This window comes from Sorex fumeus, unplaced genomic scaffold, assembly GCF_029834395.1.
Source record: "Sorex fumeus unplaced genomic scaffold, SorFum_2.1 ptg000008l, whole genome shotgun sequence".
NCBI classification, from domain to species: Eukaryota; Metazoa; Chordata; class Mammalia; order Eulipotyphla; family Soricidae; genus Sorex; species Sorex fumeus.
In genome coordinates, this window is record NW_026606065.1 from 1,813,680 (window position 1) to 1,957,858 (window position 144,179).

The window sequence follows — 144,179 nt, forward strand, 5'->3', positions numbered from 1 at the left end:
GAGAGGGACAGAAGAATCGAACCCAGGTTGGCTATGTGCAAGGCAAACGCCCTACCCACTGTGCTATTGTTCCAGCCCAAATATGTGTACATTAAATTAAGAAGTTTTAGTACACAAGAAATGATTACCAGGAAAAAAAAACATCATATACTAGAAATAAATATCCGTCCACGATCATGTAACAAGGGGTTTAATATACAAGGTATAAAAAACACCCATAAAACTTAAGAAAAAAATCAGTGAACATCATCCAAAAATGGGAGAAGAGATCAACAGAAACTTATTCAAGGAAAACATATATGTAGGTATGTGAAAAAGTACTTGATATCACTGATCATCAGGTAAATGCAAATCAAAACAATGAGATAGCGTCGCTCTGCTGTGAGACTGGCACTTATCAGAGAGAATAAGAATAATCAACGGTTGATGTGTATGCGAGGAAAAAGGAACCCTCATCCACTGCTGGTGGGAATGTTCAACTCTTTTGGAAAACAACATGGACGCTTCTCAAAAAACTAAGAATTGAGCTTTCATATCATTCAGCAATTTCATTTCTTCACAGCATCTACCCGAGGACCCAGAAATTCTATTCAGGAGAGACATTTGTGCCAATATATTTATTGCAGCACTATTTACAATAGCAAACTCTGGAAACAACCCAAGTTTTCAAGAACAGATGACCGGATAAGGAAACTATGGCATGTATAAACAGTATAAACAACGAATAATACTTGGCTTTAAGAAAAGATTAAATCATGCAATTTTCTACTACATAGATTTAAGCTAAAGGGTATCATGTTATGTGAAGTCAGCCAAAAGAAGAACAGATACAGAATAATCTTCCACATATGTGGGATATAAAGGAGACTAGCAAGGGAATGACAAATAGTCAAAAGCAACAAAATCTGTGAGCTTATCCAAAAAAAAAAGTTCACCATGATAGGTCAGTGGAGGGGCAGAGTAGTAGCCTTGAGACAGGAGCCTGAGATAAAGGTAGAAGGTAGCAGACATTCTGATTGGGGGTATGTAGTGTTGGAATGTTGCAAGCATAAATTCGTATAATTGTCATTATTGTAAACCATGGATAGAGGACATATCAGATGTTAAACTGATAAGAACAGGCTGGAGCGATAGCACAGCGTGTAGGGCGTTTGCCTTGCACGCAGCCAGCCTGGCCTAGCAGGGTTCGATTCCTCCGCCCCTCTCGGAGCTCCCCGTGATGTATTCAATATGCCAAACACAGTAACAACAAGTCACAACGGACACGTTACTGGGCCCGCTCGAGCAGATCGATGAACAACGGGAGGACAGTGACAGTGACAGTAAACCATGGAGTAAAATTTAAATTTTTTAATAATAAAATGAAAGATTTTAGACTTTTTCCCCCCATAATTCACTGAAGATCTCCAGTAGAGAAGCAGCATGTGCTAGAGTTTGCACTTTCACCAAATCCCCAAATTTGAGAATCAAATAGACCTACGGACTATGGAATTATTTGTTTTTCAAACAGGTCTGGAAACTTGACACTTTTTTTTTTGCTATTTTGGGATCACACTCGGCTATGCACAGGGGTTACTCCTGGTTCTGTACTCAGGAATTACTCCTGACGGTGCTCAGGGACCATGTGGGATGCTGGGAATCGAACCCAGGTCAGCTGCATGCAAGGCAAATGCCCTACTTGCTATCGCTCCAGCCCCGACACTCTTTTTTTTTAATTTGTATTAGTGAAACACCATGAGGTACAGCTGTAGACTTACAAATTTTTGTGCTTGGGTTTCGGTTATACAATGATCAAGTACCCATCCCTCCACCAGTGCCCATTCTCCACCACCACTGATCCCAGTATCCCTCCCACCCCCATCCTCCCCATCCCACCCTGCCTCTGTGGCAGGGAATTCCCTTTTGTTCTCTCTCTCTTATTGGGTGTTGTGGTTTGCAAAAGAGGCAATGGGTGACAATCATGTTCGGTCCATAGATTACTTTCAGCAGGCATCTCCCATTCTGGGCGGATCTTTCCAACGCCCTTTATTTGGTGCTCCCTTCTCTGTCTGAGCTCCCTTTCCCCCTAGCATGTGTGGTTGGCCTTTCCAAGCCATGGAGTAAACCTCCTGGTACTTATCTCGGCTATTCTTTGGTGTTAATCTCCTCCCAACACTCTTTGTTAGTGAACTCCCTGGGAATTGGGAGAATAGGTCTGAGACAGGACCCATTATTCTTATTATACATACAAGAATGCCCCAACTGAATGTGGTGATGGGGAAAGTCTGGGGAAATCGATAGGATATGATCACTTAAAAATACATCTGGGGGCTGGAGCGATAGCACAGCGGGTAGGGCGTTTGCCTTGCACGCAGCCAACATGGCCGACCCAGGTTCGATTCCCAGCATCCCATATGGTCTCCTGAGCACCACCAGGAGTGATTCCTGAGTGCATGAGCCAGGAGTAACCCCTGAGCATCGCTGGGTGTGACCCAAAAAGCAAAAAAAAAAATACATCTGATCACCTTCTGTCATAATCAAGCTCACATTCATTGAGTCTTACCATTACACACACACTGCTCATTGGTTTTCTGTGGTAGCTCACCTCAAAACAACATCATGAGTTTGTTTTTTATATCCCCTATTTTTACAGAGGAAGACAAAATAACGAAAATAATGTTTCTCAGTGTCCGAGCATACCCCAGACAGGAAAGATTTATCCAACCTGTTAGGTAGGGTGACTCTTTGTATCTACACACAATTTGTAACATAACCCAGAAATGTTTATCCGTCTGGATTTATTTTCTCCTCTTTTTCTTCATTCCTGAGTACTTTCAGTCCTGCGAGAATGGTCTTTTCAGCCTTAGCTGGTCATGCTGGCATTTAGAGATGGAGGGAAATCCCTTGAGAGCCGTGTCTAAAAGGCAATAATTTTATTTGTCCTCATTTTGGACAGTTTAGGACAGTCTTTCTCAATATGCAGTCAGGCAGGACCGAACGGGAAAGGACAAGGAGTCTGTGAAGAGGAGAATATGGGTCTGGGGCTCCCAGAGGGGGTGACAGGGGGAAAGAGGTTTGGAGGCCTGATTCTACCTCGCTGTGAGTGTGGCAGCTTCTAAAGGCCAACCGTGCCACAGTCACTTACTTTCAAATGTAAAATAAATATTAGTAGTGCTTACTGTAATTGGGCACCATTTCAATTCTTTTAACTAAGATTCACTAATAAAATTTCTGAACGAGTCCACGAAGGAGCGGCTGTTATTTCAACACTGTCCAGAAGAGCAAACATAGGCAGAGTTAATAGATATAAACAATATATAAAATATATCTATTGTTAATATATAAAATTAACAATCCAGAGTCTCCTGCCCCCGTGCCTGGCTGTCCTCACCAGGGTCCCTTGGAGGGGGGAGGGTTGAGTGTCTCCCCCCCCACCCCCGCCCACCCCGAGCAGAGCCCCAGCAGCTGAGGACCTCCAGAGCCAGCCACAGCCATGCTGGGACCACTCTCCACATGTCTGGACGGGCCTCATGCATGAAAGAACTGGCAGAGGAACCCAGGCATGCAGGTCCCGGGGCTGAGGTCTCCAAGCCTACTCGGATTGGGACTGGGCCTTCTCCAACCAGACCCCCCATCTTCCAGTAGGTAGGCGTCACACCCACCAGCTGCCGCCAGCGCCAGGTTGGTCCCATCAACGGCCAAGACGCAGAGACTATAAAACCCAGCTCCCGGACATCTTATTATCTTATTTTTTCCTTTGGAGCACCCGGCAGGCTACCAAAAGTATCCTGCCCGCAGGGCAGAGTCTGGCAAACTTCCCGTGTCGTACTCAATATGCCAAATACCAGTAACAGTGATGGGTCTCATTCTCCTAATCCTGAAAGAGCATTGAGATGGCTCTTTTAAAATCTCAGGGCTAGGAAGAAGGAGACATTACTGGTGCCTGCTCGAGGCAATCAACGAACAGGATGATCGTGATCGTGATAATCCAAGCAGGGGGAGGAGAGCCAGAGCATGACTCTGGAGCTGATGAAGTCTTTTATTTCTATCTGTGCTGTTTTCCCCAGAAGTTAGCTAAGGGCTCTGCCATGTGTTCTTCCCATGACCGCACCCCATATTTTGCTGAGTCATTCAAAACATGCAGGCAAATTTGGTATTTGCGTCTCTTCTTGTGTGTGGTGTTGAAGTGCAGGATTTCACCTACTACTTGTGCAGCTTCAATAAAAATGTCAACAAATTGGTCACTGCTGCAAAGAAGAAAGGAACAAAACCCGTTAATTTTTTCAGAGCTTAAGCTGAGGGTTACCAAGTGAAGCTAATAGAGAGAAATTCAGATTGAAGTCAATAGTAAAGACCAGAAAACCGATCTGCTAGGGAATGGTTGGAAATGTTGGGAATTCCCCTGTTCGTTATCTTGTACTAAAGAATTAGAGGAGAGAAATCTTTATTTGTAGTCGCATTTAAAGTGTGCTTCCCTGGGGCTGGAGCGATAGTACAGCGGGTAAGGTATTTGCCTTGCACGCGGCCAACCCTGGGTCGATTCCCAGCATCTCATATGGTCCCCTGAGCACCGCCAGGAGTAATTCCTGAGTGCAGAGCAAGGAGTGACCCCTGAGCATCCCTGAGTGTGACCTCCCGACCCCACCCCTGTAAAAAAAAATGTGTGTGTGCTTCCCCAGGGGATTAGCTCCTGGATGAATTTATTGACCATCCCAGACTCCACTCCCCACTTTCCTAAAAAGTACTTCACGGTTCTTTTTCTATAAAAACTTTGTCTTGGGACAGGCAAGATGGTTACTGTGAGGACATGAGTCTTCATCTGCCAACCTGCCTTCAGTAAGTTTCCTTTCTTTCTATTTTTTTTTTCAAAAATTACTTTAGTCACCACAATTTACAATACTGATAATGACAGGGCTTCATGCATTAAACATTCCAACACCACAACCTCCGCCCGTCTCAGCATCCTTCCACCATTATCCCAGTCCGCACTTCCCTCCTACAGTGATATACCGACAAGCCGTCTTGACCTGTCACTGTGTTGTTCATCTGATTTACCTTCAAGCAGTAGTGGAACCAAACCTTCAGTTTCACCAGGAGGAAAAGTTCAACATACAATTCTGATAGATTCGCTGCTTTTCTCTTCCCCAACACCTGCAGGTCCTAATTCACGTGTAATTGGAGCCCACAAGCTAGTTCCTACCCTTCTGACTGACCGGGAAAGTGCATATTTTAAACTCAGGAAAGCAATGTTTCTGAGGCAGAAACGAATCTAGGTAGGAAGAAGTGCAAATTAAGAGCATGAGAGGACGCTGAAGGAGGCGCTTGGTTATCCTGGACTCTTCCTGTCATCTCTGCAGGGGACTGGAATATACCTGGGTGAGGACATAAAGTTTTTTGCAACTAAAAAGAAAGGGTGTTTTCCTCTTCGGCTGACTCAATACCGCTGCAAATTCATCTCCTCTGTACCCAATTGCATTTCATACTTCGGATGTCTCTGTGTCACTGTGGCTTCTTGTTGGGCAATCACATAAATGAATCTCTTCTTGGTTCTTGCCACTGAACCCAGGCATTCACACCAGAAAGAAAGAAGCAAAAAAGCAAGATCAGCCATATCTGTAGAAGGAGCCATTTGTCAGACAATAGTAAGTGCAATTCTGCAGAGGGGATATTAACTGTCGTAGCTAAATCTTAATTCACAGATTTGCTGTAACATTCGAAAGTGGTACTACCATGAGTTTCTTTCCTTCTTTTACATCAGTCATTGAACAATGTCTAAATGTGAAATTGCTGAAGGCTTTGTCTCTCTGTAATTATTTGTGCTTCATAGTCACATAAATCATCCCTTAAAATGCTTCAGGAAACTTCCATTTTTGTTATGGAAAGTTGGAACAGAACTTTCATTTTGTCATTTAATGAGCACATCGGATCCATATTTTCAATATTCCATTTTTCTCCTCTAAACTTTTGGCTGTTGGTCGCAAGTGTGGCAACTCCAAACTGGCAAGATAGAGCAATGGCTTACTAGACGTGCTATCTTACCTAAACACTCTCTATTGTGTAAGATCCAACACGGATGAGGCCAGAAAGATAGTACAAGGGGGAGGCACTTGTACTATCTGCCCTAGTCAAATCACTAGAACCACACATGGTCCCCCGAGCACCTGCAGGAGTGATCCCTGAGCACAGGGCAAGAAGTAACCCCTAAGCACTGCCAGGTAAGTACCTCCCACCCACACCTCCACAAAAGCAATAGAAATATGAGTAAAACTAGTCAATTTGGTAAGTATGTCTACACTAAATAGAGGCCACAAAACTAGATTTGAGAAGCAAACATGAATGTTTTAATGTTATTTACTAAGACAACTGTAAGTGCCAAAGCCCACTGAATATCAATTAATTCTTTTCCAAATCATAGAGCCAATTTGATACAAGAAATTGTAATTAAAGAAGGACAGGACCAGAAGATAATTGAGTTCCAGAAAGCACTGGATTGGGAGGAAATAATGGAGTCATTCCAAACTGTGTTGAAGCTATGTCAATTACCCTAAAGAAATTCTTATACCTAGGGGCTGGAGAGATAGTACAATGTTTAAGGTACTTGTTTCACAGCAGCCAACTCTGATTTGAACCCTGTCAATCAAACCATATGGTCCCTCAAGCCCCACCAATAGTGATGCTTGAGTGCAGAACCAGGAATACCTACAGCGAGCTCAGAGACAAATAAACAACTCAGAGACAAATAAACAACTCAGAGACAAATAAACAACAAAAAGTCTTAAAGCTACAAAATATAAAGACATATTGTAATAAGTGAGAACATTTAGCCACATTCTCTATCATACTGAGAAATCAGAAATTGGGGATTATCTCATCGCCTAACTTCAAACTATAAAGCTATAAAGCTATTTATAACTATAAAGCTATAGAGATAAAATGAGGAGATTAAGCAAATTTACAAACCAATAGAGGGGTGTGTGTGTGTGTGTGTGTGTGTGTGTGTGTGTGTGTCTGTGTGTCTGTGTCTGTGTCTGTGTATGCCTAAAGAGACTAGAAGCCATTTACTTACTGTCAAGTGGAGTATTATTTATTGAGTACCAATAACTGGGAAGACTCCAAAGTAGCTTGCTGAGCAACTTTCTACTTGTGATAACCAACTCGATTACCAAATCCATACAAACTCTTTGTTTTTTTTTAAATGTTTCTAATATAGGTCCTTTCTTTTACTATGTTCTTTAAAGAAAGGATCATTAAATTTCATTTTCTGCCTTAGGCAAAAAATAAATAATAAATTTTTAATAAAAAATAAATTTATTATTTCCCTTCTTTCTTTGAAGGGAGGCATGCCCAATCCTACTATGCTCAGGGCTCACACCTGTTGGTATTAGAGATCGATCCCAGGTTGGCTGTGTGCAAGGCAATCATTTCTCCAGCCCCTATCTCTCTTACTGAGCACAAGGACCTTCTTCCCACGCTCCGCAGACGAGGCAATCTCAGATTCAATTCACTCAGGGCTTGAAAGGGAAGTAAATCCATTTCTTCAAGATCTCCAAGTAGCCTAGAAAACCTTATTTTTTTTCTTTTTGGGTCACACCCGGCGATGCACAGGGGTTACTCCTGGCTCATGCACTCAGGAATTGCTCCTGGCAGTGCTTGGGGGACCATATGCGATGCTGACAATCGAACCCGGGTCGGCTGCATGCAAGGCAAACACTCTACCCGCTGTGCTATTGCTCCAGCCCCTAGGAAACCATTTTTTAAACATATTATTTTTCTCAGACAGCCTGGCAAGCTACCGAGAGTATTCAATATGCCAAACACAGTAACAAGAAGTCTCACAATGGAGACGTTACTGGGCCTGCTCGAGCAAATCGAGCAAATTATTTTGAGGTGAAGAAACAAAGCCCTGCTGTTGATTCTTTGTCCCTCACGTTCTCCTGTACTCTGCCATCTGTGACTGTCCTCCCCACCTACTTTATCAATTATCCTGACTCTCTGACGTTGGCTAAGGGATGTAAGTGCAACAAAATCAACCAGTTTTGCCTGATGTCCAATCAATGATTCTGTCCAGATTCAAGCTCCCATTTCGGCTCGCCCTCACATTCTCCAACCCTGATACACAATAGGAAAGGAACAGAAACTGAGAATTCAAAGATCTAGATCTTCAGATGCTCAACAATGATCCAAGAAGATGGATATATATATGTATATCCCATGTTTAACCTATCTGTGTCTGCTTCATTTATATATGCATACACACAATGGAATATGAATCAGCTGTAAGAAAAGGTGAATCCTTGCTTCTTGCTATAACTTGGATGAAAGTACATGTGGTCATCAACACCCAAAAGGAGAGAGAGAACAAAAGGGAATGCCCTGCCACAGAGGCAGGGTGGGATTGGGGGATGGGGGTGGGAGGGATACTGAGATCCATGGTGGTGGAGAATGGGCACTGGTGGAGGGATGGGTGTTTGATCATTGTATAATCAAAACCCAAGCACAAAAATTTGTAAGTCTACAACTGTACCTCATGGTGTCGGAGAGCCTGGCAAGCTACCGAGAGTATCTCGCCCGCACGGCAGAGCCTGGCAAGCTCCCCGTGACGTATTCGATATGCCAGACACAGTAACAACAAAGTCTCCAATGGAGACGTTACTGGGCCCGCTCGAGCAAATCGATGAACAACGGGAGGGCCTTTACCTTTACCTTTTAAAAAAAAGTATATGTGGTCATGTTACACAAAATAGGTCAGAGAGAATAAAGGACAGTAAAGGATCTCGCTCTTATGTGGCATATAAAGAAACCAAGCAAACTAATAAAGTTCCCAATGAAAACAAACCCTCAGGCTCTGACCAGACCTGAGATTACCAAGTAGGGGTGGGTTTGAGTAGAAAATAAGAAGAGGATGAGGGAGGCCAGAAAGGACCCAGGGTCAAAGGTGGAGATGGCTGGTAGTGTAGAAACTCTGCATGACAAAAAGGATAAGCATCCATGCGATTGTAAACCACCTCACCTTAAGAAAACAAAAGCGCTGCTTCTGGGTCTGAAAGTTACACTCACAGGCCAAGGAACATGTTTGGTCCCCAACCAAATTTCCCCTAGATCCATCCCCATCTGTCAAGTGATATGTATTCATCGATACAAGGCAGATCATAGGCTTTATGAGGAATAGATGAAATGTAACTGGTAAAAGCGCTCTACCACATATGCTGAGGATCTCAGTTCTCTCTGTGAAGGAGTCAGCCATGGGCTGTTCACTGTTGTCCCTTTGTCCCAGAAACACACTGGGTTGTGTTTGCCAGTGTTTACCAGTCCTTCAGTGAAAGTCAGCTTAAGATCTTCGTAGAAATAGGTGAACATTTGTAAGTCCTAATACAGTGTTCTTAGATTTCTTATGGCAAGAGCTCTAAAATCAATTTTTTTTTGCTTTTTGGGTCACACCCAGCAATGCACAGGGGTTACTCCTGGCTCTGTGCTCAGGAATCACCCCTGGCGGTGCTCAGGGGACCATATGGGATGCTGGGAATCAAACCCGGGTCGGCCGCGTGCAAAGCAAACGCCCTACCCGCTGTGCTATTGCTCCAGCCCTGAAATCAATTTTGAACTAGACCATTTCCTCAATAGAATGTTTAGCGCCCATACTTGCTGCTGTTGAGGCCATCCTGCTGGTCAGTCACCTTGACTACCATCAGCCTCCCATTCCTGACACTTGGCTTTGTTTCATGACTGGGTTAGCCTCCACCTGGTCTTGCTCAGCTGATACTTCTTTGAGAAGGAGAAAAGTTCAACAGATTGCATGGCGTAGAAAAAGACAGAAATCATATCTCCAGACCTGTGTTTCGTGAGCACAGAGAGGTGGCAAAGCATTCAGGCAGGATGGGGGGCAGATGGCTTTGTTTCCAGTGACTCTGGCTGAGCTGGGGGTCCCTGGCCTCCGACCGGTAAGTCTCAGAGTTTGAAGGCATCTCTGATCCAATGAACAAAGATATGTCTCGTCACACATCCCACACTCCTCCTCTTCCTCCTGTCTCTTCACCAGGTGTTTTGGCAGGTAGGAGCACTGCTTCCTCCTGGCCTGGCCTCAGTGCCTTTATACAACCCCACCAACTACTTCACACCTCTTTGTCCCAGTCAGGCCCATTACAAAAGAAACTTAATCCGCATTATAGTCTAAGCTTCTGCTCCTTTTCCAGGAGTCCTGTTATTTCTTTTCTTTTTTCTTTTTTCTTTTTTGCTTTTTGGGGTCATACCTGGCAATGCACAGGCGTTACTCCTGGTCTGCACTCGGGAATTACTCCTGGCGGTGCTTGGGGACCATATGGGATGCTGGGAATCAAACCCGGGTCGGCCACATGCAAGGTAAATGCCCTATCTACTGTGCTCTAGCCCCTGAGTCCTGTTATTTCTTAAAGTTGAGTGATTCTGTCTTTCTCTCTCAGGACGCTTTATAATCTGATGTTTTATTCATTGTCTTGCAACACAAGTATTGCTTTGCATATTTATACATTTTGTCAAGCCAGAAGCCTCTTGATTTAAAACTTGATTATGCTGAGAAATGGTAGTACTAGAACAAAGTAGATTCAGATGATATCAGGAGTTCCAAGCATCAAATTTGTGGACAACAATAAAAAGGCACAAGAACAAACTCTTCTGGGTTTGCACTGAGTTGCTCTGATGGGTTCGCAGAAGCTGGAGGCAGGGAAAATCCTGCCCTTTGTGTAGGTCTTGGTTGTATGTGTGTTGGAGCTCCTCAGCCAGGCAAAATGTTAGCCGTAAGGACTTGAAAATAAATGTAGCCATTACTTTCAAATTTCCTTCCCCCTTGACGGTCATTCTGTAATGGAGCATTTATGGGTTCTGCTATAAATCACAGAATCTAAAGGAGTTTTCTTTTGCTTCTAAGATGGCAGAGAAATTTGTTATGTAATAAAAAAAAATAGCATTAACATTCTCTCAGAATGTTCTCCTAGAATATGCCTGCTTGGACTTTGCAAGTAGTTCCGAGTAAGGGTTTCAAAACTTTCCCTTTAAAGAACAACTTGAATCTAGATTTCTCAGAGGAAATGCCAGGCCATATTTTTCTTGGCTTAATATCATTTCAAGAAGAGAACATTTTCTTCTTTCTTCTCTCAGGCTGTGCCCCTTAGTTCCAGGAAGAACAGGAGTTACAGTAAATCTGCCACAGTTCGTAGATAATACACAGAAGAGCAAAGGTAATAATATTGAAATCCAAATGTCTGGCAGGAAAAAAAGAAATATAGTACTTAAAAATTTGAAAGGATCAATGAACTAGAACAGTAAATTGTAAATAGAAAAAATGCCCTTAACTACAAATATAAAAGCAATGCTAAAGATTCACGATATATTTTAAACCAATTTTTCAGTAAATTAGAAGAAAATTAAATGGATAAACCATCTTCTAGAGAACTATGCTAGCTAAACTTATTCCAAGGGTTGGGGGAAATTACAGAGCCCCTGCAATGATCTCAATGTTTTTGTTCCTGTAAAATTAATATAATAAAATTCTAAACCCAAAAGGTGATCCTCATGGCAGCTGAACATTTTTTGGGTGTTTCTTAGCCATAGGATGCAGCACTCATGAATGGGGTCATGCATTATCCATGGAGAGTCACAGAGAGATCTCTAGCTCCTTCTGCCAGGTGAGGACACAGTGAAAAGACACTGGCTCTATACCAGAAATTCAAAGAATACAACCTTGCTGGCGTCTCAGCCATTCTATCTCCAAAACTATGAATAATGCCTTTCTGTTGTCTTAAAGCTTTCCAGTCTGTGGTAGGCATTGTGGAAGTGGTCTTTTTAGGATAAGAAAGGCACAGAATGGGGCTGAAGCGATAGCACAGTGAGTAGGGCATTTTCCTTGCATGAGGTCGACCTGGGTTCAATTCCCAGCATCCCATATGGTCCCCCAAGTACTGCCAGGGATGATTCCTGAATAAATAAATTGTTTATTTTTTTTTTAAAAGGGAAGGCACAGAATATAAAAATAGCCTATGGTATCAGGGGAAAGGTGAAAAAAAAATGTTTTACAAAGCAGATCTACCAACTGTTGAAGGAACAGATTTCTCTCTTACAGAAATCATACCTTAAAATAACAATGATGGTGAAAGGCTGCTGTGAGATATGGAATATGCGTGATAGTAGTGTGGTATTAAAACCACATTTTGATAATAAGTGAATGAGCATAACATGCCAATCTCATTTATAAACATTTACAAAAACTCCTAAATAAAACAAAATGGTAGCAAGTTGAATTCCACATCTACAAAAATAAAAACTTTAAAGGCAATAGTAAGATGGCAGAGGGACAGTATTCTCTCCCTGTTCCCAAGAAAACAACTAAAAATTGATCCAAAAGATGACATGTAAAGAGCCCCACAGGTTGAGACCAACACACCCTCACCACCCAGAGATCAACACAGATTGTGCTGGAGGAAACACTGAGGATTCACACTTCACTGAACAGCGGCGGGTGGAGAGAAATGTTGAGCTTGTGTCTAGAGTAGGTGATAGAAACAGCAGGGACTTGCAGAGGGAGGACAAAATTTATATCACATGTGGGAAACTGAGACAGCAGGGGAATATGACATCACAAGATGAAAAACTTTCCTGAAATGTGGAGCTTGTCCTATATTCTTTCTCTCTCTCTCTCTCTCTCTCTCTCTCTCTCTCTCTCTCTCTCTCTCTCTCTCTCTCATAGATTTGGGCCACACAAGGTGGTACTCAGGGGCTAGTTCAGTCTCTGGGGTCACTCTTGGCAGTGCTGAGAGAATCATATGGTTTCAGGGATCTAACCTGGACCTCCTATATGCAAAGCATATGCTCAGTCCATTGAGCTGTTTCTGCAGCATGGGAACTTATAATTCCCCATTAGGAAGAAGGTTTTTAATCACTTGGGTATGATATGGAGAGAGAAAGCAACTGGCAAGGCACTTGCCTTTCTCATAGCCAACCTAAATGTGATCCCTGACAATGCACAGGTAGAAAAAAAATGGAAGAATTAAGATGTGGAAAATGAAGTAACATCACAAGAACAATTCAAGTCCATTAGGAAAAGCAAAGTAGGTCAGTCAGTTATCCAGAAGGGGGAGACAGAGAATATAAAAGAATGCTTATTCAAAAAAAACAGTGAAAACTGGTGAAACTGGGAGATGGCCTTGAATGCACAAGTCCATGAACTTATTGGCCATCAAGTACACAGGGACCTGCACCAAGACTTAAAGTTGTGACACAATTAAGACTGAAGACAAAGAAGAATATTGAAGGCATCTGTATAGCGACTCTAGTCAAGCTTTCACCAGACTTCTCAACAGAAACTCTAGGCCAGGAGTGAATGAGAAGACCCAAAAAGTCACAGGGAAAAACTATCTGTTAAGATTAATATATTCTACAAGACTCCTAACAGATATCAGGGATATAATAGGGCCTTCACAGACAGATATAAAAGTCTAAAGTACTTGCCACGATTATACTTCTCTTACAAAAATGGTTTGCAAATAGCTTTCTTTTGAAAATTAAAAAATAAAAAATCACGACGACGACCATCCTGTTATTCGTCGATTGCCTCGAGCAGGCCCCAGTAACGTCTCCTTCGTCCTAACCCTGAGATTTTTAAAAAAGTGCCATATTCAAGGCTCTTTCAGGGTTAGGAGAATGAGACCCATCGTTGTTACTGGTATTTGGCATATTGGGTACGCCACAGGGAGTTTGCCAGACTCTGCCGTGTGGGCAAGTTACATTCGGTAGCCTTTATCTAAAAAATAAAAAAGAACACAAAAAATTGAACAATGAAATAATGAGAATCCGAACACTAATCATTATAAGAAGCAGGTACTTATACATCAGTAATGGCCCATACTGTAAACACAACAAAGGCATTGAGTGTTCAGATGGATGAAATGCTAACCCTAACTCTGAATGAAAAACTCACTTAAGCTACAAATGCAGAGACTTAAAGTGAAAGGATAAAAACTGGCAAATCAAACCTATGGATAAATTTAAAAGGAAGGAATTAATACACTTCTAAGAGAGAAAATAGACTGCTAGTCATAGTTTAAAAAGACAGAAGAGGTAAAAATGGGCATTTTACAATGATAAGAATTACTGAAAGGCTGCCTATAAAAAGCATATGGTCAACTGCAAAAATCAACCAAATCCCTCGGGGGGGGGGGGGGAAATGGCAACACAGTTCTTTATATAAACAATCTCTCTGAATGTCAATGAAATCGAAATCGAACTTCCCATAAAAGGCAGGATGGGATCAGGAAACAAAACTTTCTAGTGCTAAAAGGAAATGCACTTACGTTTGTGAAATCAACACAGTGAAAAGATGGAAAAAAACTGCACAAACTAAAGATACTGGGGAAAGGCAAGAATGTCGATACTTACATCAGACTCAAAATGAAGTGACAGCAAATTTTATAAAGATATATCTCAGCCCGGCAAGCTATCGAGAGTATTCGATATGCCAGACACAGTAACAACAAAGTTTCCAATGGAGACGTTACTGGGCCCGCTCGAGCAAATCGACAATCAACGGGAGGGCCTTTACCTTTAAACAGGCAATACAACAGGAATTGATTGTACAATTTACTGCAATAATAGTACAACGTCACACTGCACTGTCCTCTCGTTGTTCGATTTGCTCGAACGGGCCCAGTAATGTTTCCATTGTGAGACTTGTTGTCACTGTGTTTGGCATATTGAATACGCCACGGGGAGCTCGCCAGGATCTGCCATGTGGGCAGGATACTCTCGGTAGCTTGCCGGGCTCTCCAAGAGGGGCGGAGGAATTGAACCGGGGTCGGCCTCAGCCGTGTGCAAGGCAAACACCCTACCTCTGTGCTATTGCTCCAAGCCCATATGTACTTAACATAATAACATCAAACTATACAAGATAAATACTAACAAACTACAGTGAGTAAACTGCTTGCCTTGCATGTGACTGACCCTGGTTCAATTCCTTGAGCCAGCAGGAGACCTTTGAGCGCACAGCCAGGAATATCCCTGAGCACTGCTGGGTGTGATCCCAAAACAAACTTAAACAGTGCCTCAAATCTGTTTTGAAGAATTTATAACACACACTAGTATAAAAGAATGATTTATAAATGGTATTTTATTAATTACTCCCTGTTTCTCAACTTAGAAAAAACTTAACTCTTGTTTGAAAAATTTAGTTTCTTCTTCTTTTTTATTCTAAGGAGAAAGTCATGGCACCAAGACAAAACAAAACAAAACAAAACAAAAAAATTGCCCGCAGTCACTGGCTAATCAGAGACAGAGTTTTGTCCATACTCGCTCATCTGACCAGCTCCAAGCAACCATTATTTTTCCTTTCCTTTCCAAGTAATTTTTAAGAGGTTTAGACAAAAATAAGAGAGCTGAGGCTAGAGCAATAGTATAGAGGTAGGGTACTTGCCTTGTACTCGGCTGACCCAAACATCCCATATGGTCCCTGGAGCACTGCCAGGAGTGATTCCTGAGTGCAGAGCCAGGAGTCACCTTTTTTTTTTTTAATTTTTATTAGTGAGACACCATGAGGTGCAGTTGTAGACTTACAAATTTTCATGCTTGGGTTTCCATCGTACAATGATCGAGTACCCATCCTCCACCAGTGCCCATTCTCCACCACCACTGATTCCAATATCCTTCCCACCCCCCTCAACCCCCCATCCCACCCTGCTTCTGTGGCAGGGCACTCCTTTTTGTTCTCTCCAGGAGTAACCCTTGAGCATTGTGAAATGCGGCCTAAAAAGCAAAAATAAATAAAAAATAAGAGTGCACCTGACCTGATATTACTGATTTCATAGGATAGAAAACAAGCCTTGGAGGGCTCCTTCAGGAGACGGGATGTTTCTCAATCCCAAGACCTGGCAGGCAAGTTTACAAAAGCTCCTGCCAATTGTCTGCATAGGCATGTTAATGAGCCTGAGGGAACTGAGTCTTATAAGCCCCAGCTGATTGCTTCTTTTCCTCTGCAACCTTTCTAGGAGTGTGTGATGCAGACTTCAGCCAGTAGGTTTGAGAGTAATCAATGAAGACATGTACAAAGCACCTACTAAGTGCCCTCACTGAGTCAGTGGGATTTTGTCTCCCCAGCCAAATTGGACCTAAGGATTTATCCCACAGAAAACAGCAAATTCTACAAATCAGAGGTTTGTTTTGATTTTGTTTTTTGGTAGTAGGGCATTTATTTGCCTTGCATGCGGCTGGCCCGGCTGACTTGGGTTCGATTCCTCCACCCCTTTCGGAGAGCCCAGCGAGCTACCGAGAGTATCTCGCCCGCACGGCAAAGCCTGGCAAGCTCCCCGTGACGTATTCGATATGCCAGACACAGTAACAACACGTCTCACAGACATTACTGGGTTCGCTGGAGCAAATCCATAAACAACGGGAGGACAGTGCTACAGTGCTACAGTTGGTGTTAAATATTTAGAGCAAACTCTGAAGGGTTGTCGGAAATTGCTTTGCCAGTTAAAAAGCACGATGTAATTATTAACTACTGTATTTCAAAAACTTCATGACTGAACTGGAGAAACAAGCTAAGGCACTTGCCTTGCATATGGCTAACCCTGGTTTGATCCTTGACACCACATATGGCCCCCCGAGCATAAGCAGGAATGATACCTGAATATTTTTGTGTGACGCCCCCCCCCAAAAAAAAAAACATAGGCAAAAAAAGATTCCTAGGCCAATATGAAGCAGAATATTTAGGAGTGAAACCAATGTTCCAGAAGAACTTTGCTTTATGTCTTATTGAATATCCTGAGGCAGGACACAATTTTAAGACCTTTCTCTGCAGCCTGAGCGGGTATGCGGGCCTCTAGGAATCTCACATTTTTTCCAGTGCAGAGGCCTGAGCTCTCGGGCTCTATTAGTTAGTGAGCAGGTGGTGTCTTTGCTTGTTACGTTTGAGCCTCACTCTCTTACAATCCCACAGAGGATAGGAAGTCTGTCTTTGCTTCCCCTGACACTTCCTTCCTGAGTGAGGAGAGCCTCTCCATTAACAATATACAGGGCAGAATTTCCATCTCTTTCAAGAGTTAGAATACTAAGAGTTAGAATACTAAGGGTCTGGAGGAAGAGTGCAATGGGCTGAGCAAATGCTTTGCAAGCAGAAGGTCCGGGTTCAACCCCAGCCCTGCATGGTCCCCTGCCTGAGTACTCCCAGGAGCAACCTCTGAACACAGAGCTAGGAGAAGCCTCTGAGCACCCCCTGGAATGGCTCAAACCACTCTCCCCACCCCCACTCCCCAAAACACGAAGGGAAAGATTTTGAGGCATGCTATAATTTCTAAACAGCACAAGAATGTGGCTCTTTAGAGAATTGCCTTGCAACACTCTTTTGCATAAATATCAGCTATATCTGAAAAAAAAAATACTCAGCACAAAAGACACCTGAATATTTTTTAGCAAACATTTCAGCTGCCTTTCCCTTAGGGATGCTTAGAGAGCCATTTCTGAGAAGAAACAATTGCTTTTCTCAGAATCTTCTAAATGAGAGGAAATAGAATTGTAATGAACTTAACACAGGCGGCCCCAGGAAACCCGACAGCGAAAACATTCTCCTTGCTGTTCTAATAAGCATGAGCTGAGGTCGCTTGTGAGAAACTTGGAAATCAGAACACAAACTCTGTGAAATCCAGAGAAAAAGTCGCCAACTCATTTTCAGATTTAACTCCAAGTGCCCAGTTGCTACAAAGGGTTGGACAAAATTTACTGCAGCATGTAAATGGTTTGTTCCTGCTAGTGACCCATGATTACACAAAGTGATATAGTTCTTATTTGCCTTACGGCTTCAGCCTCAGTTATGACATGAATGAAGACGTTTCCCATTGAAACAGAGCTGAAGGTGTTTCATCTGCACCTGAGCTGCCTGTCTTCCAAGACATCCCCTCCACATCCAAAATGTCTTCTGAGTTTGGTCACATACTTCATAGGTGCCTCCCATACTTTTCTTATGGATTTCTATTTTGGTCAAGTCTCAGTTGATTTTTGTCTCTGAGTTCACTTTTGCCTGAAACAGGGAAAGCACACAAATGATTTTCTGTCACAATCACGACCATCCTGTTGTTCGCCAATTGCCTCGAGCAGGCCCCAGTAACATCTCCTTCGTCCTAGCCCTGAAATTTTTAAAAGTGCCATATTCAAGACCCTTTCAGGGTTAGGAGAATGAGACCCATCATTGTTACTGGTATTTGGCATGTTGGGTACGCCACGGGGAGTTTGCCAGACTCTGCCATGTGGGCAGGTTACATTCGGTAGCCTGCCAGGTTGTCCAAAGCAAGAATGAGATAATAAGATGTCGCACGGCCACAAATGCAGCCACGCACTTCCGAGAGATGGGTTTTATAGTCTCTGGGTCTTGGCCGTTGATGGGATTACACGGCACCAGGGGGTCAGTTGGTGGGTGTGACCCCTGCCTGCTGGAATTTGGAGGATCTGGGTGGAGGATGCTCAGCTCCGATCCGAGCAGCCTTGGAGATCTCAGCCCCGGGACCCGCATACCTGCATGCCTTTGTTCCTCTGCCAGTACCTTCTGTCACATTGGAAGAAAATAATCCCAAAACATATTTGGTGAAGTATTTGTGACCAGTCAAATAGCTCAAAGGACTCATTCATATGTTTTGCATCCTAGCACCTGGGTTTAGACAATGTGTGGTCCCCTGAGCTCCACTGGGAGTGACTGCTAAGGGCTGAGCGAGGACAGGTCTCCAAATAAAGGAACGACAACAAAAATGGCTTGTGAAGAGCACAGTTAAAGAATGCTTACAACCCAGTAACAAGAAAAGCAATTCAATAGAACAGGTTGATGCCAGCATATACCATTGGTGGCTCACACTTGAATGTGGTTTAATGAACACAAATTGCGGCACCAGCATCAAACTGTTTAAAACGGTCAAAAGATTTGAACAGCCTAATGTGTCCAACATCACTGAGCCATCAGACAAAGGCAAATTCAAATCTCAAATTCAGGTAACACTGCACTGTGTACAGTGAGAACGCGGACTGTGAAAGTCTCATACAATTCTGGTAAGAATGTAAAATGGTATGATCAGTTTGAAAAAAAAAACTGGCATTTTCTTAAGTTTCAAACAGTAGATTCTAAAGCAGGATTATCTAATTAGCATATTTTACTACACAAGACCTGGAGAAATATAAAAAAAAAAAGAAAAACAAGAAAACTGTCCTCCCGTTGTTCATCGATTTGCTCGAGCGGGCCCAGTAACATCTCCATTGTGAGACTTCTTGTTACTGTGTTTGGCATATCGAATACGTCACGGGTGGCTTGCCAGGCTCTCCGAGAGGGGCTCGGCTGGGCTGGCTGCGCGCAAGGCAAATGCCCTACCACTGTGAACTATACAAAATGAGTTTAATATTAAGAGGTAAAGGTGGGGTTACCATATGATCCAGCTAAGTTGTTCATTGAAGAGAAAGAACATATCCATAAAGACTGGACCATGATCTGAGGAGGGGACAGTAGCATGCTTCCCTCTCAGACACCTCTAAAAGTTATGAGGTTGGTGGATCCTCTCTGCTTGCCTCTCCCAGGCGGACACTGCTTACTATCAGGACCCCAAACTTGGCAGGTCACGACGAGGTATAGTGCCTTCTTTCGGTATGGAGTCAGTGGCAGCTAGAAACCCTTAACAAAGAAAGGTTTTGCATACTAGATCGCTCTGGCATTCTCTTTGGAAGCATGAGGAACTGGCAATCCTGGACGAAGATTGTTTATAGGTAAACCAAAACAAAAAGACACTCAAAGACTAGGATTGGTGTCGCTTTCTTCTTTCAATCTATCATAAAAAGGAAAATTCTTTTCTATTCTTGTAGGCCCATTATCCTGGCTCATCTGTCCATAGGCGAGACCTAATGCCAGCAAGAGATGCAGGCCCAGTTTAGTTGAGGACAAGTTTCTTCAGCAGAGAAGGGTAGACCATAAGTAGGAAAGAGTAGCCTAGCTTGTGCTAGTTTGGTATTGTGATGTGTAAAAGAAATTCTTTTACTCCTGCCATGTTCTATTACATTTAAGTAAAATTTGAGAACCCATAATAGTAGTTTAAAAAAAAATGATCTTACCTTGGCCAACTAAGGCCAAAAACCTCCACCAAATTAGCTTACGTTGGCTAATCTGTCTTCTTTATAGATGACAGTGGCAGAATGCCCTCTCTGAAAGTGTCAATAACTTATAGAGCCTGAAGCCTTTGAATTATATTGAAGATGCAAAAGGACTATGCAGCTGAATAGTTAATTTTAAAATCAACTTATTCACAAGGAGTGATCCCTGAGCATAGAGCCAGCATTAAGCTGGGTGAGGACCACCCCCCACCCCCACCAAATAAAATTATAACAGATTATACTAAGGTAGGCCCCATCTAATCATGCAAGCCTTCAAAAGAAGTGAGATTTCTGCAGCTGAGACGAGAAAGTAGTGGAAGGGCAATTCAATAAGAGGTGAAGCCTGAGAGGGATCGGATCTAGCAATGCTGGAGGGCCCAGAGTTGACAGGAGGCATGTGTGCAGCGTTTCTAAACAGAGACTGGAAAGGTCATGGGGAACGCATTCTACTGTCACAAGGAATTGAACTCTCCCATCGACTGATTCTTCTTTAGAGCCTCCAGGGAAGAGCCCCGTCCTACTGTCCTACTAAATCCAACCTTCTGAGGCCTTCAGCAGATCAGCTGAGCCCCACAATGCCAACTCATGGAATGATAAGATAATAAATGGCTGAGTTGTTTTTGAGTCATTGAGTATGAAGTAATTTGTTTTGACAGCAGTAGAAAGCTAATGCCTATCCACGTTGGGGAAAAAAAAAAAGGCAGGCATGCAGACTCCTTAAACAAAAATGGCAGTGTAATTTCCTTTCCTCCTGGCCAATAAGTAATTATAAATCTTTGATTTCTTCGCACAAGAATAACTTACAGGGACCAGAAAGATGTAGAGTAGGTAAGGCGTGTGGTCCCCCATTGGCTAAGGAGGAATCCCTGAGCAGCACAGCAGGGTGTGGTTCTCCAGAACAAAAAACAAACAAAAACACCACAGCGCCAGAGATCTCTCTGGGCCCCATACCGGGCCAATTTCTCTGGGGCAGACCAGATGGAGCAGGTGCAGTCTCCCCGCCTACACCAGATGGAATCCCAGTGACAAAGAGTTTCCACAAGCAAGGCCCAGGTATGTTGGTTCCAGGACTGAATCTCCAGGCTGCATGGTGGCAGAGGACCTGGGCTGTCCCTCCCTGGGTCCCCGCCCTCCCAGCACATTGGCTGTCACACCCACAATTTGCCTCAGGGCTCCATCCTAGTGCACCAACAGCCCTGGTCCAGAGACTCCCAATTGAATCCCAAAATGGATTAGTGCCATACAGAGATGTCTTGGAACCCATTTACACTCTAGAAATTTACATTTACAATTGTGGTCGTGCAAGCTCTCATGCTATTCAAATGAGCAACAGAAAATAAATTATCTAGCGTCTGCCCCTGGCAGGTAGGCTTGAATGGTGGTGGGAAATTTCGAGCAAAACATAATGCCCAAAATTAGAGAGTAGCACCGTCTGTAGCATTGTCCTCCCCTTGTTCATCAATTTGCTTGAGCGGACACCAGCAAAATGTGAGACTTGTTATTGTTTTTGGCACAGCGAATACACCATGGGGAGTTTGCCAGGCTCCGGCATGCAGGCAGGATATTCTCGGTAGCTTGCCGGGCTCTCCAAGAGGGAAACAGGAATCGAACCCGGGTTGGCCGCATGCAAGGCAAACACCCTACCCGCTGTGCTATCACTCCAGCCCCAGAGAGAGAGAATATTGGGGAAATTACCTGCCATAGAGGTAAGGTGAGGACTGGGATGTGGGTGGTGGAAGGTGTGCACTGGTGGAGGGATGGGTGTTCCATCATGGTGTGGGGGAATCTCAAACATGAAAGCTTTGTAACTGTATCTCACGGTGATAAATTTTTTTTAAAAAAAGTAATGTGGAGTTCATGCCCAATTCAATCAGCTTAATCAATGGCTGAACAAAAAGCAGTATTCCTACATTATTTTAAAACAAATAAACAAAAAAGTTTTCTATTCCCCACCACACAGACCATATTCAAGGAAGCCCTGAAGAAAATTCCCTTAGGCTCATTTCAGAATTTTTTTTTTTTTACAGGGCCTTCTAGAACACACTGGAAAGGAGAATATATTTTGGCGAGACTGCCCCAGGAAGACCAACTATTGGAATACTGCACTTAGCTAGCTGAGGTCAGTAAGGCTGGACATAGGAGTCAGATTAGAGAAGGAAATACCTTATGCCTCCAGAAGGGCTAGGAGTTCAGAGGATTCAAGAGAACGAACTGACTTGAGGAGAAATAATCAAGGGAAAAGACTAGCTGAGGACATTATGTAAGTCCAAGAGGATACTGGATGTTGAAAACTGAACTGATTCACATTAGGGACTGTAATTTGGGATTTATTAACGTAATGGCTCAGAAAATGCTTAGACTTTCTTTCCTGTATATTAAGAGGGACCCGTGGGATAGTAGGTAGGCACATGCCATGCATGACGCTGACCGGGGTTCCATCCCTGGCCCCCCACTTGTTCTTCCAAGCTCACAATCCTCCTGGTGAGCCTGGGTTCTGGCCTGAGTTCTTCCTGAGCCTGGTGAGCCTGGCTCTGAGTTCTCCCTGAGCTCAGAGCTAGGAGTAAGCCCTGAGTACAGTCGGTGTGGCCCAACACACACACACACACACACACACACACACACACACACACACACACACACACACACACACACTATATATATATGGAATGAAGAAGAAACAAGAGAGCAATAGAAAGAACATTTTGTTTGTTTATAATCATTAGGAAAAAATAAAGGGAAAGGGGTAAAAAAAAAAACCCAGAAAAAATGAAGCTGTTGGCTGAGGTATAATGAATGGATATTTTACAGTAAGGTTTGTCTAGAAAAATCTCAATCACTCTTCAGAGCAAGAAGGAAGTGACTGCAAGCAGGGCTGGGAGCACGCTCCTGTAGTTTGCCAGGAGCAGAGGAGCACAGTGAGCTTGAGAGGGATTCCTGCCTGGGCCAGTGCTGACGAGGGCAGACGTGGCCACAGAAGAGGGAGTCGCAGGAAAACAGGACTTTCTAACGGAGCATGTGACATAGGAGCTTCCTGAGTGTTGGGTGTTTGTAACTCGAGGCAATTCATATTGTGTTCCTCTTGGGTGTTTCCATCATTCCACAGAGATCTAGCAAAAATCGTCTACAGGAAACTGGAGAACCTCAAACTCTGTGCTGCTGACAACACAGATACAGTCCATGAAGAATCCTGCGCTCAACGGTGGTTCCTCTTGGAAGGCTCAGAATGACTTTCTTATACCCTTTGCTCAATTTCAGGACGGGAAAGTATCTGAAGGTTGCACACAGCAGCAGGAAGGGAGAATGAGTCAGCTACCCACACAGACCACTCAGGCGGGCTCTGGGTTAAATCGCCATGGGCAAAGCAGACCCACTGAAGACAGAGTTCTTCACACTCTCGATGGGCTCAAAGGAATTAACATGGAATGCACCCCACAGAACCAAATGATTTATTTTAGGCCCTCGGGCAAGAGGTTTCATTGTCATTCTTTTTGTTTTTTTTTTGGTTTGCTTTGGGATCACACCTGGTGATGCACAGGGGCTCCTCCTGGCTGGCACTCAGGAATTACCCCTGGCGGTGCTCAGGGGACCTTATGGGATGCTGGGAATCGAACCCTGGTCAGCTGCGTGCAAGGCAAACGCCCTCCCCGCTGTGCTATCACTCCAGCCCCTTTCATTCGTTTTCGATGCTTCCGATTTTAGTTAAGAACATTAATAGTTGGCACCACCGTCTCTTCAGCTGCCCAACACACCTAATCATTCATAGATGAATTTTCTTCTGCATCTTCTGTTGTTGCTCTTTTCCATTTCCCTTAGACAAGGCCCCAGAGATAGCACAGGAGTTCAGGAACCCGCCCTGCATACCGCTGAGCCTGCCTGATCCCCCGCAACACATCCGGTCCCACCAGCACCTCCAGCACTGAGCTCTGCGCCCCCCAGGGGTGGCCCCACTACATACACAGGCAATTCCATTTTTTTCCCTTAGCAACGGTTGCATTCAAATACATTTTTAACACGATGATTAAAAAGTGCTTAGGTGTATTTTTATTTACTTCGTATCAACACTGTGTACACACAAAATGTTTGGATCACGTAAATTCAACATTCCATGTTTTCATATTAATAACAAGGACATAAACAATCATTTCCTGAGTTGACAGTGCAATGTAAAATTGAATCTGTATTGCTAATAAGACATTTTATAGCATAGAAATGTGATAAAAATGATCATTTATCATATCATAAAACACAAGAGCTTACTGTAGGACAGTGATAAAGTTTAAATGGCAAAGGACTCTGATTCCTCGTAAAGAATCCTGTATGTATTTGCTGCCATGATTGACTTTCCAGGTCAAGTATCAGTAGTAAAATAAGTTACAGTACAAAATAAACCAACGAGTTATCTATACTGTAGGAACATTTGATTTCACTTAAGAAACTGAAGCCTGGATTCTAGTGAACCTTCCAAGAGACACAAAAAAGTTGCTTAGAAAACCCTCAACAATCACAAATTTAGATAAACAGTTAAGTACAGTGGCCGCTCTCCGTTATCCTGTGAAACTATGAATCTCCTCTTCAGAGAAGTTAAGATCATGCAGCAACCTGAAAAACAAAGCATGTATTTCTTAAGGAAAATGCTCCTTAAAAAAAAAAAATCAAAGTTTGCCACAGACATAATATACTTTTATAATAATAGATACTATTTTTCTACTTTCCAATTTCTATGTATTTAACCATCCCCCAATTATAACATGTAAAACATGTAATTTCTTAATGTCATCAAGTATAGAGCCAGTGTTTAACTGTCTGATAAATGCCATCATTTTAAAGCATTTGAATCAAGACTCAATGGAAGTTTTCTCAGCGTGCAGGAGTAATAAGTCTTAAAATTTTAAGGTGCTTAAATCAATCTTTGAAGCACCTGAAGCACCTTAAAATCTGTAAGATCCCCTTCCCATCTCTCAGTCCTTCAGTTAATCTGTTGGTAAAGGTCAGATTTTTGTGAGAACCTCCCGGTCTTAATTTTGTTGCATTCCTATTCCTACTTTAATATTTATACGGTACGTGCTGTTGGGTGAATAACAGCAGGACCCACATAGGATGACGAGTAATATTCCTACACAAGTTTGGCAAGTCGGCTAGCAGAGACTAGAGAAGCTATCATAGAGGTCAAGTTGAGGAAATACAATTAATTCTAAAGACAAGAGGCAAGACTGAAAATGGGAAACTTTTAAGATCTCAGCTCTGCTGTCCTCTGCTGAATTACATACTAAACAGAATTACACATGAAGACTGCATACAATTACATATTCAATGACACAGGAAGATTCCAGTTGTAAAGAGGTGGGCACAGTCTTGCAGGGAACCAACAGGAAGCCCAAAATCCAGGGGAGAAAATCAATCTACTTCTTGAAGCCAGAGACAGGACATGGGGTAGGGTGCTTGCTTTGCTGCAGCTGATGCAGGTTCTAACCCCTGGCACCTCATATGGTCCCCCAGCGCGACAGGACAGATTTCTAAGTACGGAGCCAGTAGACACCCCTGAGCACCACTGGTTTGGGCCCCCAAAACAAAACAAAACAAAACAACAAAAGAATCCACTTCTCTGAGGCGGCTGTCTAAGGGAATTCTCCCGAGCCCATGGAAACAGGACTAAGTGGCCCTACTTAGGGGGCTAGAGACTGAACCCAGGTTGGCAAAGGCAAAACTACCCACTGTCCTATCTTTCCAGCCCCCCATCCTCTTTAAGAAAATGAAAAATAATTGCGGTAATATGGATTGCCTCATGGCAGTTTCCATATTACTCTTTTACACATTATTAACGCTCCTTCCCTGATGCTATAGTTCAGTACTGACAGGAGTTTGATTACAATCTTTGAAAGAGCTGTTATGCTGCGATCTGTTAAGTGTTAAACTTCTAAGATAGTACAGCTCTTAGCCTTTCTTTTCTAAAATATTTTTTCAAACTATCATTAATATTCTATGTTACTAATACTATAGCAATAATAATGACATCATATATTAAATATCCATTTGTTTGAACTTGAAAATAAGAAAAAGCTTAAAGAGTAACGAGGTTTTCCTTAATTTGAGACGGTAAACAGAAGAACTTATATATAACTAAAATAACTTTTAAATGTATTACAAAAACTCCTTAAGTAATCATTTTCATAATTAAAATTAAAAATAAAATATTTGATCAGAAACACAGTACAAGCATTAAGTAAGGTGTTTGCCTTGCATGCGACTGGTGCTCGTTTCATCCATAGCACCGTAAGGTCTCCCAACTGTCCAGAGCAATCTTTGAGCACAAAGCCAGGAGTGGCCCATAAGCATAGCTGATACGGACCAAAATTAATGAGAAAAAAACAAGAAGATGGTGACATAAACATTAATCTACCATTCTCATTAATCTACCATCATTATAAAACTGTGGTGGAAGAAGTTTAATTCTAATCTAATGCCCCAAATAAAATTGTGAAAACGTTCATGTGGCTAGTCACTAGCAGAGACCAGAACTGGTTATATTTTACCTTTGTGCCCATATCTCTACCTACCTACCTACCTATCTATCTATCTATCTATCTATCTATCATCTATCTAATTTATCTATATCCTGGCCACCAAAACTCTTCATCAGCACGAGATTTAAAATTTTGCTAATTTGTTTGGCAAAGAAATTACACCTTGCTTCTTAACCTGCTATCTTGTACAGGATCTCAGACTTTGTTTGTTTTAAGAGATGGAGACAGAAGGGTAGCAGGGTTACTCTTCATGCCTGGATTTGATCCCTGAGCCAAAGAACTTCTGGGGAAGCCCCAAAATCATTAAAAACTTTTTTGGGGGGGCTTTAAAATAGTTTTTTGGGTTTTTTTGGCTTTATTATTAGTAGATGTTGGATTTGCAGACCTGCTTTATATCCTATGTACTTCAGGTTATATACCTACATACCTGGAGTTAAAAATTTCTCAGGTTTTGGAAAGGGTCAGAATGAAAAAAGTTTAATCTAACAGATTATCCAAGTACAGACTGGTTGACTCAGAAGTGCTAGGGATGAAATTAATGGTCTGTTAAAGAAGACTTCCGTTTCCTGTTGTTGGGTACCCGTTGTTCCTACCACATTTCCACTAACCTTACTCCTTTCTCTGTAAATGGTGGTGGGCCGCAAATGCAGATAAGGACTCTGGATTCCTCTGAACTTCTTTTCAAAAATTCAGAAAGAAGAGCTGGTGAAATATGTCCCTGTCTGCCATTCCATTCAGAAGTAGGCGCTGAGAGAACAAATTCAGTATCAAATCTAGAGAAAAGAAACATTTTAAGACAACTTATTATTCTCATGTTTCTACTTCACTAAAACATCCCCCTCTCCCCCAGAACAATTAATATAAAAGACTGAGATGGTCTAGAAAAATACTGGAATAGAATCAATGCAAAGATTTAACACGAACACACTCGTAACTCTACTTACTACACTTTAACTCTTCTAAGAACTACTCTGAGAACAGTAATTTGGCATTTCTTATTGAACTCATTAGAAAGCAAGCCCCAGGGATCCCAGAGAACACCATGTTCCTGTGAATTATGTGCTTGTATAAATCACAGTCAAGAGTAGTTGCCAGTAACATGGACAGTTTGATCTCAGGCGCAAACCTCTCCAACAAGTCAGGTCTGGAACCCCATAGCCAAGAGCCCGTGTGACCTTTAACTCGTGCTGCACAGTAAGTTCAGCTCACCATCTCCCCATTCCACATACAGCTACACCAACAGTGTTCGCAGAGAGAGCAGCACCGCACTGTGGCCCATCTGATTACAGCGATGACTGCTCTGGTGGCGTCTGCCTTCTTCAGTTTAGGCCATGAGATCCGTAACTGCTTTAGCTAACACTGTGTATCTTAGTGGCCCTCACACAGGAGGTATTAGACAGTATAGAAACACGAAGGAAAGAAAAATAAAGGGTACAGAATTAAAGTGAAAAAGTAGCCCATCAAACCAAGTTTCACATTTTATTTTTTGTTTTTGGGTCACACCTGGCGATGCACAGGGGCTACTCCTGGCTCATTCACTCAGGAATTACCCCTGGCAGTGCTCAGGGGACCATATGGGATGCTGGGAATTGAACCCGGGTCGGCCGCGTGCAAGGCAAACACCCTACCCACCGTGTTACTGCTCCAACTCCAAGTTTCACATTTTAACTAGAGACTACTTCTTCCCACAGCTTTGCAACCTGTCAAGATGACTGCAGGTAAAGTCACAGAAATTTCAACATTCCACATTGCATCTGCTCCCTTTGCTCCCTTTGAGCAAACACAATTCATTCCAGTTTCACCAGCATCAGGGAAAATGCATTCTTAAAACATTTTCCCAATGGGTAACAGACATTATTCTCAGGAATGGAAAGAAAGAACTATACATTAATCTCAATCTCATGAAAGAGTTGAAGGGATATTTGTCTCGTGAGATGGAGAAATAACAGAGCAAAACCAAATTTGCCTGATGCGCTGCCCCCAGCCCGCTCTGCTGCCGCTGGGTTAATGATACCCAGGCGTCTCCTAGCTTGGCCCAGGCACGCAGACCCACTGAGTGCACCATGGGACTAGAGAACCCGCCCCTTCTCACGCACAGGGACTCCTCCGTCTACCTGTGGAATCAAGTGAGAATCAAGTGGGAAGCTACATGACTTCTTATAATTCTAACAATCTGATTCCACATCAAAAACCCTGTACACTGGGCTGAAGAGACAGAACACTGGGAAAGGCTCTTGCCTTGCACACGTCTGACCCTGGTTCAAGCCCTAGCATGACATAAGTTTCCCTGAGCCTGCCAGGAAGGATCGCGGAGCGCAGAGCCAGGAGCGAAAGGGATATTTCTCGTCAAGAGAAGCCCTAAGCATTCTTGGTCTAGCTGTGTGCCCCCAACCCCTCCCACCCACCCAAATCCTCCTATGCAATTGTTTTTGTTTTGGGGGCCACACCCAGTGATGCTCAAGAGGTTACTCCAGGTGACTGGGGAACGAATCCAAGGCAAAGCAAGCACCCGACCCAACCGTATTCTCTCTCCAGCACCCTTACACAATCGTTACGGTTTATTTCTTACCTTAGAGGTTCCTACTTAAATCTCAGAGGCGATACAAACCCACCCTGTGCAGACAGCACTTTTGTCCCCATATTTTCTCCCCCTAATTTATTTTTTCCTATCACTGAAAATTGAGACGACTTATACAATCCCAGATTGTTCAGTTACTACTCCATAAAAGCAGGGCCCTTATCTGATAACACTGTATACCGACCTGATCCAAAGAAAGTATGCAAAACACACTTGTGTGAATAAAGGAATTTATTGACAAAGAAGCTGTATGGTTAAAAGGAAAAACTGTGCTCAGAAGAAGACAGCAATATTCTGGCACCTAGAAATTATAAAAATTGTATGTGAATGTATCAGTGCATCTTTCTCGGGGGGGGGGGGGGGGGGAAAGAAAAGGGCCATGACCTTCCATTAGCTTTCCAAAAGGGACTTGTGAGAAGCTGCAGCTTTCACACAGCCAATTTATTATTTTTTAGCTGGTGCTCAGGAGTCGATTACTCCTGGGTTTATGCTCAAGGGGACCATACGTGATGCCACAGATCAAACCAGTGTCAGCCACAGGCAAGGCAAGTGCCTTAAACCTTGTACTAGCTCTCTGGCCCCGATCCACAGACAAATTAAACAGAGACAGCAACAACCTTTTAAATTAAAAATGAAAGACAGTTTCCTCTAATTCTATTTCCAAGGTGTCTATAACTGGATTAAATTGCTGAGATATATAAGTCAATAATGGCATCTCTTCATTTGCAAACATTCCTACTTTTCTTTTCCTCCAGGAGCTTAAAAAGCTGCAGTCCTTACACAAATGGCATACACTCACACCTCCCCTGTTCGTCTGCACAACAGTCTCTCGGCATGACTTTCCAACACTCAACAGAAAATCTAAACAGATACCGTCGGTGCAATTTTTAAGGATAACGCAGAGAGAATACTACCGAGCTCGCCTCTTCTGCAGGACTGGAAAGAGCCTGAACTGGAATAGGAACGATTCCCTGAGAAGACTAAAGGGTATGTCAAAGGATTTCTGATTCTAAGATACAGAGGGCGTCTAGAGTCTTTTCTTCTTGTATTATTCTGAATAAAGATCAACTGACTGCAAGTAATTTCAGATTTGAGGGGTGAGTGGGGGGCACACTCGTAAATGTCCCGCAATTTCTTTCTGGCTTTGTATTTCAAAGGTGGCAGAAAGGAACATCACTCTTGAAAAATTTCCTGAAAAACTTAAGAGCACCCACAAACCCATGAAGTGCGTGAATGCAGGGGTCGGTGGGAGAAGAAAGCAGAGAGGGGAAGAAGCATCAACATCCACCTCCTTTTGATGAGTGCTTATGTTTTCTAAATGGGAATGGATGCAAACAGTAGATGAACATCAAAATCCATCTTAAAACAGACCTGAGACGCGGAGTCTTGGAATATAAACAAACTCAGCACCGCACTGACCTCCCGTTGTTCATCGATTTGCTCGAGTGGGCCCAGTAACATTGTGAGACTTGTTACTGTGTTTGGCATGTCGACTACGCCCCGGGGAGCTTGCCAGGCTTTGCCGTGCGGGCGAGATACTCTCGGGAGCTTGCCGGGCTCTCTGAGAGGGGCAGAGGAATCGAACCCGGCTTGGCTGGGCCAGCCGCGTGCAAGGCAAATGCCCTACCCGCTGTGCTATTGCCCATAAACAAGCTTATTCCATCTAAATCAAAGAAGTCACCCAGTAATTTATTCCCTCTCCTCCTATCACCTAGCTTCCAAAGCAAAGTCTCTTCTTCTTCCTTCCAGTAAGTCCTTCCCTCTCCCCCAACTTGTTTTTTTTGGGGGGTGCTCAGGGCTTACTCCTGGTTCTGCAATCAGTGACTGGTCCTGGCAGTTTGGGGAACCCCGTAAGGTTCCAGGGTTCAAATCTGGGCCAGCTGCTTGCAATGCAAGTGGCCTACCTGCTATACTATCGTTCTGGGTCCTTCTCTTCCCATTCTCACTGCTGCCGGTCCAGAACAGGCACTTTTATTTCTTATGTAAAACACAGTTCTAATAGCCTCTGACACATCTTTGCGTGTCAATTCTCCTTAAAAAAAAAAAAAACTGGCTCTACAACCTTTCGCTTTATAAAGCTCCATTGGTACAGCATGATCTACAAAATATTTTAGAGTATGTAAGGCCCTAGCTTTTCCTGGTTTCTTCAATAAAGTAAAATTCAAAGAACAGCAGAAAAATTGTTATTTCTTCATGGGAAAATAACTCACAAGACAAACAACTAGGGATTAAAATTAGATTATATATACACATTACGGAAACATTTCTCAAAAATGAGTCATAAAATACTAACGCTCCTCCAGATGTTAATGGTAGCTCGTGGGGAAAAAAAGCAATCAAATGAGTTTAGGATGACTGCGTTAAAACAAGGCAAAGAGATTTCCTCATCATTTCTCCAAGTCTTGAAAATTCTAAAATCAAAGCAGATCTTCAAGTCTTCAAGAAGGTGATACAGTACACATTGCCTCTCAAACTTATTTAATCACAGAGCTCCTTAGAGGGAACACATCAACATCTCAAGAATACATTCCAAGAAACAAGCAATGTGAGAATATCCTGGAGGAACAGAGAGCAGTGTTTCACTCTGAGTAACTGGCGCGCATGTGCAATGGGGTTCAGACACAATGTTCAGTCTACTTATGCTTCTGGAATCATTGGTTCTGGCTCTCTGAACCAGAGTTAAAGCATTACTGAGTCTCTATCTACGTGAAACCAGAGAACTGAAACCCTCCGCAGTCATTAGGCTCAGAGCCTGTAGGCAATATAGGTCAGCAGCACTGTATTTAATGCATGAATTACACTCAAGGTCTTCAATCACATGACGTTAGCCCAGCTCAGCTTTTTCTAACTGTAAAACTGGGGGATCAGAAATAATCTCCCCCCCTCCGCCCCGCAGCCCAGCTCAGCTTTTTCTAACTGCAAAACTGGGGGATCAGAAATAATCCCCCCCCCCCCCCCCCCCCGCGATGGCCAGAGCGACAGTACAGTGGGTAGGGCATTTACCTTGCATGCGGCCGACCTGGGTTCAATCCCCAGCACCCATATAGGCTGACAAGCACCGCCAGGGGTAATTCCTGAGCACAGAGCCAGGAGTAACCCCTGAGCATCACTGGTGTGACCCAAAAGCAAAAAAATAAATAAAAAAATTAAAAAAAAAGAAAAAGAAAAAAATTGTCCATAGCACAGCGGGTAGGGCGCCTGCCTTGCACGTTGGCAGACCCAGGTTCAATTCTTCCGCCCCTCTTGGCAAGCTACCGAGAGTATCTCGCACGCACGGCAAAGCCTGGCAAGCTACCCGTGACGTAGCCGATATGCCAAACACAGTAACAATTGTCACAATGGAGACGTTACTGGGCCCACTCGAGCAAATCGATGAACAACGGCAGAAATCAGTGCAGTGCAGGATTCCTCCTAAAGCTGTGCACTGGTCTATGTTAGAAGAAGGCCTAATCACTACCAACTAGGCACTAGAACTACCGTCATCAGTTTTTACTATCAAACATGTCTCCAAATATAAATGCTCCATGGAGTGTTGGGCAACAGAGGGACAAAATCACTTCAGGTCGAGAATCACTGGTTCAAAGTTTTATATACCCAAAAAGCTAAAAAAAAAAAAAAAAAAAAAAAAAAAAAAAAAAAAAGAGTTTTATGTGCTTTGAGCATGCACAATATACTAAATGAAAGATATGATTACTCAAAGTATACCGTGACAATATTTAAAAAATATGTAATATGTAAACGCATTATGTGCACACGTGTGAGAAAGAGAAAAAGAGAAGGGTTGAACAGGATGGAGGGTGGGAGAATATAAAATCCACACTGTACTGTTAATGAAAGGTCTTTCGATGGCAGGACTGTGGGTCATTTTTCTCCCTATGCATTTCCCTATGTAAGTATGTAAGAATTTTACAAAGGGGGAAAATTCAGTCCATCAACAGATTCTACTATTTACATAAAATAATGTTATAAACTTTATTTTTAAAGGGTTATGCTTTTTATTTACTTATTTATTGCTTTTTTTGGTCACACCCAGAGATGCACAGGGGTCACTCCTGGCTCTGCACTCAGGAATTACTCCTGGCGGTGCTTGGGGGACCATGTGGGATGTCAGGGATCGAACCTGGGTCGGCCGCGTGCAAGGCAAACCCCCTACCTGCTGTGCTATCGCTCCAGCCCCGACATATTTTTTCTTAAGTCAAGTTTAATTCCTATTAATAGACTTAACTACAGTGTCAAGTTAACTATGTTTTTTTTTTTTCCATTTTGGGTCACACCCAGCGATGTACAAGGGTTACTCCTGGCTTTGCACTCAGGAACTACTCCTGGCGGTGCTCGGGGACCATATGGGATGCTAGAAATCGAACCCAGGTTGGTCGAGTGCAAGACAAACTCCCTACCCGTTGTACTATCACTCCAGCCCCTTAAGTTAACTTTTAAGACTAAAGTTTGACAAAAGTACAAAGCCTGTTCATTTCTTGTGTAAGTCACAAAAGCTGCCAGAAATGACTTTTAAAATGCTAAGGAAAAGTCTAGCTATTTCTCTTTATATTAAATTAAAAAAAAAATAGGAGCCCAAATAGTTAATACAGAAACAGAACACGTGTATAGAGCCTCAATAATACAGTTCAAATATCTGAGGTAGAATTTCACAGTTCTCAAAGCATTTAAACTATTTTCTCAAATCTTCACAACAGCATATGAGGCAAGGAGGAAAGATGACTTCATTTTATTTTGGCAATAAAGAGACAGACATAGAAAGTTAAGTAAGTTTCGAAAAATGATTCAGGGTAACGAAAGATAAAACAAAAGTTAGAACTTAGATCTCTGGGATTTTTCACGAATGCTGCTTCCAACTTTCCACTTTGAAAATCAGTAAAAACAAAAACAAGGGGGCTGGAGCAATAGCACAGCGGGTAGGGCATTTGCCTTGCAGGCGGCTGACCCGGGTTCGATTCCCAGCATCCCATATGGTCCCCCAAGCACCACCAGGAGTGATTCCTGAGCGCAGCAGAGCCAGGAGTAACCCCTGAGCATCAGCATCGGCTGGCTGTGACCCAATAAGCAAAAAAAACAAAAAAAAACAAAAAAAAAAACAAAGAAACAAAAACAAGATACCCCATAACGTAGGCATTTGTATTTCCTTAAATTATACTCTAAGTTGCCATATAACTATGTAAACATAACAAATCTTATGTTTTAAGTATGTGAAAATACTGAAGGGCTAATTAAATGTGACTCCAGAGAGCCTTCATTTGTGAAAACTATTAAAGGGAGGAGGAAGAAAAGAAAGAAAAACTCTAAGAAACCATGGAAGCGCCTCTTTCTGAACACGGTTGCTCAAACTCAACCCAAGAGCCCTGCAGTCAGTCAGTCCCTGCATCGGCTGAGCCCTAGAGCTCTCTCACTTCACCTCCATTATAAACATACTTCAGATATTTTCTGTGACCTAGGAAGCCTCGAGTTTCATAGAAGTAACTTTGAATGATCACAGAAACGATTTAGAAAACATTTTAACCGGACCAATTCACTTTCCTAACTATTTTGATGAGAATTTCAAACGCTTTTTAATCTCTTGCGTGATAGGCCTTTCTTTTTCTTTTTTTAGCACAACATAGAAATCCTTTCCCAATGTTTTGCCATTACTGTACCACTAAGTTTATCTTGCCTCATGCTTTTTTCCATTACCAATATTGGCATTTTCTAAAGTGCATTGTGGGGACCACTGATGATATAATTATTAATGAGAGTTAATGTAAACAAAAAGGAAAATCTTTAAGCATAAATAAGGACTGCCTTCACCACGTCCAATAGAGTCTAGCATATTAAAGGCTCCAGAAAACTAGCTTACAAAATTTGATCTATGCCCTCAAAATACCTAGTGTTACCAAATTTGCTCCAGTGAATCCAGTGAATGAGACCAAATCATTAAAAAATAACATAAAGCCCAGTATATAATTTATTGACATATGGATGATGGATGTCATGTCAGACTTATGAAATAGTATCCATTGCAGGTAGAGAGATTAAGTGCATTATTTACCTTTTAAGAACTGATTAGTTTATTTCTTCTTTCAATAAGTTTCCAGATCAATTAAAACTCCTAACACAGGCCCAGACTGATTGACTCCACACATATGAATGTTTAAACACAGAGCATCACTTTAATACCTTTTATCTTGATACGCTAATTTCTCCAATTGGCTTCTCCAAATTATATCATCCTCTGTTTTATTGAAGAACATCAGCTTCGCTCTCCTTAAAAAAAATTTAAAAACACTCTATTTTAATTACATTTAAAATATGCATGGATGCAAAGCCTAAAAATAAAATAGTATGACTTTATTTTCAGCGCCAATTAAGTAACCCAAAGTACTAAAATTAAAATAATACAGTCAATGAAACAGCCAGAACTTGAGGCAGAGTAATAAATGGAGAATGAGGGAAGAGATCATGTCTTTTAAGATTTACCGAGTAATCAATTTAGAATACCTTATACTAATCTAACAGTCTCACAAAAGATAGTAATTAAAGATAAAATTACATACCTGAGACTGGGTATATTAGTCAAAGCATAATTCAGTATTTTAACCATGGGTGTGAAGCCTGTTCCAGCTGCCAATAAAAAGAGATCTTCTAATTCTTGGAGCTGGGATATTTTAAAACTGCCCTCAGGACTGCTTACAGAAACAAAATCTCCTAAACAATGAAATATAAACTAAATCAGAAAAAAAAAAATCAGGGAAACTGAGAAGGCTGTACCTACCTCGTCTCAAACATGGCAAACATGGATACACGGTGGGGGGAACGCTTAACTTTCAGATACAGCTCCGTCTTTAAGTCATATAGTTTTAGGAGTGCCCATTAGACTCTCAAGTCTGTTTAGCTATTATCATTATAATCATTTAAAAATGAGATTTTTTAAAGACTCGGTTACCCAGATTATTTCCCCAAACTTCCTCGAGCCATCTAATTTACATACTTCTGCCAAGAAGCACACATTATCAAGAGTTGATTGCTTGATGTACATATTTTTAACCATAATAATAAAATTGGTAGGTGAAAGTAGAACGTATTCTTGAATCTTACACTAGCAATGTGTTAACTTTATCCCCATGAAATCTATGAAAAGACAAGGAAAGTCATTCTGAATTTAACTCCTCTAAAAATAAAGCAAGATCAAAAACTATACTTGGAGTATTTATGACAAAGAATCGAAATGCCTGAAAAATTCATTCTGTATAGTTCAGTTGATTTTAACTCTACTCAAAGGAGAGAAATTTCTCAAGGCATTTCGTTAAATTTTTAGCATAACTTTTTTTAAAAAAAAAAAAGCTGTCCGTAGTTCAAAAATCAATTCCAAATTGTCTAGCTGACTTTGACTCTTGGATCCTCATACATTTTCCTTTCTTGTCCACAGTAGGATACTACGAACCATGCAGAAATTGATGAAGTCAGTATTAGAAAGTAGCAGAATATTCTTTCTGGTTGGAAAATGAAAGTTTGAGAATACTCTACAAAATGTTTAATGAAGATGCCTCAATAAACTTGGTAACTTTTATTCACAGTTCACCTTTTTTGAGTCACAGGACAGATTGGATTCAGGCAAGATATCTGGTGCTAATAAAACCAATGAATACTGGACTTGCGTGTAAGCATTGAAGTCTATCGAGTAATACGAATATGTCTAGTTATAGTCAGATATAACTTTAAAGTCAAAAAGATATTTAAAAATGATACTGAATTCTGTATCGTTTGAAACCCAATCACAAACAACTTTACAACTCTTATCTCATGGTGATTGAATAAAAAAAATAATAAATTACTGAAAAATGAAGGGAAAAAAAAGTAAAACAAATGACAGGCCAGATCAGCTGGTGATTTTGAGTCAAGCTATCTGCAACGTGCCACCTGGACTAGACTCTATCTAGGGCATCTCATTTATTCGACATTTTAAAGATCAAAGTCCTCAGATGAAAGTTACTTGATGAACAAAGGGTTTAAACACACACACAGACAATTTTATAGTGTACTTCATTTAGGACATGAGAAAGCTTCATGAATTATCACTACACACCAGTATACAACCCTCTAAATTATAAAGAATCTGTGCCATGTCTGGAGCTTGGGAAAAAACTGAAAACACACTTATTTTGTTTTTTAGCTCGGCCAGTTTTTCCCAAAGTGGAGGCAACTGCCCCCTAGAGCGTGCTGCAATGATCAGTTGTAAACTCAGGTGCAATTTGAGGGCACTTTTTGTATTCGCTTACAGAAGGTAGTTTTCCAGGGGGTTCCAGAGTATTTTTTGTTTGTTTGTTTGAAAAGAGGGTGGCGGATTCAGGTTTAAATGTGGGAGCCTCTATTTTGGCTAATTCTCCTCTATACTCGGTTCAATTTCTATAGTCTACAAACACAGTCAATAATTTCTACTTGCTACCACACTGTCACTGTCACTCTCCTCCCGTTGTTCACCGATTTGCTCGAGCGGGCCCAGTAACGTCTCCATTTTGAGACTTGTTGTTACTGTGTTTGGCATCTCGAATACGTCACGGGGAGCTTGCCAGGCTTTGCTGCGCAGGCAAAAGTCTTTGGGTTCCGGAGGGAGTATGGTTGCCAAGCTGAAACTTAGAGGAATTGACGGAAGGGCACCACCGGGAGTAGAGCCTGCGGCTTAATTTGACACAACACGGGAAACCTCACCCGGCCCGGACACGGACAGGACTGACAGATTGATGGCTCTTTCTCAATTCCGTAGGTGGTGGTACATGGCCGTTCTTAGTTGGTGGAGCGATCTGCCTGGATAATTCCGATAACGAACTTGATACCACAATCATATATCAAACCTTCACAAGATAACCTTCACTAGGGTACTGCAAAATTACTGATGTTCATATTTATACTGTTTTCTGCTTAATTTAGCCATAGATGCCTAATCACGTCTATTATGTATAGACATCTAAGTTTAACTTAGAGTGTAATTATTTTTCAAATTTAATAATCCACTTCAGTTTTAACTTGGTGTTACTGCTAAATGCTGTCTTGGGGGAGGAGCACTTTCATTCTTGGCAAAGGCAGTGAATGAAAGGTTGAAGACAGAAAACAATTGTGGGAACAGGATGAAGAATCTATAAGTCTTTAATTATAATCCATTATAGTCCATTTACTAATTCTTCCAAGCACATTTATTGAGAGCCCACTCTACAACAATTAACATTGCGTGTGGCGTGGAAAGATAAGAATCCTTACCCTTTCATTCAAAGTTTTATAGAGAAAACACATTATTCTCATCTACGAGCTCTCAACAAAGTGTTAATTATTGGGGAGTTCAGAGGAAAAGAGAGAGGCTTCAAAAAAGAAGTACTATTCAGCCTGTATCTTTAAAAGAAAAATGGCATGTGAGGAGTAAAGAAAAGATTGCTGAGCATAATCCTAGGTAAAAAAATTTCACGTGTCTATGAAAAAATAACAGACTTAAAAAAAACTGAGTAGTTCTAATACTTCCACAGCAGGAGATGAAGTTGGAGAGAGCATTCTATAGGTCATGCAGAGCAGTGGTTTTCGACCTTTTGCTGTCACTGTGATGTCACCGATAGAGAAAAAATAACCAGCTGGATAATGGGGACCCCTAAGGGCTTTCAAAGCTGAAAAGTAATAGACTAAATCTATCATCAGGGTAGCTTGGAAAAAAGAACTGGAAAGCACAGAGAAAAACAGAGACAGACACCAGCTAGAGGCAGCCGAGGGAGAACAGTCAGAGGACAAGATGAGAGAAAGGGTTACGACAGCTTGAGCTATAATGGTGATAAAGACATGGAAAAAAGATTTAGATGTGACTGGAAAGCAGGCTAACTGCAGCTTAGTAGTTGGCAGAGGGGCTGGGAGAGAAAAGTGGGAGGCCCTAAGAATGATTCAAGCGTCCGACTGGGCCAAGAACAAACCGTGATGATGCAACCAACACAGAAGAAGGCATAAGAATACGCAGGGTGAGTGAGATAAAGAGAACAGGACTTTGGTTGTAGATACTCTGCGTTTAAGACGTTCAACCCTTACATGGAGATAACTTGGACAGTATCAAAGATGTGATCCAATCTAGTACAAAACATACACACACACACACACAAATACTAACCAATCTGAAGATGATCAAGTTCTGGTGTGAGGAGTCCAGTGGGATAAATTTTGATCAAAAAATAGATGTGTTTGTCATTGTGAAGAACCGGTTCCTCGGACGTTGGGAGTAAGGAACCACACACAGGTGTATATGGCTTCACTATCTCTTTACCTAAAAAAATCACGACAAATTTAATTCTAAAAACTTCTGAATAAAATGAAACATACATTTTAGGAAGCAATGAGCACATTATCTGAACTAGATACAACGATAGCATATATAATTCTAAGTCCTATATGCATGAATGTGTCCATAAACTCTAAGTACATGTTCTGAAACAATTTTGTTTTTGTTTTTGACAGTGCCAGGGATCAAACCTAGGGATTGCGTCTGAAAGACAGGTACACAACATTAAGTTACACCCTCAGATGCCAGCTGAAATAACTTTAACAAGTCAATTATTGATAAGTAATTTGTTTTTAATAGGTGGCAAACATTGATAAACTTTAAGCCATCAACTCCATTATCATATATAAACTGCAATGGCATCAAAGGTATACCACAGATATAGGAAAATATTTACATATTTTAATTAGAACAAATAAAAAAAATTCTTAAGGATGCCACATGCAGTGGTGCTTGTGAACTCAAAGCGATAAATGTGCTCAACCCCTCAGATCAATATTTTAACAGTGCTGAACAAAGATGAGACTTCAGTACATGCAAATGAAAAGTTTTACCTTTTAATTTATATATTTTGAATTGCTTTAATGTTTTTATATGTAGATTTGTGTCTGAAAACAATGATAATTCAATTACTTCTTACAGCATAATACTAAAAGTGGGTAAAAAAGTAGCAGAATTCATGCAATATTTTAGCACTGTAGCACTGTCCTCCCGTTGTTCATCAATTTGCTCGAGCAGGCACCAGTAACGTCTCAGCAAATTGTGAGACTTGTTGTTACTGTTTTGGGCAGATCAAATACGTCACGGGTAGCTTGCCAGGCTTTGCCATGCAGGCAAAATACTCTCGGTAGCTTGCCAGGCTCTCCAAGAGGGGTGGAGGAATTGAACCCAGGTCAGCTGCATGTAAGGCAAACGCCCTACCCGCTGTGCTATCGCTCCAGCCCAATGCAATATTTTAGGTAATCAAATTCCAAAGAAATAGGAATTTACACATATCTGAAAGACCAAAATTTTATACATGGCTCCTTGACATATACAAAATTAAACTATCTATTTTTGTTTTTATCGTTGCTTTTGGCTTTGGGGCCATGCCCAGTGGTGCTCAGGGCTTACTCCTGGCTCTGTGCTCAGGGGTCACTCCTGGGGGGCAGTATGGGGCGCCGGGGATCAAACCCAGATAACATGCGTGCAAGGCAGATGCTTTACCTGATGTACTATCAGTCCAGCTCTCCATCTGTTTTTTTTTTTAACAATACACTGATAATCACTGCACTGAGAATACCAGATACTAAATGATAACAGAGCATGAGTAAGAAGGAAGAGAAAAATGCTACGGTGATATAGTAATCTGGCAGTAAAACTACCAACTCCTGCCTGGTAGTCTGCTGGACTTCCTGCCGGAAACACTAGGCCATAGACATATATCACTTCGCACTTCCGAAAGCAGATAGATAATAAATATAAATTAAAAAAAAAGATATTTAAAATAAAGGGTAATTTTGAGATGAAAATAAAAAAATAATTCAGAAGCCACAAACTTACAGGGCTTTTCTTTCTGGTGGTGCACACAGGAAATAACTTTTACAATCACATACTGTGAATTGTGTGATTTTCACTACATAAATGACACAACCACAAGTAACTAGCATGAGATGCTGTGTGGATTTCTAGCTGCTGTAAACACGACATTTCCTCTGTGCACTCTCTGACGACCGACAGTCAGGGCTTTGCTGGATGCAAATCACAACACCGACGACCATCTCTCGCACGAGTGGAGATGTCTTTGTTCTTGACCAACAGACAGAACGGCTGTTGCTCCAACACACAGAACTCTGTTATCCACAACTTTCTGTTTGGTTATCACCAAGTCTAGCGCCTAGAAATATTTATTCATAATCTAGATGTTCTTCCAAAAGGTAGAAGTACAGCTCTGAGATGCTTATCAAAGAAAAAACGATTTCCCCAAAGCTTTCTTTTTTTAAAAAAAAAAAACTTACCTGAGATAGTTAGCTTGAAGTAAACATGTTGCCCAATTGGCACCTGGAGATGAGAGCTTGGTGGCAGCAACAAGCAGAAAAGTTCTGTGTCATGGGTAACACGCTCTTTGGAAATCAACTGACAGTCTCTGTAATACAAACCTAGGAAGAAGTACATTTTTCTTTTACTGATGCATATATTTAAAAGAACAAGGCCACACTAGACCCACGAAGGAAAGCGCAATTCTAGTTTGCTCATCAGTGAGCTTAAATTCCACGGAAAGAAAGGCCTCTACATTTTACAAATGGATCAGCTAGCACAGCACGGAGGGCGTTTGCCTTGCACATGGCCAACCTGGGTTCCATTCCTCCGCCCCTCTCAGAGAGCCCGGCAAGCTACTGAGAGTCTCCCACCCACAAGGCAGAGCCTGGCAAGCTCCCTGCAGCCTATTCAATAGGCCCAAAGCAGTAACAAGTCTCACAATGGAGACATTCCTGGTGCCCACTCGAGCAAACCGATGAACGACGGGAGGAGAGTGCTACAGTGTGGTTTCCTTTTCTAATATATTTTTAAAACTTGCATAATTTAAAAAATACCTTTATAAAATAAACACACATTAGGTTTCTTTGCGTGTGTTCTCTCGAAACCTAATCCAGATGTTCAAGTTCATCCACTGGCTCAGACAGAAACTCACAGGAGGCCATCTCAACAGGGAATTCTTTTTTTGTTTTTTGGGTCACACCCAGCGATGCACAGGGATTGCTCCTGGTTTGCACTCAGGCATTACTACTGGTGGTGCTCGGGGGACCATTTGGGATGCTGGGAATCGAACCCGGGTTGGCTGCGTGCAAGGCAGATGCCCTACCCGCTGTACTATCACTCTAGCCCCTGGACAGGGAATTCTGGGATTCCACAGTGCAGCGTTGAAAAGAGTATGAACTCTAGAAGGATATCTTGTGGCCTGACTGCTTGTGTTATTTATTTTGAATTACCCAGTATTTTCACAAATTTTGAGAGGCTTCCCTTATACAATTTTATCAACTGTTACTGAAACTACTTTATATGTGTCTAAGAATACACATAAAATACTTTTAAAGACTAAGAATGATAAACGATTATGGTTACAGTCTCCCGACACATTGGGAAAAAAACACTGAATGGTTTTAATGCTCAAAAATCATTTACTTTCCTTTGTGATTTAAAACAACCATTATTAAATTGAGAGTATACGTTTATTTTGAGCTGGTACTGTTAAAAGTGCTCCTGATTTGCATATATATTTGGTGTGAGTAAGTGGGTGTTTGAGGTCAAACTCAGTGCTGCTCAAGACTTAATCCTGGCTCTGCACCCAGGGACTGCTCCTGGCAGGGCTCAGGGACCCACATGGGATGCCAGGGAAACCATGTAAGGCAAGCACCCTAGCACCCACGGAACTATTGCTTCAGTCCCTGAATTATATTGATGTTTTATTATCTCGACTATACTTGGGAGATTTTGTTAAAGCTGAAGATTAGTATGTAAGCGGGAGAAGAGGACGTCTTTCTCAAAGACTAGACTCCACGGGACCCTTGAAACATAACATTTAGCCAGACATCACTCAGTGACACTGAACATTTCCACGGTTCCTCTCAATTTTGTAAGTACCCAACCAACCTCATATTATACTGAAGGGTCTATACTATTATCTGAACTCAATTTTCTTTGCCTTCTGCTATCTTTTAATATAGCAAATAAAATCTTAAATCAGTTTTGCTTTACCTACTCTGTGTGTGTGACAGAGAGAGAGAGAGAGAGAGAGAGGTCAGCTGAAGCTAAGAGCCCTAATAGGGCAAATGATTTTTCTAGGTAAAAATTCTTTTGCCTAGAAAATTAGGCAAATGTCAGTTTACCTAGAAAATTTTTACCTAGAAACACAATGTCCTCCTGTTGTTCATCGCTTTGCTCGAGCGGGCCCAGTAACGTCTCCATTGTGAGACTTCTTGTTACTGTGTTTGGCATATTGAATACTCTCGGTAGCTTGCCAGGCTGTCCGAGAAGGGCGGAGGAATCGAACCTGGCTCGGCCGGGCTGGCTGCGCGCAAGGCAAACGCCCTACCGCTGTGCTATCACACAAATCCAGCCATTAGGTAAATGTCGGTTATTCCATGAAGTTCTACCTAAATTAACAAGGCAGTTGTACAATCACTACAGGTATTTATAAAGGCTTAGAAGTGGCTGCTGACACATTAAACTAAGACACAGTCTCTAAAAATCTTATAATTTCGTATCTTGATTCACGTACTGAGTTGTTCACAAACCATTAAAATTACCTTCACCTGGTAACGGAAGTCCTAATATAAAGGGCAACCGGAATCACACAAAAATTTTAGGATGTGTAAGAAACTGCAGCCCAATTAGTTATCTATGAATTTCTGATCATTACTCAACAAGTTCGGCAGAGTCTGGCAAGCTCCCCATGGGGTACTCGATATGCCAAAAACAGTAACAACAAGTCTCACAATGGAGACATTACTGGCGCCCGCTCGAGCATATCGATGAACAACGGGAAGACTGTGCTACACTTCTACTAAACAAGTTCTTACGGTGGGAGCAGGGATGTGTGGAAATACACATAGTTTGTAACCTTTATCTCTGAGGAGACAAAATTATCAAAAACTTCCAGCTTATATTAATCTAGTGCCATACATCCATTGTAATTTATCAGCTACTACATGAAAACTAGACGTAAAAATGAAGGCTTTTCTCTTCTCAGAGTTCTTTGCTATATCTGAATCTGTTATTTAGGTAACTTATAGATTTCACATGAGAAAGCATCACATTAAACTCCTTCAATTTAACGCCAATTTTCAAATAAATTATTTTAGCTAAAAAAGTTCATTAAGAGGAAGCCAACAAGCTACAATCTTAAAAATCAGAAATACATATTGATGACATAAAGCAAGCTTTGCTAGTGGAAAAAAAAAAAAGCTAGCTTTTGTCATGATTTAAAAAGAGCGATGGCCAAAGAAGAAATTACCTATGCCAATTTCATCAAATAAAATTTACCCTAATATGAGATATTTTCCAAAATGAAAACCTAATTCACAGAAAAGTATGTGCATAGCTTCAATTTTAGGCAGGAAAGCCAGAGCCAACTACAGTGAATTTTGACTCAGGCAGAAATTTATGGCAGGGCCAAGAGTTCACAGAAAGCCTCAGGAAATTACAGGGAAGAATACGTGAGCAGGATTCATTCTAGGAACTTCTAAATGGAGGTCAGCTGCGGCTCTAGTTTCATTTACTTCTTGGATTTGGCTTCTATCTGGTTTGCTGTGATTTTTCGATCACTGGTCAGAACATTTCAGAGCGAGAGGTTCAACTTCAATAACATCTCTTTTCATTTTCACCGCCTTTTATCTGTTTTCTTCTAATCCACAAGGTCACACCATCACTCTTCCACGTTCTTTCTCTTAGTGACCTGTGCACATTTCAGACCTCTTGCTCCGGTAAAATGAATTTATTTAACCTTTCTACACATAGCTTACATTTTTCATTCTCTGCAATCTGAAAATCGCCAGGTGTAACAAGTACCCAGACAACTTGAAGCTCTGCCTGGAAAGTTATTCTTAGGACGTGAAAATGTTCTTTCAAAGCCATCCTAATGTCACTTATATTAACCGACTTCGAAGGCTTCATTCAGAGCCAAATCCATCTATATCTGTTCCCAATCCTTTAAATATGTTCAACTTATACCAGTGAACTTGCCATTCTTTGTTTTTTTTTCTTTATATAAATGCATTCTTCAGTCTCATGCTTTTAAATATTCTTTCTTCCACATGGGAAAATAACCTACAACTTTTTTTTAATTTCACACCTAAAATAAACCTTTAAAATTAATGGATACTAAAAATAAGACTACTTGATGCTTCTGTGAAAGTTAAAATATTACTCACAAATCTATTTTTGTAACTGGCAATATTTTAAGAAGATACCCTGAAAATTAGCTAGTTAATTTATTCTAAGCTTTTAAAAAACGAGTCAAGATGTTTCTATTTGGCTATCTTTAAAGATGCAAGACGGCAAGGAGCGAGAAACATGGAAATAAGGAAAAGCAACAAACTCTGGAAGTTGACAAAGCAGGTGGCTGGAACTCAGAATACCCAGTGGGAGCTTTATCTTAAGATAGAGGAATAGGAAGTGAAGAATAAACCGATGTGGACGTGGGATTTTCTGCCCCCTAGTGGTCAGAAATGGGAGGGACACTACAGTCCTCTTTTCCTAGATGACACGAACTCTTCGTTGCAAGGAGGTAATTCGCCCAGAGATTGTGAGAAAACATAGACATCATTTCCAGACTTTCCAGAGAAACAGTGCAGCACGGCCACAGTAATATTACTGTTAATAGGCACAGATTTTTCAATTAAATTTAAATACGAGCAGGCAGTCAGGGATTAGCACACATCCAAAGAAAGTATTTAATAAGAAAGACACAACAAAACAAACAAACAAACAAACAAAAAAAACCCAGGGACCACATTTGCAGTTATGCAGGCAAAAGAAAACTCCTAACGAATTAGGAGTTTAATTAATTTAAGTAGTTTTTAAAAGAACAGGCAAAACTACTAAGAACAGGATGCTAAGATAAAAGAACAGAAATCAAAAGCATTCTTAGAAGTCAAACACGAGAACAGAAGTCACTCAACAGAAATAAGTAACTCAGCACAACACAAATCTCAAAGTAAAATGAAACAAAATAAAACTAAAAACAAGGGGAGAAAAAGGACCAAGGGACAGTGGTATACAGGGTTTTGGGCACTCTGGTGATAGCTATGGGACAAAACCACTGCATATCAAAAGTATAAACATTAACATGAGTGTAAAACTAACATTACTAAAAACCATATTATCTCAGTGATAAATAAGTATAAAATTAATTAATTAATTAAGAAAAAATAATCTCCTGCACCCCTGAGCCCACCAGGGGTGATACTCAGGACAGAAACAAGAGTAATCCCTGAGCACCACCAAGTATGGCCTACTGCAACCCCCAAACAAAACAAGACAAAATATACCCCTCCCTCCCCCAAAACAGTCAATCTTACTTTAGTAAACACAAAAACTAAAACAAGACCAGAAACCTGAAGGAATGGAGGGCTGGGAAAGTCTCAAGAGTTTCGCACAAGGGAGCTTCATCCAAGTATCAAGGTCAATGGCTTAGCCATGCTGTTTAGACAGTCTGAAATTAAATCTATTTCGATCTTTCAAAGGAGAAATCTCTCTCTCTCTCTCTCTCTCTCTCTCTCTCTCTCTCTCTCTCTCTCTCACACACACACACACACACACACACGCACACATCCCGTTTGTACTTCTTTGAGGGGACACACAAGGATTATTTGGCTGATCCCACAGCGGCCTTCTGAATTCTGGTATCCGTGTGCCAGTAACACAGGATCCTTGAATACATGCCACGAAATAACAGTACAAACCTCTATCTTTCTTTGGAATAAACGAATTATGAGCTTCCAGGGGATGGCCAAGACTCTTCCAAGAAGTCTTCTCTTTTTTCTTGAGGACAATCTCTATCTTCCCCACAACCTCAACAATTCGCACTGAAAAGAAAATGGATTTCATTTGTGTTCACTGACAACAGATATATGAGTTCATGTCAAAGCCAGTCTCCCGAGCAAGAGACAGCGCTCAAGGGGCTGGAATGGACGTCTCACATGCAGGGCTGGGTTCAAGGCACCTCGTGTCCCCCTAAGCACACGACGCTGACGGTGGCTTCAAACCCAAAAGGAAGTTTCGAAGCTCATCTTTCTCAAGCAATTCAAACACTGGTGTGATACAGAAGATGACCATCACTAACAAATAAGGCTGTGAGTACTTACTCGCCAAAATAACAAACGTGTGCTGATTTTCACACATTTCACGCAAACTAATATACAAAGGGCAACTTAAAACACAAAGGCTGTCACATACAAATCAGGCATTAAGTGGGCTCGCAAAAGCAAATGCAATTTCTATTCCTCATGTTTCTTCGTTGGCATCAACGGGTTTTTCGGAGTAAATGTGGTGGATCAATACTGAGCTTTATTAAGCTTTAGTAACGACCAAAAAAGCTTCAGGAGAATGGGATCCTGCAGAGTGCAGTTACATCTTTTACAATTAAAAGCTTCTTAGCCGTGAATCTTTTTAACTGTGAATGATCAACACGGTTTAAATCCTACCAGATCACAAAATATAGATTTACATATTTTTGTGAAATTTATATATTTTAAAACCTAACGTATTTTGTCTGTAGAAAACGATTTCTGTTCTACCTCACAAATACGTAACTCAGTAACAATTTAGCAACTTCTTAAAAATCAGTCGCAATGGTGTTAGATTGGGTGTCAGTCATATTAAGTTCCAACACCTCTTTCTTCGCCAGTGTACAAATCCCACCACCCATGTTTAACAACAGCTTGGTAATGGTCTATCTTTTGAAGCGATTCAATAAAAACTTTTTTTTTTTAAATGCAGGGGCGAGAGAGACAGGACAGGGGTTAAAGCACCTGGCCTGTATGTAGACTGACCCAGCTCTGGTCTAGTGACCATCACTGTGTGAAGCCCTAGAGCTCTGAGCACTGCCAGGGGTTTCAGGTCACCAGAAGCAGCACAGCCCCCCCTAAAAGCACTGCTCAGAACAGCAGCCCGGCTGGCTGCCAATCACTTTGGAAGGGTCCTGGGAGGCAAAAAAACAACCAGTCAGGCAACCAAAAACCAAACACACGCAAAAAAAAACCCCCCAGGAAATACTATTTCATGAAAGCCTCAGATCCTGAACGATTATGTAAAATCCACACCATGCATTTGTATACAGCACTATTCATAATTTCATGCCCTGCCAACATTTGGGTAAGTTTATTTCTACAAGCTGCATGTCAGGAGTAGGGGAAGGATATCTCCTATATAGCTCACATATAAAATCATATATATCATATATACATATGATTATTCTTTCACCACAATCATACATATGATTATTTGGGGGGAGCTTACCAGAAAATTCTTCAATCTCATGGCTTAGTTCTGGGAAAGAAAAACACACATGGTTGAAAATTTTGCTTTAACTCATATAACTATGAATACCATTAGAAAATGTAAATGGTTTTTAAATGGTTTTTCTGCATTATTTTGGATCTCTCAGGAAAAGTAAAACACTGTGAGACTAGAAGAGCTTTTACACAATAAAGAGCCAACTTATAGATAATATATTATTCCATTTTTTCCCCTCATTTATCTTTGATAAGTCAACAACTAAACTAGGTCAACTATGCTCTAGACTGACAATTCTACAAGTCAAGAAGGTGGGGGGGGATGCTGGGACCCGTGGTGATGGATGACGGGCACTGGTGGAGGGATGGGCACTTGATCATTGTATAACTGAAACCCAAGCACAAAATTGGTAAGCCTATAACTGTACCTCATGGTGTTTCCCTAATAAATAAATAAATAATAATAATAAAAAAAAAAAGAAGGGAGCAAAGGAAGAAGAAAGAGCTGAAAAAAAATCCTGAGCATCTCTGTGCCACATGCTTTTTAGGTAGGTGTCAAGGACACAACAACACTAGGTAGGTGTTAGCAGAAGAGAAAAATCCCTGACCTGATGGAACTTTCACTCCAAGGGGAGGATGCAGGACATATTTTTACAAACATCTGGCCTAAATTTCAAAGGACTAACAGTTATTTCGAACTTACCATATTGTATTTTTTCTTTACTGTTTCAATATTAACAACCAAGAAGTTCATATTGATTGTGGATTTTTTTAAAAAATTAAGTGCGAATAATACAGTTAGTTACCAATGTGAACAAAATAAATCATGGAGTATATGAAACAGAAAAGACAAAAGCTTACAACAGGTTTTTTTTTTTTGGCTTTTTGGGTAACACCTGGCAATGCACAGGGGTCACTCCTGGCTTTGCACCCAGGAATTACTCCTGGCAGTGCTTGGAGGACCATATGGGATGCTGGGAATCGAACCCGGGTCAGCTGCCTGCCAGGCAAATACCCTACCTGTTAGGCTATTGCTCCAGCCCACAACAGAGATTTCTAACTTGTGGAAAAGTCATGACAGTGCTGATGAAAAAGGTCTACTTTTCTAGGTAGTTGAGTATTTGGCTAAAACTCTCCTACAAGAAACTGAGAGATCTTCCACTAACGAAATATAGAACTGGATACATTTCTAGGAGAGAGGCTTAAAGTTCAAGACTTGTTGAGCTAATGAAAGGGGAAAGTGGGGAGAGAATGTCGGAAATCATTTATCTCTTCTCGTCAAATTGAGAACTGAAGGTTGACTTCGTTAACAGAGTAACTCGGTCAGCTCAATCTTGAGCCAGCTGAGACCAGGAGAATGTCTGTGCTCCCGTCTAGGAGAGTTTCAACCAAATATTCAAATATTCAGAAGTAAATGAAACAGTTTCACGTTAGAATGATGCTTTAAGAACAGTTACCAAGATGATTTTTCTGAATCTTGAATTTTTGTTGTTTCCTTTTCCTCTTTTTAACTAGAATTCTATCGCCTTTATAAAGGTAGAAAAGAGTGGCATATCTTTGGTGATGTTCCAATTTAAAGTATATATCTATGCAACTCATCCCCAACCCCCGCCCCCCTCCCCCAGAAAAAGGGTGACACCATAGAGTCAATTCATTATGCTGCAAGTGATTAAAGGTCTGGAAACTCTGATTCTAGGTTTTCACGCTGACGTCCTGAGATCACAAGAGACAAGAGCGAATGTTTCATGGACAAGCAACTGAGGGTGACAAAGCAACTCCACTGTCCAGACTCCTCGGGAGCAGCTCTGACGTCCCGAAGACCCGAAGGAGACAGACAGGCTGCTGGAACAAACCGAGCGCTGGGTGCTGGGCAGGACCAGGGAGGGCACACAGGTTGCTGGGAGTTGTCTGACGAGCTCAGGCAAAAGAGACTGACGAAGCAAAGTCATCAAATAGATCACACTATCGACAATTTTATTGCATCTCGTGGTTCAAACTTAGGAAAGATGAAGTCAGATTTTCATCAGCTGGCACTTTCAGTACCATGAAGAAATATTAGGAAAGCCTAATCGAAAGTGATAAAGACAACCACACACACAAAAAATTCATTCCCTAAATTAGTGCCACACTTAAATATTAGTAAAGAATCAGATACTCTTAGTACTGAAAAATAATCACACAGAATTATAAAAAAATGCTTATTCTTGAAGCTAATAACAAATGAAATACTTACTAATATGTATAAGATATGAATAATCGTTGATAATTGTTTCTGCTCTAAAGGAATCGTCCTTATGATCAACTATTATTGAATCTAAATTGACATCCTTAAAAAAAAGAGAAAGATTAAATTGTAATTTCTTTCCAAATTTCTACAACCACACTTTTAAGACAATCAGCAGACATTCACATGACATTCATTGAACCACGAAACTAAATAAACATCAGTTCTGTTTTCTCTCTCTCTTATACAATCCAAAGCACATATCATTTTTAATTACATATGTGTACTTAATATCTACCTTAGCGGACTGGAGATATGCGGCTAACGTTCTTGCTTTGTACCTGGCTAATCCAAATCTGATTTCTGGCACTGCATATGGTGCCCCTGAGTGCCAGAAGAAGTGATCCTGGAGCAGAGAGCCAGGAAGAAGCCCTGAGCACCATGGGCTTTCTACGTAGCTTTGATCTCAGTACCTATGATCTGCACACCACCCTGAGTACATTCCATGCACTGGCCTTTCCCTTAGCCCTGGTATCTCACTGTTACTGCAAGCAGAAACTGAGCCCGCTGGCAGTCCTTACCCACTCAGGCAATGAGCTTAAAATGAGAGGGAGCAGAATAAGGGGAAGGCAGTGCCTTGGGCTTTCCTGGTTCCATCAGATAAATAGTAGCTGTCCCGTGACATGGTGAAATGATCCTGCCTGAGCCAGAGGAACTCACTGGCTTCAGATATGGGTCTGCTACTGCACCAGGAATGTTCAGAAATTTCTAGTTCTCACAACGAGTTCTAAATCTACACTGTTTCTCAAATGTGAAAATCGTATCAGTTCCAGGACTGGAAGTGTTTGGGTATTCCATGAAAATCACAACTGCAGTGCTTGAGAGCCACTGCCAGCAACACTCAGGGGGGCATGGGGTGCCAGGGGTCCCAGGATCAAAATTCTGAAGCTCTGCGTGGCCGCTATTGAGGCCACATGACGTCATATGCGCTTCATGATCAGCAAAAGAAAACAAATTATCTAATGAGGTCTTTGCGGCAGGTCTGAATGTTGGGGAAAATTCCAAATAATAATGTTGGGGTTCTAGTCATAATATTGAATGTGATCAACATAGATAAAGTGGAACTCTGCCACACAGGCGGGGTGTGTGTGTGTGGGGGGGGGGGGGGTATACTGGAGTTCTTGGTGATGGAAAATGTGCACTGGTGAAGGGACGGGTGTTTCATCATTGTATGACTGAGACTTAAACTGAAAGGCTTTGTGACTGTTCTCACGGTGACTCAATAAATAAAACTTAAAAAAAAAAAAGAATTAAAGCAACTTAGCTATCCAAAAAGAAAAAAAAAATCTGAAGCTCGGGGACTGGAGTGATAGCACAGTGGGGAAGGGGGAAGGCATTTGCCTTGCACGCGGCCAACCCGGTTTCAATTCCCAACATCCCATATGGTCGCTGGGCACCGCCAGGAGTAACTGCTAAGTGCATGAGCCAGGAGCAACCCCTGTGCATCACCGGATGTGACCCAAAAAACCAAAAACCAAAACAAAACGGAACAGAACTCTGAAGCTCCAGCATGTGAGGCCGGGGCTCCCTCCTCACAGCCATCTCACTGGCCCCAACTGTGCAAAAGTTATATATTTTTTTTAATTTTGCTTTTTGGGTCACACCCGGCGATGCACAGGGGTTACTCCTGGCTCATTCACTCAGGAGATACTCCTGGCGGTGCTCAGGGGACCACATGGGATGCTGGGAATCGAACCTGGGTTGGCCATGTGCAAGAGAAACGCCCTACCCGCTGTGCCATCACGCCAGCCCCTGTGCAAGTTTTAAATTCTCTCTCTGCTTATTTATCTGACATCTGAGTTGGACTTTAAGTCCCATAAAAGCGAAGTTTCTCTGGGCCACTGTAGCAGCCCTAATTTCTACAACTATGAGGCACCCAAAGTTAAATAATTTCATAAATGAATTATCTCCTTAATTATAGTTTCAAAAAGAAATCTGAGTGCCACTAAAGGTTTAACTTAATCGCAACAGCAGTCTCTTCTATCATTCAAATCCCGTTTATGTGAGGGAAATGAGCTTTTATGGAAAAATTCACTGGAATTCTATTTAAATCTATGCTGGGGGGAAAAAAATATCACTATAAAACAGTAGTCTAAGAGGCTGACTAGAGCATGGCTGCATAAACGTATCCTGGAGCCGGCATGCCTGAATCCAAACTCCTAGACCTGTTCCTTACTCCGCGACTCCCAGTAAAGTCCTTGCTCTCTCTGATACAAGTAAAACAGAGATTATGAAAGGAGTCACGTCACAGAGCTGCTGTGAACAAATAAATTGATACAACAAAGTCCCTGACAGAAGTGACATTTATGGAGCACTTATATCCCTTCCCTCCCCTCCAGCTCTGAATTTCAGAGACGCGTTTACCTTCTTCTGTTTGGTATAGATGGCAATGGTGACTGAGCAATCCGTTTGGAACCAGTCATAGCTAAAAAACATATTTGAAAAACAATAATCGTATCAACAGCCATGCCCACTAACAAAACACTCAGATCATCTTTATATTAAAAGATACATTAAGTTGCGACGATGACAACAGACTTGATCGCTTTCTTCGTATTTCTCCATATTTTTCAAGTTTTCTACCATGGACATTTATCTTATAGTCACAACAAATATTTTTGAGTTGTTTTTAAAAGAAGGCCTTGATATTTAAAATGGGTCGAACTTAAGTTCGTGTTTACAGTGTGGCTCATTCTCAAGTGTCTGATAAACTAGACACTACAAGTGCTTGGACCCCGAAGCATGATTAATCAAGGAAGTAATAAATCAGAGTGGTTTTATTTTAAAAAGAACATAATTTTTGATGTCGAACTGATTTAGCTTTTAAAAAATAAAACAAGAACGCATACCTTGGAGAACTAGGGCCTTCTTTGGCACACTTATCTGTTCCTGGGTTTCTGGGAAGCATGCCTTTGAAAAGGAAAACAGAACAGCCACAGTTAACCTAAGAGGCATCGTTCTTTCCTACTACGCTTCCTGAATTAAGATTGAAGGACATAAATCAAAAATGTACGACCACACAGAGAATTTTCATCAAGTAAAACACTTGTAGCTGACACTTCCTGGTGCTTTTTCCACTCACCACTCTGCCCCCAAGGATGACCACAATTTCTTTTTCTCTTTCTTTCTTTCTTTCTTTCTTTCTTTTTATAATGTAGGAGCACTGCTATTTATTCAGCCATTGATTAAGAGGACTGAACTGGGCATGAACTCCACATTACTTTTTTTTTTAAATTTTTAAAAAATTTTTAATTTTATGTCCGTTCACAATGTTTGATTGCACTCAATATTCAAAACACCAAAACCACCACCATTACACCTTCCCACCACCAAATTCGGGATGCTTCCATCCCAAACCTCCATCTCTGTCCTAAAACACAACCGAAATAATGTATTTCGTATTGTATGTTATGAAGAACTGCTGAACAAGCTTACAAAAAAGTGTCCACATAGGAAACAGTGTGAAGATTGTTCAATTTCAGCCATTAAGACATTCTATAGGCCACCACTAACATGCTGCTGAAGTTTCGGTGATGTGAGCTTTGGGTAACCACTATTTCAATGTCTGATATTGCAATTAGCTTACTGATTATATGTGACCTTTCCAGAAATGGCATTTTTGTAAGCTACATTTTCTTTTGATCTGGATGTTTTGCCCAAACTGGCAGGCTACCGAATGTAACCTGCCTACACGCAGAGTCTGGCAAACTCCCCGTGGCGTACCCAGCATGCCAAATACCAGTAACAATGATGGGTCTCATTCTCCGAACCCTGAAAGAGCCTTGAATGTGGCACTTTTTTAAAAATCTCAGGGCTAGGACAAAGGAGACATTACTGGGGCCTGCTCGAGGCAATCGACGAATAACAGGATGGTCGTGATCGTGATTGTTTTGCCCAGCTAACTCTAGAGGCATTACAGTTCTAATGTAAAATGAGAAAAATTAATAGTAATAAACCAAAAGTAATGAGTTTATTTTTTTTTTTGAAAAATCTACAAAAGCTACGGTTTTCAAATTGTTTTAGGAAACTCTAAGACACGGGACTCCAGAGATCTTGTATATAAGTATCAGTACATTACAGCTCTAAGATTTAGTTAAGAAAACAAAAGTAAAAACAAAATATATTGCTACTAAAAGACTTCTGAAAATATTAGAAACTTTCAAAAGTTGTTTTAGTTGCAGAATTTCCTGTTTACACAAAAGTTTAATGTAAGCACCAAGAGTCACACAGCTGTTTGGTTTATTTTGTTTGTTTGTTTTTTGATGAAGCTGACCATGAGCCTTAAGCTCAGAAGTTTGGCAGAGTCTATTCCCGTGTATAGGGTCTCTTCCCATGTAACTGCAGAACACACTTAATTCTTAAATTAACAACAATATGACATAATAAGGTCTAAGTTAAGAACTAATTAGCCGTAAACCTAAAGAATGCTCTACCACTGAACTACATACATAATTATAAGACAAGACTTCAATAATTAATATGAACTTTATCTGATAAAGGGCTAGAGAGATAGTATGTAATTTCCTTCTTTGATCTTGCTGCTTTCAGTACTTCATATCAGTGGTTCTCATTTAACTGGTACACCTCAGGCCTCTTTAATCTGAATGCGTGCACTTCTCAGCTCTGGGAAATTTCAGCAATAATTTTTGAAATTCTTCTTCGTCAGAGTTGCTTCCCTGGTCCTCAGGGGTATTGATAATCTTCATGCTGCTGCTCTCGATTTTCTCCCAAAGTTCTCTCGCCTGTCCGTTTATTTTGAGCTGCTTTCCCCCCCGATCTTCTGCTGTTGTCTAGAGAATTTGTGTCTCATCTCGGAGCTCCACTAATTTTGTCATCAGCTGCTGTTATTATGCTACTGAGGCCTTCCGGTGACTTTTTCATTTCACCTATCAAATTCTTCAGTTCTATCATGTCTGATTCTATTTTTTTTTCTCCTCACAATCAGCATTGTTGTTGTTGAGGATTTGGGGAATAAGGAACCCAGATTTACTGCTGATAGGAGTATCAACTGACTCTGCCTTTTTGGAAGACAATATGACATTCCTCAAGAAACCAGCAACTGAGCTTTGATACGACCCACGAATTTCACTCCTTGGCCCAAAAGCACAACGCAAGAAAGACATCTGCACCCAGATGTTCATTATAGCACTACGGACAAGAGACGAAATCTGGAAACAAGCTAAATGTCCAAGGACAGAGGATGGATAAAGAAGCTATGGTACATATACACAACAGAGTACCATTCGGCTCTAAGAAAAGATGAAACCATACAATTCGCTGCTTTGTGGATGGGTCTGGAGAGGATCACGTTCTGTGAAGTTCATCAGAGGATCAAGGACAGACACAGTCTGATCGTCTCTCATTCTGGATGCGGGAGATGAGGAAACTGCCTCGGGGAAGAACAAGTGCCCAAAGCAAAAGAAACAGGAGCAGGAGAACTGGTGGCCTTCAGTAGAAAGCCGGCCACTGGGATGGGGGTGGGGCTGAATCAGCTCTGGGAGGGTCCACCAGGGCACTGGGGAGGGGAGAAGTGCCTGCCATATAAGGAAGGCTGAGGGCAAAGGGTAAGTGGGGACACCGGTGGAGGGCACACAGGCGAAGGGACTGGTGCTGGGATCCTGTACACGTGAAAATTAAGATCGAATAAGTCTGTCATTCTGTCATTCACAAGGATTCCATTAAAAAAAAAAGTAGAGCATCTGCTTGCATTATATAGGTCAACGCTAACCATTATGCCACCCCCTACTGGAGGAGCAGGGAGCGGAAGTCATGATTTCAAGTCATACCTGAAAGACTGAAGAGACCAGAAATGTTGATCCCAGAGAAGGGCAGATAAAGAAGTGACTCAACACCTGCATGCCAATACCAGAGGGGCGCACACCTGCTAGGAGGGCCGTGACTGCTCACTCTTGCTCTTGTATCTTACGTGTCACTTAACATTGTGGTTCACAGCTGCACATACACAAAGTGATCTGAATAGGTATGTGGGAGACTGGCCCGGCATAATTATACTCTGTTACATCCTCGTGATCAAAACCACCTCAACTGCACTTCTCAGATAAATCTTCGTCCTTCACAGACAACGTGGATTCAAAGTGAGGACAGGGGGAAACGAGTTCGAGTTGTCACAGAAGAGAATAATGTCTATGTCAGAAGAACTTAATGTCAAATTTTCTAAGTCACGTTTCATATGCAAAATATCTAAATATCCAAAATGACTCTGATGACACTGTATGCAATTCATCTGAATAGGATTCAGCGTGGGCTTTAAATTGATACGACTTACCATTTATGACTTTCTTCTCCTCTCGAGAGTCTGCACGGCGAGTTAGGAAAAAAGTCAGATAATACAAAATGTCAGAGTAAGTTCAATTAATTTCAAACCAAGACTTTTTATTCAACATCCTTCTTCTAAAATCAGAGGAGACATATTAAGCTAACAAACAGCTGATATTCCACGTAAGTTTCATATCTAAAGACTGGTAGGCATTCCTTCAGGCGTTTGCATTACATAATCATTACACCATTACATGTTTTTTGGGTTTTTTTTTCTTCCTTACTCCTTTGGTCATTTTTCTTGAACTGTATGTTTTATCCAGGTCATCATATTCGAAACTAGTCAAAATTAACAGAATTTATTAAATTATGCTATACAAATGAAACAAACATCTTAAAAATCTAAAAAAAGATATTTTACATTCTTTTTCATTGAAGTCAAAAACTTAAAAGATGACACGCTAACATAATATCCAAGTAGTAGACTGAAAGGTAATTAATTTACACCAAAGTTTTCCATTCTGGGAGGCAGGTGGTTGGAGAGGCTGGTATCTGGTGCCAGAAACTGAACCTGGAATTTCATCTATGCAAAGTCATGTGTTCTACCAGAGTTACATCCCCAGTAACGCTTTTAATTTTTTTATTTCCTGACTTCCAATCAATTAGATTCAAAATTATCTTTACTTCACTCATCTGTCATAAGACAAATTTTATTTCTAACAAATTTAACAAAATATACTCAGAATATTATCATTTTCACATGCAATCAATATAAAAACCATGACATATTGATATTGTTTGCTTCATGCTAAGTTCTGGAATCCAGTATGCATTTCAAACTCGCTGTGCATCTTATTTTAGTCATATTTCTAGTGCGAAATAACCAGGTGTAGCTACTGGGCTACTATAATGACAACAAGGAGTAAGAATAAGGGCAAAGGGTAAAAATTACCTCATCTTTTTCACACAATAGAGTGTCCCACACAAATAATCAGTAATTAGAGCCTCCCTTTTCAATGTTTCTCCTTTTACTCATTACTGATACCTTTTGAGTATAGAACAAACCACAGCACTGTCTTAAACAAGATCATAAAAACATATCTATTTTGATAACAAAGTTAGTATTATATAGTTTTTCCTTTTCTTTCCAGACACACATGCCATGCTAGAAAACACCAGAGAAGCTGTGAACTATCTATCCTTTGGGAACTACCCGACTGTGAGAATGCCAACAAAACAAACACTGTCCTCCCGTTGTTCATTGATTTTCTCGAGCGGGCCCAGTAACGTCTCCATTGTGAGACTTGTTGTTATTGTGTTTGGCATACCGAATACGTCACGGGTAGCTTGCCAGGCCTTGCCGTGCAGGCGAGATACTCTCGGTAGCTTGCCAGGCTCTCCAAGTGGGGCGGAGGAGTCGAACCTGGCTCGGCCGGGCTGGCTGTGCACAAGGCAAATGCCCTACCACTGTGTTAACAAAATACCAGTTTTAGATCTCTCTATTCCAAGTCTGGCAGGTCACCCCAAAAAAGGTGGAGTCAGGGATTCTGAGATGAAAAAGGCCAAAGTATAAAGTTCAGTATACTCACTGACCTCATCCCCACCGCTGCTGACCTGAACAGAGCAAAACTTCACAATCCAAATGGACTTTCTAGTGATAGATACATTTATATTCCCATTATCACATGCCCTGTCGATAAGATAAATATAGGATATGCCAGGAAACAACCATCTTTTCATGGCACAGACACCCAATACAGGCTAGTATGGATCTGATTATTCTAGGAAAACAGAAAGGAGCAGAACCATAAGAAACCTCAGCACTGTAGCAACGAAAGAGTCACGGGACCCAGAGTAGTAACAGCACTGTACTACGAGCACCCTCTGTCATTTCTTATGCACTGGGTAATCTGCAAAACTTCCCATAACAATACTAAGATATTTTATTCTTAAGTTCCATTTTCTGCAGAGGAATAACACTCCATTCTCTCAACTGACACCTAAAAAAAGCTAAAGGGTTTATGAGCAGAAATGAGATTTGAACTCAGGCAAGTCTAGGGAAGGGGTGTTCTTTCAGCAAAAATGCTGCATAGCAATCAATATCAGGACTAGAAAGAAACATTAAAAAAAAAAAAAGGTTTTGGAGCAGAGAGTACAGAGGGCATGGTGCTTGCCTGCACGTGGTCAGCCTGGGTTTGATTCCCAGTAGCCCATATGGTCCCATGGGCCCCACAAGGAGTGATCCCTAAGTGCAGAGTCAGGAATAAGCCCTGAGCACCACCACTGTGAATTCACAGTACCTCAGAGTTCACCTTTCACTCTGGATTAGAAATGTGTTTGCGTTCCTCTGAACCAGGTGATAACAATAATTAAATTCATTGTGATTCGGGTTTAGTTTGAAATTTTCCCCATGCACGTTCTCTTCAATTTGTGTTATGTTTTTGGTTTTGGTTTTTGTGGTGGGTCTTAGGCCTGAGTATCTTTGCTCCATCTTTGTATGGAATTTAAAGCTGTTTAAATTTTTCTCAGCACTCAATACTAGTCTCGGGCTGGAGACATAACTCAGCAGCAGAGAGCACTTGCTTTGCTTCCAAACTCTGCATGTCTCTGGCTGTTTTTCAGATCTTCTCATTGTCTTTCCTGCTCTGCAGCTTAAACAGAACTACCTACCTAGGCATTTCTTTTATATATCTTGTTTGCAATCTGAACTTTCTGACTTTAAGGATTTGTGGTCTAATGATTCTGGAAAAATCTGGCATTGTCCCTTCACGTGCTGCCACTGCTTCTCGATCATTATCACTCTGGAAACATTTACATATTAGATCTTATTACTCTATTAGTGCTCTCTCCCTCTCTCCCCCTCTTTTTTCTCCCTCGATATTTTCTGTGCCATTTCTGAGTTCAATGAATACTACTTTTATGCCTAAACTGACTCACACCAGATCCTTCTTATTTCTAGAACTACTATTTGATTCTCTGTCAATTGTACGTGGCTACTTTTTGTAGTTCTTCTTTCTTTTTCTACTTACCCTATCACAAATAAAAAATAAAAGCTAGGCATCATTAAGTATTCTTATTGTCCCAAACATATTAAACATATAATCTTAATCATATATATGAATAATGAACTTCTGGGAGTCACATCTTGTTATTGTTTCTATGCTTTATCTTATTTTTTTATTTTGCATTAAAGACTCTTCTGAGACACACCTGTGGGAATTCTCAGAGTTTTAGGTTCAAAATGTGCCCCACCATTAAAAGTTTGTAGACATACCTGAAAACAAGTCATGAGAAACCATTCCATTTATTGACTTGGTTTCTGAGACCATTCCAATAGTGTACTCGAATTCTCAATTTTCATACGAACAGGGCTGTGGTTACAAATTCTGAGATAATCTCTCTTTCCTCTCCCCTATCATACCTCATAAACAAGGCAAATGCAGACAAGACACCAACCATCACTCATCATGCAGACCTTCAGGAGTTCACGCCGTGGGCTAAAACTCTCGATGGTTCAAGAAACCAGAGCACATGCACTGTAAGAGGCGGCCCTGGCTCAATCTCCAGCCTACGCAGTCCCTCCGACTTCCAAGAATAGCCCCCAAGTGCACTTGGATTCAGTCCCAGAACAGCAAGAGTTCAAGCCACATGCAGCACTCGCAGAGTTCAGACACTTACTGATGCAAATCTGATTTTCTATCATCTAAGCGTTAAATTTACTGTGAAGGGGCTGCAGAGGTCGTACAGCAAGGAAGGTGCGTGCCATGCCCTGCATGCAGCAGACCCACGTTCAATGGCCAGCCCTCAAATGACACCCCGCACACTGCCAGAGGGCACCATCAAGAGCATGCTCTAAGCACTGCCAGGTGTGCTTTTATTTTGGTATTACTATACCAAAGCACTACAAATATTGTGTGACTCTCCTAGTACCAAGAGAAAGAGAGAACGTAAGCTAGCTCGTCACTACAGACTGCTGTGTCGTCCGTCTAATTTTTTTCATTTTCCAAATTTTTGGTGCCAGGGGATTTCCCTGTGAACTAGTACGCTCACATCCAATGGTGTTTTTGAACTTGGTCAAGCATTTTGAGGATTATCTGTTTTTCATTTCCAGGGAGGAAGGAAGAAAATGAGCAAAGCCCTTTGACTAATTTCATGTTTCCTATGAAACAGAAGCCTAAGGACCCTGGCATGCTCTCTGATTACTCTGAACGGTGTTCCCAAAGAACGTATGACCTTTCGTACAGATTGTGTAAATAAGATACATGACATTCAGGATGAGGGAAAATTAGAAAATGAGAAATTTTAGTCAAGATCCTATCTTCTACGGGCAGTGAATCACTGAATTTAGGAATCAATTAAGAGAAAAAGGGATTGGTTTACAAAGGAAACTGGTTTGGAAAAATTTCCAGCAGCATGACTCTGATTATCAGAGACAGCCGAAATTTATTCTGAGCAAAACCAAACATTCTTTCAGCGAGCTCGCATCTGAACGTTCCCTGAAAAACTAGAAAGCAGATCCAATCAGCCAACAAGCTGACACGTGTTTGTCTCTGCAGTACACACACGTTGCTCCCTGGTTTTGTTAGCCACGCTGCTGTGGACAGTCAGGTTCCTTCACACTGAAGAAACAACTCAGAAGAGGCCAGAGTTTTCTTACGCCAGAAAGAAAGAAGGCGAAGGGGCCTGCGGAAGGATGAGGGACAGGGTTCTGCCCTGCCACCAGAGTGACGGCTCCCTCCACAAAGGGAGTCTCGTCAAGGACCTCACCTTCACAAGCAGAATCCACAACAGACCCAGCTCTGGCAACTTCCCTGTCTGGTGGGAAACATGTTCTAGGAATGGCCTGTGGCCTGCTGGTCTGTGCACACCTAACTGGCATTTGCTGCCCCTGGGTTTCAAAGGCCGAACACTACCAGAAGTGCACATCTAAGGCACAGCAACAGCGCAAGGTCCCACTAAGACGGGAGAGTTGATCATGACCACAGCAGGTTACTTCACAGGAAAGCGGGAGGAATGTCCCTCAACTCCTGGGGGAAGTTTAGTGTTAGACTAGTTAGGCTTTGAAAGACCATGTGTTAGGAAAGTTGTTTAACTGGTCTGAACAACTGATTGGGGTGAAAGGCCAAGTCTACCCACTCCCTCTTTTTTGGAAGAAGAAAAGATAATAATCCCTTTTGAGTATCATATGCACTGTATAAGAAGCTTTTCACTCTCTGATTCTTAGCCCTGGGGGCTGGAGTGATAGCACAGTGGGTAGGGCGTTTGCCTTGCACACAGCGACCAGGCCGGCCCAGGTGAGATTCCTCCGCCCCTCTCGGAGAGCCCAGAAGCTACCGAGAGTATCTCCACCACACGGCAAAGTCTGGCAAGCTACCCGTGACGTATTCGATATGCCAAACACAGTAAAAGGATACAACGGAGATGTTGCTGGGCCCGCTTGAGCAGATCGATGCACAACGAGAGGACAGTGACTGTGACAATTCTTAGCCCGCTGAGTTATTGTCAAGATTAAAAACTGAGGCCCAGAGATAGAAACTGGCCCAAAGATAGGAAAGCCAAGAATCTTTGGACACCTGTCTTGCTTATCTAGGTAAGCCTCTTTTGCTTCCATACTGCTGATGAAGGCCCTGGCAATACACCCCGAATTACAAAAGTCGGCATACTACATAAATAGAAGAACGGCTGAACAAACCAATTTTTCCTAATTGGTAAGTCCAAGAAGTTATTCAAAAGAAATGACTAGGGCTCCTTTCTGCCACAGTACAGGACTCAACAAAGCACTACTATCAAATATCTAAAATTGTCAAAGTCCATCTTTATGGTATCTTTGAAAAACTATCTTTACATCTTTTCTCCCAATTTTAGGATGGGGTTGTTTGCTATTACTAATGGGAATGTTTGATGTATTCTGGATTATTAGTCCTCTGATGTGTAATATGTGAATATTTTCCCTCAATATTCAGTGTGAGGTCTTTAATTTGGAGCCTCATTTAATTAGTGTAGTCTTTAATTCTGAGACTCATTTATTTTGTTTTGCAAAAGCTTCTAAGTTTGATGCAGTAGCATTGTTTATTTCTACTTTCATTTGCTTTAACCAGCAGGGTCACAGTGAAGATCACACCTGAGGTTAACCTCTTGGAGAGGGACTTCTGGTCTGAAGAATTCTTCTCTGCCCTCCTCCCTTTCCTTCTATCCTTTTAATAAAATCTTTTCTAAATTCAGGAAAAAAAAAATCTTGGAGAATTCTGTGTATGTTTTTCTCCATGTATCTTATACAAATAGGTCATGTCAGAGTCTTCAATCCATTTTCAATTAACCTTTCTGTATGACATGAAGTCTAGTTTCATTTTTGTGACTGGGTTTTCCCCATTTGTTGAAGAGGTCCTCCTTGCTCCACTTCATACATCGAGCCCTGTATCATAAATGAATTCTGGGCTCTAAATTGATATAAAGACAATCAACAGGTCTGAGGAAAAAACATTATTACTGATCATTGAGTAAATGCAAATCAGAATGACATCACTGACACTATACTAAAAAGCCAAGAAATGGTTAAACGTTTGCGGAGTCGTTGCATATGAAGGATGCTAATTCAATCCTGGTGGAACCATCTGGAAAATAATATAGAATCTTCAAAAAATTAAGAATAATTTGACCCTGTAATTAATTTTACTACTGGCATTATCTAAATCAAGAATACAAAATATTAATCAAAAAGGACATATGCCTATCTTTATTCAATTCAGCATTATTTATAATATTTACAAGAACTAGAAACAACCCAAGTTCCCAACAACGGATGAGTGGATAAAGAAATTGTGGTGTTTGTATGGCTGACACCCAGTCACAAACAATTTTGTAACTGTGTATTTCATGGAGATTCAATTTAAAAAGGAGGGAAAAAATATATAAAACTTTTTAGTTCTTGCTAAAAAAAATTTATGTATGGTGTATATATACATATATATATACATATACATATACACATACAATGGAATACTATTCAGCTATAAGAAAAGATGACTCTTGAGAAGAAAAGGACAAATACTAGATAACTGCACTCATTTAAGAGTATAAAGAAACAAAGCAAGGGATTATTAGATTATGTCCAATGGGAACAACCCTGAGATATATTTAAGAGAACTATAATCTAAGGGCTTTCGGGAGGTAGGCAGGAGGACAATCCCATGGGATAATGAGAGATCGGTGGTGGGATCCTGGCACACAATGGCAGCTCAAGACTGGCACCACTCACCTTTACAAACTGCAGGTTTGACTGCCATTCTGCCAACCAGACATTCTTTCAGCATGGACTCATAATTGACCCATCGATGAACCTGACACAGAAAATAAATGACAACATCATAACTAACTATACGACATTTGAAAAGTTAAGCATCAGACTGAATTAGCCAACAGGAACTGATAGGCAACGTGGGCAGGGATTACTCAAACAGCCTTCTGAAACTCAGTGAAAACACGCACGTAACAGGCACACATGCTCGCACGCGCGCACGCACACGGGTGGGGTGACGGTGGACGCTGAAATGACCCAGCATGATGTCAGGCCACATTCTGTTAGTTCCCTTAGAGAAGGTGGATTTTCAAGGGATTGGGCAATTGTTTCTGAAAAACAGGGAGGGTATGTCAATCAGTGTGAAAATTTCTGGGACACCACATACTAGACGACTTACTGTCTAGAGCTTTCCAGAAATTCAGGACACTCTTTCAGATATCCATGGGGCCTCAGGTTTTGATAATACGAGGATTATGTCTTTTTGTGTTTTTTTTTCCCCTTTTTCCACAGTGCTGACATTTGCACTGTCAACAATAAAATTGAGGGAATCTTAGCACTCATCAAAATGTACTAAAATCATTATTTTCACCATCAGAGGACACAAAGAGGCAGGGGTTTCATTAAAGAATATGTTTTGTGATATAGGGGAAAATACTAATTAAATAAAAGAAAATCTCAACCCTGGGCTTGCTCTTCAAGTCCCTGTTCTTCCTTGAGTGTGTGTCTCACTAGCTTGTCTTGTTAGGCGAACGTGATAACCACTACCCTACAGAAACCAGCCTCGCTAGCTAGCTTGTCTCGATGTCTCTTGGCTCACTTATTTCCATTCTGGAAAAGCCCGTGTGGTCTCTTAAAAACAATATTTCCCCTCTTTCTCTCCTCTCACATCTTCCTAAGCAAGTTTGATTCAATAAAAACCACCCTGCTTTACTAATAAATAAATAAAAATCTCAGGCCTTGTTACAGGTTTTTACTTTATCTTTTTTAACATTCAGTATGAAAAAAACGGTGTGTCCTCAAAAAATACTTTTTCAAAGTAAAATGAGAGTCCAGAGGAAAAACAGCTTGGTAACTGTTTGATTTACAAATTCAAATGGACAGTTTTCTTTAAAACCCACTTAAAAGAATGACCTAACGACCCATAAACAAACAGGTTACTCAGACAGGGATATCTGACAGACATTTTCTTGAAAATGAAAACCTGAGACTGTCACTTCAAAGAAAATAACCAACAGCACTTGTTGAAAAAGTTACCAGTGGAAATAAACTTAAAAAATTTTTTTCTGAAGGGCAACTTTTCAATATGCATTGAAAACTTTAAATAGCTGCTTTTTGTACCAAGTAATTTGGGAATTTACCTCAAAGAAATATTTGCACACATATATGCATGTACCAAGATCGTCATCATAGTACTATTTATTTTAGAAAATATTGCACACAACCTAAATGCCAACTATAAATGATCAGTAAAGGAATATGATAATATGTTACTCAACAAAGCACAACAAAAATCACTAAGGTAATTGTCATATACTCTGTAAGAGTCGTAATCATATACTCTGGAGTAAATAAATGTACAGTAATACAGCAAATGTGTAAAAAATATTTATATGTATAAAGTAAAGTAAGTAAAGTAAAGGTCCTCCCGTTGATCGTCAATTTGCTCGAGCAGGCCCAGTAACCTTTCCATTGGAGACTTTGTTGTTACTGTGTCTGGCATATCGAATACTCTCGGTAGCTTGCCAGGCTCTCCGAGAGGGGCGGAGGAATCGAACTCGGGTCGGCCATGTTGGCCGCTTGTAAGGCGAACGCCCTACCTGCTGTGCTATCGCTCCAGCCCAGTATATGTGCTCACTTCGGCAGCACATATACTAAATATGTATAAATAGATACTTATTTATTAATTGAAATCATTCACTAATGTATACAGCAGATTATCTCAGATGTATGGGATTTGGTACAATTTTAATTCAGGAAATGAAGGAAATCAAAACGGCAAAGTTCTGGAATTTCTCAATCACAAAGCCAGACTTCAGTACATATAACTGGTGGAAAAATGGCAAGGATTTCAGTTTGCTCACAGCAAATTACTTATAGAAAATATTTACCTTGATAGAACATTTGGGGGGCTTCAAATGTCGGATGAATTATTTTAATTATATTTCATAGTTAAACTAAGTCTCTAAGAGTCATAGAACAAGGTGCTAAAAAAATATATCTTTTTTTAGAATACTAATCCAGCTGACATATTGCCTTAATTAGTACCAAAGATATCAGGACAGTATTAGAAAATCTGGGCTAAGGAAGATCATTCTGGTTTGATCTAAGGCAGTGATTAGATACCAGATGATATAATGTCTAAAGACAGCACTGCAGAATGTTTCCAGTAACTGAATGCTGGGGTATAAGGAGTCAAAGCAAAGAGGCTTTCTGTCTTCATGTTCAGGCCACCACAAACAGGAAAGGGAGGAAAGGGAAGATGAGTTGCGATTACAGAGAATACGATGAGCTGATAGGTCAACAGGTTATCAAGTACTCATTAAGCACAGGATTCTGTTGTTGCTGTGAAGGCCACGCCCAGCTGTGCCCTTAGACAGAGGCAATGTTGGCAATGTGGGGGGCAACAGGACAGCTGAGGCGGGAGCATGTAATAAACACACTCCCTACTACTTGGGCCAGACCCCCGGCCCCGCCCATCAGACTTCTGGAAACTCAGCTTAGGCGAAAAATTAGAGAAGGAAATCTGATAACGGAGAGATTACTTAATACTGTGTGTACAACTCAAGTAGCGTGGGAAAGATGAAATTTTTCAAATACTGAAAGATGAGAAGCTTCACCACAGTTTCCAGGACATCAAGATAGTCAAAAAATTTTAAATCAAAGAAAAAGTAGCAAGAGTCCATATATTCAGCCTAAAGAGGGTACAGAGAAGATAAAAAAAAGAGAAGGATAGCAGTAAACTTTCTAAGCAAATGTTCTCAAATCTTTCTGTTTGGTGCACACTTCTAGGATCAACCAGTATCAGATGACAAAGGAAATTCCCCAATAATCTCCCAAGCATTCCGACCAATGGGCAAACATAAGATCGCTAACCCAGGAAGACATTAACAATCAATGGGATGCGGCCACTCTCAGCAAATGCAACCAAGTACAAAGGTGCCCGCATTTAAAGATAAGACAAATTCTATTTCTGGCAACGTGGTCAAAAAAAACATCCTAAAATGTAGGAGAAACTGAAGGAATAGGTACCAAGTGTCTTTTTGATGAGATAGTAACTATAAATATAACCTAATCTCATTCAAGTGCCTCAAAGGATATAAACTCAGTAGGGGAACACAGTTAACTACCAAGAAGTACAAAACAAAGGATGTGAGAGGCAAAAGCAAGTGTCTCTTCTTCTGAAGAGTTTTTTTTTAAACTCACAGTTCAGCAGTTGATGGCAATATACATGAGGTAACTTTTAAATAGAACTAATTGTTTTTAGTAAGGGGAAATAAGTAATTCACATATGAGTTGAGACAGCCACACATACACACAGGTTCTCTGCTGCTGCCTTAGAAAATTTATATTATCTATTCATCTATTAACACAAATGAGAAAAGAAAAAGCACAGAAAAGGTGCATGGCTTGTTCTTTCCTCTAACCACCCCTGCCTCCTATAATCTAATCATAATTATTACCACAATCAACTAAAATAAAATAAACACCTGCCACAAGAGGTGGCTTCAAGCCCTTAGAAGCACTGTCGTAGTCGGTTTAAACTGCCTTTGAAACTTTATAAAATTCAAAGGCAAATGAAATAAATGGCTGTTATTTGCAAGCATTCTCCAGAATTTCAAAAATTCAAGCTAACCGCACTTTATGCGATTACAGTTATTTTTCACACATGCCACGCTGCTCCATCCAAGAGCCCTGGCTGCTTCTTCGTAATGGCTAGACTCACTTTCCACCTCTTACCTGATCAAAAAGTTCCGTTCCGTCTGCTCCTGCTGCTCTCATCAGCTCATCTTCTCCACCAGGGTGATACTCCATATATGGACTGACGTTATAAACAAGCCCTATTGCAAAGCAAGGAGAAACAATATCCTAAAGGAACTTACTTGAAAAGAAGCAAACTAGAAACAGGAGTTTAAGTACACCTTTACCAGGGCTGGAGGGATAGCACAGTGGGTAGGGTAGCCTGACCTGGGCTCGATTCCCAGCATCCCATTTGGTCCCCCGAGCACAGCCAGGAGTAATTCCTGAGTGCATGAGCCAGCAGTAACCCCTGTGCATCACTGGATGTGACCCAAAAAGCAAAATAAATAAATAAATAAATACACCTTTACCAATAATCTTACTGAGCAGATCATGATTTTTTTCAAACTATTAAGAATAAAAAGTATCTGAGATGCGATCAGATGCGACCCTTACAAATGAATCATAGTCTGCCTGTTTTTTGAGTCCTGGCAGATAACCTGAGCTCCTGCTTCAGAAGCACAGGACAGTAGGACACCACCCTGAAAGTGGTGACGAGAGAACCAGAGCTAGAGTGTAGCCAGCAAGGAGCTTGCCTTGGATGCATGTGGTCCAGGTACAATCTCTGGCAACCCATATGGTCCTCCGAGAATCACCAGAGCGATCCCTGAGTACAGAACTAGGTGTAGGAAGACCAGACAACTGTGGATGTAGCCCTCAAACAAAAACAAACAAAAATTCGTGCCCAGAATGTTAGCCTTTGCAGGTGTTTCCTGGAACTCCATTTCCGCAGAGATATATAAAGGAGACAAGATAACCTCTGTATACTCAGTGAGTCATGCGTCAGGCGAGAACTTTGGAAATGGGAATCTTTCATAACGGGCAGGAAGTATGCCTGTCCTTTCTGGGAGGACACATTATTTTTATTACGTTCATTTAGATCAGTCTTTTCTTCTAAACGGAGATGCTATCTTGTCTGTTTTGGGGGCCACAGGATATGCAAACAACCCTAAAAAGACTATCGAGTACAAAGACAGCAGCTCTGCTCACAAGATGTGCAGAAAAACAGAAGATCGATGATGAACGTCCTCTAAGCAGAAGGGAAGAACGAAACACTCGCACTAAAGCTTGAAGAACAGATCTATGAACACAACACACTAATACTTCCACTCTATCACCTATCTCTGCCCTCAGAAAGAACTGGATGAGGGAAGGGGAGAAGCAGTCGCGTCTGCTGTCTCAGAAAAGGCTGAGCAACGGTGACTGACCACTGGGGCCTGTTTCATGAAAGCCAGCTAATGGTTGTCTGCAGCAGCCCCAGGGAAAAGGATTATTGTTTCCATCTCAATTACGCATTTTATCCTTTAAAAATATTGATTTTAATAGATTTATTTCATTTGTGCATATACCTAACTGTATTTCTTAAAAAACAGGAACGGGGACCAACACAGAAAAAGAAATACGTTGATGATTAGCGTTTCAAAGGAAGTGTTTTTTATTCTGTTTAAAAAAATCCCTGGGGCCAGAGAGATAATACAGCAGGTAGGGCACTTGCCTTGCATGTTGCCAAACCGCCAGCATCCCAGATGGTTCCCCAAGCACAGCCAGGAGTGATTACAGAGTGCAAAGCCAGGAGTAAGACCTGAGAAATCTCAGGACGTTGCACCGAAACAAAACAAAATCCTTTGCTTAAAAGAACTGGAGCCGGAGAGATGGTACAGGGGGTTAGGTGCTGCCTTGCATACAGCCAACCTAGGTTCGATACAAGCAGCAAATATGACTCTCCCGAACTCAGCCCGGAGTGACCCCTGAGCACAGAGGCAGGAGTAAGCTCTGCGCACAGCAGGTGTGGCTGCAAAACTGAAAACAAGTAAAATCAAAACTAGACCGTAGAGTAATTCTACCCTAAGGATCTGAGTACACTGAGAACAACGAACTTCCTTATATGGAGGACTATTGATTATTTGATGACTTCCAGGCATTCAAGTGACCACAGTGACTTAAAAGTGTTCACCCTATACAATAACACTGGAACGGAAGAAGAGCCTGAACTTCAGAATTAAGAAAAGTACTGTAATGTTCCTACCAGTGTACTCCAGATTTCTTTATAAAACTTCTTGAAAACAGGCACAAATGGAGGTACACCTTGTAAGTTTGGGCATCCACGCAAATACGTCTAGTAACAACAACAACATAGTACTGAAGAGTTTCCTCATTTTCCTTTCCCCATAAACCTCACATCGCCAAATTTAGGAGGCATTTTCCTATTTAATGTTCCAAAATGTACAAATGCCAAGTTATTTTTTTTTTTAAGACATTCAAAATACCCTGCAAATATAGGAGCTCCTAACTTCGTCTGCAATCAGGCTTTCACTGTAGTTCAGTTTCTCAGGAACATGAAATCTAAAACAGGATCGATCATCTAATGTGCTGAAATGTCATTGTTTCCTTCAGCAACAAACAGAAACACTGATAACAGCTATCTGGGATGAGCACAGAAATCTTTGAAATGCCTCAAATCTCAAATGCCTCTGCTATCTCTTACTTTTCTTTGACTAAGACTGATCACTATGAACCCAAAGACCATTTCTTACCCCGTTTCAAACAGACAAAAATGAGGAATACAAATAAAATCACTAACTATAATGGGAATACCGAAGGCTCAAAGGAAGCAGAACCTAGAACTGGTCTTACAGAACTAAGCTTACCAAGGAGAGGGCCAGGCCAGGGGAGAATCGTGTATAAACAAAAGCTCTTTAAGATCCAAGGTCCTTAAAAAAGTTGGGGGAGTGGGGGGGGGGGGGGGGAGAGTACATGTGTAGTGTGTGTGTGTGTGTGTGTGTGTGTGTCTGCTTTCTGGATCATACCCAGCGATGCTAAGGCATTATTTCTGGCTCTGCACTAAGAAATTACTTCTGGTCGTGCTTGGGGGACGTTATGGGATGCCAAAGATTGAACCCGGGTCAGCCGTGTACAAGGCAAACGCCCTACTCACTGTACTATTGCTCTGGCCTGGCCCTTAAAAAAATTTTAAAAGAGATCTTAAAACCAAAAAGTCAGAATCAATGTGATATGCAAAAGTGATTATTTCTGCAATAAGATTTAAAATTAACTTTAACTCCAAATTCCCACAGTAAATACACTCCGCAATGGTAAACAGTGAAGTATGAATACTGAAAACCAGAGGCAAATACTTGGCACACAGTGATAAACAGTAAATGAATTTTTGTTGACTGCATATAAGATTGCTAACTTAAAAAAAATTAAGGGGGAAAATAATGTTCTTATAATGGCATCGTAGTACCACTATACTGAAAAACCCAGGTCATTTTTGCAAATGCTGTGACTATTTTGCCATCTTGTGTTCAACCGAGACACTGCACATTTTATTTTTACGTCACTATTAGTATTTTTGCTTTGGGCCCACGTCCGGCAGTGCTCAGGGCTTACTCCTGACTCTGTGCTGAAAAGTCAATTCCTAGAGGTGCTAGGAAGACCACAGCTAGTGGCAGAAATGCATCAGGGCTGGTTGTGTGCAAGGGGAGCATCTTAACTCTTAGAGTGTCTCTCTGGTCCCAGTAAGTCGAATTCTAAAAGGTGTCCCTGAGATTCCCACCTCAACCACTGTGAAGATGTTCTGCAGAGTTACAAGCCACGACAAGTAATTTCTGTACCTAAAACAATACTTCTTGCAAAGAACACTGAAGGGGACAGAGAGAGAGTACTGGAGGTAAGGTGCAGTCCCTCCAGTACTATATCAAGCCCCTATCTTAGGTATTTTATTTTACCCGTTTTATTTGAGTTGTAACAATTGAGGTCAGAGTGTGTCGATATGTAAAATAACTACTGTGGATTTTCATTTTATATTTCAGCACCTTTTTGCTTCATCTATTCCAAAGCTTTGTGAATAGTCATAATCTGTCTCACTAATGAACTCTTACAACACTGCAAACTGTCTTATTTCTAGTAATCTTTGCCTTTGTCTGGTAGTATTTATCATAGATTAACATAGGACAACCGTATTATCCTTACTATACTACTTATTATTATTATTATTTTGCTTTTCTTGGACCATACCCAGAGATGCTCGGGGGTTACTCCTGGTTCTGCACTCAGGAATTACTCCTGGTGGTACTTGGGGGACCATATAGGATGCCAGGGATCGAACCCAGGTCAGCCATGTGCAAGGCAAATGCCCTGTCCACTGTACTATCGCTCCGGCCCTACTTAGTAACAATTGTTTTCTTCACATTTATTTCCATCCTTCTATATCTTAAGTGCATCTCTACAGAAATCATATAGTTATATCCTGATACACATCTACATGCAGACTATCTTTTGATTAGAATGATTAGTCTATTTATACTTATGTTAGATATTAATGTGGAATTGAGACGATACATTAGTCTTCCTCCTTAGCAAGTTTTCTGCTTGTGTGTCTTTTCCTTTTTCCCTGCCTTAGTGTGGGCTAACCAAATATATTTTAGAATTTTATTTTATTGGGGCCAGAGTGGTAGCACAGCCGGTACAGCATTTGTCTTGCACGCGTCTGAGCCAGGACCGATCCCTGGCATCTCATATGGTCCCCCAAGCACCGCCGGGAGTAATTCCTGAGTGCAGAGCCAGGAGCAACCCCTGATCATTGCCAGGTGTGACCAAAAAAAGAAAAAAAAAAAAGAATTATTTTATTTTATTTTAGTTGTAAATGTTTGCTTCTTAGCATTCTTTTCAAAGTGATTATTCAGGCCAGAAAGATGGCAGAGTAAGCGCTAACCTATCACTCAAATGAGAGAAAGAATCCGGAGTTCCGACCTCCGTCATCAAGAATCAGGGATGCTGCCTCGTTTGCCAAAGCATCGAAAATCAGATGGCTGGACATGTAATGCGATTTGGAAACAACTGCTGAACTTGAGCCATTACCGACTGAATTCCATGAGACGTCAAAAGATCGTCTGGCTGCCCATTTACGAGATGGTCAGACTTCTTTGTCAAGACCCTGAATGATCGGTTTGAGGCTCTTCATGTCCCTGGAGCGAGCAGATGCCACTGGGCTACACTAGCACACGACAGGGATGAATGGAGACATTACTGGCACCTGCTAGAGCAAATCGATGTGTAACAGGATGACAAGTGATCCAGTGATCGTTTCCTAAGGACATCAATGTCCATCTGCTATCGTTACCCTTAAAACTGATGAGCTTCCGAAAATGATGGCTAGAAGAATCGGTCGAGATGGGAGATTTGTGTAGAAAGTAGATAAAGGACCAAACATGATAATCTCTGAGTGTCTGTATTGCAAGCCATAATGCCCAAAAATAGAGAGAGATTCTGGGGAATCATGTCAGCCATGGAGGCAGGGGGAGGGTGGGGATGGGGGGTATATCGGGCATATTGGTGGTGGGGAATATGCACTGGTGGAGGGGTGGGTGCTTGATCATTGGGTGATTGTAACCCAAACAGAAAAGCCTGTAACTATCTCACGGCAATTCAATAATAATAAAAATAAATAAATAAATTTAAAAAGAAAGAAAGAAACAAACAAACAAACTAAGTGGAACAAACTGAAAAAAAAGAAAAAGAAAAAGAAAACCAAACTGATGGGCTTCCTTTAGAACTTCTTATAGTCTACGTCTGCTGGTACTAAACCCTCATTTTTTATTTTTCTGAAAAAATGTTTCTTACATCTTCGTGCTTATATAATTCAGCACCATTAAGATATTCAATTCAGAGCTGATTGTGGTAATTGTTGGTCTGTTCGTTTAACATTTCCAGCAATGCAAGTGATCTTGCAAACACTTAAGCCACGCTCACAAAGCATTTGTGGTTGGCAGAAACGAAGAGAGTCCTAGGCGCTAGCCTGATGTTGCAAATGGAAGCCCTGGATTGCTGCTCGAAACACCGGGAACTACAAGTTCCACCCCTACTTCCCGTGAGGCACCGGGAATAATGAAAGAGCAGAGGACTTGTGGCTGCACCAACAGATGGGAACACAAGCCCAGAAAAGCCCCACAGGACATCAGAGCTGGCCACGCTTCCAGAGGGTGGGCTCAGAGAACGCTCTTGATCACTGAACTGAGGAAACCCCTGGAAGAGAATTTCTATGAAGGAAAAACGATGAGAAGAAATTCAAGAATCAAAGGAGACAAAACAGAAGGAGCCAAACAACAAAATAGCAGAATTCAGCAGCAGACTGGAAGTAACAATTAAACCAGTGACCTTAAGGATAATCACAGAGAGCGAGAGAGAGAGAGAGAGAGAGAGAGAGAGAGAGCGAGAGAGAGAGAGCGAGCGAGAGAGAGAGAGAGAGAGAGAGAGAGAGAATGTGCCAGGCTGCGAGATGGAGCGCAGAGAGATGAGTGGGAGAGACAGAAGGAGACTGGAATGGGGGCAGCGTGAGACTAGAATGGGGGGCTCAGAGAGACTGGGGCAGGCGCGTGGGGAGGATGGAATCAACGGCAACGGATCAACCAACCAGCTTGGCTCACGTTTCACCCACCGTCTGCCCGGGCCACCCTGGCTGGGTGAGCGGCCCGGGCCCACCCAGAACCTGGGCGGCCGGGGAAGAGCCGTTGGGGCCCCCCCCCGGCTGCCCTCGGAGTTTTTGACACCTACCCACTGTATTATTGCTCTGACACTGAGATACTCTTTCTCTTTATTCCAATTATAAAGGGCAAAGGAGAAACATTCTTCTATAGAAACAAGGCATTACTGAACACACACCACTTATTAGGAGAATCAAACTGTCAATTAAATTAAACTAGGTGCTAAACTGCCTGACAGCAGCTTGTTCTCTTTCAGAGGGAATGCACTATAGGAATGACACGTTGAAAATCAGCTACAAATACTGTCCAAATTCAGAACTTATTGTCTGTTATAAAGCTAATCTTATTCTATATCTAGTTGAGAGTCATTATCACTGTCACTGTCACCCTCCTCCCGTTGTTCATCGATTTGCTCGAGCAGGCCCAGTAACGTCTCCACTGGAGACTTTGTTGTTACTGCGTTTGGCATATCGGATACATCATGGGTAGCTTGCCAGGCTCTGCCGTGCGGGCGAGATACTCTGGCTAGCTTGCCAGGCTCTCCGAGAGGGGCGGAGGAATCGAACTCGGGTCGGCCATGTTGGCTGCGTGCAAGGCAAACGCCCTACCGCTGTGCTCTCGCTCCAGTTGCGAGTCATAGTACCATATCATGGAACCATTAGACTATGCAGCATTACAGCTGGAAGGCTCGGTCACGAGATCATTTGGAACATAATACAGAGTACCTACCTCGTATGCATATCCAACAATCATCCTTTGTGTTGTGTTTTTTAAGCTCTTCTTCACTGACTTCAATTAACCTTCCCTTTAGTCCTGTCAGATCCTTTCCACTTTTGGTTAATCTAATCCAATCCATAAGGCTTCTGCCTTGTTTCAGAGGGACCTACGAAGGGAAAGGGAGGGATTTAGCGGAACCTCTTCGAATTACTTGCCTTTCGCCCTCCACCTCCTGCCTCTGATCTTGGGGCTCGTCACTATTCCTATTCGCATTTCTACAAATCTCCTGACAGCTTTGGAAGTCGTAAAAATCACTTTGGCTGTAGCATCTTTATAAGTTGAATGTTATACAAAATACCTGGTCTATGAGGCGAGGACTGAAAATTCTGTCGCATAATGTGAATCCCAAGCTTATCATAGTACAGCAGTAAGAGGACTGAACCTGAAGTGCAAACGTATTTTAGTCTGGCTCTGCCTCTGAAATGTTACTTACTCACTTACAAACTTCGGCCAAAACTCCTTCACCTCAAAAATGTAAAAAGCAGGACGAAAGTAATAGTACGGTAGGTGGCGTACTCGCCTTGCATGCAGCTGACACAGGTACAGCGTTCCCATGTGGTGCCCTGAGTCTGCCAGGAGTCGTCTGAACCTGAGTGCAGAGCCAGAAGTAACTCCCCAAGCACTTCTGCGTATGCCCCCCTCCCCCACCAAAAAAAGTCAAAAAACAAACAAAAAGAGGGACCAAGAGAGATAGCTCAAAGCAAAAGTGAATTTATTCCTGAGTTAGTGAGTTCACGATCTTTGTATGAGAGCATCTGAATGTAAAACTCAGATGCTTAAAAAGTCAAAGATTATTGCACAGTTTAAGACCATAGGCCTGGGCCCCCCCTGTGTATCTCTCATGCCGCGGCTCTCTCTGCCAGATCCAAATGTCTTGATCTCTAGTGCTTCATGATCTAGTTTTGTTCCTACACCATTCTTGACTCCAGTGTCTGTGTTCTTGATCCGAAATCTGCCCGACCTGATCCCGGGAACACTGTGACCTGTGCTTTGTAACCCATCACTGGTCCTCGCAGGGACTGTACCACAGCATCAGAGACTGTATGTATCTTGATGTCTTTCATTTCCTTAGTCTCTGGCCAAGGTTAGATGCTCATGTAAGATCCCTGTCTGTCTGGGCATAGGCGCAAGAAGAAGAGAGAGGAGAGAGAGGAGAAAGAGGGGAGGGGGAGAGCAGAGAGAGGGAAGAAGGAATAGAAAAAAGAGAAAGGAAAGCGGAGAGGGGGATGGGGTAGTCTTGCTGGGGGTTTCTTGTTACTATTTCCCACCCCCAGGGGACCCTATGGGATGCTGGGAATTGAACCTGGGTCGGCCATGTGCAAGGCAAACGCCCTCCCCGCTGAGCTATCACTCCAGCCCATTATCCATTTTTCATTGCATCCCTTTTCAGGCAGTGAGATTAAAATGACTGATTAACTTAACCTTAGATTACCAGTTTATCTGCTGCTCCACCTTCCCACTCCCATATAAGAGACTTGAGAACAGGTTTTGCATGTAGGTGGCACTACAAGGTCCCCCAAGCACTACAGAGACCACCCCCCTAAGCGGGGTCAGGAACAGCCCCTGAGCATCACTAAATATGGCTCAAATGTTTTAAGAAAACAAATTAAATACCTGAAAGGGAAATACGAAAATATAAACAGCTGGTAGAAATTAACAGATGTCGTGGTAGTGGTGAAGAGACTAAAGTCTTCTGTGGCTCTCAAAATTTGTATTACCTGGCCTTTTGTGGGGGGAAAAAAATGCCTACCCTGCCTGGAAGATTTAATAATGGTATGCTTGTGTGTGTGTGTGTGTGTGTGTGTGAATTTTTTGTTTCCTTATTTACGCAATACAATTTGAAGGCTTTTAGGTGAAAAATATCACAAATATTTTCACCAATTAAGACAACCTTGTAGAGCAGTTTCAAACTCTTTCTGTAGGATTTGGTTGTCTAACAGGCATAACTAGTCTGCAACCTAAGTATTACAGGAATGTAAAACTACATTCAAGGAAATGTATTGTTACTGGCTGAATGTTTGTTCCCCCACGGATTCATGCATAAATCGAACCCCAATACCCAAAGTGACAGTATCAGAAATAGGGTTTATAGTAGGTGACGGGGCCCTTGGGATTAGGATCTTTATAAAAGAGGCCTCAGCGAGTGCTTTCATCCCTTCTGCCAAATAAAGACCCACATGACTTCTAATATTTCTAAATTCCCTAGAGTGGTTTACCAGCTCCTTCATGATATGGCCATAATTTGCTGCACTAGATCAATATTTGAAGTTTTGTTCCCTCCCTGAAATATTTCTGCTAAGCTGGAACTGATGTTCCTGCCTGACACGAAACTGAGGCAAGCAGGCAGAGGGTTTCTGGCAATGGGTTCCCAAGGAATCAAATAAAGACGTGCTCTGAAAAGGATTTTTGGGTTTGAGGGGGTTGTTTTTTGTTTTTTGCCGTGCCCCTGTCTCGGGCTCAAGAGTAAAACCACCCAATCAGACTTAAAACCAGCCCAAGCACCACTCTAAGACGATTCAAGACCCCAGCTGACACTCAGACAATCCAGCAGGAGCGAAGGCTTGGTAAGGCTTTAAAAGCTGATCACCTGAAAAGGCTTAAAATCCTTGATCTTTGACCAATCCCAGCAAGGAAGTCTCATCTAAGAGTCCCTGCACCAAAGCAGTTCGTGAAAACACTCTAAACCCGACACTGCAATTACAAGAGCAAGTCGTGGAACGTTCACTTTGGAATCACCCACATCCCTACTGGGGATGTATATTCCTTTTTTTGATTTTGTGGGATTCCCACTTCTGTTTTTTACCCCTGCACAAAACCAATTAAGTTCACTGTAAATATATATATATATATATATATACGTATGTATACATATATATATATACACACACACATATACATATTTATACACACACACACACACTCTGGAAATTATTTTCCTGGATGTTGAGATAAGAGCGGAGCCTGGGTGGAGCTCTGACTTGTTTTCCTAGTCCTGCTCTTCCCAGACACACCCCAGCGACTCCAAAACTTCTGCTAGGATCAACCTCCTCCCCTCAACGCCCCGACGCCCCCCCCGCCCCCCCCCCCCCGCACCTGTATGATTTCCTCCAGAAGCCTTGACTTCAACCCCTTTGCAGCCACAATAATAATAATAGTATGATAATCACGGTCACGGTCCTCCCATTGTTTAATATTTATTTAATTAAATATGATAATAGCCCTAAAGAAATTTAGAACCGAATTGAAAATTAGAAACCAGCTAGTTCCTCAGGGCAGGAGCAGCTGTCCTCATCCAGTCCTTTCCCAAATGCCCAAGATAAAGTTAGGCTGAAAGCTTAATCACTTAGGCCCACCCCTCTGCAGCCCGTCCTTGCTATATACCGTTGTTCCCTATAAAAAACACTTCCAGGGGTCAGGGCAATAGTACAGTAGGTAAGGCACCTGTCTTGCATTATCTCTGGTACCCTAAATGGTCTTCTGCTTCTGCCAGGGGGGATCTCTGAGTGCGTAGCTAGGTGTAAGCCCAGAGCACAGTTGGGTGTGGCCCAGAGAAAAAGAAATAAAACTTAAAGCTCACTCCCTGTGAACAGAAGGACAAATGGTTCCTCTGAGGACCTGAGTCCAACCATCTTGCAAGCTTCAGGAAACAGGCCAGTGTAACTGCTCCACTACTACCTCGCTGCTAAGTCAGCCCCACGGAGCAGTGGCATTTCTAGAACCTTCCTGATTACAGTAACACTGTTTTCCTGTCGAACCGCATGTATAACTGCCTATTTACTAGTCTATGCTGTCTGTTAGGCTTAAGAGTCCTTGAAGACAGAAACCACATCTTGATGGAACTCTAAGGGAGATCGTCATCATCATGCTAATCAGGGATACGAAGAGACACCATATCTGTGCCTCTAAGTTTTCTACTTTAAGTGGACAATGAGGGCGCAACTGATCACTTAATGGAAAAGAGGTGGCAACACATACTCTAATTCAAAGATTCTCTCCATATTTAGCTTGGGCAACAATTCAACTGCCAAAGAGGAAACAACACACTTGGATGACATAGAGAGCAAAAGTTGAATTTTACAGCTGTTGTCAGAGCATATCAAGTCTAAAGGGTCTAAGGCCACATTTCTTTTTTTTTTTTTTTTGCATAGCTACATATATATTAAATTTTTATTAGTAAAACATCATGAGGTACAGTTGTAGACTTACAAATTTTTGTGCCTGGGTTTCAGTTATACAATGATCAAATACCCATCCCTCCACCAGTGCCCATTCTCCACCACCACGGATCCCAGTATCCCTCCCACCCCCCATCCCCCCCATCCCACCCTTGCCTCAGTGGCAGGGCATTCCCTTTTGTTCTCTTTCTCCTTCTGGGTGCTGTGGTTTGCAAAAGAGGCATTGAGTGGCAACCATGTTCGGTCTATAGTCTACTCTCATTACGCATCTCCCATCCTGAGAGAAACCTCCCAACACCCTTTATTTGGTGCTCCCTTCTCTATTTGAGCTGCCTTTTCCCCTACCATGTGTGGCTGGCCTCCAAGCCATGGAGTAAATCTCCTGGTACTAGTCTCGGCCATTCTTGGGTGTTAGTCTCCTATTTTGTTACTTTATGTTCCCCAGATGAATGCCATCTTTCTGTCTGTTTCTCTCTTTCTGACTCATTTTGCTTAGCATGATACTTTCCATATTGTACCACTTGTATGTAAATTTCATGACTTCATCTTTTCTAACAGCTACATAGTACTCCATTGTGTAGATGTACCAAGTTTCTTTGACCAGTCATCTGTTCTCAGGCACTCAGGTTTTTTCCAGATTCAGGCTATTGTAAAGAGTGCTGCAATGAACAAACAAGTGCAGATGTCATGTTGACTGTACTTTTTTGCCTCTCTGGGATATATTCCCAGGAGTGGTATTGCTGGGTCAAATGGAAGTCAATTTCTAATTTTTTGAGAATCGTCCGTGCTGTTTTCCAAAAGGGCTGAACCAGCCGGCATTCCCACCATCAGTGAAGGAGAGTCCCTTTCTCCCCACATCTGCGCCAACACCGGTTGCTTTTGTTCTTGTGGATGTGGGCCAGTCTCTGTGGTGTGAGATGGTATCTCATTGTGGTTTAGATCTGCATCTCCCTGATAACTAATGATGTAGAGCATTTTCTCATGTGAAAGGCGACATTTCTTAACCAGTTCCTTTTTCTGTGAAACAGAGATAACAAAGCAGCCCCTTTGTAGAATCACTATAAAGATCTCATCAATGCCTGCATAGCACCTAGAACAATTAGATGTTACGTGGTTTCTTTAAGTACCGAATAAAACCTCAGCCACATTATCAGGGTATCTGGGCTTTCCACTTCTGAAAAGAAAGCTACAGACGTCTGAAGCCAGAATTATGATCAAGAGTCAATCTCCAAGTCTATGGTGGAGAAAAAAAAAAGTGTGTTGAGCTGATCTAAAAGGAAACTGTCTAAAATGAAAAAGACCTAAATGAAGAAGCCCTGAAATGAAGGAAAACACTAGCCCAAGTAGGTCAAATATTCGAAAACAAAACTGAAGCTGTGGTCACAGAACAAGAAATCAACACGTCAGAGGAGCCAGTAACATTCATGCTGCAACGAAAATAAGGCCTCCTTATTCTATATCGCGAGTCTACCAATACATTTGCATCCACCTGTCGCCTATAGCAGCTAGCCTAACAAACTTCGAGCGGGTGCTTGTCACCTGAGCTTCGAGATCGGCAGGTACATAGGGGGAAAGCCGGTGATGAAACCAGCAGGTGTCAGAGGGATGGAAACACTCCATATCACTGAGATATGCGTTCTCCACCCTGACCCGAGGCTCGCAGGGTTTCTGTGCCATCCCCTCTCCTTCCCCAAGACCCCCTACACTTGGAGGGATGCTTCCATCCAGATCCCGGTGGTGGCCGCGGGGGCCAACCCTTCCTGCAGGTCGGTTAAGAAGCCTTTCTGCATGCTTCTCCCATCCTAGGAGGATCCTCCCAACATTTCAGTATGCTGAAAGTAGACTGTGGACCAAACATGATTGCCACTCAATGCCTCTTTTGCAAACCACAGCACCCAAAAGGAGAGAGAGAACACAAGGGAGTGCCCTGCCACAGAGGCAGGGTGGGATGTGGGGTGGGAGGGATGCTGGGACCCGTGGTGGTGGAGAATGGGCACTGGTGGAGGGATGGGGACTCGATCACTGTATAACTGAAACCCAAGCACAAAAATTTGTAAGTCTACAACTGTACCTCATGGTGTTTCACTAATTAAAAAAAAAAAAAGAAAAGAAAAACCAAGTCCTTCTGGTCCCCAGGTGCTTCTCCAGGGTGAAGCACAGGACACAGATCCTGACTTAAGATCAGACCCTGGACTGTCCCAGCACGTCGGAGTCCACTGGGAGAGGCGTGGGGGGCAGAGGCAAGGAGCCCGGGAGAAGGGATGGGGGGAAACAGGACCAGCAGGTGGGCGGGAGACCCCGGGGGGCTCCCGGGGGCTGGGAGAGGCGCGACCAGGGTGGGATCGGGGGCAAGGGCGGGGGGCGCGAGGGCTGCGGGGGGCTCCAGGCAGCTGGTCCGAGAGGGGCCGGAGAGAACGCGCTGGCCGGGGTCCCGGGGCGCCGGGGCCCCGGGGTGTCGGGGTCCCTAGGTGCTGGGATATTGAGGTCCCTGGGTGCCGGGGTCCCGGAGTGCCGGGTTTCCGGGCTGCCGGGGTCCCGGGGTTCTGAGGTCCCGGGGCCCCAGGGTGCCGGGGTGCGGGGGTCCCGGGGTCCCAGGGTGCCGGGGTGCCGAGGTCCCAGGGGGTCCCCCGCCCCCGGCCCGCTCACCTTGCTCCGTCCCGCCGAGGGCGCTCGCTGCTGCGAACTGGGCGCCAGGAAGGACTGCGAAGGGACGTTCAGCATCCTGGACCCTGGGCCGGACCCCACCGGGGCCCACCGCCGACCCCGCAGCGCGGGCAGCAGCCAGCGGCCACTCCGGCACGCAGGCCGGGCAGCGGCCGAGCGCCCGGCCCACTTCCGGGGTCGCCCGGGGTCAGGCGCGCTGTGACGTAGCGCGTCGCGACGTCGAGGACGCGGGGGGCGGAGCCGCGGGGAGGAGCCGCGCGGCTTCCGGCCGGGGCGGGGCTAGGAGGCGCGCGGCTTCCGGCCGGGGCGGGGCTAGAAGGCGCGCGGCTTCCGGCCGGGGCGGGACTAGAAGGCGCGCGACTTCCGGCCGGGGCGGGGCTAGAAGGCGCGCGGCTTCCGGCCGGGGCGGGGCTAGAAGGCGCGCGGCTTCCGGCCGGGGCGGGGCTAGAAGGCGCGCGGCTTCCGGGCGTGCTGCGCGCCGAGCGAGCTTCAGCACCGGCGCCGGGACAGCTCCTCGGTGCGCTGGCGGAGGCGCAGCTGTCCCTCCGCCTCGGTGCTGACCTCCAGGTGTCTGTCTGTCAAACTCTGTGATGCTGCTGCTGAAACAGGCAACGGCTGCCGAGGCAGGCCGATTGCTGCTCGGAAACTGCTTAAAGGGACGGGGGCATACACTGCAAAGAGCCTCTAGAGAACTGCAGTGCCAAACGTGGGACAAAGAGAAAACTTCACTAAGAAATCCTCGCTCCGGGGAGGGAGTGATAGAGTATAGCGGATAAGGTGGCTGTCTCACACGTTGCCTACCCGGGTTTGATCCCTGACACCACCTCCTGTCCCCCAAGCACCTCCAAGAGTGATTTCTGGAGGTAGAACCAGGAGTAAGCCTTGAGTCATGCTGGATGTGGCCACAAAATCAAACCAAAAGATCCTTATCGAACTGTCTCCTGTTCCTCCAGCGACAGTTCTTTCCCCTCTTGAGAAGCACGCTGAAAGTAGACTATAGACCGAACATGATTGCCACTCAACGCCTCTTAAGCAAACCACAGCACCCAAAAGGAGAGAGAGAACAAAAGGGAATGCCCTGCCACAGAGGCAGGAATGGGATGGGGGGATGGGGAGGGGGGTTCTGGGAGGGATACTGGCATCATTGGTGGTGGAGAATGGGCACTGGTGGCCGGATGGGTACTTGATCATTGTATAACTGAAACCCAAACACAAAAATTTGTAAGTCTACAACTGTACCTCATGGTGTTTCACTCATGGTCCTCGGTCACGGTCCTCCCGTTGTTCATCAATTTGCTCGAGGGGGCCCAGTAACGTCTCCATTGGAGACTTTGTTGTTACTGTGTTTGGCATATCGAATACTCTCGGTAGCTTGCCGGGCTCTCCGAGAGGGGCGGAGGAATCGAACTCGGGTCGGCCATGTTGGCTGCGTGCAGGCAAACGCCCTAACACTGTGCTATCGCTCTAGCCCGGTGTTTCACTAATTAAACTTTTTTAGAAAAGTTCTTTCCCCTCTTCTAATTTCCTATTTCCTTTCTCCTCATTCTACTTTCCCTGAAAGTCAAAAATGAAATCGCCCCGAATTGTAGTATTGAACAGCTATGTTTAAGAGTTAGACTTTGGGAAAATGTTTCTTAGCAGGGAAACAAAAAATGAGTCAGGTTCGTATGGAAAACGTTCCTCACAAAGTAACTCAGCGATCTAGGTCCAGAGTGATGCAGGCTTGACCCAGGTTTCCTGCATCCCATGTGGTCCTGGAGCCTATCAGGAGTATTTATGCAGTTATGACGTTTATTGTGAAAAGCTTAGATTCAAGCTAATAGAATTTATTACCATATTTAGTATGTAACCTTTACTTGCAAAGTGTTCCTATTTTCACTAATCGATGATGCCTTCTATAAATCTATGCAAGAAAAGCTCATCACTGAGAATTTACAAGCCTAAAAGGAGTAGAAACCAGAACTTAGGAATTACACCACCTCCGCTTTGCTGATGATATTGTTTTAATAACACCAAACATCAGCCAAGCGGCACAAATGCTGGCCGACTTTGACCGTGAGTGTGGAAAGGTAGGACTACAGCTGAATCTTACGAAGACAATGTTTATGAGAAACAGCCTTGTTCCTGACGCCCCATTCGCTCTCAATGGAACGACCATCTCCGAATGCAACAGCTATGTGTACCTAGGTCGAGAGGTCAACATGACAAATGACCTGGCACCCGAGCTGCGCAGGAGGAAGAGAGCGGCTTGGAACGCCTTCAAGAACGTCGAAGAAATAGCTAAGAGGACGAAGAACCTCCGGCTCCGGGCACATCTCTTTGATTCCACTGTTCTTCCTGCATTAACATATGCCTCAGAGACCTGGGCCCTACGCAAACAAGATGAGAACGCTATTCAGGTCTCCCAAAGAAGAATAGAAAGAGCTATGCTTGGAATATCACGTTTCACTCAAATGAGAGAAAGAATCCAGAGTTCTGACCTCCGTCGATGATCAAGAATCAGGGACGCTGTCTCATTTGCCAAATAAATGCCTTAGTAACTACCACTGAGACAAAAATAGAAAAATACTATCAAATACTGTTTTTTTTTTGCGGTCCCTTTTTTTTGACACAACTTAAATCATTCCCGGACCGTACTACTGTTCAAGAAGGGAGACATCCATGACATTGGCAACTATCGCCCGATCTGCCTATTATCTGTCATCTACAAGTTGTTCACTCGAGTCATCCTGAATAGGATTGGCAGAACACTAGATGAAGGACAACCATGTGAGCAAGCAGGGTTCCGCAAAGGATTCAGCACCATCGACCATATCCACACGATAACCAAACTCATTGAGGTTTCTCGGGAGTTCAAGATGCCGCTCTGCTTAACGTTCATTGATTTAAAGAAGGCCTTTGATTCTGTTGAGACGGAAGCGGTCATTGAAGCCCTAGCCAATCAGGGCATTCAAGCCCAATACATCAGGATCCTCCGTGAGCTGTATTGTGGATTCACTACCAGGATCTCACCATTCTACAAAGAAGTGATCGTTGATGTCAAGAGAGGGGTGCGGCAGGGTGATACCATTTCACCAAAACTCTTCAGTGCCACCCTCGAGAACATCATGCGACGACTGGAATGGGAAGGAATGGGAGTGAAGATAGATGGTCGGCAACTACACCACCTCCGCTTTGCTGATGACATTGTTTTAATAACACCAAACATCAGCCAAGCGGCACAAATGCTGGCCGACTTTGACCGTGAGTGTGGAAAGGTAGGACTACAGCTGAATCTTACGAAGACAATGTTTATGAGAAACAGCCTTGTTCCTGACGCCCCATTCGCTCTCAATGGAACGACCATCTCCGAATGCAACAGCTATGTGTACCTAGGTCGAGAGGTCAACATGACAAATGACCTGGCACCCGAGCTGCGCAGGAGGAAGAGAGCGGCTTGGAACGCCTTCAAGAACGTCGAAGAAATAGCTAAGAGGACGAAGAACCTCCGGCTCCGGGCACATCTCTTTGATTCCACTGTTCTTCCTGCATTAACATATGCCTCAGAGACCTGGGCCCTACGCAAACAAGATGAGAACGCCATTCAGGTCTCCCAAAGAAGAATAGAAAGAGCTATGCTTGGAATATCACGTTTCACTCAAATGAGAGAACGAATCCGGAGTTCTGACATCCATCGACGATCAAGGATCAGGGACGCTGTCTCATTTGCCAAGGTGTCGAAAATCAGATGGGCTGGTCACGTAATGAGATTTAAAGACGACCATTGGACTAGAGCTGTTACTGATTGGATTCCACGGGATGTCAAGAGACCGCGTGGCCGCCCACCTACCAGATGGTCAGACTTCTTTGTCAAGGTCATGAACGATCGGTTTGAGGCCCTCCATGTTCCCGGAGCGAAGAGATGCCATTGGGCTACACTAGCACGCGACAGGGACAAATGGAGACGTTACTGGCGCCCGCTCGAGCAAATCGACGACTAACGGGAAGTTAAGTGATTAAGTGAAATCATTCCCATTTAAACACTCTGTTTTAATCTGGAATTCTCTGTGTAGTCATCAAGAGTGAACATCCAAACTATTTTTTTCTATTGCATTTAAGCACAGCAGAAAACTGTTTAAGTGAGAATTACTTGACTCATCATTCATTCAAGATTTCTAAAATAGCCTAAAGTTTATTTCTATTTTCAGTGAGTTAAGGTATTCTTCAACTGACAAATACATATCTGCTGGAAAATATGTAAGAATTCAGAAACTGCTTAAAATCAAATATACCTTATTATCTAAAAAAGAAATGAGTAATAAATTAAAGATAAAGTTGTAATTTGATTTCAAAACTAAAGAGATTAAAACAAAGAGATCAAAACTATATTTTGTAAACCCTAAGTGGTGAAAATATAGCCAAAATATTTGTAAATGGTGACTATAAATTGTATCATTGAATTATAGTGTATGGACAAAGAAGTTCAAACTACTATAGCAATTATAAAATATTTTATTTTATTAATAAATTATATACAAATAATTTAAAGTATTATGATACATTTATACACTATATTTAAACCTTACAAGCTTTGAATGTTATTAACAGTAACTAATCAGATTCATTCTCACAGACCAGCTCCTCAATTTCATCTTCACTATCAGAATCTTCATAAAAAGAAATTGTGGCTTGAATTGGAAAGTTTTTCAGTAGAGTTTCTGCTTCTTGATATAAGTAATCATAACACTTTGATTTTGGCCAAAATAGTCTGAAAGAAGCATACAACACGATTTATTTTACTTTTTTGGGTTCAAAATCCTTATACTCGTGAAATGTTCAAATTTCAAGAGCGTGATATATTTAACAACTGGTTTATCCATTTGAATAAATACATCCTTTTAAGAGAGTGAAAATTCTATATCAGCTTTCATGGATTATTCTTGACAAAGTATAAGGAATTGGTTTTGTTTCTTTATCCAAACAAAAGGATAAAGCAAAAATATTCTTTAAAGAAGCCCACTAATTCTTCATGAGAATAAGTAAACATATAGCTTGTCTGGGTACACCCAATTTCAGGTATAGTATGACCACCTCTAATTCCAACTTAATTTCATCTCTCTCCCCTTTCCCAGCCCATGTAAATTTAGTACCACTTGAAATTGTGAGAATGATACTGACTTTCTACAATAATTCTGCACATAAGCACAATTATCCCCAAATTAAAGTTTTCTGACAAATATGTATCTAGTCTTTCACTTTTCATCTATGGTAAAGAAAAAATGGGATTTAGGGCTGAATCACTGACTACGATATAGTCACTTAATTATTAATAGCACCCAATGTAAAAAAATATATAATAGAGTATATAAATAGTTCTAAGAATGAAAAGGTTATATGTTCAATACACTACATATTTTTAAAAATATATGCTTTTTGGTTTTTTATTTTTTATTGAATCACTGTGAGCTACACTTACAAAGCTTTCATGTTTAATGAAGTTTATAAGTGTTTCTAGCAAAATCAGTAAAAAGAAATGTTTGTGATTTGAGACTAGATAAGTAGCCATCAATATTTTAGTTAATTAATATATATTGTAATCATCTGTTGTGCCAGGAATAATTGATAATTCAACGATGAAGAGATCATGTTTTCTGGCCTCAAGAAGTTGATAGCTAAATGAAAAGAACTGAAGCATGCAGTCTTATAGGTTAGAAATTAATAATAAAAAAATAAACTTAAGAGTGGTAAAAATAGTGCTGAAACAGCAGTACAGCAAGTAGACTGCTTGCCTTGTACACCGCCGGTCCAGGTTCAATCCTCTGGGTATCCTAAATAGTCCCCCAAGCACTGCTCTGAATTCCCGAGTTCAGAGCCAGAAGTAACCCCTGAGCGTCACCACATGTGACCCAAAACAATAACAATAGCAACAAAAAAGTGGTACAAATAAACTACTACAGTAGCCCCAGGAAAAGGAAAACCGCTAATATGGCAAATAACTCACTCTTTATGTGCCATTGGAATTACCAAAACTCGAAGACTGTTGTTTATTATTATTATTACTATCTCATTTGGCCCAGAATTTTTTTTTCTTTTTGGGTCACACCCGGCAATGCACAGGGGTTACTCCTGGCTCGTCACTCAGGAATTACTCCTGGCAGTGCTCGGGGGACCATATGGGATGCTGGGAATTGAACCTGGGTTGTCCATGTGCAAGGCAAACGCCCTATTCCCTGTGCTATAGCTCCAGCCCCTTGAGCCAGAATTTTAATTCGTCATTTTCCCCTCTAGAACTCCACACTTTCTTGAGTTACCCCTCTGATCTGAATGATTCTTGTCAGTCTCCTTCCACAGCCAGCTCCTTCTTTGCACAGAGGTTAGAAATTGACCTTCCCCCAGAATTCCAGCAAGAGTGAAAAATCTCTCCTTTCTCTCTCTCTCTCTCTCTCTCTCTCTCTCTCTCTCTCTCTCTCTCTCTCTCTCTCTCTGGGACAACCTGACCCTCTGCCATTATTTCCCCAACTGTTCACTTACCTAAAGCTCCCCAGTCTGTATTTTCTACTGGGATCTTCCCGCTGAGCCCGTGACCTATGCAGCTGTTTGGATACTTTCGAATCCCATTTAGAATGAAAAATGAAGGGCTGGAGCCATAGCACAGCGGGTAGGGCGTTTGCCTTGCACACGGCAGACCTGGGTTCCATTCCCAGCATCCCCTATTCCCAGTATCCCCTATTCCCAGCATTCCCAGCACCCCTGAGCACCGCCAGGAGTGATTCCTGAGTGCAGAGCCAGGAGTAACCCCTGTGCAACGCTGGGTGTGACCCAAAAAAGAAAAAAAAAGAATGAAAAGTAGATGGCTGTATTGCCATCAAGTCTGTCTCAAGTCCTCATTTCTATCCCATAGTATAGCATCACCTTTTTCAGCCACAAACTTGGGGCCCCTGTCCTGTCTTCTTCATATTCAATACATGATAAGCCCAGTGTATTATCAGCAAACTTATTCCCCACTTGCACCCACTTCTACTTTCAATGTCTTGGCGTTGGCTCCTTAACATTCTTGCCTGTACCACAAAAATAATTTCTAATTTTACTTTCCATGTTCAAACCAAGCCTATAACATATATCTCCTCAGTGATTTTCCCTGGAACATACATCTGATTACACCACTTGACTGGTTAAAATTCTTTAACCTTCCTTCTTCCCTCCCTATATCCTCTACAAAATAAAGTCTGTGGGTGTCAATGCCAAATACCGGATCAGCACAAAATTCTACCCGTACCATTCTGCATCTCTTGTGTGCCATTTCTTTCTGCCCTTCTCCCTGCTACCATCCATCCTGACTGCCCTCAAGACGCATCACCCCATCCCAGAAAACCCAGGATAAACTTCGGACCTCCCTCTTGCAGATTTAGACAACTCACAGTTCTGTAGTACTCATAAACGGAAGAATGTCTACCTCATCACATCCTTGTCGCAGGACCCTCCTCATCTTCCCTGTCCTTTATGAGTCAAAACGCGCGAGAAAATGAATGACAGCTACATTCCACTCAAATATACAGACACAGACTTTACAAACATCCTTTGGCTTTTCACCCAAACAGCTTCCAAAGCAAACAAACCGCAGAAGTAACCTGGTACCGCAATCGAGTTACAAGGATCCAAAGGAAAGGCTTTCCTCCCGTGGCTTTCAACAGAAAACGAGGCCCTCACTGCATATCAAATATCTTAAATATCTTTTGATCTCCTAGTCCTCTCCACACTGCTCACTAAATATTATTCTTCTCCAATCTGCAAAGCTTCATTTGCTGTTCTGCACAACTTCTTCCTAACGGGTTCCAAGGCAATAAGTCACAGAGCCTCTAGTGAAATCAATTTCACTCGGTCCCTTTAGCATTGGAAACAGGCTTCCTACTTTTAAAATTGCCCTGTGAGCATCGAAATTCTGCCACACATCTCTAGCTCCTCATCCTGGTACCTCCTTGAACGAGAGTTCACGGGTTCTGGAACAGGGAGGATAAAATAACCTTGAACCTAGGTCTTTGGGTTTTTTGTTTTTCCTCCTCCCAAGGAAAAAAACTGCAGCGTTCGCTCAGGAACTGGGCTGTGGGGTGGAGGTGCAGAAGGCCTTTCGGGGAGCCTCTCACTACTCACCTGACCGGGTGTCGGTACTGGGGAAGCTTTCGGGGGGCTCCGCCGCTCCCGGGCCCGGCGGGCACCTGCGGGAAAGGAGAGCAGCCGGGGTCAGCCCTCGCGTCCGCGCCGCAGAAACTGCACGCGCGCTGCCCGGAGCAGTCCCGGGGGGCTGGGGGTGGTGGGTTTCTTTCTCCGCACCCTCCCGGGGAGGTCCTCTTCCCCGAGAGCACCCGCCGCACCCCGGCAGGCAGGCGCGACCCGCCCGGGCGCAGCGTCCCGGGGAGGTGCCACCCGCGGGGCGCCCCGCACTCACTTCCCGCGGGGCGCGGGGCTGCGCGCGTCCTCGGGCGTCCCCGGGAGTGTCCAGCCAGGGCCTCCAGAAGCCCGCCGACCTGCTGGGGAGGGGAGAGGGGAGCAGGGGAAGCAGGAGGCGGTCAGAGGAGCGCGGCCCGGGGGCGCGATCGCGAGGCGCGGGGGTCCGGGGAGGCGCGCGCGGAGCGAGCGGGGCGGGAGGCGCCTACCCAGAGCGCGCGGCCGCTGGGCGCTCCGGCCCCGTCGCGCTGTCCATGGCCCGGCCACTCCGGCGGCTGCTCCCTCGGTCCGGCCCGGCCCCGCCTGGCCGCGCCGCCCGGCCGTCCCCCGCGCCCCTTTTATGCCCGCCCGCCCGCCCGCCGCCCCCCGCCCCCGGGAGCAAAAAGGCAGCGCGCGAAGGCACCGCGGGGTCCCGGCGGGAGCGCGTGCAGCCCCCAGATGGCCCGGGCGCCCGGGGTGGGGGGCAATTGGTGCCAAGTGTCCAGGCTTCTGCGACACATGGCCTGCAGGGCGGGGAGGGCCCCGGGCAGCTTTGGCCAGGAGCAGCCTGGTTTCCCGAGGAGGGGGCGAGGAGGAGGGGAATGCGAGGGTTTCCGCACGGTTTGTGTGTTTCGGGGGGAGCCAAGTGGCTGGTTGATTGCTGGCAAAACAAATCGAGAGCCCCAGCCCGCTGCTGCACACTACCCCCATCGCACGACTTTTTGTTTTTTTTTTTTTTGGTCTTTGGCAAAGGCATCCCGTATTCTAAAAAGCTGAGATGCTGGTGAAACAGAATAATGGCCTTGTTTGGGCTAAATTATAGATGGATTAACAACATGGATTCTTTACAGAGGGTTGTTCATTTTTTTTTTTTGATTTTTAAATAGACGAGTTACCCTTTCATCTTTCCTTTTTTTCGGTTGGGCAGCCACACCTGGCACATTGGTCAGGGCTCAATGCCCTAGAAATATTGTTAGGCCAACACCAATAACAAGAAATAAAGGATTATGTTGTAGGATGGTTGCTTTAATGCCTGGTGTATAGTGATCATGATCATGATCATGATCATCCCTTTGTTCGTTGATTGCCTCCAGCAAGCACCAGTAACGTCTCCTTTATCCTAGCCCTGAGATTTTAAAGTGCCATATTCAAGGCTCTTTCAGGGTTAGGAGAATGAGACCCATCACTGTTACTGATACTTGGCATATTGGATAGGCCACGGGAAGTTTGCCAGACTCTGCCATGTGGGCAGGTTACATACGGTAACTTGCCAGGTTGTCCAAAGTAAGAATGGTGCATAGTAAACTTGCAATATATATATATCTTTTTGGGTCACACCCAGCGATGCACAGGGGTCACTGCTGGCTCTTCAGGAATCACTCCTGGCGGTGCTGGGGGGGGGGGACATATGGGATGCCAGGAATTGAACTGGATCGGCTGCGTGCAAGGCAAATGCCCTACCAGCTGTGCTATTGCTCCAGCCTCTCACAATAAATCATAAGCTATTAAAAAAATTAGCCCTTATTAACAGCTAAAAAGACTTACCTTTGCACAAGCATTTTCCACAAGTATTTTCTGTGTCTGTAAAGCGCCAAGTAGGGAATATTACAGTCACTGTGACCATTGCAAAGCTTTTTCAAGTGCCATTTTCAATAATAAAGCATGTTTTAAGCAGATAAATAGAACAGGGAGGGGCATTAATAAGTCTAATGGGAGCTAGCAGGAAAACCTTCTCTATTTGTCTTGGGGCTACATTGAGCAGTGCTCCAGGACTGCTTTCAGCTCAGTGCTAGGGTGTCATTCCCAGTACTGCTAGAGGGCCTTGTAGTGCCAAAGAATTGAACCTGGACCACCAGGAAGTCAAGCATGAACTACAGTTCTTTGAGCTATTTTCCTTGGCCCCACCGCGTGCGTGCGTGTGTGTGTGTGTGTGTGTGTGTGTGTGTGTGTGTGTGTGTGTTGGGCAGGGGAGCTCGGGAATAGCTAGAAAAATCAGGCAGGAAACAGTATACGCAAGTGCATAGTGTTAGGGTGTAAGGAAAGGAATAGTGCTCCTAGGATTAGGTATTGCTGGAGGAGAGACTTGGCTAAGGAGATAAAAAGGGCTTAGATTATTTAAAAGCCTTACATGCCATGATAAAGCATTTTTGCTTTATTTTGTAAGAACTGGCTGGTGAAAGATTTTTAAAAGGCGTGTAAAATGGTCAATGTTTGCTATAAAATATATTCGACATTGTGACAGTCGTGTAAAATACAGATTTAGAGAAGATTGGTATTTGAGACAAGCAGATCATAGTTTAGTCAAGAAATAATATAATGTACATACAAGATATAAAGGAAAGAGTTTATTGAGTACTTGGGAATCTACAAAACTGCTTCAATCACAAAATGTGGACTAATTCAAAGAGGATGCTTCAGTTTACCCATGCCAACTGCTGTGAGCAGTCCTGCTTTTGGCTGCCCCATCCTATATTTTTGACTCCCTGCAAATTCTGGGGCTTTTCTGATAAACAGAGAGTCAAAAATTGTTCATCTTTAAAGTTTGCCCCAGAGCTTAGGCTCTCAGGGAAACTAAGACAATAGACAATACTGGAGGCAGGTGACCAGAAAGATAAACCAGAGTGATTACCATAGAGATTCCCCACACGCTCCTTCTCCGTTCTCTGTGATACTTGTTGATTGATGAGAAGGGCTTTTTAAAAGGCCTATACAAAACTTACTTTTAGCTTAGTCCTGTACTAAGTTCTTCCACAGTCGTGGAGCTCCTTTTCTTCTCTCTTCTACTCTCCAATAGACTTTTCTATTTTCCAACTTTGAGTCTGAGCATCTTTAATACTAAATATTTTCATTCTTGAAAATGTTGAAGAAACTGGGAATTACAAAGAACAGAGACCTGACATCCCCACTTCTGCCTCACTTGCGTCAGACTCAGAAGTGGATTCCAGACATGTGCCCAGGTTTCTAGCCTGTTTAATGAGTAGGAGATGATAGATCAAGAACACAGAAAACAGAAACTGAGGAAGAACAGGTGAGATGTTTTTATATTTTCCTGTTAATAGTTCACAGGGACTATTGACAAAAAAAGATTTAAATCAAAGAATTTAGTTTTGGATCTCTAGTAAACCCAATCTGGCTGTATAATATAGTTCTATAAATAACTAAAATATAGCTTAAGATAAAAGGCTTGTTTCTCTCACCTGCCACATATCCACTTTGGTTGGTGGAAGATGTTGTATATCATCTTCATTTAAGGTTAGAAGCTCTTTGCTCTGGAACATTGTCAGTATTCATAATAGGGGAAGGAAATATACTTAATAAATTTCAGAAGCTTGGGAACACCTAGAAGGAGAAGATATCCAGGGGACATCCAGCAATAAAACATCTGAGGTTTACTCTATCCAGAGAGCTTAGAGTTGAAGCTTGAAATGTAGAAATCATAAAAACAAAACAAAAACCTACCACGATTAAGGTACTTGGAGTTGGTTTATTTTCCCAGGGAAATGTAGCATTGGAAACAGGACCAAGGACAGAGCGCTGAAGAGCACTATTTCATTGTAAAGTAAGAGTGTGAAAGGGAAAAATGGTGAAGGAGACAAAAGGTCTGGGGGTCGTCATCTGATGCATTTGTGTGGGTGTAAACATGGGAAGAACGAATTCCAATTTGGATGGAAAGTCTGTTGTAACAAATAAGAGGTCATGGGTTAACTGAGTTTGAGAAACAAGGGGTTATAGATGACTTTAATGGGTGCAGCCATTTTCACTAAGACTAACTGAAAATCGTTAAGAAATGAAGACAATGAGCGGAGTCTTCCCTTTTCCAGGGAGAATGGAGAGAAAGGGATTCAAGGAGGGACTCTAGAGGTTTTGTTTTTAGGATGCAAAAACAGGAGAATGTTTCTAAGATATTTCTAAGTCAGGAGGCAACAGGCCTTTAGAGAGAAGGGATGAGATGAGGGCTGGAGGTCCCCTGGGAGGAAGGAAGAAATGAGATCAGTAACCCTGGGAAGGATTCTGGTGTGCTTGGAAAATATACATCAGGGATGATAGTAATCCAAGTATGAGAACGTTGAAGAAATACATTTAGTCAAGTTCCCTAGTTCTGGTGTTGGGGAAGGAGAGTTATAATGTGAAGATGTGACATAAATCCATAAAACATTGTCTCAAACATGTGAAAAGGGAATTTATTACTAGGAGGGGAAAATGGAAACCAATAAATATCTAGCAAGATTTATGTTGGATCAGATTTAGCTAAAATAAAAAATATAAATATGGAGTATTGGAAATATTAAAACATTCGAGCCCAAATCTCCCCTTTATGCATACATTCCACTTAAATCACTTATTTATACAAATGTTGAAGCTGACGCCTACAGTGGCCAGGGCCAATATAACTTATCTGGAATACAGAGAATTTAGTTTTTCCAAAAGCAGTTGAAGTTTTGATATCTGCACAAAATTGGAACTGCTTCAGCAAAAACAGAGAAGTGGGTAGTAGGCCAAAAAGTATATTCTCAGAGAATCTTGTTATATTATATCATCTAGGCTTCAAAGAGTAATGAACAGTGGGGCCACAGCAATGATTCAGCATATAAGGTACTTGCCTTGCACCGGCAGACTCAGGTTCAATTTTCAGCACCACACACGGTCCCCTGAGTCCCACCAGGAGTGATCCCTGAGTGCAGAGCCAGGATCAAGCCCTGAGAACCTCTAGGTGTGGCCCCCCCAAAAACAACAACAACAAAACACAGAACGATGAATAAAATTTAGAATTTTATGAAGTTTGTACTTGTTCGTACTTTTTTTTCAGTTAATTAGTAGATCTTAAGAACCTTAGATTCTAAGTGAATTGGTGACATTGTTAACTCTACAGACTCATTAATGGTTTATTTTTAAATTGCTGTCTTCTATATATTCCCATATATTTTCATAAAAAATAATAGTCAATCTAATTTTATACAACTGCACTTTTTAAACCTTATTAAAGCTATTGTGCATCACCTTTTAAATTTAATACTTACGTCAAATTTGGCTTCCAATTAAATTGGTCTGTATGCATATTTAAATAATATAAATTTTATTTTATACATAAATTGTTATTTAGTTTAAGTAATTAATACAAGTCACAAACTGTCACTGTCACTGTCCTCCCGTTATTCATCGAATTGCTCAGGCGGGCCCAGTAACGTCTCCATTTTGAGACATGTTGTTACTGTGTTTGGCATATTGAATACTCTCGGTAGCTTGCCAGGCTCTCCGAGAGGGGCGGAGGAATCGAACCTGGCTCTGCTGGGCTGGCTGCGCTCAAGGCAAACGCCCTACAGCTGTGAAGAAAAATACTATTAAATATGTTTGTCCTAAAAAAATATGTTTGTCCTTCCCTGGAGTAGCCACCATACCAGCTGTCTGGACTCCCACTGATATTATGAACCAACAGGCTCAGGTTGATGGTTTCTGTTATGATTTTGTATATACTGACTGACTGTAGTAGGAATGATTTATAGATCATTTGAAAATACTTCTCAATAATTTTCCCTCAACTCTTAGTTTCACGGTTTTCTCTTAGATGCTTTCCCTTGTTGTCCTGTTTAAAGGAGACCACTTTGAATTACTTTGTACTAAATTCTCTTCTAATCTTTATACAGCAGGTTAGCAGTTCTGCAATTCTTTTCTTCATGTATTTGTCATTTTCTATGCTCCAAATAGAACGCATGCACTATGAAATCTAAAAATAATATGCTTTATAGAATAAAAACAGGTTTTATTCTATGTTGTACTCTCAGATGATACTCATGCAGTGCCTTGTACTTAGTGACTGACACAGATATCTGTTTATTGGATAATACAGAATGTTAAAATTATTTAGTGAATAACATAAAAGTCAGATATAAACGTGATAAAAACAGTTTCATAAAGGAAAAAGATTAGTCTTCTATATTAAGTATATAATTATATTTCCTTTCTCTATGGGCTGGAGCGATAGCACAGTGGTAGGGTGTTTGCCTTGCGCGCAGCCAGCCCGGCCAAGTCGGGTTTGATTCCTCCACCCCTCTCAGAGAGCTACTGAGAGTATCTCACCCTTGATGTATTCGATATGCCAAACACAGTAACAGCAAGTCTCAAAATGGAGACGTTGCTGGGCCTGCTCGAGCAAATCGATTAACAACAGGAGGACAGTGTTTTTTTTTGTTTCCTTTCTCTATAAAATAAAACAAAACTCTATTTTATATGACTTATTATGTATAAGAAATTAACCTACTAGGGATATCACAAACTTTTAAAGATGTCTAAATGTGAAACCTTTAAGATATAACTATATTTTTTTGCACAAAGCTAGCATGAAAATATTTTTTATTTAAATATTCAACTTTAATAGTCTGAATCCAAGTATAACGATATTTTAAAGTGCAATATTCTAGTTATACTTTATTGTGATCATTCAAAAAGTAAGAGAATGACTTGAGGGATACAATGAAGTCTGGCTGTTTTCAGTAGGAGATATTCCCATGTATGAGTGTGATTAGCACAAACTTGCTAAATCTCTCTCTGAGCCATCTGTGAGCACCTTCTTAGTTTAAAACAACATGAGCTCGCCCTGCTTGGGTCTGAGTCAGTTTTTACCACAACTGTTATCTTTATCTTAAACCTGGGAAGATTCTTAAATGTGTGAAGCATAGAAATGCCACCTTTCACGAGGAATTAAATTTCTAAAAGTTGAATGTTTTTAGGATAAAAACAGATTTTATATATTAACTATCTCAAATGAAATCATATAGGCAAAAAATGTTGACTATAGATGTTTAGGACCATTGTAAGAAAAAAAATGTGTTCTAACTTACTAGTTTCAGTTACATTCATGTGTTTATCTTTCAAAAAATGCAAAATGAAATTCCTAGTCACGCGAGCCCATGGCTTTCTCCTTAATCAAATCCCAAGTCAAAGTGATATAAAAGCTACTTTGATAAACAGTTTTAGTGTGAAGTACTGGATTCTGACAAATCAGGGGTAGTGGGGAATTTACTAGGTAAGATCTGACAGTTGCTGTGCTTTAGAGAGGAGGCCTAGCTTCTTGCTGCAGATCTAACACGGTCTTTCCTGAAGAATTTGCCCTAGCACCTTCCATCAGAGCCTCAGAGAAACTGTGCTTTCTTGAAAGTACCAGAGACCGGTAAAAATAGAATGTCTTCTTTGAAGCAAATTCTATAAGAAGTAGCTTTTCTATCAAAGGTACAAGTTTTTTAAAACCCCAAATTAGGAAGCATTTAAAGTTGGCTTGACTTTGACTGGGCATATAGTTTTTCTGACCAAGACATAATTAGAAACTAATCTTCTAAAATCATGTTAAAGTTTTGGAGCGATAGCACAGCGGGTAGGGCGTTCGCCTTACAAGCGGCCAACATGGCCAACCCGAGTTCGATTCCTCCGCCCCTCTCGGAGAGCCCGGCAAGCTACCGAGAGTATTCGATATGCCAGACACAGTAACAGCAAAGTCTCCAATGGAGACGTTACTGGGCCCGCTCGAGCAAATCGACGATCAACGGGAGGGCCTTTACCTTTACCTTTACCTTATTAAGATATGCTTTTATACCACAAAATTCAGCCATTTTAACTGCACATATTAAGGTAAGTTAGTAAATAGCAGAATTATGCAATCATCACTACCAATTTTAGTACAGCCAATTTCTCCAAATAGATCCCTTGTAAATATTATATTTAGGATTCTATATTCTATATTCTTTTCTGTCTGAAAACCAAAAAAATATCTATAACATTTGATTCTTAACTTGCAGGCTCTCGAATGTAGCCTGCCCACAGGGCAGAGTCTGGCAAACTCCCCATGGCGTACCCAATATGCCAAATACCAGTAACAATGATGGGTCTCATTCTCCTAAAGAGCCTTGAATATAATCTCAGGGCTAGGATGAAAGAGACGTTACTGGGGCCTGCTCGAGGCAATCGACGAATAACAGGATGATGAAATGAAATGAAAAATGAAATTTGATTCTGACATCGTTCAGAAACAGATAAATAATTCTAGAAAGAATCATATTTTTGTATATGTGTACATGTACATAGTCTTTTTTAAAAGCAAGCTAGCTAGCTAAGCAGATATGCAGTATACCTTAAACAATATTCACAAAATCATGAAAAAAGGCATGAGTATGAACTGAGACTTGGCCCTACTTTTGTATAAGCAAAACCAGCGTTATCCAGGAGACAAGTGGTGGCAGAAGCAGCTGTGAGTCATTATATTTGCTTCATTCCTTCACACTTTTGCTTCTCGCCTTGGTCTCTAAGTACAGAATAAGTCATACCCTAGGTGAGGTCACCCTGCCCATGGAAAAGAGCGGGCGACATAAGGTCACAGTCAAAATGGAAACCTCATTCAAGTGTCTTTTTTCTGTCGGTTATTATTTCCTGGGTAATACGGAAACGTATTCCCATTGCTTTTATGTGGTATTGGTGTTTTTCATTAATTCTTGCTTTTATCTTGTAGGAGCACATTAAATCCAAAGACGAGGGAAGGGGAGAAGTGTTGGGAGCATGTTAGGTAGTCAAGCATCAAGTGTAAGGGAAATTTATAATGCTTTCATTAAGTAAAATATAAAGTTGGACAGGGGGCGCTGGAGAGCGAGCATAGCAGGTGGGGTACTTGCCTTGCTCGTAGTCAACCCAGATTCAATACCCTGTACCCCAGATGGTCCCCCTGAGCTCTGCCAAAAATGATTTATGAGCACAAAGACAGGAGGTATAAGTCCTGAGAACCATTGCCCCCCCAAAAATTGAAAGGTGGAAAAGGCCAGTAAGATAACTCAATGGAGTGCAAGCTTTGAATGCAGGAGCCCGCTGGGTTCAACCAAGCACCACATGGTCCACATGGTCCACCAATCACTGTGGGCGTGGACAAAAAACAATAAGTAAATAAATAAAAAGGAAAATATGAAAGCGTGTGGCTTAGATGTCTATTAGATTTTAATTTCTATAAAAATAGGAATTTTTGTGTTCTTTTTTTTAAAATTTTTATTAGTGAAACACCATTGGGTACAGTTGTAGACATACAAAATTTTGTGCTTGGGTTTCAGTTATACAATGATCAAGTACCCATCCCTTCACCAGTGCCCATTTTCCACCACCATGGATCCCAGTATCCCTTCCACCCACCATCCTCCCATCCCACCCTCCCTCTATGGCAGGGCATTGCCTTTTGGGTGCTGTGGTTTGCAAAAGAGTCATTGAGTGGCAATCATGTTTGGTCTATAGTCTGTAGTCTACTTTCAGTATGCATCTCCCATCCTGGGAGGATCCTCCCAGCTCCCTTTATTTGGTGCTCCCTTCTCTATCTGAGCTGCCTTTTCCCCTAGCACGTGCAGGTGGCCTCCAAGTCATGGAATAAATCTCCTTATCTTAGCTATTCTTGGGTGTTAGTCTCCTATTTCGTTACTTTATGTTCCCTAGATGAATGCAATCTTTCTATGTCTATCCCTCTCTTTCTGAGTCATTTCACTTAACATGATACTTTCCATGTAGTAACACTTGTATGTAAATTTCATGACTTCATCTTTTCTAACAGCTACATAGTACTCCATTGTGTAGATGTACCAAAGTTTAATTAACCAGTCATCTGTTCTCAGACACTCAGGTTTTTTCCAGATTCTGGCTATTGTAAAGAGTGCTGCAATGAACAAACAAGTGCTGATGTCATTTCGACTATACTTTTTTGCCCCTCTTGGATATATTCCCAGGAGTGGTATGACTGGATCAAATGGGAGCTCAATTTCTAATTTTTTGAGAATCTTCCGTACTGTTTTCCAAAAGGGCTGAACCAGTTGGCATTCCCACCAGTAGTGAAGGAGGGTCCCTTTCTCGCCACATCCACGCCAACACCAGTTGCTTTTGTTCTTTTGGATGTGGGCCAGTCTCTGGTATGAGATGATATCTCATTTTTGTTTTGGTCTGCATCTCCCTGATGATTAATGATGTAGAGCATTTTCTCATGTGCTTTTTAGCCATTCGAATTTCTTCTTTGAGAAAATTTCTGTTCATTTCGTTGCCCCATTTTTTTTTATGAGATTGGATGTTTTCTTCTCGTGGAGTTCAACTAGTACTTTGTATATCCTTGATATCAACCCCTTGTCAGATGTGTTTTCGGCGAATATCCTTTCCCATTCTGTAGACTGTCTCTGTATTTTGATCACTATTTCTTTGGAGGTGCAGAAGCTTCTTAGTTTAAGATAGTCCCATTTGTCTATCTCTGTTTTCACTTGCTTGGATAGTGACGTGACATCTTTGAAGATACCATTAGCTTCAATGTCATGGAGGGTTTTGCCAACTTTGTCTTCAATGTACCTTATGCTTTCTGGTCTGATGTTGAGGTCTTTAATCCATCTTGATCTTACTTTTGTACATGGTGTTAGGGAGAGTTCTGAGCCCATTTTTTGCATGTAGCCGTCCAGTTTGCCAGCACAATCTGTTAAAGAGGCTTTCCTTATTCCACTTCACATTACTTGCACCTTTATCAAAGATTAGATGATCATATGATTGAGGGGAGATGTCAGTGTATTCAACCCTGTTCCATTGGTCTGCAGTTCTGCCTTTGTTCCAGTACCATGCTCTTTTAATTATTACTGCTTTGTAGCAGAGTTTGAAGTTAGGGAGGTTGATTCCTCCCATTTTCTCTTTCCCAAGAATTGCTTTAGCTATTCGTGGGGGTTTATTGTTCCATATGAATTTCAGGAGTGTTTGCTCCATTTCTTTGAAGAATGTCATGGGGATATCTTTATAGGGATCGCATTGAATTTGTGCAATGCTTTGGGAAGTATTGCCATTCTGACAATGTTAATTCTCCTGATCCATGAGCAGGGTATATCTTCCCATTTTCTTGTATCCTCTTTTATTTCCTGAGTAGAGTTTTGTAGTTTTCTTTGTACAGGTCCTTTACTTCCTTAGTTAAGCTAATTCCTAGATAGTAGTTGATTTTCTGGGGCACAATTGTGAATGGGATTATTTCTTATGTACTTTCTTTTCTCTCACTATTTACTATTTACGAAGAACCTCCGGCTCCGGGCACATCTCTTTGATTGCACTGTTCTTCCTGCATTAACATATGCCTCAGAGACCTGGGCCCTACGCAAACAAGATGAGAACACCATTCAGGTCTCCCAAAGAAGAACAGAAAGAGCTATGCTTCGAATATCACGTTTCACTCAAATGAGAGAACGAATCCGGAGTTCTGACATCCGTCGACAATCAAGGATCAGGGACGCTGTCTCATTTGCCAAGTTGTCGAAAATCAGATGGGCTGGTCACGTAATGAGATTTAAAGACGACCGTTGGACTAGAGCTGTTACTGATTGGATTCCACGGGATGTCAAGAGACCGTGTGGCCGCCCACCTACCAGATGGTCAGACTTCTTCGTCAAGATCATGAACGATCGGTTTGAGGCCCTTCATGTTCCCGGAGCGAACAGATGCCATTGGGCTACACTAGCACGCGACAGGGACAAATGGAGACGTTACTGGCGCCCGCTCGAGCAACTCGACGACTAACGGGAAGTTAAGTGATTAAGTGATTTACATATAGGAAAGCCACAGACTTTTGAGTATTGATTTTATAGCCTGCAATTTTACTATACAAGTCTAGTATTTCTAGAAGTTTCTTGGTAGAGGTTTTAGGGTTCTCTAGTATAGCATCATATCATCTGCAAATAGTGAGAGCTTGATTTCTTCCTTTCCTACCTGGATGCCCTTAATATCTTTTTCATGCCTAATTGCCATTGCAAGTACTTCCTATATTGAACAGCAATGGAGAGTGGGCATCCTTGTCTCGTCCCTGATCTTAGGGGGAAGGCTCTCAGTTTTTCCCCATTGAGGTTGATGCTTGCTCTAGGTTTATATGGTAGATGGCTTTAATTATATGGAGCAAAATCCCCTCTATACCCATTTTAGTCAGGGTTTTCATGATAAAGGGGTGCTGGATCTTGTCAAATGCTTTCTCTGCATCTATTGATATGATCATATGGTTTTATCTTTTGTTGATATGATGGATTATGTTGATTGACTTCTGAATGTTAAACCATCCTTGCATCCCTGGGATGAATCCCACTTAGTCATGGTGTATGATCTTTTTGATGAGTTGTTGAATTCTATTTGCTAGTATTTTGTTGAGAGAAATCAACGACATGGAAACCAAATTACAGTCCGAAAGATCAATGAAACCAAGAGGCGGTTCTTCGAGAAAATAAATAAGATAGATAAACCACTAGCAATACTCACAAAGAAAGAGAGAGAGAGAAAGAGAGAGAGAGAGAGAGAGAACCCTAACAAATCAAATCCGAAATGAGAAGGGGAATATCACAACAGAAACCAAAGAAATTCAAAAGATCATCAGAGACTACTTTAAAAGTCTGTATGCCACGAAGCAAGAGAATTGAGAAGAAATGGATAAATTCCTGGATTCCTATAATCTCCCAAGGCTGAATCACGAAGATCTAGAGTACCTGAATAGACCTATTAACATCAAGGAAGTTGAAACTGCAATCAAAAGTGTTCTCAAAAACAAAAGCCCAGGTCCAGACAGATTCACTAGTGAATTTTTCCAAACATTTAAAGAGGACCTATTTCCAGTTCTTCTCAAGCTCTTCCAGGAAATTGAAGAAACAGAAACTCTCCCAAACAGTTTCTATGAAGCCCATATCTCTCTAATACCAAAAGGAAACAAAGACACCACAAGAAAAGAAAACTACCTGCCGATTTTTGTGTTCTTTAAATATTTCTCAAATTCCTATAACAATGTCTGAAATATAATAGGTGTCCAATAAATGCCTATTAAAATAACTTAAAATATAACATCATAAAATGCAAAATAAATTTAAAAGAAGAAGAAGAAGAAGAAGGCCCTCCCGTTGATCATCGATTTGCTCGAGCGGGCCCAGTAACGTCTCCATTGGAGACTTTGTTGTTACTGTGTCTGGCATATCGAATACTCTTGGTAGCTTGCCGGGCTGGAGCGATAGCACAGCGGTAGGGCGTTTGCCTTGCACGCAGCCAACATGGCCCACCCGAGTTCGATTCCTCCACCCCTCTCGGAGAGCCCGGCAAGCTACCGAGAGTATCTCGCCCGCACGGCAGAGCCTGGCAAGCTACCCGTTACGTATTCGATATGCCAAACACAGTAACAACAAAGTCTCCAATGGAGATGTTACTGGGCCCGCTCGAGCATCAATAAATTTGATTGAAATTTAAAAGTAACATTATATATATTACTTTGGGGTTTATACCCAGCAGTGCTTAGGACTTACCTCTGGTTCTATGCTCAGATCTCTGTATGCAGTGTTCAGTGGACCGTAAAGTGGTTCCAGGGATAAAAAAAAATCCTAATAGATAATGTTGATTTTTTTTGCTCCCAATTGATGTGTTATAGAAACCATGTTGCTATCTTACATAAAGTATGTATTTTTTAGAAATAGGTTAGTTTATAGGAACACTGAATAATGAAGAAAAAGAATATTGAAACAGACCAAATATTTGCAAGAGACTGAATATATAATTTAAAACTTTGTTCAAAATAAAAGTCCAGACTAGAGTAAATAATCTTTAAATTTGTATGTATAAAGCTACAAAGTACCATGATTAGCCAAATCAAGCTTGAGGGAAAAAAAGAAGAAAGCTGGAAGTATCCTGCTTCCAGGTTTCAGCTACGTTAAAAGGCCATTATAATCAAGAGAGCATGATACGAGAATAAAAAACAGGCACAAAAATATGAAACAGAATAGAAATTTCAGAAATGAGCCTACACCTGCATAATCAAATAAATTATTTTTAAAGAGCAGTAGGTAAAAGAAGTTCTTTCAATATGTTATGTTTAGAAAGTTGAAGAGTCACATAAAAAAGATTGAAACTGAACCCCTAACTTATACCATATATCAAATAAACTCAAAAAATGAATTAAACTCTTGAAAATAAGATCCGAAACTATAAAACCAGTAGAATAAAAATTAGATTATAATTCTTTAATACCAATCGTGGTGTTGATTTATATTTGAAATAAAATTTAAACAAAACAAAAGTAAATGGAGTGTCAGCTTCTGCACGGCAAAGAAAATGAAAAGGCAACTTCCTTGAATGAATGCAGTGAGTTCACTGAATTCATTGAGTGCAATGAATGCAAGTAATTATTTACATACCATATATCTGATGGGGGTTAACATTGAAAAAAAGAACTTATGCTGGAGCAATAGCACAGCGGGTAGGGCATTTGCCTTGCACGCGGCAGACCCAGGTTCGATTCCCAACATCCCATATGGTCCCCTGAGCACCACCAGGAGTGATTCCTGAGTGCAGAGCCAGAAGTAACCCCTGAGAATTGCCAGGTGTGACCCAAAGAGCAAAAATAAATAAATAAAATAATTAAATTTAAAAAAAAAGAACTTATACATCTTGATAGCAAAACAGTCTCGCTTCAATTAAAAAATGAGTTGAAAATTTAAGTAGAGTTTGTGACCAACATCACTAATTGTCAGTTAAATATGAAAAAAAAACCCACAATGACACTAACTAGAGTAACTACTGTTGAGCAGAAAGGCAATCTTGGTGAAGATGCCAAGGAGAGGAATCCACGCACTTTTTGTGGAACTGTTATGAGTTAGTTTATATGAAATGGTGAAGGACAAAAGGCACTAAGTTCCAGTTAAAAATATATAAGTCTTAAAGCTTAAGTATAGCTTATTGACTATAATTAATAAACTGTATATTTCAAAGTTGCCAAGAATATACATCTGTTCAATACTAGATTCATAAATCCTTCACTGTAGAGAGAAGTTATTTAGTAGTTATTTGAAAGATTAAATTAAATTTTACCAAGAAGTGTGGTTCCCAAACCTTATTGTCAGAAAATTCCTCAAAACTTATAAAAATTATGGAGCATAGAGCTAAGAGATATGGGTCATTGATGAGTTGTATTTTCTCCACGAGTGAAGTCCTGAGTTTGATCCATACCATGGCCCCTCATTACTGAGTCCAGCACCTGGCACAAAAAGTGTGAGACCCCCAATACCAAACAACAAAAATCATTTTTTAATTGCTTCAACAAATTTTTAAATGGTTAGGGTCCCCAAAAGTTCCAAATGTTTCTGTGGATTGTCCACAACAATATGGACATTTCTCAAAAACCAAGAAATTGAGCTCCCATTTGACCCAGCAAGACCACTTCTGGAAATTATATCCTGGGGACCCAAAAGCACACAGCTGAAAATACCTCTTCACTTCAGTGTTAATTGAAGAACTATTCACAATAACTAGAATCTGGAAACAACCTGAGTGCCCAAGAACAGACGAATGGATAAAGAAACTATGGATAAGCAACTACACAATGGAAAAATGTCAGGAAAAACTAGAGTTGCATATGCCTCCGTATAAACTGAGGTAAAGGTAAAGGCCCTCCCGTTGATCATCGATTTGCTCGAGCGGGCCCAGTAACGTCTCCATTGGAGACTTTGTTGTTACTGTGTTTGGCATATTGAATACATCATGGGTAGCTTGCCAGGCTTTGCTGTGGGGGCGAGCTACTCCCGGTAGCTTGCCGGGCTCTCCGAGAGGGGCGGAGGAATCGAACTTGGGTTGGCCATGTTGGCTGCGTGCAAGGCAAACGCCCTACCGCTGTGCTATCGCTCCGAAGTCATGAAATTTGCTTGTAGATGGACAGACATGAAGAGTATCATGCTGAATGAAATGAGTCAGAAGGATAGGGAAAGATTAGAATGACTGCACTCATTTGTGGGATATATATAAAAAATAACATGAGACTAATAGCCAAGACCAAGAAAAACAGGGTCTGGAAAAATGGTCAATGGTTGGAAGCTTGCCACAAGTATGTGTGGGGCAATAGGAAGTTAGTATAGAGATGGGATCAGTTAGAAATGATCACTTTCATGATAACCTTTCGGTATCTGTATTGCAAACACCATAATACCCAAAGGAAATTGAAAGAGAGCCAGAGAGAGAGAGAGAGAGAGAGAGAGAGAGCATCAGCCATAGAGACAGGCAAATCGATGAACAACGGGAGGACAGTGACAGTGTATCTCACTGTGATTCAGTTGACAAAATACTACATAAAATTTAAGATAGAAAATTTTAACTATAAATATTTATTAATTCCTTTAAAAGTAACAATCAACATATTAACATAAGATATTTATTTGCATAAAAATAAGCTGTTTCCTAAACATAGTTTTTTTGAAATTTTTTAAAATATCTGACAATAATGATTGAATTAAAGAGATTACAAAGGGTGTTTTTTGTCTGCTCTGTTTCCACTTTCTTGCAATATGTTGTCTTGGTTGAAGTGAATAAAGAAAATCAGATCTCAGAAACATTTGGGAAAGAAGGAGGTTTTTTGTGAGTTCTTACAACTGAAGTCTTGAGAATCTCCAGGAGTCCTTCACACTGAGTGAACCAGGATTCAAGATAAGATAATTAGACTAGACTACCAACAAGAGTTTGGGAAGACTTGCTTTGGTTTCCATAATTCAGTCGCAATCAAACACTAAGCGATTAGATTAGCAGAGTTCTTTAATTATTGTGCTCGCCCCCAGGGTATATCAGAGTGGACTTCCTGTCTGCCCTGAAGTCAGGAATGACCACGTGACTTCCTTAGCAATCATATGTTAATGGAAGTGCTAGGTCTCATTTCTGAATGAAAGCATTAAAAACAAATGGGAAATCTGAGAAGTTCCTTTCCCTCCTCTCTGGGTAGAGGAGGTCCCAACAGTCTGAGTGGAAAAACAAAAACAGCAGGGCCCTGCCAATCAGAAGTAAACCTTTGTCTGTATTCAAGATACTTAGGGATTGTTTATTCCTATGCCACAATTTAGCTTGTGCTAGCTGATTCACTTTGTTTTATAATATATTAGTGAATAATGCATTGAATTGAGCTCATAAAAAGAATTCTCTGTAGTTTGAAAAGGTGGAAGACTAACTATGTAAGATATATTGGGAAAGAAATACTTGTACTTGACATTCAAAGCAAATTACAATCATAAGATAATGTCGAATTAGTTTTATCTTTTTTATCTTTAAATTTTATCTTCAAAATTTATCTTAATATAATAGAAAAAATTTTGGAGTTGTTAGTATAAAAATCTCCATTCATCCCAAAACTTTCATCAATTGCAACTGAACACTGCTTGACTTGAGAGACATATTGATGGACTGTATCCTTATATAAAAGATAATTTTCCCAGAACTTCATAGAGAAAATGAGTTGAATGAAATTCAGTCCCTCATTAAAAAATATTAATACCATTTGTCTGATGATGCATAAGTAAACTCAAATTAGTCACTTGAAACATAAGTTTATTTTCTCTCATATATAAAAATAATATCCTTAGATAATATAAGTCCTAGAATGTACTTGTTCTAGGATTGGAATAATGGATTTTTCTAGTCAAGAACCAACTTTTAATTTTCCTTTTTTTTTTTAACATTTCATCTCAAGTGAGATATGGGTTTTGCTTGATTGGTTTAAAACTCATTTTATTTTTTATTTTATTTTATTTTATTTTTTTGCTTTTTGGGTCACACCTGGCGATGCACAGGGTTACTCCTGGCTCTGCACTCAGGAGTTACTCTTAGCGGTGCTCAGGGGACCATATGAAATGCTGGGAATCGAACCCGGGTCGGCTGCGTGCAAGGGAAACGCCCTACCTGCTGTGCTATGTCTCCAGCCCCTAAAACTATTTTAAACACAGAAAATTTAGTCACTTTTTAACAAATCAGGTAAGGTGGCTCTTTGTTTTTTTTTTTTTTAAAAAATGCTTTTGTTTGTATTTTGGAAGCTACACCTGGCTCTGCACTCAGAAATTACTAGAGGCTCAGGCAATAAATGGTGCACAAAAACCCAAGTGAGGTAGCTCTTTACCCAGAAACTCGGTACTCTAAACTGAAACTACTGACATCCCTCACTCTAGACTCAAGCTGCAGATTTTCATACAAATAACTTTCTTTACCCATCAGGTCTTCAACCACAGAACTCTTCTCTAAAACTCCCACCTCATTCCTTGATGACTATCTCGCTTAATGACCCTTGGATAATGGACTGTGCTTTTGCTGCTTAGGATAAACCCTAGAGAGAAAGGTGTGGTATTTAGACTCTAGGTAATATTATGGTAAAAGAAATGAGAGTAAAAGGACTTGTGACTGAGAGTGCTAAGGAGGTGTTGTTTAAGGAAGCACCTTGTTATTTAACTCTTGTTTCTGCATACAACTCACTGCAAGGGAATCTGTGAAAATAACCTTTATTGTGTGCAAGCTATGGTTAACTAAAAAACAGGATTATTCACAAAGTCGTATGACTAGATTAATACTTGCCTGGCAGTTAGTAAGTTCTGTTTTGTTGCTGGTTTGTACTATTGCAGATTCTACTGAAAAACTGCCTGCAAGAAATTTTATAAGAATAAAAAATAATTGAATCATTTTTCATACTTGCAGAATAAATGGGTTTAAGGCATTTAGCTCTGTCTTTCATTTGATCGTAGCAATGGTATGGTTTGAAATATTTTTATAAGTTTGAAAAAGGTAGATGAGAAGTTAAAATGGTATTCTGAGTTCACATTTATTATCTAATGCGCCTGAAGAGAGTGTGTAGAAGAAGCCATCTTTTAGACGCAATATGTTAGTTTTCTAAGTTTTCATATTAGATCATTTCAGAATTTGGAAAAGGTTGCGAGAACTCCCCTATGTCCTTTACCCAGTTTCACCAATTGTTAAATATTCCCTCCTCGATTTATTGTTCTCTGTTCATGTTTATTTACCCACGTTTTTCTTAATTACCTGAGAGTGAATTATGACATTCCCTTTACTCTAAGCACTTTAGGAAGAATATCCTAAAATCCAAGATAATTTGTTTTATATCCCCAACACAGCACATCTGCACATTCTACATTAATTTAATAATTATAATCTAATTTCCTGTAAATATTTAGGTGTGATCAATTGTTCTAATACAAGTGTCTTTTAAACATTATATTATTATCAAGCGTAGCACAGTGGTAGGGCGTTTGCCTTGCACGCAGCCAACATGGCTGACCCGAGTTCAATTCCTCTGCCCCTCTCGGAGAGCCCGGCAAGCTCCCCGTGACGTATTCGATATGCCAAACACAGTAACAACAAAGTCTCCAATGGAGACGTTACTGGGCCCGCTCGAGAAAATTGATGAACAACGGGAGGATAGTGACAGTGACAATGATTATCATCAAGCTACAGTAGTTATAGTAGTGTTAATGCTTCTGGTGTACAAAGTCTCTGAACCTCCACCACCATTTCTCGGGGCCAGGACTATTACACATTATTACATTTATATTTCCTTTAGTCCTTCTTAATTGTGACTGTTAATCAGTTTTCTTTTGCCTCCCATGATCTTAATTTAATAGAATTGACTAATTATACTGTAGAAACTCTCACAAATTAAAGTTATCTAATATTTATGATGACTAATTTGGCTTAAAGAAATTTGGGGGAGTAAGTCAGCAGTGCAATTGTATCTTTTTCACTGTTTCCCAATCAGGGTACATGATGTAGCTTTGTCCTATTATTGGTGGTTAAATTTGCTGTACTGAATTTGCCAGGTCTACATCTATAATGCACTTTTCCCTTTGTAGTTAATGAGAAGATATTGGGAATACTTTGAGACTACGTAAATGCTATTTCACACCAAATATTTACCAATAGTTTTGGCATTTAATGATGAATCTTGCCAAAAACAAGATGATGGTTTCAAAATGATGAATTTCTACTTTCATTATTCCTTTTACATGCATTTTTAGAAGTTGAGGAAAAATTACTTTGGTTAACAAAATAAAAAAAATACTATGATTCAAAATTCAGTTTGATAGCCGAAGCAGCATAAAAAAGAATTTTAAAAATCTATGGCTTAGCGAAGGAAGTGTTAGCAATGGAAGTATGTTCAGACTTCTATAACAAGTGATTCTAGTCTGATAGATTTATCAACAACAGAAATTTATTTTTCACAAGGTTGGAAGTCTGCAGTCAGGTGTCAGTGTACCAGGTTTCTGGTGAAGACCTGCTCCTAGGTTGCAGAGGACCTTATTTTTCATATCTACAAAGGAGATATGTATTTTTCATACAAAGGAGAATAGAGAGTTCTCTGAGGTCTCATTTCTAAGGACACAACCCTCACTAATAGAAGTCCCACCATCAAATTCTAAATATGACCCAAAGACCTGCCGCCCAACAACATTGCACTTAAACTAATATTTTGAACGTATGAATTTGAAGGAGATACATTCACTCCCTTATATGATCATTCTGAAATTATGTTTTGAAGTATGATTTAATTGTAATGGTTTTTTAAAATAGAACTTCAAGACAAATCCTAGGTACATGATAATTATCAAATATTTGGAAGCATTATTCTTTTAGATAATGAAACTGATCTAGGAAATTCCGTAACCTGCCCAAAATTGCTTAGCAGGTAAATGACTAAAACAGCTAAAATTTGAACCAAACAATTCAATAACTAGAGAATAGCACCGTAGCACTGTCCTTTCATTGTTCATTGGTTTGCTCGAGCGGGCCCAGTAACGTCTCCATTGTGAGACTTGTTGTTACTGTGTTTTTGGCATATCAAATATGTCATGGGGAGCTTGCCAGGCTTTGCCCTGCGGGCGAGATAGTCTCGGTAGCTTGCCAGGCTCTCTGAGAGGGGCAGAGGAATCGAACTCAGGTCGGCCATGTCGGCCGGGTGCAAGGCAAATGCCTTACCTGCTGTGCTATCGCTCCAGCCCAACTAGAGAATAACACTGGAAAAACTACATAGAACATACAGTGTCTGGTGACTGTTAATGTGGAGAATAGATTTTTCTTTCTGGTTGGCAGTGCATGGTCATGGGTTCATTTTCTTCCAGAAAGGATTACCAAGAGCAAGGCAGGTCTCACTTGAAGTTATAATTTTGTAGTTGAGCGTTAATAGAGGTTGTACTCAAATAGCATGTCAATGTTAAGAAATGTCTAACTTCTATGATGATGATGGGTGATTCGCAAGTTTTAGAGTAAAAGATTTCCTTATAATAATCCATCTGCCACATTAGCAGAATGCTTCACCCACAGCTCAGCTGTGCCCGTGGTCCTCTATTCCACATCTTGTCAGGGTTGACCTTTCTAAATTTTCAGCAGTGGTGGGAGAAGACTGCTTGCTTGATGTGTCTCCTCCGGAAAGAGAGTTGAATCACTGCACATGCAGACTTTCAAGTAATTCTTCTGTTTTCAGCCTCACCCCGCGTTCTCCTCTGATGTGAACCTCTGATGCCCCAGGTGCTGCAGGATTCTGCAGCGTGAGTCAGCTTGTTGCCTTCTCCCACTGCTGGTTCCGGTGTCAGCTTTCTTCAGACTGATGAGTCAGTTTCTGGTCCTTCATGTTACTCCTCTTCTCTCTGTCCCTGAGCGAGTAAACCTCTTTGTTCTTTTATACCGTCATTTGAAAAGAGGATTTTGCAAACAAATGAGGCAAAGATGTGTGTATGATCAAAATTTCCAGATATCCCGAATTAATTTTGGATAAATTAGAGTGAAGCAGAACAAAGAACACTTTCTAGGTTAGTATAACCTGACACGTGTACGCTTGTTCTGTTAAGACTACTGCTGCAAAGTTGCTGATGTAGAAATTTGAAGACTTATTTTCCTCACATCACTTTTAGAAAAATTCGTTGACTCATTTCTTTTTTTTTTCTTTTTTTTAAAAATTTTTATTAGTGAAACACCATGAGGTACAATTGTAGACTTACAAATTTTTGTGCCTGGGTTTCAGTTATACAATGATCAAATACCCATCCCTCCACCAGTGCCCATTTTCCACCACCACGGGTCCCAGTATCCCTCCCACCCCCCATCCCCCCCATCCCACCCTGCCTCTGTGGCAGGGCATTCCCTTTTGTTCTCTCTCTCTTATTTGGTGTTTTGGTTTGCAAAAGAGGCACTGAGTGGCAATCATGTTTGGTCTATAGTCTACTTTCAGCATGACTCATTTCTTTTGTCAATTTGATTCTACCAAAAAGTGTGTTTCTAATTCACTTTACATACACTGGATGTTGAATACAGTCGTTGGCTAAGCATATTAGTGTAGAGTTATAGGAGTTAAGATTTATCCAGGGTAGAATCTCCTCATCGGCCACCATCCAGATCACATGGGAGCAACATGATGCCCTCCATAGCCATGCCACTGGACTCTGCGCCAGGCTGTTTCACTCTGGGTGCCCCAGAGGGGGGCAGGGGAGCAGGTGAGAGCCCTCCCCGCCCCAAGGGACCCAGCTCCGGTAGTCGAAAACCTCCAAAACCCAATTGCCGCCCTGCTCACAACACTCCCCACACACTCAGCCAAGTCTCACGTACGTGTGAATGCCTTTCTGGCTCACGCGGCCGCATTTGCAGCTGCACGACCCCTCATAAGACAGTTTTCCATAACAGACAATACAAAATATACTATTTCGGTTGTGCTTTGGGACAGTGATTGGGGCTTGGGATGGAAACATCCCAAATTCGGTGGTGGGAAAGTGTAATGGTGGTGGGATTGGTGCTTGAACATTAACTGTAATCCAATATTGTGAACCACCTTATAAAATAAAATTTTTTTAAAAAATTATTCAGGGTAGGTGATGGTACAATTCCTTCACCACCTCGCTTCCCACTTTATTTTATTCAGAATTTTTTTTCTATCAGTTTTGTCTCACTGACTTAGAAAAACGGAGTTTATTGAATGTATATTAAGGGGCCACAGATCCAAAGGGACAACTGAACTCAAGTAATGGGCAAGGTAGGATAGAGGCACTGTTGCAGACAGGAAAGATTATAGCCTGTCTCCCAAATGAAATAGGCTGTTTATTACTCTTGAAACCACTGCTGTATAGAATTGATGTTCAAAATGTGCATTAGTATCCACAATAAACAGTTAACAGGCCATAATCTAACCCAACTATATGTCGTCACTGTTAGAAATGTAAGAAGTTGTTCAGTCTCATAGTTACTGATATAGATAGGAATTTTAAAAAAATACGTATCATGAATTTAAAACAGTAATATAGATAAAAGAAATTTAACACATAATAAATTTGACATCTCAAGTAAATATGGTATTATAAAAAGAGAACTGAACCCTCAAACACATGAAAAATTAGATTTCCCTATCACATAAGGAATTTTTAAAATTCACAGTAAAGTAACTCAAAGCAATGAAAGAAAACTCAGAAAGGTAAGTAAAAGTGATATATGAGAACTCAGGAAAATTAATCAAAGAGATACAAAAAGAATGTAGAAAACACAAATTAGTGAGACTCAGAATTAAAAAAAACTAACAAAAGATATAAATTGAAACTTTAATACAGCTCCCACATGACCCAGTGATACTACTTCTTGAAATCTGTCCCTGAACACAAAAACATTAATTCAATTGAACATCAATTCAACATGCACACTCGTGTTGATCGCTACACTTAGTACACTAACCAAGGTATGAAAACAACCCAAATGACCACCACGGATGAATGGATCAAGAAGTTTTGCTAGATATACCTAATGGAATACTATGCAGCACCAAGAAAGAAAAATATGCAATTCGCAGGAACATGAATGGAACTAGAGGTTATTGTGCTGAATAAAGTCAGTCAGAAGGAAAGGAATGAATACAGAAAAATCTCTCCTTTATGTAGGAATTAAAGATAACAGTAAGGTAGCCACAAAGGGCCGAAGGCAACACAATGAGAAAACTGATGCTCACAACTGAGTTGGGAGAGAGGGACATAAAAAGGGAGGAGCAATTGGAATTCTAGGGGAGGGAGAGGTGGGTACACTGGGGATGTGTTTGGTCTTGAAATGATGTACAAGGGAAACGATCATTAACAGTATTATGAATTATAAACCACAAGACCTCAACCAATGCAAACATTTAAAAAAACGAATTGAAGCCTTAAATTTTATTTGCACTTTATTTTAAGAGGCAGTGAGCAGTAAACAGTGGGAGGAGACTGATGGGAGCAAGAGGTGGGAGTCCAAGGAGGAAGAGCCAAGGAAAGCAGCAACTTCTAGGAACCGGAAAAGACCACAACTGGATTTTTTTCCTGGAGTATTCAGAATGAACCAGCCCTCAGATGTCTTTTTCCCCCTTCTTTGTGTGCAGGAGTATCACACCTGACAGTGCTTAGACCTTACTCGTGGCTCTGCACGACTGACTGAGCGTAGGGGTCCATGTTTGGTCTTGGGGATGAAACCTGGGTGCTCTGCATGAGAGGCAAGTGAGTGCCCTGTTCGTTGCATAATCTCTCCAGCCTCATCATTTAGGTATTCAAGGTTTAGAGAAATAACCAAACGGCAATAGTTATTGAGAAAAGTCAATTGAGAGTAATTTAATTTCATATAGTTTTCCATAAACACTTTATTTAGGTGTGAAAAAAAGCAATCTTTATTTATTTATTTATTTTTGCTTTTTGGGTCACACCCAGTGATGCTCAGGGCTGACTCCTGGTTCTGCACTCAGGAATCACTCCTGGCGGTGCTCAGGGGACCATATGGGATGCTGGGAATTGAACCCGGGTCTGCCGCATGCAAGGCAAATGCCCTACACGCTGTGCTATTGCTCGAGCCCCCAGGAGCAATCTTTAGCAGTCTCATCTGATGAAGTGATTTGCAGCTGGTTTGGGCTTCAAGTTCAAAAGTGAAAAGTCAGGCTGTCTCTTATACTTCTTCCCCCTGCTTTTAAGTGATCATAAGACCAGAGGTAATAGTAAGAAGGCATTGAATAATATCATTATTGGATTTAAGTTAAACCTTATATATGTGCTTTTATATGACATTGTCAGCAGAGCGGGGAGAGAACATCCCCAAGGGACCAGGAGATTCTAGATCTTTCTGTCAGAAAGATCTTACATCACAGCCTGGAACAGCTTCAGCCAATCTGAAAAAGAACCTAAATCTTTTCTGAAGACTTGACTCTGTTTCAGGGTTTGCTTCTGGGAAATCTAAACACAAAATAGAGGCCCAGTGAAACTGCACTGTAGGACAACACTCACGTCCTCTCTGATCTATTAGGGTTTTTGGCCCTAATAGATCACACTGTGTTCCTGGATTTTGGTTTGTTTCTGGATTAAAAATCTTCTCAGGGCCAGAGGCTTATCCACAGTCCTGGGCGCTAGATTCAACATGTGAGCTATTGAACAACTACTGAATCCTAGGACCTGGCTACGGAGTCACACGTAACTTCAGGGATGCGATTTACACTGGCATATTCACTCAGAAGGGCAAAGTCAAAGTGTGTTCTGAATCTTAAAAGTACTTTTTTTTAGTGATTCTAATTCTTAAAGGAGCAATGCACTGTAGCACTGTCCTGTTGTTCATCAATTTGCTCAAGTGGGCCCAGTAATGTCTCCATTGCGAGACTTGTTGTTACTGTGTTTGGCATATCGAATCCGCCACGGGGAGCTTGCCAGGCTTTGCCCTGTGGGCGAGATACTCTCGGTAGCTTGCTGGGCTCTTCGAGAGGGCGGACGGATCGAGCACGGGTCGGCCTGGTTGGCCGCGTGCAAGGTAAATACCCTACCTGCTGTGCTATCGCTCCAGCCTGATTCTTAAAGTATCAAAATTAATTGAAAATATAATAGAAATTTATGTATTAAATCCTCACTAGTATGTCAATCATAAGAAAAACAACTGGAAACAATCCTCATGGTCAATAACCCTGAAATAATTTAGGAAATAATACTATGGAGTCATTTCGAATATTAGACTCAAAGAAAACTTAATTACATTAAAGTCTAACTGTGCTCAGTGAAAGCAGGGATGAAACAATCTTTAAAAGTTTGAATTCAGGCAGGAGCGATAGTACAGCAGTAGGGCGTTTGGCTTGCACATGGCCGACCCTGGTTCAATTCCCGACATCCCATGTGGTCCCCCAAGCACCACCAGGACTAATTCCTGAGTGCAAAACTAGAAATAACCCCTGAACATTGCTAGGTATGGCCCAAAAAGCACAAAAGGAAAAAAAGTTTAAATTCAATTTGTAAGTAAACCAATAAAGAAATATTATATACATATATGCATTTATACAAATGTTGACAGACTAAAAATTATAGACTTACATTTAAAGTTTATTAATTCTCGGGATGCAATTTAGATGATCTTTTAATTTCCTAATAATCTTCTACATTTTCTGTTTCTTCAGAACATTCATATTTTCCAACTATAAATAAGAAAATAGTATAGTTAAAGTAAAATGATATCAAAAGTAAAAGAGAAAAATAATGATTAAAGAGGTTTTTTTTTGACTGGAATCAAACCAACCATTGAGCATGTTGATATGATGCTATTCTTAGAAAAAATGTATTTTAAATAAGACAAGAATTAGAAAAGCCAACGCCTACCTGCAATTTTCAAAACCTTTCTTATAGACTTTTTTAAAATTTGGAATTAGATCATTAAAGATACATATAAATATTTTAAAGGTACATAAGTATTTTTATAAAAACTTTGGAGTTCAAATAGATTCAGCTGTTTGATCTTGCTAAATATGACCAGTCATATATATATATATACATATGTATATATATGACTATATATAATTATTTATATAAACAAAGGTATGTATTCATATAAAATATATTTAAAATTTATACATAAAAAAGACAAGGAATTTTTTTTTTTGGTAAGAAGATGTTTTCTTTCTATGTTCTGTTACAAAGAATCTTTGTTTTCATTGTTGGGTTCTATTTCTGATTAAGCTCTTTATTGAAACAGGAGCAATTGTCAGGCATCTGTATTTTGGATCCCCAGGAAGAAAAAGCTCACTTAATCTTGCCACACTTTCTGGGAAACAAATGCTCCAGATATCAGACCTGGCACCAGCAAATGCTTCCCAGTTGTTTCCATTAGTACCTCATCTTTACATAAATATTCTTTGCCAAAAGGAGGTTTTTGTATGTTGTTGTTTTTTTTTTTAAAGATGAGACCATTAGGGAAAAAAATAACTAAAAATCACTCACCTTCAAAACTGAACTGTATGCTTTATAAGCTATGATATTATTGAGTTCTTGTCTTTGATAAGAAAATTCCTGTCAATTTTTTCCCTTCTTAGGACCTGACTCATAGGATATAGAGTATGAAGTCAGTTTAGCATTTTCTTTCTCAGATTTCTCTGGTTTTTATCAAAATACATTGAAGAAAACAATTAAAACCACAACCAAACTCTTTGGAGGCTATGCAGTGTAGTCCAGATTTGGTAGACGTTTATATTTCGCACTTCCTTTAAAGTAAACAGAAAGTTTCTGGTGTTGGTTGGACGGCTGCCTGTTTGTGCTAATGAATGCTCCACAACGTTCAGGCGGTTTGTGACAGGCAGGTGTTACTCACACAAATACCTGGGATACTAGTGTTCCCACACAGAACCAGCTATCGGTTTTATCTTGCTAATGTGGTACGTTAGAATAGTTGCTGACATTAATTTTTTGTTCTTCACTAGTGTGCATTGGATTCTCTTTGCTTGTGATTTACAATGTCTTGTCCTGTAAATTCCACTTTGTTACCATTGACAGAGTCAAACATTCACTTATATTTGAGTTAAGATTTCCTTCTTGTCTAGTTCAATCTCCTCGTAACTTCCAGTCTCCTTCTATTTATTTGTTTATTTGTTTATTTACTTATTGAAGTAAAAAAAGAGATTTTGTTTGGAGGCTATTTGAGGAAAAGGAAAAAGGGAGAAGAAGGAGAAACAGTTATGGACTCCAGAGAGGAGGAGAGCTTGTCCAAAGGCAGAAAGAGCCCAAGTACACATTTCAAAAGGGGAGATGGGCACCACATGTGCTCAGGGGCCACATGTGTTTGGCCAAGGGGACACAACCAGCACAGGGGCTTGGGCAGCATCTGCGCCCCCCACCCCCTCTTTTTAAAAACCTTGTCGAAGGAAAATTGTGATGCTCTATTTATTTTAACACGTTATTTTGATTTCTAAATCATGTAATAAATAGTAGAATCATCTAAAGAGGCGACAGATAGAGAAGGGAGCACCAAAAAAAGGGTGTTTGGAGGATCCTCCCAGGATGGGCGATGCATGCTGAAAGTAGACTCTAGACCAAACATGATTGTCACCCATTGTCTCTTTCACAAACCACAACACCCAAAAGGAGAGAGAGTACAGAGGGGAATGCCCTGCCACAGAGACAGGGTGGGATAGGGGGATGGGGTGTGGGAGGGACACTGGGATTCGTGGTGGTGGAAAATGGGCACTGGTGGAGGGATGGCTACTTGATCATTGTATAACTGAAACCCAAACACAAAAATTTGTAAGTCTATAACTGTGCCTCATGGTGTTTCACTAATAAAAAAAAAAAGAGGCGACAGGGTAATCAATCAAGAGGTAAGTAAAGGACCTGGAATGATAGCACAGCGGGTACGGTGCTTGCCTTGCCCTTGACTGACCTGGATTCCATCCCTGGCATCCCACATGGTCCCCTGAGCCTGTCGGGAGGGATTTCCTAAGTGCAGAGCCAAGAGTAACCCCCGAGCACCGTGCTGGGTGTGGCCCAAAAACCAAAAATGAAAAAAGAGGGGAGAGTTAATTTAAAGTTTTATCAGGTACTGATACCAAATGGGAAACCTATAGCAGAAGCACCAACATGGAATTGTGTAGTGGATATTATTGCATAGACACTTCTCTGGGGGCCTACAATTTGGTCAGTCTGTGGGTTTGGAGAGTACTGGTTACAGGCATCTGCTTGTTGTTTACCTGAACTAATCCAAAGCTTTTGAATGTCCTGAATGATCTGAAACACTGAAGCATAGTCTAATTTTGTTCCTATTAGATTATGTAACTCTAACTTCACCTGTTATCTTTGACTGCAATGTACTAGTTAATCAAATGAAATGACATTTTATGACAGAAGTTAGATCTCAGATCAATTATGATAAGGTACTCTCAAATTTTTTTTTTTTTTGCTTTTTGGGTCACACCCGGTGATGCACAGGGGTTACTCCTGGCTCTGCACTCAGGAGTTACTCCTGGCAGTGCTCAGGGGACCATATGGGATGCTGGGAATTGAAACCGGGTAGGCCACATGCAAGGCAAATGCCCTACCCACTGTGCTATCTCTCCAGCCCCTACTCTTAAAAATTTTTTAAAAATGGAAACAAAATCTTTTAATGACCTACCTGGGTTCCCCAAAGCCTCCTTTATAAAAGATCAATGCTTCGAGTAACTCTTAAAGTGATTATCAATCTGTATATGCAGGGCTCATCCACCACCACTGGCCTTAAAAGGTGCATTGTCTCTCGCATGCCTTTACTACATGTTGGAGTTTACTTGGTTATAAGCTGCGCTGGTCTTGAAAAAATTTCTCAACTTAGGAAGTTCAGATACTCTCCCAAGTTTATTTATTTATTCATTTATTTTGCTTCTTATTTATTTATGTCTTTTGCTCTTTTTGGGTCACACCCAGCGATGCCCAGGGGTTACTCCTGGCTCTGCACTCAGAAATCACTTCTGGCAATGCTCAGGGGACCATATGGGATGCTGGGAATCGAACCTGGGTCATCTGTGAGCAAGGCAAACACCCGATCCACTGTGCTATTGCTCCAGCCCTTATTTATTTATTTCTAAACATTCTTCCAGACACACTTCAAGTTTATTCCTCCTATCCAGAGTGTGAAATTTGGTTTGAACCTAATTCTTCCAAGACCTTGAACACTTCACCTATTCCTACTTACTAAGCCTCAGTGTACTAATTGATAAAGTACTTGTAGATTCAATAGTAAGAATTAACTGAGATTATAAGATGATCTCATAACCTCTTGCCAAGGATCACTAGATCAGTGATGGTTGGAGGAATCACTCAGGATAGGAGATGTGTGCAGAAAGTCTATAAAGGACAGAACATGAGGGCCTCTCACTATCTGTTTGGTAAATCATAATACTCATAAGTAGAGAAAGAGTAAGAGGAAAAAATGTCTGCCATAGAGGTAGGGGGAGGGGTGGAATGTATGGGGAGGGATACTGGGAATACTGGTGGTGGAAAATGTACACTGGTGGAGAGACGGGTGTTCGATCATTGTATGACTGAAACTCAAACATGAAAGTTTTGTAACTGTAGCTCACAGTGATTCAGTCAAAAGACAAATAAATAAATAAAATAAATATTTTTTAAAAAAGTAATCCTTATATAATGATAGAAATTTCTACACAGATTGTCTTGAGAAGTGCCAAACATCTTATCTTCCCTGACATCTTTAGCCTGTGGGTCCTCTTTGAGCTCCAAAATTTCAGCATGAAGAGTCCTTCATGCAACAGCATGATGTGTTTCCCAGTCTTCTGTTAAAATGAAAGCTCAATGCCTCTCTTGAAAAACACAGTACCCAAAAGAAGAGAGAGAGAACAAGGGGGAATGCCCTGCCACAGAGGCAGGATGGGACGGGGGGGGTGGGGGGTGGGAGGGATGCTGGGACACGTGGAGGTGGAGGATGGGCACTGGTGGAGGGATGGGTACTTGATCATTGTATAAATGAAACCCAAGCACAAAAATTTATAAGTCTGTACCTCATGGTACCTGTACCTCATGGTGTTTCACTAATAAAAAAAAATTTAAAAAAAAACCCTCAAAGACAAAAACCAGGGAATTGGCTAAGTAGGAGAGTACTTGATATGTTTGAAGCCCTGGTTTGATCTCTGGCACCACAAATAAATAATAATAATAATAATAATAATAATAATAATAATAATAAAAATAAAATGGAAGCTCATAGGCCAGAGCAATAATACAGCAGATATAGTGCTTACCTCGATCACAGTCAGCCTGAATTCGATCCCTGGCATCTTATAAGATCCTTCGCATCTTATCCCGAGCCCCACCAGGAGTGATTCCTGAGTACAGAGCCAGGATCACCTGATCATTGCTGGCTGTGACCTGTCACTGTTACTGTCACTGTCCTCCCGTTGGTCATTGATTTGCTTGAGTGGGCCCAGTAATGTCGCCATTGTGAGACTTGTTGTTACTGTGTTTGGCATATCGAATATATCACAGGGAGCTTGCCAGGCTTTGCCGTGCAGGCGAGATACTCTCGGTCGCTTGCTGGGCTCTTCGAGAGGGGCGGAGGAACCGAATCCAGGTCAGCTGCATGCAAGGCAAACACCCTACCACTGTGCTATCGCTCCAGCTTAAAAAAACAAAACTATTTATTTCAAATAAAATGAAAACTTATTATTTGAAATATTGATACAATGCTCCAAGACAGCAGAAAATGGAACACCTTTGACATGGATAAAACCAGTCACCAACAAAAAATCATTTTAGGAAATGGTACGTTACAGAGAAAACTTGGTAGGACTGTGAAGGTGACGGTTTTACCTGTAAAGGTGTATTTAGTGAGTGGTTCTGAACTACAGGTGCTGTGGGAGAAACATTGTTCTGCACAATGCAAAATATGGTCAGAAATATCAGAAATAAACTTCAGATAGTTGGGATTTTTCAAGATCCTGTGTTGCGCCCAAGGTCATAATGCATATGCCAATGTGGTGAGAACTCAGTGCAATGATCAAGGTGTTACTTTTAAGTGAAAGAAATGAGTGAATGGATGATGTCTGCAAAATGCTTTAAAAAGTCACTTTCCTACAGCCCATTCTCTTCCAGCACTATCACAGAAATAATCGCAGTTAACACTTTTAGTGATTACCACAAGCTACATAACCCATAATACTTTCCTTTAATGTGCCTTCAATTTAATGATCATATGGGATAGTTACTGAGGTGACCAATTTACACAGAAAAGGAAACAAGTAGAAAAGTTCAGGTCATAGCCTAGTGAATGAAGCTAGGTAATTTACCTAGAATGTTTTCTCGAACAACCACATGATGATTCTATGGTCTCCAACTCTCTTGATGAGAATAACCGCTTGGGCAGCACCAATCTAAGAAAATGAATCGGAGCCTACGTATCCAAAAAGCCGTCGTGGACACTAGCTGTTGTAAAACCACTGTAACCAGTGACCAAAATACAAAGACAGTCTACAGAATGGGAAAGGATATTCACCGAATACACATCTGACAAGGGGTTGATATCCAGGATATACAAAATACTGGTTAAACTCCACAAGAAGAAAACATCCAACCCCATCCAAAAATGGGGCAATGAAATGAACAGAAACTTTCTCAAAGAAGAAATCCGAATGGCAAAAAAGCACATGAGAAAATGCTCTACATCATTAATCATCAGGGAGATGCAGATCAAAACCACAATGAGATACCATCTCACACCTCAGAGACTGGCCCACATCAAAAAGAACAAAAGCAACCGATGCTGGCGTGGATGTGGCGAGAAAGGGACACTCCTTCACTGTTGGTGGGAATGTCCACTGGTTCAGCCCTTCTGGAAAACAGTAAGGACGTTTCTCATAAATTTAGAAATTGAGCTCCCATTTGACCCAGCAATACCACTCCTGGGAATATATCCCAGAGAGGCAAAAGTGTATAGTCGAAGTGACATCTGCACTTGTTTGTTCATTGCAGCCCTCTTTACAATAGCCAGAAACTGGAAGAAACCTGAATGCCCAAGAACAGATGACTGGTTAAAGAAACTTTGGTACATCTACACAATGGAGTACTATGTAGCTCTTAGAAAAGATGAAGTCATGAAATTTACATACAAGTGGTACAATATGGAAAGTATCATGCTAAGCGAAATGAGTCAGAAAGAGAGGGATAGACATAGAAAGATTGCATTCATCTGGGGGATATAAAGTAACAAAGTATGAGATTAATACCCAAGAATAGCTGAGATCAGCACCAGGAGGATTACTCCATAACTTAGAGGCCAGCCGGGTATCCTAGAGGAAAGGGCTTTTCAGATAGAGAAGGGAGCACCAAATAAAGGATGTTTGGAGGATCCTCCCAGGAGGGGAGATGCATGTCGAAAGTAGACTATGGACTGAACATGTTTGCCACTCAATGCCTCTTTTGCAGACCACAACACCCAAAAGGAGAGAGAGAACACAGGGGATTGCCCTGCCACAGAGACGGGGGGATGGGGGGATGGGGGTGGGAGGGATATTATCCATGGTGGTGGAAAATGGGCACTGGTGGAGGGATGGGTATCTGATCATTGTATAATTGAAACCAAAGCACAAAAAATTGTAAATCTACAACTTTAAAAAAAATAAAATAAAATAAAGGGGGAAAAAAAAAAAAAAAAAAAAACCACTGTAACCATTTTCGTTGTTGTCCCTCCCCACTCATTCCACAGATCTCAGCTGAGCCTGAAAATTGTGTATAACTGTCAGCCTCAAAAGATCCTGTAGACACTATGAAGAGAGCATATAGTGTGTTTCAGTTTGGGTTAGCCTTTCCCCTTTGTGGAAAACAAAACTAAAGAACATACTGAAAACGTATAAAACTTAACCATCACTGTTAGGTGATACTCACTGCAGCTGTTGTGGATAGTACACACCAAAAGTTAACGACCTACTTAATATCCTTTCTTTTGTTTCAGTGTACCTCTGGTAGGCTGGAGTGATAGCACAGCGTGTAGGGGGGGTTTGTCTTGCACGCGGCCGACTGGGGTTCAATTTCTCTGTTCCTCTCAGAGAGCTGGCAAGCTACCGCGAGTATCCCGTCCACACGGCAGAGTCTGGCAAGCTCCCCATGGCGTATTCTATATGCCAAAAACAGTAACAACATCTCACAATGGAGACATTACTGGTGCTCGCTCGAGCAAATCGATGAACAATGGGAGGACAGTTGCTACAGTGCTACAGTACCTCTGGTATTCATGAGTTATAGCAAAACTGTTATAATGTCATCAGTATTTATGCTATGACTAGTAAGTCATAGCATAAATTTTGGACAGTTCAAAATTTGAATATTTCTTTTATTTTCTTTTTCTTTTTTTTTGCTTTTTGGGTCACACCCGGCAATGCACAGGGGTCACTCCTGGCTCTGCACTCAGGAATTACTCTTGGTGGTGCTCAGGGGACCATATGGGATGCTGGGAATCGAATTCAGGTCTGACATGTACAAGGTAAACGCCCTACCCGCTATGCTATCACTCCAGCCCCTTATTTTCTTTTTTCGAAGACAGTTTTATGCAGAGACATTTGCTTAGAGAAATATGAGAGAATAAAAAGAGAGAGAGAAAGAGACGCTCAAGAGAGAGGTGTGTGCTTAGGAGAGACCATGAGTTTCTCCAAAGTAGAAAAAACACAATGAACGGCTTTTGGGAGAAGATTATATACAGTCCTCCAAATTATCTTGGTCTGGAGTTCTTTGCATCCATAAAAGTTAATCTGGGTGTTGTCACAGGGAAATTCTTGGACTCCGGAAGGTGCTTTCACATTCTTATCATGACCTTTAGATTCTGGAGCTTCTCCTTTTCTGAAGGGGTCCGTTCATGCATGATGCCTCGGTTTCTACTTCTGCTTGGGATATCTGTTTCTCCACTCCCAAACAGCTCAGTATTTGCAACTCAAAGCGACATGATCTTCATGCCTTAAGTTATTTCAGGGTTAGGCAATTTCTTCTTAGGTTTATTATTTCCTGAAAACTGAATACTTCTATATAAATTTGGGCCAGTTCTTTCAGCTACACAAATTTGGTTATTACATTTATGTTCTTTCAGTAAAACTAGAATAAAATTTAAGACTTTAGATCCAAAATATTAATCTATCTATATATATATATAATTTGGAATATAAAAATGAGTGTAGACTAAACTTATAGGCATGTGTGTGTTTGATTATCCCCAATGGCTAAAAAAACTTGTTGCTGATTTTATCTAGAACTGCCCTTATTTTCTTGGGCTGTAGAATTTTACTTTAATTGCTACAGAACTGCTAGGCTATAGATTTTCACACAATTTCTTACAAAACATTTATCTGTTCCACACTGAGGTGCTATTCAGAGGCACTGAACAAGGAAGGGATGAATTTAAATCCAAGAATCATGTCATCAGAAGCAGCTGTTTCTTTCTGACTTGAGCAGAGGGACGGAGTGGCTGGGTACATGTTACACTCGATCGTGCACATGTGGTAACGTGTGACTCCAAACACCCAACAGTTCTCTTCTCCCCCTGCCACAATCCCCCAGCCGTACCCTCTCACCACACACACACACACAAACCCACATGCTGGCAAATGGCAAAATTAATGCAACCAGTTGGGTGAGTGACCTGAAAGTCACTGAGACCACATGATGCAGACATTTTACTTGAGGGAGATGTTAATTGTTTTGTGTTCAGATAAATATTATCAAGTGTGAAGAAAGGAGCCCTTGTTTGTAGTTGACGCCTGATTTAGAGAACGGGTTGTCAGAAGGCAGCTCTAGTGTGTGGCTTCAGAATCTGTACTCTCAGCAAGGCTTCTTGAAAAGATAATTAAAGACTCTTAGCCTAAAGCACATTATGTTTACGTCAAGCAGATAGTAACAAAAACTCCTCAAAATTCATGTTTGGCTTCTGAGCTTCTATATAAATCTGTAAAAAAAACACTTTAAGTATATTTGTCTCTTAACTCACAGTGTGCTTATTGAGCTATTCTACTTTTAAAATAGGTAGCTTTTTATGACTCTGGAAAGCATCTAAAACAAAAAAAAAACTAAGGTGAGGACATAGGAAATTCTTTGGATAGCCATTATGGATTCCACAATCAGACAAATATTGAGTAGCTGCTAGGTTTTCAAGACTTTACTGTACATTCCAGGGAATAAACATATTATTTCTTCCTTCAAAGAGATAGCATGAAGGTGTCAAGAGATGGGCAGATGCCAGCCAAAACCTAAACAGTCATTTAGATTTTCCCCAATATAATTCTAAATTTGATGGGCAATAATGCGCAACTTCCTCAAGTGATGAATATCTAAGCCAATGATAATATCCCTTTTCTTCTTTCCCAGATCCTTGTTTTCCTAACCCTATTAAGTGAGGGATGACATACATACTTGCCATATTTATCTACTGGGACCACTTGTAGTACTTGAATAAAATAACAGACTGAGAATGGTGAAACCAAAGGACTGAAAGACATTATTTATTTATTTATTTATTTTTTCATTAGTGAAACACCATGAGGTACAGTTATAGACTTACAAATTTTTGCGCTTGGGTTTCAGTTATACAACGATCAAGTACCCATCCCTCCACCAGTGCCCATCCTCCACCATCACGGGTCCCATCATCCCTCCCACCCCCCTTCCCCCTCCCAATCCCACCCTGCCTCTGTGGCAGGGCATTCCCTTTTGTTCTCGCTCTCTCCTTTTGGGTCCTGTGGCTTGCAAGAGGGGCATTGAGTGGCAATCATGTTTGGTCTATAGTCTACTTTCAGCATGCTTCTCCCACCCTGGGAGGATCCTCCCAACACCCTTTATTTGGTGCTCCCTTCTCTATCTGAGCTCCCTTTTCCCCTAGCATGTGTGGCTGGCCTCCAAGTCATGGAGCAAAATTCCTGGTACTAATCTTGGCCACTCCTGGTGTTAGTCTCCATTTTGTTACTTTATGTTCCCCAGATGAATGCAATCTTTCTGTGTCTATTCTGTTCTTTCTGACTCATTTTGCTTAGCACGATACTTTCCATGTAGTACCACTTGTATGTAAATTTCATGACTTCATCTTTTCTAAGAGCTACATAGTACTCCACTGTGTAAATGTACCAAAGTTTCTTTAACCAGTCATCTGTTCTTGGGCACTCAGATTTTTTCCAGATTCTGGCTATTGTAAAGAGTGCTGCAATGAACAAACAAGTGCAGATGTCACTTCGACTATACTTTTTGGCCTCTCTGGGACATATTCCCAGGAGTGGTATTGCTGGGTCAAATGGGAGATCAAATTTTAATTTTTTGAGAATCGTCTATACTGTTTTCCAAAAGGGTTGGACCAGTCGGCATTCCCACCGGCAGTGAAGGAGGGTTCCTCTGAAAGACATTTTTTAAGTTGTTGATAAAGCCTTGAATGCACACAATAACTATCTCTAGGGTATAAACTAGTAATGTTTAAAATGATATGAGGCTGAATAGTTTCTAAACTAATGCCAAACATATTCATAAACTATTTTTCATCATGTATTAACATATACCTATATGTTATAACATCACTGTAACATATATGATAATGAGTAATACAGAAAGAACACCAAGACAAAAAGTTTACCAAATACTATATATCAAGAATTCTGCTTGATATATATCAAGAATTCTGCTTATCATCACGGCCATCTGGGTGCTAACCACCCCCAGTTTACTCTGAGGGAAGGAGGATTCACCTAAAGGAATGTGTTTATCATTACTGCTAGCAGGCTTGTCTAGTCTTCTACTTGCTGCTGAATTTATAAATTGTTTCATTTTTAGATCTCTAACTATGTGAATATTATTATTTGAATATTATTTAGATGTTCAAATCTGTCTGAACATACAGAAAATCTAGAGCAAAAAAAATTCTGCTTGATATTATTTGAAATGTTTACTAGAAGTCAAGTTGAATGGGTGAGGCTTGACTGCAAAAGAAAACAATCATTAGTGCTGGGATATGAGGTTTGCAGATTAAGTAATTTTGGAGTCACTGAAGTCCAAAGAGAGTTTCATGAAAAAAAAAACGACTACAAAATTACAAAAATTAAGTGTGAAAGGAGAAGATAGAGTCTGAGAATAGGTGGAAGAATAGTTTAAAAAATTGGTGTAGAAATAATAATACCAATGTGACATCACAATAACAATAACTAATGCTTACGCAGCACTTATCATGTGCTAAACTTTATTCTAAGTGTTCCTTAGATAGTAACATATTTAATCATTAAATGTTTCTATGAGATAAGTCTGAAAACTTTAATAGGTGAAGAATCTAAGCATTGAGAGTTTCCTTTAATATGTCAAAAATAAGGTAAGATAACACTGTAGCACTGTTCTCCCATTGTTCATCGATTTCCTTGAGTGGGCCCAGTAATGTCTCCATTGTAAGATTTGTTGTTACTGTGTTTGGCATATCGAATACACACAGGTAGCTTGCCAGGCTTTGCCGTGCAGGTGAGATACTCTTGATAGCGTGCCAGGCTCTCCAAGAGGGGTGGAGGAATCTAACCCGGGTCAGCTGCATGCAAGACAAACGCCCTACCACTGTGCTATTGCTCCAGTCCACTGTAATAAAGCAATCAATATAGTTAAAGGGCTTTCAGGAGTGAGGAGTACATTACCAAAGATCATTTGAATATTTGTAACATTATTCACTGGCCGTACAATATGGACAGGCAGGCTGTATGCAGTTGACAAGAAGCAAACATGTCTGTCCTGTTATCTACCAAGCCAGACTACATGATTTCATGGAATTTATAGACTGGAGTCCAGACATCCCACAACTTGTGGGTACTATGTCAGGGATTAAAAAAAAGGCCATTCTTGTTATAGACTCTTTAATCCTAACAGCTCACTTAGTGCACCCAAATTTATTGACCGTTTATAACAGTTCCTTTGAACACATCTGTTTGTTTCTACAGTTCCGTGTAGACTGCCTCTCAAACTTGCTTATTCCGTCTTGTAGTTTCCACGCCACAAAATCTTTCCCACCATCGCCCATTATTATTCTCAAGCTTCTTCCTAGGACCTACTGTTTTCACCTTTCATGGATTCATGGAACTGATCCCCAGGTGTCCAGTGTTCTGCTCACACAGGCATAGCCACCCCTTTCCAATTCTCATGCCTATCCTGATTTAGCTCTTAAAACCCCACGTCTCCAGACTTTCCACAGGAGGCGCAGACTGAGTGAATATGAGAGATATTTTCAGTAGTAGCACTGATTTGTCAGAAGAAATTTTTGTGTGACAAGTTGCTTCCAGGGAGTGAAAGGAGAATAATATTAAAAACACCAAGAGAGTACAGTTGCATAAGGCACTTGTGTGCAAGCTTACACGTAACCAAACTGGATTTTATCCCTGGCATCTGAGCCCCAAAAGGAGTAATCCCTAAACACAGATCCAGGAGCAAGCCAGTATTCAGCACAATCAGGTGTGTCCCTAAATAAAAACCAGTAACTAAACATGAAAAAAAAAACCCATAAAAATAAAAATGCTGATGAGAATAGAATGATGTCTATTTAACTTTGTAATTCCATTATTGGGCATCAACCCCGAGAACACAAAAATATTAATACACCTATGTTAATTGCAGCATTATTTACAATAGCTAAGATCCAAAAAACAACCAAAGTGGCCCCAAACCGAGCAAGGGATAATGAAGTGTGGTGTCTATACACATTACTATTTGGCTATGAGAAAAAATGAAATCTTGCAGTTTGCTGTACCGTAGGGATTGGATGGTGCCATGTTAAATGAAGTGTGTCAGGAAGAAAAAGACAAACGCCAGCAAAATATTTCACACATTTTTGAAGCATAAAGAAACATAGCAAGAGATTAGACAATCCTTAATTGGAATGACCTTGAAATATGGTCAATGAATTGTGATGTGAGGGTATGGGCACAGGGGATATAGCTCACTGGTGGAGACCTTTGGCAATGCAAGCAGAAAACAATAATATTGCACTATTGTTAAAGAATCAAACTTAATAAAAACGTCAATTATCTATAGTCTCAGAAGGGAAAGATCAGGATAACAATAATTATTACCCAAAAAAGGGTGAGATAAAGAAAATTGCAGATAATAAGATCAATTTAGATTTAAATTGTGGACTAACACTCTAGCACTGTCGTCCCATTGCTCACTGATTTGCTCAAGTGGGCACCAGTAACGTCTCCATTGATAGATTTGTTGTTACTGTTTTTGGCATATCGAATACGCCATGGTGAGTTTGCCAGGGTCTGCCATGCAGGTGGGATACTCTCCGTAGCTTGCTGGGCTCTCTGAGAGGGACGAAGGATTCGAACCCAGGTCGGCTGCGTGCAAGGCAAACGCCCTACCTGCTGTGTTATTGCTTTGGCAGAAGTATCCTGGGAAGTTAACATGGGATTATGTAGTCTCAAATTTTCAAGATGCCCCAAATTTTGAAATGCTGGTTGGGAGTAAAATAGTTACTGTAAGAGTCTGGGTGAAGAAAGTAGTCTGTCTCTGTCTTTTTGTCTCTGTCTCTCTGTCTTTCTACGTCTCTCTGTTTCTCTCTCCCTCCCTCTCTCTCCTGTCTCCTCTCTCTCTCACACACAGACACACACACACACACACACACATCTTCATGATGCACACACACCCTGGAATTACCGTTGGGAAGAACCGCCCAATACAATTATTTGCAATGTGAGATCCTATCTTTTCATACTTCCAATGCATAGACCAAAGGAAAATGTTAGCACTGTGCTCCTTAGAACTTGACACTTGATGAGGATTATTGAGTGGAAACTGTGGAGACCTTTCCCATCCTTCTTTTATCTCCCTATCTTTAGGAATTCTCAGAAAAAGAATGCTATTCTTATTTTTCGGCTTAAAAAAATCGTTCTGTGCTTCCTGTGAGTCATCAGCCAGAGGAGTAATGTGATTCCATCTTATGGCTGAGTAAACACAGAGATCTGATTTCAGGCAAGAGACAAATTTCAAAGTGCAAATATAAATCACCAGAGCCTTCCCGCCACCCTTCTTAGGGATCCCGCTAGGCATTCAACAAGACAGTGAAAATCACACTTCTTACTTGAACATGTGATTTCCCACTTTAAATCACCTTTTCTTATTTTAAAAGTGTGACATTTCCTGCTTCATTTTTTTTCTTCTCTTGAAGAATTTTCAAAGTTATGATTTGGGTTATGAGTTCTTTTTACTAGTGCTATTATTAGTAATAATCAGAAGGCTAAACCAATAGCATAGCAGGTAGGACGTTTGCCTTGCATGAGGCCGACATGGCCGACCCGGGTTTGATTCCTCCACCCCTCTCGGAGGGCTGGGCAAGCTACCCAGAGTATCTCGCCTGAGCTGCAAAGCTTGGCAAGCTACCCATGGCATATTCGATATGTCATAAACAGTACCAAGTCTCACAATTTGTTGTGAGACATTACTGGTGCCCGCTCAAGCAAATTGATGAACAATGAGAGGACAGTGAATCAGACTATTATTAGCATTTGGATAAAAAGTGAGAATGTTTCAGGACAAAACATGAAGTGTATTATGAGGAAAAAGTTGTTGGGCAAACTATAATACATACATAAATTTATTTTTCTATATATAAACTTATTTTTCTAGAGGTAGGGGAATGAAAACAGAGTCCAAGGCAAGGAGAAATGCTGGGAGTGACCTTCAACAACAAAATCATGGGTAGTCTCAAAGGATCATCAGGTGTGGTCCCCCAAACAAACAGCTTCCCCCCAAATGAAATCAACCATACTATAAACCTGAAGTCATTTCATTAGTAACCATCCATTTTATTTTATAGTGGGGGAACAAGCTTTGGAATCAAGCCCGGACCCCAAATTTGCAAGACAAGTGCTCTATTAAGTAAGCAAGTGAGCCACATCTTAAGTTACCATCAATTTCCCTGAATTTTAGAATCCATTGGCATTTAATAACAATTGATTTATAGCATTCCATTTTATATCAACAGATAGCTAAAATTAAATGCACTGAAATATAATAGCATGTAATAAGAATTAGTGTTTTTTTTTTCTTAAAACTTGCTGTCTAGTTTAGGTCCTAGTTGTGACACTTCCAATTACTTCAGATCCTCAGGCAATTACTTGCCCTTTCTGGGCCTTGGTCTGTGAAATTGGAAGAACAATTGTTCCTAGTACATAATGTTTCTAGAACAATGAAATCATAGCTGTAAAGTACCTAAGGTGACTTCCCAGTATGAACTCAGTAAATGGAAGCTATTAACTTATTAACTTTCATTGTTGATACCCTGGGCTGGAGAGATAGCACAGCGGGTAAGGTGTTTGCCTTGCACACTGCTGACCTGGGTTTGATTCCTCCACCCCCTTGGAGAGCCCAGCAAGCTACTGAGAGTATCTTGCCCCCCACGGCAAAGCCTGGAGAGCTCCCCATGACATACTCAATATGCCCAAAACAGTAACAACTGATTTTACATATTTATATATTGAATATAGATTCAATATGCCAAAAACAGTAACAACAAGTCTCACGATTTGTGGTGAGACGTTGCTGGTGCCCGCTCAAGCAAATCAATGAACAACAGGAGGATCGTGCTCTTGCTACAGTTAATACCCTACAGCTTGTCTTATGCGATATCAATCTCCCGCTGTTTTGGAAAAAAAATGCTTTGAGCATTTTGGTTGCTCAGAGCTGGGTTATTCTCAGAGAAAGTGTGAATCAATATGTTTCTATTAAGCTGTAACTATTATATAGCCTGCAAATAAATAAGAAACTCTAAGTCTTTTCTCTTTACCATCGATTACAAATCAAACCAAGAAATCAAAGACTGCCAGTAAAGCCTGACAAAATGGTTTTCTTAAGTTAGACCCTGTCTTGAGTCTCAGCAACAATAGGTTGCTAGCAATGAGGGAAGAAAATAGTTAATTCAGTCATGTTCCCCCTCTATATCATCTTGTCTTACAGCTCAGCAGTGACATGGCAACCAGATAATCACCATCAGACCTTCCCTTTCCCTTTCCTCCTCCTCCAGCCTCCCTGTTCTGCTATTGTTTTAGACTTTATTGTTCATTCTAGAAAGTGTGGCTTTTCAAACTTCTATCTCTTTTGTGAGTCATCAATTGAATTTAATTTGCATGTTTTTTTTAAACCTAATGACTCTTTGGATGGCAGATGGTAATGTTTGACAGACTTTTTAATCGTAGTAATGAAAGACCAAACATTTGGGGTGCTGTGTCTATGTCATTATCTTCATGAATCTTAACGGTTTCCCTGTTACTTTCCAGTGTGCCAAATATTTCCTAGAAATTGTGTATGTATCAAGCTTCTAAAGTTAGTTTTGAAAATCAATCTATTCTCTTACAAGAAATTAAAGTACAGAATTTTTTAATATTCTGAAAAACTCTTAGTTATTTATTTATTTTGCTTTTTGGGTCACACCCGACGATACACAGGGGTTACTCCTGACTCTGCACTTAGGAATTACTCCTGGTGGTGCTCGGGGACCTTATGGGATGCTGGGAATCGAACCCCAGTCGGCACGTGCAAGGCAAACGCCCTACTTGCTGTGCTATCACTCCAGCCCCAAAACTCTTAGTTATTTAAGTCTGTTCATATTTACTAAAGATCACTTATGAAACCAGTACAACCTGAGAAGTCAGGGAAAGAGATTTAAGGAGAAGGAAAAAAGGAGGAGGAAGTGAAGGGAGAGACATTTCTAATCCTTCACAAACTTTGGGGAAATAATATCTAGTTAGAGGCCAGCAAATAGATAAAGCATAAGATAGAAACTAAATATTTTGTCTACACTGAGGCTTACATTCGAATATCAAAAGGGTTTCTAGCATACTTGGTTTGGGAGACCATCTTAAATAAATCATTTCTAAAATTTTTTATTCTGGAACCAAATCCCTGGGAGGATGACAGCAGTCGTTACTTCCTCTACATTGCTGTCACCCTCTTCAAATACATCAAGAAGTGAAGGGGAAATTCAAAAGAGTGCTAACGCTGAATTCTGGAAGATCATTCGGTCTACTCTCGAGTGTGGGTTCATGTCAAATAGAGAGCTGAAGATGTTTCCTTGCTGGTGAGAAATAACCAGAATTAGTCTACTGTAATTATTCTCTAGTGAGATAGATTCTCTCGAAGTCTTTGCAGGAAGAAAGATTTCACACACTGTAGGAAATGGAACAAGCAGTTTCTTTTTGCTGTTGGATCATCGCTGTTAGAGAATAATGGGGACCTATTAAATTTTCCTCAAAAGAGGACATGGAGCTAAGATTTTAGTACAAAGGTCTATCATTTATCAAGGGGAAAGGCAGAACACCATAGTTTGTGAAGTTATAAATTCAGCCTTCTCCCCTGTCTACTCTCAAGATCTCCCTACACCAAAAAAAAGGACCTAAAACCAAAACAAGCAAAGAAGCAACCCTGAAGTTCATAAATGCTTGAACACTTTGGGGGGGGGGGGGGAGGAACTCCCACCAATACAAATAAAAACCTACAGAGATAATATCAAATTTAAAAAATATTTTTCCAAGTAAAAAAACAAAAAATGGCGGTATATAAACTAAGTGGTTTCAGAGTTTCCCGGAATCAGATTTCTCAAACTTCTATCTTACTGCTTGCCGATTTTGCTAGATGACATGTTACGGAAAACGTTCAGGGAATGTTATCTGCAAGACAGTGGTCATGAGATGAACTCTGAAAGTTGGATAAAATTTGACTACTCAAAATATGCGATTGAAGTTAGATCCAGAGGTTATAAGTAGAAAAAAATTGGGGATTTTACTGAGCAACAGACAGGTTTATTTTAAGTGAATCAATTTATAATTGTGATTTTAAATATGGGTCACACTAAACAGTTACTCCAAAATGAATAGGAATAACATTTTTAAAAGTTTTCATGTGATTGAGGTTTTGTGATTTACAATACTGTTAATGATGGCTTCCCATGCATGTAATTACAACACCACACCCAGCGTAAGTGAAACCACCTCCCTCACCCAGGAATTCCAATCCTCCTTCCTTTTACTACCCTTCCACAATTTAGTTATGTGCATCAGTTATTTCATTGTGTTGCCTTTGGTCTTTTGTTTCTACCTTGCTATCTTTAATTCACACATACAAGAAGGATAATTTTTGTATCTATTCCTTTCCTTCTGTTCACTGCCTTCACTCAACATGATATCCTCTAGTTACACTCATGATGTAGAAAATTGCATGATTTTGTTCTTTCTTGGAGCTGCATAGTATTCCATTGTGCATATATATCACAACTTCTTCTTCTTCTTCTTCTTCTTCTTCTTCTTCTTCTTCTTCTTCTTCTTCTTCTTCTTCTTCTTCTTCTTCTTCTTCTTCTTCTTCTTCCTAGTGAAACACCATGAGGTACAGTTGTAGACTTACAAACTTTTGTGCTTGGGTTTCAGTTATACAATGATCGAGTACCCATCCCTCCACCAGTGGCCATTCCCCACCACCAATGATCCCAGTAGCCCTCCCATCCCCACACTCCATCCCCCCACCCTGCCCCGCCTTTGTGGTGGGGCATTCCCTTTTGCTCTATCTTTCCCTCAGAGTGTTGTGGTTTGCAATAGAGGTATTGAGTGGCCGTCGTGTTCGGTCTATAGTCTACTTTCAGCATGCATCTCGCATCCTGAGTGAATCCTCCAAACATCCTTTTCTTGGTGTTCCCTTCTCTATCTGAACTTCCTTTTCCCCCAGCATGTGCTGCCAGCTTCCAAGCCGTGGAGCAGACCTCCTGGTACTTATCTCAACTATTCTTGGGATTCTTGGGTGTTCGTTTCCCATTCTGTTACTTTATGTTCCCCAGATGAGTGCAGTCTCTCTATGCCTGTCCCTCTCTTTCTGGCTCATTTTACTTAGCATGATATTTTCCACGTAGAATCACTTGTATGTATATTTCCCTCTATGGTTTGTTGCCTGCTGTCTGAACCCCATCAAATATGGTGTGGTAATTATGGAGAATGGGTAGGGAGTGTCTTGTGGTGTGTCTAGGAATATGTTCACTCATAAGTGAGGCTCGGCCAAGGCATGTGGGGAGTGGCCTGGAGCATGGCAGCAGTTAGGTTGTGGAGGTCGGCTGCCGGGGCTGGGTCCCTGGGGCGGGGAGGGCTCTCACCCGCACCCCTCTGGGTGCCCCGAGTGAAATCAGCCTGGTGCGGAATCCGGTAACATGGCTATGGGGGCCTCATGGTATGCTCCCTTCCAGGAGAAGCAGACGTGTGATCACCTCTTTTCTTTTTTTTTTTTTTTAAATTGAATCTGGAGACATCTTCAAGGACTCAATGCCATAGTCCAAGCAAAAGGAAGAAAAGATAAAAAAAAAAATGGGATTACATCAAATTAAGAAACTTCTGTACCACCAAAGAAATCATGACCAGAATAAAAAATGACTGTAAGTGGTAAAGTTGATCTTAAAGGTAGACCAGTTAGATTTCAGAGTCAATTTACTTTGCCTTATATAGCATGATAAAGAGAAAACGGAGAGACCAGAATACGATTGAGGATTTTGTTTTTGTTTTTGAGCTGCATCAGGTAGTACTTCTTACTAATTCTGTGTTCAGGAGGAACTCCTGGAAATGCTTTGGGGACCATATGCAGTGTCTGGGGTTTAATCAGGGTTGATTGTGTTCAGAGTAAGTGCCTTAACACCTGTACTATCTTTCTGGACCCCAAACTAGGAATTTTAAGTACATTAGTCACTGTCACTGTCACTGTCCTCCCGTTGTTCATCGATTTGCTGGAGCGGGCCCAGTAATGTCTCCATTGCGAGACTTGTTACTGTGTTTGGCATACATGACGGGGAGCTTGCCAGGCTTTGCTGTGTGGGTGAGATACTCTCGGTAGCTTGCCGGGCTCTCCGAGAGGGGCGGAGGAATCGAACCCGGCTTGGCTGGGCTGGCTGCATGCAAGGCAAACACACTACCGCCACGCTATTGCTCATAGACAATCAAAATTTAGTGTTGTGAGGTAATGATTATTGGCAGGAAACTGCCTTGTTTCCATTTTCTAATTGAAAACTCAAGCAAATGGATACCATTGCAAAAGTGTGTATGACTATAATATTGAAATATTCAATATTTCTGGCTACATACCATATTGAAGCTTATTTATGGGTCTATAATATAATATAGCATTATTTCATTTAAAAGCACATGAATTACTATTAAGGATAGAGGACCAAAGAAATAGAACAGGAGTTAAGGCTTGTATTGCATGTGGATGTCCTGGTTGAATTCCTTATACTACATATTGTCCCTTGGGCTGGAGCGATAGCACAGCGGTAGGGCGTTTGCCTTGCACGCAGCCAACATGGCCGACCCAAGTTCGATTCCTCTGCCTCCTCTCGGAGAGCCCAGCAAGCTACCGAGAGTATCTCGCCCACATGGCAGAGCCTGGCAAGCTCCCCGTGACGTATTCGATATGCCAGACACAGTAACAACGAAGTCTCCAATGGAGACGTTACTGGGCCCGCTCGAGCAAATCGATGAAAAACAGGACAGTGACAGTGACATATTGTCTCTTAAGCACAACCAGGAGTGATGTCTGAGCACCGGGCCAGGGCTAAGCCCTGAAGAGAACAGAATCTGACCTAAGCCTTTACCCAATACCCCTGTCTGACCTCTGCCGCCCCCCCCCCCAAAAAAAAAAAGAAAAGAAAGAATAGAGTATGCAATAAATGTGTTAACAAAGTCATAAGATCTTTGTCAAAGCCTAAGAAACTAGCGGACTATCTTTCTCTAAAGCCAATGTTTTGTCCATAGAGAATACAAAATGTGCAATTTCACTTCCTGGCTGGTTTCCACTTTTTCTCATGCGGCATCTGTCAATTTTTTGTGGGAAGATGTCCATTGGCAGACAACCAGATTCTTATATAATAGGGAAAAAAACCCTCAAACAAATACGTGCCTTTCTCAGATGAGAATTTATGTTTTGTCTAAATGTATTTCCCTGAGGTTTTTCTTTATATTAAAAGCTTCCACCTTGACTGCTATGCCTTTAATACTTCAGACATTTGATTTTAGTGTTATTTCCTGAAAGATATTGTGACCATCCATATTAGGTTAACATTTATAGAAAGGTTAAGATAAAACTTTGCTGGTTTACCCAGGCCAAACTCAGCTAGCATGCTGTAGCGTGACATTTCTAGCCACGATTTTATAGTCTGAACATTGGAGGATGGGAAATATCCTATGACACATAGGAAATTTATTGGAGGTCATTATTGTTGGATGAAGACCAATTTTTCCCTGAGACAGACTATACGTAAATGTCTGGGGAACTGAATCAACTTACAGAATTTTATGCTCCCTGTGTTAATCTATGTAGTATTCAATTTTAGCGATTTGACTTGTATTTCTCAAGTTAGGGTATTTCGAAAAGTTTATTAGCTTTAAAAATAATCTATTTACACCAACTTTTTTTATAAGGAAGAGAATGCAAAAGTATTAGTCTGAGGAATAATCCACTATAGTGTCTATTTGTAGCTAATTAATACAGAAACTTGACCTGTGTTCTTACAGAGCAAACTTGTCTTATTTCTCCTGGCTGGTACCATATTACAGAACTGTGATGCAGATGACTAGTTTCTGTAGAAAGTCGAGCCCCAGCAGATCTTACCTCCAGTATATTTCCTTTAGCATCAGCGCAGGAATTTTAGCATCCTTAAGTGAACAGTGTTTAAATGTGTGATGATTTTTAAAATTTGCGTTCTCTGAATTAATGAGAAACTATTATAATTATAATTTATAGTTTGTCATGGCAATGTTTGGCTTGGTGCAAATACAATTTTAATAGTCTTGGTTCCTCTTTTTACTTAACCTGTTTCATTTTTTAATTGAATTTTCTTTGAACTTTTATTATATATTATTAGAATTATTATGATAGGTCTCATTCTCCTAACCCTGAAAGAGCCTTGAATGCGGCACTTTTTAGAATCTCAGGGCTAGGACGAAGGAGACGTTACTGGTGCCTGCTCGAGGCAATCAATGAACAACAGGATGATCGTGATCGTGATTATTAGAACTATATTGTTTGAATCAATCTTTTATCTTAGTATCAATTTGTTAACCACAGAGTATATTTTGTGAAATTAGGAACATAAATAAAACACACAAAAAGGCAAGCTTAAAAAGAGAAAAAGAAAAAGCCTTCAAAATTAGACTGTAACTCTAGCACTTATGCACTACTCTGAGCGCATAGATACTTAAGAGCTGTGATTAATTAATTAATAACTTATTTTTTTATTTTTGAATTCTTACTCCTGGTTCTGCACTCAGGTATTACTCCTGGTGGTGATCGGGGGACCGTATTGGATGTGCGGCATTGAACTTAGGTTGGCTGCATACAAGGCAAGCATCCTACATGCTGTACTATCACTCTGACCCCACTGATATTTAAACAAATAACTGAATAGCTATGATTCAAGCACATCTAACTTATTTAAATGGTGAAGTTAAAAAAACGGAGAAACAATAAAAATATATTAATAATATATATCATATAAAGGAAAATATATTAGGACTGGAGATTAGCTTTCGGAATAAATTATGTACTTCAAACAATTCGAGTTTTGATGCTTCAGTTGTGTTTTTAAACATTGCATTCTGGAATGCAGAGTGGTGTCTGAAGGGAAAGGAAAATTAGGAATGCCAGCATTGCTCAGGAGACTTAGGGGCCTACTCAAATGATGAATTTCAAAGTAGATCAGCTACTTCCCAGATAAAGTAGCATATAGAGTTGGCTATGGCAGAAGGTGAACTTATTAGTTTCTCAGGGAAGCTTTCATATTAGTGATTCCTGTCCTCCTTGTCCTCCTTTGTTTCACTTAGCAGATTATATCTCTTACATGAATTAAGAATCAGAAACTATTGCCCAGAACCCACATACATTTTTTATGCCTAATCAAAATACCCTTAAGCATACAGAGATATTTACATCAATACATCGTTTACATGAAAATTTTACATATTTAATATATTTAATGCAAAAAATATATGGACAATGATTTCCCAAGTCAAATTGAAGGATAATCATGCCTCTACTCAATCAATCTGTCTGATTTGCTTGTGAAAAAAAAGGAAAGCAGTTATCTCGCAGTTAGGTACCTTTCTGCTCTAAGTACTATAAATCCATCATTAGCTACTGTATTCTAGTGATTCAAGAAAATGTAAACATCATAAACAAATGGGAATGTTCATTTTGTTGTGGTGCTTATTTGCTGAATTCTGCTAATAAGAATATACTTTTCAGTTCAACAAGGTACAAACTGATCATCTCAGATGAGGAGAAGACTTTAAAAATAAATTTTAAAATATCCTAAATTTCTTAGAGATTTTATAGGGGTTTAAAAATATTTTTTTCTACAAATATTTCATAGACAGTACCAACTCCTAAACCAACTGATAATATTTGACCAGTGTCTCCCCATCATCTTATTATTTCATTCTTACTTTGGGCAACTTGGCAGGCTACCAAATGTAACCTGCCCACACGGCAGAGTCTGACAAAATCCCTGTGGTATACCCAAGATGCCAAGTACCAGTAACAATGATGGGTCTCATTCTCCTAAGCCTGAAAGAGCCTTGAATATGGCGCTTCTTAAAATCTCAGTGTTAGGATGGAGGAGACGTTACTGGGGCCTGCTCGAGGCAATAGATGAACAACAGTATGATCATGATCGTCCCCCCATCAGAAGAGAAACTATCCATTGTCTTGCCCTGCCTCCCAACACAAACCAGAAGAGATACTCTCTTACTTCTCTGACATCTCAGGTCTCTTGTTTATGCGGTTTCCTACTCATACTGCCATTGGAGTTCCCTTTCTTCAAACACACACAGAAAACACACAGAAAGGGTCAGGGAGATGGCTCGCAGGAAAGGCTGGATTGTGTGCTTGGCTTGTATGAGACCTTAACTTCCATTCCCTGAACAAGATGCCCCCCAGTCCAGCACCCACAAGGGCCAAACAACAGAACGAATCATCAGGCTTGTGACACTGGGTTGAGGATTCCCAGTGGCCCAGGAGTGCCCATGCCCTGCCCAACTTCCAGGACTACTGAGGTTTCTTTGTTTTCCCTTTCCTTTTTTTTTTTTTTAAGACACCAGAACGTACGTGTTTCGTTAAAGAAGAGTAAACTAAAAAGGCTCCATGCTATATAAAGTTGTGATGCTTAACTCTTTTTTTAAAAAATCGAATCACCATGTGCTACAGTTACAAAACTGTCATGTTTAAGTTTCATTCATACAATGATCGAACACCCACCTCTCCACCAGTGCACATTTTCCATCACCAATGTCCCCAGTATCCTCCCCCCCGACCCCCGGCTCTCATCCCTCCCCCTGCCTCTATGGCAGACAATTTCCCCCATACTCTCTCTACTTTGGGGCATTATGGCTTGCAATATAGATACTGAGAGGCCATCACATTTAGTCCTTTATCTACTTTCAGCACACATCTCCCATCCCGAACGATCCCTCCAACCATCATTGCCTTAGTGATCCCTTCTCTATTCCAGCTGCCTTCTCCCCACCTCAATGGCTCTTTTGCAAACCACAACACCCAACAGGAGAGAGAGAACAAAAGGGAATGCCCTGCCACAGAGGCAGGGTGGGATGGGGGGGATGGGTGGTGGGAGGGATACTGGGATCCGTGGTGGTGGAGAATGGGCACTGGTGGAGGAATGGCTACTTGATCATTGTATAATGGAAACCCAAGCACAAAATTTGTAAGTTTATAACTGTACCTCATGGTGTCTTACTAATAACAATTAAAAAAAAATCTAGCAATTAACTGGAAAAATAAAAAAAAAGCAGGCTTCCAACTGTGGAGCAATCTTCCTGGCCCTTGTCTCTACACTGTGACGCTAAATTTTTAAAATTCGTGATATTGTAAATCAAAAAGATTTTTTAAATAAAAAAATAATTAAAAGTTTTTCATGTTTGGGGCTGGAGTGATAGCATAGCGGATAGGGCATTTGCGTTGCACGCAGCAGACCCAGGTTCGATTCCCAGCATCCCATACGGTCCCCTGAGCAACGCCAGGAGTAATTCTTGGGAGCATGAATGAGCCAGGAATAACCCCTGTGCATTGCTGGGTGTGACCCAAAAAAGCAAAAAAAAAAAAAAATAGTTTTCCTCGTCCAACTGTCTCTGACACCTGGATGCCACTTGCAGAACACAGCTACCTCCTATAATATTGTGATATTTCCCCCTCCTAGAAGGATTCTATTTGGTTTCTCAATGAAATCTGACATTTACAGAAACAATTGGGTAAAGTTTGTTAGTAGCTATAATGTAGGTAATGTCAAGAATTAATCATAATGTATAGTACAATTTCATGTACGAAATGCATGCTCCATAAATATGTAATGAGAATCGTAGTTAACATACATTTGAAATACTTTGAAAATAAACACATATGTCGCTTCGTGGTTTGAATCAGATCTTCTCTCTTCCCAGCGTATTACATACATAGGGTAGAAATCAGACAATGCTGTATAGTATCTCCATTTCCTCTCCACAGGTGTCCTTCCTTTAACTCGAGTTCTCTAGATTTTTACTGGGAGACCATGTCACAGTATATTTTAAACTAATTTCTGCCTCTCGATGCCATACCTCAGCCTCCCAAAACTGGTGGGAAAATGAGAAACAGGATTGTTTGTAATTCAAGTAGACCCCACTAGAGTGCACCATCTGATCCCAAAAGCTAATTTAACACTTTATTTTTTTGTCACAGAATAGATTTCTAAACATCAAAGGACATTTTCTGAACATTCAAACAAATATCTTTGAAAAGGAGTGATTTGGAAAGTTAGAAAGGGTATATAATTTGTTTACTGAATCTGTAACTATTCATCATTATACGAGTTAGCTCCAGGTGCAGAACAATTAGAGTCAATATTCAATTTTTTCAAAAATTTGAAAAAATGTTTTCAATTAAAATTTTTATTTTAGTCACTGTGCTTTAAAGTACTATCAATGACATGGTTTTATGCTTGCAACATTACAACACCACTCTCCTCCCTCTGTTTCTCTCTACCATTGTCCTTGGACCCCGGCTCAGGGCCTCCTGCCCCAACCCCTGGCCTCAGCACTTCTCCACACCCCACCTATTCTCTCAAGCAGGGCAAACTCAGTTCATCGTACCAATTGGCAGATTCTGTTGCTTTTGGTGATTTATTGTTCCCTTACCCTGCTTTATATTCTGTATACGAGAGAGATCATTTCATCTGTCCCTCTCCTCTCCTTCTGGCTGACTTCCCTCAATACTGTTCTACCCACATAGCAGCAAATTGCTAGATTTGTCTTTCATTATAGTCAGCTAGTATTTCACTACAGATATATGTGATATGTGAGTGTATGTGTGATACACATCATATATATCATTTACACATATGATATACATGATATATAGTGGATATATAATATATGTACATGTAATATAATATAATAATAATATAATATATGCCAAATACCAGTAACAATGATGGGTGTCATTCTCCTAACCCTGGAAGAGCCTTGAGTATGGCAGTTTTTAAAAAAATCTCAGGGCTAGGATGAAGGAGACATTACTGGGGCCTGCTTGAGGCAATCGACGAACCACAGGGTAATCGTGATCGTGATAATATATGAGCTTATATATGTGCATAAATATATATATACACATAGTAGTTGGCTGCTTGCAAGGCAAGTACAATTGCTCTGGCTTCTCCTTTGTGTTTATTTTTAAACTTGATGTAATAGTTCA

The 144,179-nt window shown here is 41.3% G+C and overlaps 1 protein-coding gene across 1 annotated transcript; it reads right to left on the reverse strand.

Annotated features, from left to right (window-relative positions):
* Positions 1-24,056: 24,056 nt before the first annotated feature.
* On the reverse strand, positions 24,057-82,550 carry LOC130019123 (cytochrome b5 reductase 4). The gene is made up of 16 exons (XM_056109706.1): positions 82,453-82,550; positions 75,584-75,737; positions 68,313-68,413; positions 64,314-64,395; positions 57,069-57,098; positions 53,632-53,692; positions 53,147-53,207; positions 50,732-50,825; positions 48,503-48,532; positions 46,948-47,070; positions 41,503-41,643; positions 39,338-39,490; positions 35,757-35,907; positions 35,380-35,466; positions 27,242-27,406; positions 24,057-24,711 (listed from the first exon to the last, which is right to left on the reverse strand). Exons 1-16 carry the CDS (start codon positions 82,525-82,527, stop codon positions 24,657-24,659), a joined length of 1,563 nt encoding a protein of 520 aa, XP_055965681.1. The 5' UTR covers positions 82,528-82,550; the 3' UTR covers positions 24,057-24,656.
* Between the last annotated feature and the right edge of the window lie 61,629 nt (positions 82,551-144,179).

Bases quoted from the DNA above. Each gene is read 5' to 3' on its own strand.
- LOC130019123 (XM_056109706.1), bottom strand. From the start codon at position 82,527: ATGCTGAACGTCCCTTCGCAGTCCTTCCTGGCGCCCAGTTCGCAGCAG. The intron at 39,491-41,502 runs GTAAGTTTTTTT...TGATTTTTTTAG, and splicing joins CTTCAAGCTAACTATCTCAG to GTAAAGAGATAGTGAAGCCA. The intron at 35,908-39,337 runs GTTAGTATTTGT...TTCATTGTTTAG, and splicing joins ACTTGATCATCTTCAGATTG to GAGATTTTGTTTCTGTAAGC.